Genomic DNA, 128,199 nt, shown 5'->3' on the forward strand with positions numbered 1-128,199 from the left:
CCTAGGTTGTTTATTTAACCCAGCAAAATGGGTTTATTCTTTTTTACTACACTAGCTTCTTTTTTTCACAACATGAATTAACAGATTAACTTAAATCCTCTAAACTTTTTTTTAAATACTCCACACAACCACCGGTTTGCATAACTTTTATTTCCGATCATATTTTATAGTATAGCATATTTTATATTGTTTTTAATATACTCATTGCCTACATAAGCTCGTTTAACAGATATTAGATGTAAAAATTAAACATTTAGAAGTAATTCAAGTGTAATCGACTAGTCTCTGTTGTCCTGTTTCCACCGTAACGGCGCTGGATCTCTTGCCGGAGATGACTCGCGTTCGGCGGGGAAACTAATAACTTCAGACCGCCGCCTGTGTTGTAATCGTAAATTTTTTTGCAAGGCATCACGTTCATTCACGCCAAAAGACCGACGCGACACTTGTTTAGGTGACTCACATCGCGGAACTGTGTTGCTTTGTGTAAAATTAAACGATGTACAGAACAATAACGAATTTTTAAATAAAACGTACACAAACCTGTATTTTACAGAAGACATGCACCAATTTGACGGAGCTGCACTGCTCTCTCCTGAAGAGGGCGCAAAAAATCCGTGATATATAACTCAACCCCTGGGTTGTTATGTCTGACCCAGGATCTGGGTAACAGAAAAATAACCCTAAAAAATGACCCTTAAGGCTCAACCCAGGACTTAGGTATAAAATAACCCAAGATTTTTTAGAGTGTTTTCACAAAAAAATAGGTTTAGTTTAGCTAAGTCACTCACACATTAAGGTTATGCATAATCAAATTCTTACTTTGTATTTGAGCATTTATCAATTCACAGGATAGGTCTAGTAATAAAACCATTAAAACAAAGTAGATGAACAAATGAGTAATTATTTTGACTGATGAACAAAGGTGCATATACATATTTCATTGGCTCTGACATCTGCAAGACAACATTTCTATCTGCAAAGACGTGAATGATTGTTATGATTCTTTTGACTCCTCTGCTGTCTTTGTCCATTCAACACGCTATTAACTGATGTTTCTGTGTAATTACTCTGTCTGTGTGTTTAACAAACACGCAGACACTCACAAAAGAAGCTGGTATGTTTTCAAAGAAGCAAAGCGGCATGTCTGCAATAATTCAAATATTTGTAATCAAAACAGAAAACTCTCACTGACTGTTTTGGGTACACAAAAAAGCCTCGCCAATCAAAATATTGTTGCGAAAGCACAAAGTCAGAAGCCATTTACGTTCGAAAGATCGATTTAACCACTGATGAGCGTGTTTGGTTTAGCTCGTGGATTTTGGATCGGCAACAGTCATTGTGCATTAATTAGAGCTCCTAACAATGATTCACAAAAACCAATCAATTACTCTTCTAGACTTGACTGGCATGTACCCTATAATTGGGTGGCTGCTTTCCTTTTCTCAAGTGCCCCGCAGCCAATCGGTGCAGACCAAACAGGTGGCAGCAGAGGAAACAAGCTCTTCCAGTCCATAAAACTGGCTAACTAGCTCCTGAAAGTTGCCAGCCTGCAATTATCATATCATTTGTGTTGTAAATCACACTGCTTCTTGTCATGGTATCATCAGATGCAGCAATTTCATGTGGCACATCCACCCCCACCCCTCAAAAAAAGAAAAAATGTTTAGAAAAAGAAGAAAGTAAACACATTTCAGGCCATTTCCACAGATATCACATGGATGAATAAAAGAACGTACTGGAAATGGTTTCGGTTTCAATAAACTGACCTGGAATTGAGTAGCTGTGAAAATGGTTCATAATTTGTCCCATAGGCAAAAGAGGAGGCCCTCCCTACTGTACGTTGCACAATAGACTCAATCGCAGCTAGCATGTACTTCCCCCTTCTCAAGTCTAAACATCCCCAATTCAGCATACCCACCCACATACCAAATTTTTATCATCTGGACACAGCAAGGGCGTACAACAATTTTATAACCCCTTTTGTACATCATATCCCAAATAATTCTGCCTTGGAAAAGTAATAAATCTTAATCTATAGGATCTTCCATCTTGTTTTCCGTCATGTTTTTATTTTCCAGTGGATCTCGTAAATCATCATAATCACCCATAATCTAATAGGAGTGTTGTTAAAGTGATAGTTCACCCAAAAATGTACATTTTGACATCATTTCCTCACCCTAATGTTGTTCCAAACCTGAATGAGTTTCTGTCTTCTGTTAAGAAGACATTTTGAAAACAGACAGCTGACGGCACCCATTGACTTCCATAGTATTATTACGGAAGTCAAAGGGTGCCGTCAACTGTTTGATTATCAAAATATCTTCTTTTGTGTTCGACAGAAGAAAGAAACTCATAAATTCAGTCATTTGCACAGTTATTCAAATAATTTGATGTATACTCGTAATTAAAACACATACAGTATTGTACAGTGACACTGTTCATAGCCTCGCTGAGGTACTGTATGTTCTCACCCTCTAAACACATGGTAATTGCTCAGCTGCAGTTGATACAGCCACAAATGAGGCAAATGAGTCACTGTTTGATAGATAAACAACTAGATAGGGTTTTTGTAACCCACAGAGATCATACATTACAACAACCTATAAAGAAAACATGTTTAAATCAATATTTTTAACAGCAAAATTAGTCATTAAATAAATGACTGTCTATTAATATCTTCCAATATACGCTAGAAAAACAAGCGCGCCGCCATCTCAAAGACTATAGAATAACACAAGATGCGTCACTCTTATTATTGTTTTGAATGGGAGAATGTGCGACGCGCAATATGGCGGAATAAGAGCTAATCGCCGATTGGCAAAGTCATCGCGTCACTGCAGCGGCCGTTAGAAGCTTCGGTTCCTCAGATGCGCGCCTCCGAAATGAGACGCGCATTTAGGACTGCACATGCATATTAGTTTGATCCAGCCTTATATATACCGTTTTTTGTCATGATTCGAGCGTTTAGAAGCAAAAATTTATGAGACAGTTGTTGCCAGGTTTCATTGGTGATTTCAAATATGAAATTTAATCGAAAGATTGGCAAGCAGCTTTGGAGAATTTGATGTTTCCCCATTCAAAGAGATAGGAGATGCACTTGAATGCCCGAGAGGCGTTTCAAAAATGGCCGGCGAGTGAAATGAATTAAAGGGACTTTGTCCATCTTTAAAATTGTGTTTGAACTTCCGTTTTTGCGTAACTCATTTCTAACTCATTTCTAGTTACATTTCTATGGCATGGCTATCGAAGAATAGCTAATTGACCCTTCGCTGGGAGTTTGATTGACAAGCGATCTAACCAATCATAACGCCGAATCCACCATTTTGTCCGACAAAGCAGTCAGGAGTTAGAAGATTAACCTCAGTGGACTTAAACTTGAAAAATGGTCTTTACTGACGTCTTTTCGCGTTTGAAACAACATTCCTTCTCATGTTCATTCATGTTTATTTGATGCTATAAATGAACTAGTAGGAAGAGATGATCTGTTCACGAGCCGCTTGACCTGAGGCGCTACAGCAATCTGCCACCACACACTAAAGAGTCACAAAACGTTTTTTTATTGTTCGAATTTCTTTAAAAATTTCACAGTTTGAAAGCTGTGACTTTGTTTAATATCATAAGTAACCTGTTCTCTCTTGTCTGTCAATGTGTTGTCAGTATCCTCTTCGCTCCGCGATGTATTTTTCACTGTGTGTGGCGTGAAAGCGCCACGGCTTGTCGGACAAAGCAACAGTAACTAAGGGGGGCGGGTCTTTACGAGGGGTCAATTAGCTGGTGACGTGGATTTATTTATTATAGAGTAAACAAAAGTTATCATGTTCATTGTAATGTTTGAAGCAGATGTCATAACAAATGTCAGTAGACCGGGAAGATTTTAAAACTAAAGGTTGATTCATAAATTCGTTAAAATCTTACCTTCATGCTGTGGAAATATAAACTGGAAGACAGAAGGGGGCGGGACTAACATTCAAATACTTTTTTAAATGCAAATATTCTGCCTAAAACTTTATATCTCAGTAAACTTTTATAAGTTTCTATTCATCAAAGAATCCTGTTTCCACAAAAATATTAAGGAGCACAATTGTTTTCTTGAAATGTTTTTTCAAACATCAAATCATCATATTAGAATGATTTCTGAAGGATCATGTGACACTGAAGACTAGAGTAATGATGCTGAAAATACAGCTTTGATCACAGGAATAAATTGCATTTTAAAACATATTCAAATAGAAAACACTTCTTTTACATTCTAATAATAGTTCACAATTTTACTGTATTTTTGCTGAAGTAAATATAGCTCTGGTAAGCATAAAAGACTTCTTTACCAACCCCAAACTTTTGAACAGCATTTAAATTATAAGTTTCACTAAATGCTATCAATTATGAAAGTTATAGAAAATAACAAAAGCACTTTTTTGTATATTTATATATCAAAGTAATTGTTTTATTAATTCCAATCAGTGACCAATTTTGTTTTCAACATTTATAGGAAAGAGAGTGCGCAATGCTGCAGGTGAACTATAGCAACATTTCCCAGAAAAGCACATATAATTTATGCACGAAAAGAATTGCGATAACTTTGTCATGGTCATCATAGGCAGATTAATAAGAAGCAGTACTAGTTCTGATTAACTTGGTGAAGCAAAATCAGTGGCCCACTCCCCGTTTGGCATGAGTCCAGATCAAATTACTGTGAGTTAGATGAATTATTTCACTTAACATAGTTGGGAAACATCACAGACTGCTCTCTACACCTACATGCTTTCAACCATCTGTTCTTTTGTTTACACCTCTTCATATCCATGGCAACAACATGGGGGCAGGTAGCTAGTCGGAAATATTTGTAAGTAACATAGCCCTCATAATATTAATGAGCATTTGTTTAAAGCAGTGTGCTTTGACACAGAAGGATATTCTGAGACAGAATATACGGTGACTTCAAGCAGTCAGTCAGTCTAAACTATTTACACACCTAATTTATTTTTGCACTGGCTGATTGTCGATAAAATTCACATATGATGCATCATACCTGTGTTAAAATCACTCTTGCACTCTTCAGAGTGATCATCATGTGTTTAACACTGATAGCGTCCTGTCTGTGCTATCATTATTCATACAGACTGACAGTGGTGATTTTGCATACACAAACACTGTGACTTTGATGGTTACGTTACATTGGTGAAGTTTGACTACCCACACAAAATGTAATACACAATCATATACGCTCGTACTCAGAACTAAATAGCTGCCTATCTGAAATAGAATCGGTAAGATAGAAACAGTCTTTGTTTACTGTATAGTGTTCAAGTGAGTTATGTTTTTCATGGAGTGGGTGTTTTAGATTAAATGAAGCCTATTATCTGTCTGAAGTGTTGTATGTTTTGTGTGTGTGTGTGTGTGTATTTCAGAAGTGTTGTTTACTGGAGACTTTTTCTTCAATTAAAGGGAATAGGAATAGATTGTTCTTATATTATCTTTCACAGTTTATAGGCATTGCGACTGATAATGAGGCTATGTATTAACATCCAAGGTGATGCATAAATGCATATTTAATATATTTCTGTCGCTCAGGCCCTTCAGGATTAGCAGGTGTAAATTACAGTACATAAAGGTGACAAGGATGCATTTTCAGATCCTTATATATATATGTGTGTGTGTGTGTGTATGTATAAATATATATGTATGTATACAATACTGGTCAAAAGTTTGGAATAATTATGTTTTTTTTTTTTTTTAAAGAAGTCTCTTTTGCTCCCCAAGGCTGCATTTATTTGAGTAAAAAAGGAAGTATTGTGAAAAATTATGAACATTTAAAAAAAAATATATATATTTTAAAATGCACTCTAAAAAATGCTGGGTTAAAAACAACCCAAGTTGGGTTGAAAATGGAAAATGGAAACCCAGCGACTGGGTTAAATGTTTAAATGTTTAACCCAACTATTACTTGACTATATGGCTGGCTTAAAATGAACACAAAATAGGTTGGAAATTAAAAATCAGACACATAATTACTAGAGGCAACAATAATAATCAAAAGGTGAACATTTATTAATAAACAATTTAATAAATGTGTATTGTTTAATTATTATTCATTAAACGTATTAATAAATGTTAATTTCCAACACACTTTGGGTTAATTTTAAGTGAGCAATACAGTAATTTTTAAATAATACACTGAAAAAAGTGAAACTACTGTGTTGTTCATTTAAAGTGCATTTTTACATTGGACTAAGTGAAAATCATGGTTTCTGGTTTAAACCTGTTTTTTTCAGTTTGCCTTAAAGCAAATAACGAAGCCCCTAGAAAAAATTAAAAACAACAATTTGACTTAAGTAGTATTTTTACTTTAAACCAGATGTTTTCATGTCACGTGACCACATGACGTCACATCATCTAACTGCTCGCGCCACCAGCCAGCATTTTGCCATCCGCCATTATCGCTTCGAGTCTGAAGACGGTCCGTTGCCCAGGAAATCTTTTTAGACAAGGTAAGCATTCGAAAATGTGTTATTTTAACGAAAATAAGTGTTTTTCATTCACATTTATGGTTAGTGGCAGGATGGACAATTAGGTTATTTCTTTACAGACAACTGTGTTTGTGCACATGTTAGCTAAAGCTAGCCAAACCAAACCATGCTATCGCAATACGCATGTTGCCTCAGTGTGACAAATACAAGGTTAATTTAATTTTTATTTCACTGTGATGTGAGGAAAATATAATTGTAATTTAGTGTGATAAGGCTCGTTTGTCTCTAACAAAGTTAGTGCTCGAATAAACTACAACAGCTTTCTCACATACACTGCAGCCGTCAAATAATCTAACGTTGGTTAAACATTGATCAAGGGAGCTGTAACGTTATATGAGACGTTAATAGTAATGTCGGAATCAGTTAATGTTCGTTTGAGCCTATTTGTGTATAGAGTCGGTAAATGTTTTTTTTTTTTTTTTTAAAAGGAAAACAATTATTCGGATTTCACATAGGCAAACGGCTGAAGCGGTGCCAGTTGTTGGAGGTGCGTTTCCCAAAAACATTGTTACATCGTCCAACTAACATCGCAAGTTCTGTCGTTACTAACTTAGTTAAATGATTCTGTGTTTCCCGAAACCATAGTTCAAACGAACATTCACAAAAAGCATCGCAAACTTGTGTGGTTGGAACGACAGCTTTCTTGTTTTTTACGACATATGGACTTAATCATTATCTTGAGCAAAATAAGCAAGCTCTCATTAAGTACAATGTATATCTTTTATTTTGAATATATACAAATGTCATTTACATATTTTAGTTTGTCAAGAGATTTTAAGCACCGTTTTTGAAGAGTGCGCATGTGTGTACGTGCTCTTTACGCAAGTAACGTTAAGAGATTGAATCTGGAAAGCAAAATGACTAAGAAAAATGAAAGTTATTAATAAAACTTACTGAATTAGAAAATGAGTTCTGATTGACAAGGAAGAATTCATATTCCATTGTTTCTCCTGTCAGCATAATGCAGTTTAGTACAATATCACTACAAAAGTAGGGACTAATTAATAATTACAGTCTAGTGATTATGGATAGTGCTAATTGCCCCAACAAAAAACTAAGATGTGAAATCTCAACTTTTCCTTTGTTTTACAGGTTGGATTTTGTTCCCTGGAAATTCCAGAATTTTGCCCTAATTGCTGAATTTGGTGAGTACCAATGTAAACATCTGTGAACATTATTTTTATGTTGTAAATAGGAATCACTAACACTAGAGAATAGCTTTTAAATGACCACAGAGTAGTGTCGTCACGGTACAAAAATTCCAGTAGTCGGTACCGATACCATGAAAATTTTATGGTTCTCGGTACCAATTTCGGTACCACAGTAAAATTTATTGGAACTATTTTACTATTTTATATAGCCTATTTTAAAAACATTAAATATGATTTGGATTGTGTGTGTATATAGGCTACCTCAATTAAATAAATTTTGAAATATAAAAATAAATAAATAAATAATTAAATGCTCAAACATCCATTGTGTACTGTTGAAAAAAACAGCATATGCTGGTAAGGTAGGTTTTAAAGCTGTATGCTGGTCAAACGCTGGTCCTAAACTGGTCTTGCTGGTCCATACTAGTCCTAAGCTGGTCCTGGACCAGCATAAACCAGCTCAAACCACCATACCAGCTTCAAAACCTACTTTACCAGCATATGCTCGTTTTTTCAACAGGGGTAAAAGACGAATTTGTGAATATGAATTTAAATTTGTTTAAAATAAACACATTAACAACTCTATTTTGACAATTCTGGTTAAAAAAAAAACTGCTAAGACAGCATAAGGCCTTATCAATTTGACTTAAACAAATATTCAGAATTTACTAAATAATATTGACTGTGAAATTTCTTTTCTTTTTTTTAACCAGAATTGTCAAAAGACAGTGTTGTTAATCATTTAATTTGTGAATATGAATTTAATGTAAGTTATGACCAATTTTGTACTGCAACTAATATTATTGTTTTCTTGTTTTGACTAGATCCTTTTGGATGGGCAGACATGGCAGTCAAAAGGCCAGCCAAGTTGCGTGTTATTCTGAATCCTGATGACACCAGGAAGCTAGTTTTGCCTGGTGGAATTCCAGAGTCAATGGAGCAGCTTATGGATGAAGTTAGGAAAGTGTGTGGGTTAAATGGCAATTTCAGACTGCAGTACCAAGACAGAGATTTTGGAGATGCACTAGTGAACTTGACATCTACTGTGGAACTTGAGGATTTGACAACTGTCAAGGTCATCCCAATATTTGATGTTAGATGTTTTATTGTGCTTTATTGTGTGTAGTCTAAGTGTGAAGCTCTAAATATTGGAGAAATTTGGATACAGGATGTTTTATTGTGTTAGATCTTGTATTCAAAAACCTTTTTAAAACCATTTTATTTTAATGTTTTTTCCATCTATTGTTGATAAAGGCTAGTCTAACTGGCAGCAAAAGTCATTTGGCTTTATTTATTTTTATTTTTGTATGTTTTTATTATTTTTTATTTTTTGACTGAGAAACTGATGCATATTTTAAAGACATCACAATAAACAGGTCTATTGAAGAGAATAATCATGTCTTTATTTAAGTAACATTTTGTCTTGTGACTAAAGAGAATAAATTGATTTAGGTGTTATTAAAAATCTAGTTTGTACTGAATCAGAAATTTAACTTGAGTAAACTTAATAAAATTCCTTGTAACAAAATTACAGCAATTTTTTTAGTTTAGTCCAAAGTAAAAATTATACTTGGATGTTACGGTAAAAAGTAAGTTTTTCCAAAGTAAACATTTTAAGCTGTACTAAAGTAAAAATAATGATTTGGTCTCCATAAAAACCAATATTTTAACTTTGTTTCAATGTATTTTTTTTACCTTGGGCTGAAGAACTATTTTGATTGATATTAAAATAAAATTTAAAGTTTTAACCAAATTAAAAATATAGTTTGAGAAAAACTAATAAATTTAGCTGTAACAAATTACAGCAATTTTTTTAAGTTGGTCCAAAGTATCATTTTTTTCAGTGTAGTTGGGTTAAATTAACACATTGGGCAAACATTTAACCCAACCACTGGGTTAAAACAACCCAATTGCTGGGTTTGTCCATTTTCAACCCAACTTGGGTTGTTTTTAACCCAGCATTTTTTAGTGTGCATTATTATTATTATCAATGTTAAAAACAGTTATACTGCTTAATATGTTTGTGGAAATTTTTTCAGCATTATTTGATGAACAGGAAAGATCATTTATTTGAAATAGATGTCACTTTTAATCAATTTAATGCATCCTTGCTAAATAAAAGTATTTTCTTTATTTAAAGAAAAAAAAAAAAAAAAATTTTAGTTTATCCGGTTTCCACACAAATATTAAGCAGCAAAAACACGTTTTTGAGGGCCAAATCAGCGTTATCTATAGAAATGATTTTAGTGAGCGAGCAGATCACACTTACTTTAAGCAAACAGTGAAATCACTCAAAACACACGTTAAATCAAGCAAACAACTCAGAGACCTTTTTATAAGTATTTTCACAGCCCAGTGCTGGTGATGACGTTTGATACTGTGATGTTTTGCACAGGTTTTGGCGTGACACTGTTTGCACATGTAAATCCAAAGGTGGAGATGTTTGTGTTCGCTTTCAAGCATTTATATGTTCAGTGAGCATGTAAGTACACTATTATTGAAAGGATTTATGTCTAATGACACTTGTTTTTTATGTTACTGAACCAATTAAGCTGTGGTTTGTCAGGAATGCAAAAGTAGTGTCATTTGAAAATATAAATATCTGCTAAATAAGGTTCCCAAGCCATTCTGTAAATAATATAATATAAATAATTTCCAAACAGTCTTTAAGTTAAAGTTTTATTATCTAATAGTCTGGCGGAAAAAAGTAAAACAAACACATACCAGAAAGATTCCTGAACAATGAAGACAAACAGATGGGACTACAGTGCTTAACACCTTAAAGAAAACCCAAAAAAAGAAACAATCTGCTATGAAGTGCTACAAACCATTCTGGGTCTTAGAGGTTAGACTGCATTTTTTTCTTTTTTTTTTTCACGTATTTAATTGAGGAAAGAGAAATTCAAACATTTCCTAAGCTTCTAGTTCACTGATATTTGAACTCAGTTCAAGAGCCATTGTGGTAACAAACACGAAAGAAAAATAATTCTCACACAACACATGTAAAATCTTCAGTAAGCTTTAACCCAGATGTAAAACACAAAATTTAATTTTGGGTTCGGAGCTCAAATGCATAGAAAAGTTCACTCATTCAGAATAAATAGAACCATTTCAAATGTATATCTGACTGTGAGGGTATTTCACCACTTTAAATCTGCCTGGTTTATAAAAGAATGACTGACATTTTGTAAAATACGTATCACAACATTTTTCAGAAGTACATCTATGAGTGATATTTCATTCACACACTGGATTGCCCTATGGTTGTTAGACTGTGGCCATTGAATGTCTAAATCAATTTAACACTACAAAACATTTATCAATCTATTCATTAATGTGTTTATTATTACTTTTGTCATCCAGTATACTTCTTTATGATGGAAATGTTCTGACTGATAACAAAGGAGCAAGATAGTAGTGAAAACTTACAAAAAAAAAAAAAAAAGCATACAAAAAAAGTCTTCATTGCTCTGAGATGGAACGTGATCCGATATGAAGAGGTCCATGTGTATTGCATACAGTCAAGTCTTAATGAGCAGTTCAGCTGCTGACGTCCTTTGTTCTGTTGTGCCTGATCAGAAGTCAGCGGCAGCCGACTGTGACTCAGTTCCTTAGTTTACACACCAAGTTCAATTCATGACACTGTCTGTCTGAAAAATATCTTTGTGGCAGGGCTCCATCAACACGACTGATGTTTATTACCCGAGATAACGCAGCCGTACGATATCAGTCTTCTGAAATGACGTCAATGTCCTCAGGGCTGCCCTGCTGCGTGGCCACCCTCCAGCGGCTCACATGTTGACTACCCTTCCTCTTCTGCTGCGAGTCTGGTGACTCTTCCTCCAGCTTCTGTCTCTTGTGCTTGGTCCTTCTGTTCTGGAACCAGACTTTCACCTGAACAAGAACCAGAAAGAGAGCTTGTTTCAATATAATAATAATAGTTCATATGCAGTCAAACCAAAAATTATTCAGACATTTTTGATATATTTTTACTAGTGGGTGCAGGACACTATAGTTCATTAATGTAAGTGAGGATAGCATTCTTCATACAGTGGACTACTAGTAAAATTTATAATAAACTGGGACCAAAAATTATTCAGATACTTTGACCTGACCATTATTTGACATAATTAAGATTATTTTTTTCTGACACAGTTTAACTCTGAGATCTTGTCATATTTTATTACCATTTTTTTTAAACTATAGTGAATAAACTGTATTAATGAATGAAATGTTCAAGGTGTCTGAATAAATTTTGGGTTGAGTATATATATATATATATATATATATATATATATATATATATATATATATATATATATATATATATATATATATATATATATATATATATATATATAATTTACTAAGCATATCACCCCCATACTGTGTTTGCTATTAAAAATACTTTTGCAGCACAATATTAATTCCATATAAAAACGTGCTTATGCCTGTTACTTATGTGAAATATGATTGTTGACGTAATCTCTCAATCTGGTGAGGAAATCATGTATCACGATTGCACAATGTGTGGAAACATGTGTAATTGCTATGGATAAAACGTAAAAAAAACAACAAAAAAAACCATCTAAAATTAAAATAACTGTAAAAATAAAATAACTAATTGCAAAGGTTTACAGAAGCTGTCCATAAGTCTGAAACCACTAGTGAAAGTGCTTTGCATTTTTATAGTTTAATAAAAATCATTACAAATGAACATTTGAATGACAACTTTAATTAAAGATTTACATAAAACTATATAAAAAAACATCCAAAATAGAAAGTCGCTGTAAAAACTTAATTACTAATTAAAAAGGTTTATAGCAAGTGTCCAAAAATAAGTCTGAAACCACAAGTGAAAATGCTTTGCTTAAAAAAAAAAAACAAATAGAAATAATTACAAATTATGTTATCAGCATGAACATTTGAACAAAATTAATGAAAAAAAATTAAAAACTGTATATTTAAAAAAAAAAAAACATCCAAAATAAAAGTAACAAAATAACTCATTAAAAGAAAGATTCACAGCATGTGTTCAAAAGTCTAAAATAAGTTTCTTATTTTATGTCATAACATTTATTTATTTATTTTTTATTATTATTCCATTTCTTAATCCCTGATTGTCAGCCATTTGAACCCCTCCGTATGTCACAACAGGTATTGCTCAAGCCTAACAATCCTACACGAGTACGTATGTGAATGTTTGTGAAGCCGATTGTGAAAATAACCAATAAATGCATGTTGTATACTTGGAATTTATATGGCCTATCCCAAGGCAATGAATGATGAATTACTTCCGTCCTGTGAGAAAACTAGATGAGTAAACGCGTGTTCACATCCCGTGCCGTCAGCGAGCAGCGTGTGTGCGGTGGAATGCAGCCGCGTGCGGTGAAGGGATCGACCCTGACGCCTCTGCCTCCTCACCTGTGTCTCTGTCAGGCACAGCCCGTTGGCTAACTGCTTCCGCTCGGCTCCCACCACGTAATGGTTCTTCTCAAAGGCACGTTCCAGCCGTAGCAGCTGCGACGGGGAGAAGGCCGTGCGGATGCGCTTGGGCTTGCGAGAGAAAGGCCCGTGTAGCAGCAGGTTTTCCGGGCTACCGTCGTCACCTGGAGACAAGAAGCAGGGAAGTACATGTTAATTAGCCAGTGGATGGGATTTAAAATAAATAAATGAAAAAATCAAAGAAAATGTATACATTCAAGAAAATTTCAGTGTTTAATTATCATCCAAAGTGTGTGTGATGTGCATTCATTAAAATTCTTTCAGAGCTTTTAAAATAAGAATGGCAGCCATTGCATTGACATTTATTCATTTAACAGATGTATTATCCAAATGCTCCTTATGCATTTATACAAAATAAGTGTTTTACATAGGTGCAGCATTGCAGACATTAAGCGCAGGATTGCATGTCTTAATTGAGCCACATGAGATGATTTGAATAATTCCAGGTCGGTTCCAGACACGGCTGATGTAAAGTGTGTTCGCACCGCATCATTCAGCTCTCTGTGCATTCAAAGATGAGTCTTTAACCTTCGGCCCTCATAATATACGGCATTACCCTGATTTTCATACAAATGCACGGCTGCTAAAAAATAAATAGACATCCATGGTTGAAAAGATGCAAAAACATTTGTGATGAATATGTTAATTGTCAGTTAAGCAAATCTAAATCCCCTACATTTGGTCTGATTATATTCAACATGAGGCAATAGTAAAATTTTGTCTCCATCAGCATCAGGGCAAACGTGATTTTCGCTCGACCCCAGACGACATCTGGAGGGCAGAGTACGTGTGCCGTTTATTGCAAACACACAAAGAGAGAAAAACATTTTTCATAAACAAATGGATGTGTAATTTATGTGACCACTTTAGTGTTTGGAGAGCTCTGCTTGAAAGAGTCTTCAGAAAGATGACGACCGCAATCACGTATAAACAAAATATTCTCGCGGAGCGGTTACAGGGAGGACAGAAGCGACAGACCGTGATCTTTTGTCAATGAAAAAACAACCAAAATGTTTCAACGTTCGCATCAGGTGTGCAACCGCAAATGTACATCGGTAACATGCAAACGTCTCAAATAGGCGTTTGCTTCAATAACGACTTTTTCCAAGCATGAAATCTGGTCCAGGCCCACACATATAGGCCGTGAAGATGCTGAAACTGCCAGTGGCAATTGCTAAAAGCACATTACGACATTTATATAAAATATATCCAGTGCCCCAAAAATACTTTCACAATTCCAAAGGCTGATTCTAACCACACATTTAGATCAACTGATTTAATCCAAATCCAACTTGTTAGCCATAAGAGCTCAGTTTACACAGAACCCATTCACATTTTTAGCACTGATCATCAAAGAAAGCACAATGATGTACCAATTCTGAGCACAAAAGCTTACTAATGGCATCACCAGAAGATGAAAAGAGGATTAGCGAGAGGCTGTTCGGACTTTAAGTCTTTAAAAACTCCGAAACCAAGCCTTTATCTGCAGACAATAGCTTTGAACTGACTCCTTTCAGAGGAGCATTAAACCATCACAGAGAAGCAACTTCAGCTCTCAGCCTCAAACACTGCTTAACATACACACATTTCTAGGCATCCCACTGCAGAAAAGACTTACATTTTTGGCCGGTTGCAACATTCAGGGTGTTTGTTTCCACGCACAGAATGACTAGTTCGTAATGGTCGCTGTCGCAAGCCTTCATTAGCAGAGACTTCCCAAATAATGTTTGCGCTTTGCTTCTATTTTACTAAAAGGTGCATATTTTCTGTCACAGCACTGTCATTGACAACTGCTTTCAGCTGGTGTGCTGAAAACGCTTTGAACACCAGAGGCAAAAACAATGGAGACATCTCCGTGCAAAAATGAGGGGAGCTGGGTGAAAGAATGTAAATAATGAGTTCTGCGCGGTTTGAAGGTGTTGAAAAGCCCTCCTTAAACCTTCCTCAAGGTGCACTGAGCGCCAACCAACCAAAACCCACCTCAGTGGCAACTTTCCCAAACTTTCAAATCAAAGCGCAATCTTATTCGTGTACGCTCAGTGCTCTCGGCCTGGCATCATCAGCATGTGTGGCATCACCTCCGTGTCTCGCGAGAGAGGTGGTGGATCAGACGAGTAGCAGGCCAGAACACTGACAGAGACTCAAGCCTCCTGAAGTGCTGGGAGACCCTCCGGGGGTTTGGACTCAAACTGGCCTATCCACGGCAAGAAAGCCCCCAACATGAGGAAAAGGGAACCAGATGGCACCCAGATCAGCTTTACTACCATTCCCTTGGCACAAACAAGCTTGGTCTTGTCAGTGCGGTTCTCATTAGAGGCAGGGAGAAGGGTGGCCTATAGTGGGAAAGAAAGAGCCTGTACCCTTTGGTCTCTCTTACAGAATGAGAGTTCCCCATTACACTGCCTTCTGAAATTTTGATTAAATATTTGGGTGGGGGGTGCTATTATATATATATATATATATATATATATATATATATATATATATATATATATATATATATATATATATATATATATATATATATATACATATATATATACATATATCAAAGTACAAAAAGACTTACTGTTATTATCTGCTGTTATTGGTATTATATTATTACATTATGTTATTTTTATTACATTATGCTTTGGAATGAGGCCTCTAAAAATGATCAATAGGATTAAAAATCTGCTGATAACACCGTGAATATATGTATACTAATATGTATATTACATTATTACATTATTATTATATTGTTATTACACTTTACATTCATCTATCTCTTTCTTATATATATTGTGTGTATATATATTAATATATGTATATATATTATATATATATATATATATATATATATATATATATATATATATATATATATATATATATATATATATATGAGAAAGAGGGAGATAGATGAATGTAATTTATATATATATATATATATATATATATATATATATATATATATATATATATATATATTTATATATATATATATATATATATATATATATATATATATATATATTAGTATACATATACAGTGCATATATATGAGAGTGTGTGTATATATATATATATATATATATATATATATATATATATATATATATATATATATATATATATATATATATATATATATACATATATTTTAGTGTTTAAACACACTAAAAAATTACTGTATTACTTGCTTAAATGTTAATTTCTGAACATTAATTAACATTAATTTCTTAACATTAATTTTTAAATGTTAAATGAACATTTATTAATATGTTTAATGAATAATAATTACACTCTAAAAAATGTTTGGTTAAAAACAACCCAAGTTGGGTTGAAAATGGACAAACCCAGCAATTGGGTTGTTTTAACCCAGTGGTTGGGTTAAATGTTTGCCTAAAGTGCTGGGTAGTTTTATTTGACCCAACTACTGATTAAAAATGACTATATGGCTGGCTTAAAATGAATCCAAAACAGGTGAGAAATTAAAAATCAGACACATAATTACTAGAGGCAACAATAATCAAAAGGTGTACATTTATTAATAAGCAATTTAATAATTGTTTATTGTTTATTATTAATTATTCATTAATAAATTCTAATTTAAACATATAAATAAATGTTAATTTCCAGCATATTCTGGGTTCATTTTAAACAAGCAATACAGTAATTTTTATACAACAGTTGAGTTAAATAAAACTACCCAGCAGGTTGGGCAAACATTTAACCCAACCACTGGGTTAAAACAACCCAATTGCTGGGTTTGTCCATTTTCAACCCAACTTGGATTATTTTTTTACCCAGCATTTTTTAGAGTTTTGTTTATAAACAAACTTAAATTGCTTATTAATAAATGTTCACCTTTTGATTATTATTGTTGCCTCTAGAAATTATGTGTCTGATTTTTAATTTCCAACCTATTTTAAGCCAGCCATATAGTAATTTTTAAACAATAATTGGGTTAAATAAAACTGCCCAAACATTTAACCCAATCGCTGGGTTAAAACAACCCAATTGCTGGGTTTGTCCATTTTCAACCCAACTCGGGTTGTTTTTAACCCAGTATTTTAAACTTGACTTTTATTATTGTTATTTTATTACATTATTATTACATTGTTCCCTTATATTCATAAGTTATGATTTGGAATGAGCCCTTAAAGAATGACAATCAACAGCTTCGAGTCTGCTGATGACTCTGTTTATACCTTACAGATTTTTATTGTAACCCGATAGCGCACAAATCTCAGAAAAAACTGCATCAGTGCCACGGTCACAGTCTGTGAAACGTACCCATAACACGAAACCCTGCTCATGTACAACAGCAGGCCGGTCTGGGATCCTGTTTACCTTGTCCCGCATGACGGATCCGAGGACATGGACACATCTCTTTTCCCATTCAGTTAAAACCTATGGACACATTAGCGCTGACACTCTCCTCGATAGGTGATCCTTTCCCACCCAATCCCCACGGCTGCATTTAGTCTTGTCTAAACAGTAGTTTTCTAGGTTATTGGACACCATCAGTGAGTGGATCGGCTCTGTGTGTAAACAAAGAGGCTCTATCTGAACCCCGGATCTGAGTAATAGTGACAACAACCTCTGACTTCCACCAATTACCTGAGCAATGCCCTCGAGGACAGAGGTGCAGCTCAGGACCCTACAGCAAAAGTGGCTGGGCTTCCCATCATTCCGATAAGTTAGACCGGCCAGAGATACTGATAGCAGCTTTAACAAATTGCCTGGTAAACAGGACCTGCAGTATCAATTACACTTTTTTAAAGGACTCTGCAAACAGGATTATCAATGATATTCTAGTTTTTGATTTTTAATACTAATAGTAATACAGTAAAGAAGTTTGAAGAAACATTCATCTCACAGAAATTTAAATCAAGTCAAAATAAAGCTCTTAAAAGAACAAACATTTGAAGGCTGATTTTTATTTATTTATTTTTTTTTAATTAGTTGCCTATCAAATCCATGAAGTGCTTGTCCAAATAATTGCTAATATAATTAGCAGCGTTATAAATGTTTGCTTTTTATTGTGGTAATTTTAAGAGCTGTAAATGTTAATGAGCCTTATAATAACAAATGTGTTTAGTCTGTTGAAGAATCACAAATAAAAGTAGTTGCATGTTGCACATTGACTACCTCATAAAAATATTCACATTTAATTAATTTTATCCACCCACAATAGTGTAATATAATTATTTAATTAGTTAATGTATATCGTACATTTAAAAAAAGAACTGGAAATGATGTTATAGGTATTAAGAAGATGCATACACAAATATTTACAAAATAATTCAGTAAAATAATTATTTAGACGTGCCATTTTTATTTTAATAAAATGATCCTAAAAGGATGAACTTAAGATGAAAGTTTAATTTAAGTAAAAACCTAATTAACAACCTATACATTTATCTTATCAGTTTATATTAATACTTAAAATTTATAGGCTTCTGAAAACTGATAATGCTTTAATAATGAATTATTTATATTATAATACACATTGAGAGCTAAGCATGTTTCAAACAAACAGGAAAAAGCTATTTGTATCGAACAACGTTCCCTTCTTTAATAACATAAGCTAAATATGTGATCAAAATAAATTAGTGGCATTAATTTCATAATGTAATGACGACTATAATAATTATGCAATTCGTGCAAAATGGACGCTTCATCTAATTTAAAGTCAAACCTTTTTTAAATAAGCTAACAACCTTTATTGCACGGCGTCATTTTGGTTATTTTTTTTTTTAAATCTATATTTTTATATATATAAAAAATTAGATGTATGCGCATCGCCATATAGTCTATAACAATTTTGAAATTATGTTAAAATAAAACACTGAAATCAAAATTGGCCCAAGAGCTGCTGAACACCTCTTTTAAATCTTCTCAGCTCAATAAATAGCCTATTTTAATTTTTTCACTCCATCCTCAACATAACAAAACAGATTTTTACCTTGGAATCGATGTCCCAGATATCTGTTCCTCAACACCCACGGGTAGAAGTTCAAGGTTTCCCTCTGGTGAGGACTGAAGAAGGGCTGTGTGGGGATCTGGAGGTGACGCAGAGACAGGCCGGAGTTGGTGGAATGTGTGGCCGGATCTGTGAACATCATCTCTGGGCTGCTGCTGTACAATGTCCTGCCTGAGTTCTGGAAGCAGCTCCCAAAAGGAGATGGATGGATGGATTCAGTAAACCTCAGAGCAGTGGGTCTGATGGGCTCATCCGCAGCGGCGCTTGAGGAATTGGAGTCTTTACCCACAAGAGATTCAATTGTGAAGCACTTCTTATTGTGGTGGAACATTGTGATGATGGCTTATAAAAATTCTCAGTCAATGGAATGGAATGGAATTTCAAATGGAACACAATCGAACACTTTGTAACCGATTATGGACGTTTAAAAAAAAAAAAGTCAAAAAGACATTATTTATATAGTCCCTCTACAATCCATAACTTCAAATGGTTCCTTTGGCTCCTTCAGTTTCGTGGGTTGCAATACACTTCCAATAGCTGCAAATGCGTGAGTTTCTGTCAGCAGTTGTGTTAAAGTAATTCAGATCTCATCTCCTTCATGTCAGCTGTCTCATGTGAAGCAGGCATCAGCTCCTCCGATGCCGATCGCTGCGAGCTCTTATGATCGATGATCCGTCAGCTTGTGCGCCAGGGCTTGTCATGATGAGCCAACTTCAATACCTGCTCGCAGAGCTCCGACAGCGAGGTGTGGTGCGCATGCGCAGAGCGTCGCACACTTCAGTCAATTACAGCCATTTTGTGTTGTGTAAAGAAATTCTGTATTTAAGCAGAAAGAGTTCAACAACATATGAATGAATGTGTCAAAAAAGAATTTATGAAGGTTAAGAGTTAGATCATTTTAAAATGAGACAGCTTCAAAACTTTCTGATGACTTAGCTCTGCTAATCAACAATTTGTTTAATTTATTACACTGTGAGATTGTTGTTTTTTTAATTAGCCTATTATTATTTTATATAGCCTATTTAGGCTTTTTTTTTTTTTGCGAAATAGGCGGAAGCAGGGTTTTTTAAATTTTATTTTGCTTGGCTAGTTTAAATTAACGGCGTCATAATTCGTCACGATATTTATTTAAGCTATTATTAATTTCTTGTTTTCTACATAAAATAAAAAATGTCTCGTCTTCTTATAGCCAAGAAATAGCTATTTATTTCCGTTTATATGTTTTAGCTACTACTGTGAAATGTTTAATTTAAAAAATCGTTTCATAGCCTATTTAAACATATTCTAAAAGTGTACTAATAATTTTTCACACACTGTGAAATGTTTAATTTGAATATTTATCGTATGTGTAGCTATTAGCTAAAATAGGCTAGCGCTAACATCGGTACGACCAGTAAGAATTACAAACTACAAACGTAAAAATTCGTTGTAGCAAATAATAAATAAATAAATAAATAATACTAATAATAGGCTAATACTAATACAATATGCCAATAATAAATAGCATTTAAATCACGCCACATTCATCCATGCCATTATTTGTTATTAGCATATCATTTGCAGCATTACTACTAGCCTACTTTTTATACCCTTGTTGTTGTTGTTGTTGTAGCTATCAAATAATTATTTTCTCTATTTTAATGAACTCTTCAATAAAGGATATTAATTACAAGTGAAGAAAAGGGCCTAAAAGAGAGAAAAAGAGATTTTTATTTTTATTAGGTGAGCATCAATAGTGAAATCTTCAATTTGGTTAACCCATCTAGCACTTATTTTTATTTTTGGATAGAAATCATAATCATAGCAAGAGAACTCAGGAATCTAAACTCAGTTAAGGAGTTTATAAAGGTGTCTTAATGAAGCAGACATAGATCAAGAGAACTGGGCATTGATCTGGCGGCTTGACATGTCTCGAGTGCCTCTCCTTGTCTCATTTGTCAGTTACAAACGCAATAAGTTGTTGAGAGAGGATGGAGGCTAATGGGGTGGATCAGAGTCTCGGAAACCCTGGACAGATGTCACCCTTTTGAGAAGGAACAATCGTGGCTCAGGAGCCACACAAAAGCCCCCCTGCTCAGGCCTTTCACAATCCACCCAGCGGAAACCCATGTGAACCACGCAGGGCACAGACCCCATTGAGCCCCAAAGCAGCCCGTCTCCAGCCCTCTTGTGCCTCCCTTCTCAGTCCCTCTGCATATAATTAATAGCTTTCTCTGGCCAATTTTGTCCCCTTTGCCTAAAATACAAATGGCCATTAACATCTATTAATTTTGCCTCTGGCAATTGATTGCAGAGTGTGCACAGCTGAAAGGCTATAACAGTTGGAGTTTTTGTAAGCACTCTGGGTGTGAAGGCGAGTTAAAATGTGATTATTGTTCCCCTGCCTGGAACTAACTGGTGTTAAACCCTCTTTGAACACGGAGAAGCCAAGATTGGTTATTTTACTAGTCATTAGCTGACTCAGAGAAGCTAAATTAAACAGATGACCATCAATAGGCTACCTATTGACTTGAGGAACATAAAAAAATAGCATGTTCTGCCCTATATTCACTATAAAAAAAATAACAAATCAAAGATACATTACAAAAAAAGTTGAATTAAGCTATCTAATTGTAAAACTTCTCAGATCATGAATAGAAATCAAATCTATTGTTAACAGACAGCCACAGTAAAAACATTTCTTCATTATTTGCAATCATTTTATAATATTTTGCAATAATTCAGCTCTTGATTTTCAGGTTTGGATTTTAAAAAAAAGAAAAAGAAAAAGTAATAAATGTTATAAAAACATTTAATAGCTATCCTATAATAATTTTATATAAAAAAAATACAGTCATCATCGTAAAACACCTGTAAATATAGGCTAGTAAAATGAAAACAATATTATGACATTCAACAATATTTGCATGATGTAGGCCATATATTGGGGAACTAAAAGAGGCAGTAGTTTAAGCACACAATCACTGTTTACTATTAGTTAGTAATCGCTCATGCAGTCTGTTTATCTACTAACAGACTGTACAATTTAAATGCATTACATGTCATGAATGCTGGGGCTAATACACAATGATCTGATACAGGCTTTTTGTTAGTTACAGTTTAGAAATAAGTGCCTGAAATGACCATGAGCACACGCAGATGTGTGGTGAACCTCATTCTTTACAAACAACGCCCTCTAGTGTACCAATGTGTAAAAGACACAGAGCATATCTATCTATATCTATATACACAAAAAATGCATTTAGACGTGCTTAAAATCGATGAATTGAAAGCATGGTCGGCACTTAGATGTTCAAAACAAATAAATAGTAAAACGAACATGGCATGGTGTAAGTAGGCCTTCACATATATGACCATCTGATCTGGACTGTCTTTCACCAGAGAAAAGAGAAAAAAAGAAAAATTGTGAAAGCTTATTGCATTGTTTGAGGTTGGAGATCACATAGGCTAGTTATGTTTAACAATAACGGTGGTATCTAACCTTGGCAATTTTGACAATCACAATACCTGAAAATCAGTGTATTACTTAAAGGGATAGTTCACCCAAAAATGTCATTAATTACTCACCCTCATGTTGTTCTACACCCATAAGACCTTCATTCATCTTCTGAACACAAATTAAGATATTTTTGATGAAATCCGATGGCTCAGTGAGGCCTGCATAGACGGCAATGCCATTCAAACTCTCTCAAGGTCCATAAAGCTAAAAACATTTTTGAAACAGTTCATGTGAGTTCAGTGGTTCAATCTTATTATTATAAAGCGACAAGAATACTTTTTGTGCGCCAAAAAAACCCAAAAAACTTGGGCTGATTTCAAAACACTGCTTCATGAAGCTTCTGAGCTTTATGAATCTTTTGTTTCTAATCAGTGACTTGGATCTCCTATGAAATGGCTAAACTGCTGAAATCACATGACTTTGGCACTCCTATTCACTGATTCGATTCGTAAAGCTCAAAAGCAGTGTTTTGAAATTTTGAAATTTGAAAAAAAAAAATTTTTGGCGCACAAAAAGTATTCATGTCGCTTTATAATAATAAGGTTGAACCACTGAACTCAAATTAAGTGATTTACAGTTGGTACGGAAAGTATTTAGACCCCCTTAAATTTTCCACTCTTTGTTATATTGCAGCCACTTGCTAAAATCATTTAAGTTCATTGTTTTTCCTCATTAATGTACACACAGCACCCCATATTGACAGAAAAACACAGAATTATTGACATTTTTGCAGATTTATTAAAAAAGAAAAACTGAAATATCACATGGTCCTAAGTATTCAGACTCTTTGCTCAGTATTTAGTAGAAGCACCCTTTTGATCTAATACAGTCATGAGTCTTTTTGGGAAAGATGCAACAAGTTTTTCACACCTGGATTTGGGGATCCTCTGCCATTCCTCCTCACAGATCCTCTCCAGTTCTGTCAGGTTGGATGGTAAACGTTGGTGGACAGCCATTTTTAGGTCTCTCCAGAGATGCTCAATTGGGTTTAAGTCAGGGCTCTGGCTGGACCATTCAAGAAGTTGTTGTGAAGCCACTCCATTATTTTAGCTGTGTGCTTAGGGTCATTGTCTAGTTGGAAGGTAAACCTTCGGCCCAGTCTGAGGTCCTGAGCACTCTGGAGAAGGTTTTCGTGCAGGATATCCCTGTACTTGGCCGCATTCATCTTTCCCTTGATGGCAACCAGTCGTCCTGTCCCTGCAGCTGAAAAACACCCCCACAGCATGATACTGCCACCACCATGCTTCACTGTTGGGACTGTATTGGACAGGTGATGCAGTGCCTGGTTTTCTCCACACATACCGCTTAGAATTAAGGCCAAAAAGTTCTATCTTGGTCTCATTGAACCAGAGAATCTTCTTTCTCACCATGTTAGCAAACTCCATGCAGGCTTTCATGTGTCTTGCACTGAGGAGAGGCTTCCATCGGGCCACTCTGCCATGAAGCCCCGACTGGTGGAGGGCTGCAGTGATGGTTGACTTTCTACAACTTTCTCCCATCTCCCGACTGCATCTCTGGAGCTCAGCCACAGTGATCTTTGGGTTCTTCTTTACCTCTCTCACCAAGGCTCTTCTCCCCCGATAGCTCAGTTTGGCCGGACAGCCAGCTCTCTGAGGGGTTCTGGTTGCCCCAAACGTCTTCCATTTAAGGATTATGGAGGCCACTGTGCTCTTAGGAACCTTAAGTGCAGCAGAATGTTTTTTGTAACCTTGGCCAGATCTGTGCCTTGCCACAATTCTGTCTCTGAGCTCTTCAGGCAGTTCCTTTGACCTCATGATTCTCATTTGCTCTGACATGCACTGTGAGCTGCAAGGTCTTATATAGACAGGTGTGTGGCTTTCCTAATCAAGTCCAATCAGTATAATCAAACACAGCTGGACTCAAATGAAGGTGTAGAACCATCTCAAGGTTGATCAGAAGAAATGCACAGCACCAGAGTTAAATATATGAGTGTCACAGCAAAGGGTCTGAATACTTAGGACCATGTGATATTTCAGTTTTTCTTTTTAATAAATATGCAAAAATGTCAACAATTTTGTGTTTTTCTGTCAATATGGGGTGCTGTATGTACATTAATGAGAAAAAAAAAAAAAAGAAAAAAAAAAGTGAAAAATTTAAGGGGTTCTGAATACTTTCCGTACCCACTGTAAATATGTTTTTCTCTCTGGTCAAAAAGTATATTTAACTACCGCATATATTTCAACAAGCATTTAGAAAGCTTGCAATCTAACAATAAACAAATTTCATAAAGTGTGACCAAACATTTAACCCTTAGTTTATGTAATAAAAAAAAATAAATCTTAAAACCTCATTAAAATGACTATCAATAGCCATTAATTTGCTTAAGATAAAATTAAGCAGTTCATGAAAACAGCACAGCAAACTTCATGAACAGTACAATGTTGTGGAGCTCAGGATGCACTAATGTCATATACTGTACACAAACCTCCCTTCATCTCCAGATAGAAGGGATAGAAAATAATATCCAAATAAATGGGGGCAGGCGTAACAAATTCTCGTTCCACACACAAACTAATATTGCTCTACTGGTAAATGTGAAGTAGAACCCGTATTTTAAAAAGACAAAGTAATTGTTGCATTGGCATAAAGTCAAATTTTCTTTATTTTTTTGGCAAACATGTTCTGTGCAGTTGCGTTGCAGTTTGTTGCCACAGGCACAATAAAGCATCTTAGTTCAACAGTACTCATTTCACAGTTTGTGTTCAGGCATTGCCAATAAAAACAAGTATGTGGTGTCTGCATTTTATTAACCTTTGCACTGAAAGCCGTTTTTTGGATATAGCTTCATGCCTCCAGTCTCTACACAATCCTGTGAGTGTAATTGTAAGAGCATTCCATGCATTCTGAAACATGGGAGGGAAAGTAAAAAGACTTGAAATTAGGAAACATTTGTTTTTATATAAATACTGAATAATGTGCAAATACAAAGTACCCTTAAAACCCACTTCATATATATAGAATATTGTCCTATTCAAGACATGACTCTGAATTCAAGCAAAAAGAAACAATTTTGTCAAGACAGGGCTGAGAAAATACTCACAATTGCACTAGGATAAACAGTCCAAAACAGGCCACTGCTACAAGTAAAATATTATAAAACTCATTAAAAATCTGACATTTGGATGCTCGTATTTGCAAAGTTGATGATGCAAACTCAGTGCAGTACCTGACATTGGTCCATAGATCAATTCAAAAATGAGGCAGCACTTCATCATGGATGAAGTCCACAACACTGTCCTATAAAAATAAAACTCAGAGAAAAGTTTTCCCCACAGTCACGTATTCAAGTCCTATTGGTTAGACGATCACGGTGTGACTGGCACTAATAATCTGTGAAAGCTTTTCTGCCACCACAGAAGGAGAATACGCATCATTCTGGTGTTACAGGTCCTGCTCAAGCATGTTAGCTGGACTGGCACCATGGGGTCTGGCTGAGGTCACACTCGAGATAGGTGCTGATGACAGTACATGGAGCTTCACTGATGGTCACTTCCTTTCGGGATTCCACCTTGTAGCGGAGGTTAGTGAGGCCACCCTCGGGGTCCACCTTAAACTGCTCCTGTCGAAAGCAGACAGATATGAATCCAAACACAGGAGGCTGCATAATGACAATGCTGTCATGACAAAGACATCTACTGATCGAAACAAGTAAACTGTTTGTTTCATTTTAGAAAGACTGGAAGTGTATACGTTTGTAAATTTCAGTTTAAGGTGTCGACAAACCTAGTCTCTATTATTTCCATCTTTCCACATCTTACAGTATAATTTTATTTAATGCCATGTCAGAATCTGAGGCTATTTTCATGGCAAAAACTCAATTACAAAAATACAATTATCATATAAATACAATAAAAACCAAGCAAACAAACAAACACCACAAGTTTCCACACCTTACAATAAATAAAAAACTACAAAATAACACAAATTGAATATATATAGAATAGGATTACGTATGTAGTAACCAAACATTCTCAAAACAATATTATATTTAATCTAATATATATTTATACGGAAGAGGATTAGGGCCAAGCAATAATAAAAAAATAAAACCATCGAGATTAAAGTTGTTAAATTTCAAGAAAAAAAGTCGGGATAAAATGTTGAGAATAAACTCGTTAAATTACGAGAAAAAAAACTTGTTAAATTGAAAAAAAGGTTGAGATAAAATGTTGAGAATAAAGTCATTAAATTACGAGAAAAAAAAGTTGTTAAATTACAAGAACAAATTCGTTAAATTATGAGAAAAATGTTGTTAAATTTCAAGAAAAAAGTCGTTAAATTATGAGAACAAATTCGTAATTTAATGAATTTGTTCTCATAATTTAACAACTTTTTTCTCATAATTTAATGAGTTTATTCTCAACATTTTATTTGGACTTTTTTCTCGAAATTTAACAACTTTAATCTCGAGATGGTTTTATTTTTTTATTATTGCTTGGCCCTAATCCTCTTCCGTATATTTATAAATATATTTAAATACAAATATATTTATTTTTATTATATTTGTCTTCGATCTCGAGTTTATATTGCCAGTCAAGTGAGATGGATTATTGTTGCCTGTATTTTATGCTCATCCATATAAATAAAACAATAATAATTTAGCTTGTAAAGAAAATCATATGCAATGACAATTTATATTTGTCCGCTAAATGGCTGAAAAATATGAATTTACCTTTAGAACAAAACAAATTCAGCCAAATATGTCCAAATGTTTCCAATGGTAATGCTAAATATTTTATGAATACAGCTTATTACAAATTAATCAATCCACATCTTTATATCAATTTAAATATTATTAATAAGTTCAGAAAGTTTAATACTTTTATTTAGCAAGAAAGCAATATATTTATCAAAACTGACAGAAAGACATTTATAATGTTACAAAAAATTTCTATTTCATATAAATGCTGTTCTTTTGAACTTTCTAATCATCAGAGAATCCTGAAAAAATGATCACGGTTTCCACACACACACAAAAATAAAATTGTTTTCAACATTGATAAGAAGAAATGTTTCTTGAGCAGCAAGAAGGATTGAACTGTAATAATATTTCAAAATATTACTGTTTTAGCTGTATTTTTGATCAAATAAATGCAGCCTTGGTGAGATTAAAAGATTTTATAAATAATTATTTCTACCTGCTTTTGTGCAGCGATCCGCTTCTGGTCTCTCTTCCTCCAGGCTGGATCATGGATGTGTCTAAATGTTTTAGTTCCTGTAGTAATACCAGTTGGCCTAAAAAGCTGCAGAGATTCAAACAGTTTATATAAAATAAAAGGCCATCACAACTCCTTATAAATCCTACAAGCAGGTGCATTGAAATAAATAATGTAAAAGTGTTCAGTTCTCTTGTACCTCAAGTTTAGCCGTTTTCAGTCTTCTGAAAAACTCGTCATCTTCTCTTCCCCATCCCCAGAAGCGGTTTGACATCCCATTGCACTATAGGCAAAAATCACAAGCAATTGTAATTTGCAATAAAATTTTGGAATCAATAATGATTTTTGTCCAAATGTATTCAGGTTTCTTACCATCTGATAATGTTTCTTGGTAAGCAGCAGGATCCCTCCCACATACGTCTTATAATGATATAAGGGATGGAGCTCTGGTGAGGCCACATGGAAGGGCCCTTCCTCTGGGAATCCATAATCCAGATCCTCATTTTGGGGCAACAAGTCCACATCATGCATTGCAATGTAGTCTGTGTCATTACCACTTTCCATGTAGCCAACATTAATAAGAGAGGCACGATTGAACCTGACAAAAATGAGAGTCTTAACTGTTTTAATCCATAACACTTGTGTAATGGATATTGCCTTTCCTCCAATGATTAAAGTGCCCCTATTATGCTATTTAAAGGTTATTAATTTTGTCTCATACAATAAGCTTACATGCATCCAAGGACAAAAAACACTTTAATTTTCTTACAATATCCATTGCAGCATCACCTCTTTTCTAACAGTGTCTGAAACGGTTCAATAAAGGATTCAGTCTCTCTAAACCCCTCCTTTCCAAGAGCTTACTCTGCTCTCATTGGTCAGACGGCCCAAACGGTTGTGATTGGTTGGCTGCTTACAGCATGTGCTCTGGATGCTTCCTCAGCACCTCATACACAGTATTATTGTTAAAAATATCAATATTTTGATACGTATCAATACTGATATATCTGAAACGGTTCCAATGACGGTGAACTGACATGCGTCCGCCTCCTCCGGTGAGTGAGCATTTTCAATTTATTCCTATGGAAGTTGAGCTTCCATACGGATGAACTAAAAACGCTCGCTCTGCACCAGTGGACACTCACTATCACTCGTCTCATTCATTCTAGTTGAATAGTGCTTGTATTGCACATAATTTTACTAATTCCTGCAGGCTTTGCAAATGTGCGTGTGCCACTGATCTATATAAGAGTGGCGCTCTCATAAAGCCGCCTTTAAAAAAGCTCGCGAGTACCAAATTAACTTCTTTTACACGGCTGATTGCGATTAAATGGTCAAATGCATACAAAATTATGTTGAAATGCCCATCTTGCCAAGTATTCAGGTAAATACAGTCAGTTTTGGAACATAAATAGTTGAGAGAAGACATGTTGTATTGGATCTGTGCATAAACTCTTAAAGTGACAGCAGACTAATAAACCTGTTGCTCTCTGTCATGTTGATCAAAGAACAAAAGCCAAAGAGAAAATCACTCACTGCTCTTGACTGAATAACTTTAATTGTAAGCAGAATCTGTATTTTTACAATTAAAACTATCCAGTGTTATTTTACATTTGATTACTTTAGTATTTTGGTAAGAAATACTACAGAAATTACTGTTACACACCTGAAAACGTTTATTTCATTTGTCTCTTTATTCTATTGTATTTATTTGTGCTATAATTGGCTATTTGTTATCATTACTGACTGTTTACTTGTCTTTTTTTGTAAATGTATTTCAACGATTCAAATAAAGCCTTCCTGTCATGTGTGTAAGCTATTACAACAAAATACTCAAATTATCCAAAAAAAGAAAGAAAAAAATTTTTACTTTGACAGTGGCATGAAAAAGTATGTGAACCCCTTGCAGAATCTGTGAAAATTAGATAATAAAAAACGCATGTTTTTTTTTGTTTAGTACTGTCCTGAGTAAGATATTTTACATAAAAGATGTTTGCATTTAATTCAAAATAGCTGAATTTATTAAAATAACCCCATTCATAAGTATGTGAAGCATTGATTCTCAATACTGTGTGTGGTTACCTGATGATCCACGACTGTTTTTGTGTTTTGTGATGGTTGTTCATGAGTCTCTTGTTTGTTCTGAGCAGTTAAACTGAGCTCTGTTCTTCAGAAAAATCCTCCAGCTCCTGCAGATTCATCAGTTTAAGCATTTTTGCATATTTGAACCCTTTCCAGCAGTGACTGTAGGATTTTGAGATTCATCTTTTCACACTGAGGACAACTGAGGGACTCGAACACAACTATTAAAAAAGGTTAAAAGAAAACACGATGCATTAAGAGCAGAGGGGTGAAAACTTTTAAATTCAAATATCAAGGTAAATTGTACTTAATTTTCTGCCGGGAAACATGCAAGTATCTTCTGTTGCTTCCAAAGGGCAGTACTAAATGAAAAACAATGATATTTAAACAAAATAAGAAAATTTGTGACATCTTCATCCTGTTCAAAAGTTTTCACCCCTCGGCTCTTAATGCGTCTTGTTTCCTTCTGGAGCATCAGTGAATGTTTGAACCTTTTTTAATAGTTGTGTTTGAGTCCCTCAGCAGTGTGAAAACACAGATCTCAATCCTACAGTCACTGCTGGAAAGGGTTCAAATATGCAAAAATGCTTGAAAACTGATGAATCTGCAGGAGCTGGAGGATTTTTCTGAAGAACAGAGCTCAGTTTATCTGCTCAGAACAAACAAGAGACTCATGAACAACCATCACAAAACACAAAAACAGTTGTGGATCATCAGGTAACCACACACAGTATTGAGAATCAGTGCTTCACATACTTTTGAATGGGGTTATTTTAATAAATTCAGCTATTGTTTTGTCTTGTGAACTAAATGCAAACATCTTTTATGTAAAATATCTTACTCAGGACAGTACAAAACAAAAAATAACATGCATTTTTTATTATCCATCTTATTTTATTAAAATAATTCTCATTTTCACAGATTCTGCAAGGGGTTCACATACTTTTTCATGTCACTGTATATGGCAGTTTTCCCCATGGTATCAAAAATTATATTGAATATCGATATTTTTCAAGGCATCGGATCGAAGTTGGACGTTCCAGCACCGTGACACCACAAACACACAGTGATACGAACAGTAACGATGGTGTCATTTTTACCGTATCATATCAAGCCCAAGTCCTCATTCTTTTGAAGTGTGTGCAAAGTAGATTTGCTTCCTCAGCCACAGCTACAGTGTTTGAGGGAGGGTCAAAGTAGATGCTGTTCACAGGCAGCCAATGAAGATCATAGACTGGCATTATGCAAGTTTGTTACAAACCTGTGACGGTTTAAGAATGAAGTAAGCCTGGAATTACTGATGACTCATTTCAGTCAGTTCAGAATCGGTTCTGTCTTTTGGGAGACAATAACTTCATTTGTCGTGCTCTTTGAAACTTTACAAACCTTTTACATTTACAAATAGCTATATTACACAATACATGAAAATATCTGATAAAGCATAATAGGGACACTTTAAAGAATCACAAAAAGTCAAGACAAATAGTAAAATGACTCACCGAAAGCGATCCACTTGGTTTAGAATAAATATTTTATGTCGTATTTTCTTTTTGTTGAGGAAAGCGTGCATGTAAGGGACAAATACAAGCAGCTCTTCAAAGCGCTCTCTGAATGGCACGATGAGGGCCATTTTGTGAGGGCCCCAGGAGGGGTCATCAACAGAGGAGGACTGTCTCTCTATGGGACAGGGCTGATGAGGGAGGTGGCCGTATCCAACAGTCTGGTTCATGTCTCCTGAACAAGTCAGCTGCACCCAAAGAAGGGACCCAAAAACAAACACCATGCACAAGCCGAAGAGCTTCCAGACGGTGCATTTCCTCGACAGAAAACTGAAAGCATAAATGCATGTGTGAAAACTTAACATTATTGAGCTAAACCTGATATATCACCTGTCTAATACTGGGACAAATCAAAGCGCAGGTTAGAAATCAGGTGAGTATTAGGCAGCATTAGTGGGAGGGACATTCTTATTCTTGAGAGCATTTGATTGGACAAAATGAGCGAGCTCAAGATGAGTCATCAATACTTTTGGTTAGTTTTCCCTGAAAATTTTAAATCTCCAAAAAGTGCAAAGCTAACAGACATCACCTAAAAGTCATACAACTCTAGTTACACTAGTTTTAAGTACATTTGTAAAAGATTAAAGAGCTTAAAGATGCAATATGTAGATTTTCGCCACTAGAGATCGCCTATTCAATACAAAGGCGCAACTTGATGACGCAGAATCATGGGAGATGTTGTCTTCACCTCACAGCCGGTGGAAAAGAATCAGGACTCGGGCAGAAATCATGTTCAGATTATTAATGTTACTGTAGTATGAAGCAGAGCAGGACGAGTGATGTTGGAGCTGAACGAGGCCGCTGGAGCGATTGCTAATGAGAGACGAATGCGACACTGGTGGCTAGACGGCACCAGTGCTGCGTCCGAAATCGCATACTACATGAGTAGGTACTACATTTGAATTTGAACGTACTTTCCGACCGTTAAAACGGTACGTTCTATATAGTATGAATATGGGTGTATGAATGGAATTCGGACGTACTACATCCGCCATGTTAATGTTGTCACTTGTCATGCGTCATCACAACAGCGCGAAAATTTAAATATGTCAAAGTATAATCACCTATTTAGCTAGGAAATTTTACCTCAGAATAAAAATACATCTGTGAATATCACGACAGAGGCTGATTTGAAGCAACGAAATTAAGTAATTTATTGTTAAAAATGAATGCATATAAAAATACACGAGAAACAAAAGACATTAGTCAATAAACAAACTTGAATACATTATATATAAATGAATACTGTGTAGATAGACAGAGGGCGAAAGAAATGCACAACATGGCCTAAATATTATATACAATATATACAAATAAATACAATGATAATAATATACATATTCTAAAAAAAACTACAAACTGTGAGCCCTATAAACTACTACCGCCTGAATGTTGCTGTCCGTTAAGTTTTCTAATCTCATTAAACTGCTTAACAACGAACATCTCCGTTAAAAAAAACAGTGTTAACAAGCGGATGTAACGTTATCTCGACCTGTTCGTTAGCTTGATGTGCTGTCAGTAATAATGATTAAACATCTTTAGAACTCTTAATCTTCTCATTACATTGTTTAAACTTTCAATAAGTCAGCCGTTTACTTACATAATGTTTAACAAGTGCAATTTAACCACAATAAACACCGTTTTTCCCTGAGGTACTTAAGGACTTGAATGAGCTGCATATTGCCGCTTTCCGCCATTTTTGAATATGAAGAATCCTCTCCTGTGGCATCACGGGATAGCGCAGCGTCCATCGAATGCCTACTACAGAATTCGGGCGGAAGCAGTAGGTCATCCGGGTACTTTTCGCCTACTGTTTTTCGAATACTACGAATTTGGACATACTACTCGCCTCGCATACTATATAGTAGGGAAGTATGCGATTTCGGACGCAGCTCTGGCTTTTATTATGCCGCAGTCGCCACTTCCGCTTCTTCCGGTCAAGCGTATGAGGTATCACAGCGCTGTTTATCATATTAGATACACTTCAGTATGTTGAAAATTATGTTATAACATTACTCTATGCATTAGAATGAGATTTTAAAACCGGAAACTGAGGGTAACGCGGATATGACGCCATTGACTGGTGACCCCCGGACACGTCCCGTATCCTAGGTTAAAAAATAAATAAAAATCACGATTTTCTCACGATTTACAAATAGTTGGAAACATTTGGGATATTGTAAATACCCAACTGAACAAAATATATAACACTGGCCTAGTGGTTTTTCGATATTTTACTGCAAAAATCGTACATATTGTGCCTTTAAAGGGTTAGTTCAACCAAAAATGAAAATTCAGCCATTAGGTACTCACCCACACCTGTAATATATTTAAAACCGTTCATGTGACTACAGTGGTTCAACCTTAATGTTATAAAGCGACAAGAATATTTTTTTTGTGTGCCAAAAAAAAAAAACTAAATAGTGACTTTATTCAACAATTTCAAAACACTGCTTCATGAAGCTTTGATGCTTTACGAATCTTTTATTTCGAATCTGTGGTTCAGAGCATGCATCAAACTGCCAAAGTCACGTGAACCATTGAAATTTCGAAACATTTCGAAACACTTTTGACATAACAAAGCCCCGTTACTGAATTCATGTAGCTTTGGCAGTTTGATACATGTTCTGAACCACTGATTCGAAACAAAAGATTTGTAAAGCTTCGAAGCTTCATGAAGCAGTGTTTTGAAATCACCCATCACTAAATATTGTTGAATAAAGTCGCTATTTTGCTTTTTTGGCGCACAAAAAAATATGCTTCATAACTTTAAGGTTGAACCGCTGTAGTCACATGAACTGTTTTAAATATATTACAGGTGTGGAATGACATGAGGGTGAGTAACTAATGACTGAATTTTCATTTTTGGGTGAACTAACCCTTTAAGCTTTCAGTTAGCCAATCAATCAAAATTAAAGCAACGTACAATATACAACAGCAAGCATTAGATATACTGGTTGACAAATGTCAAAGAAGCCCATGCATCTGTAAACAAACACACTTAACCCCATAAAGTCTACTGTATGCTTGGTATATGAATTTTAAAGCCTCTAAATTACCAACATGATAAAACCTGTGCTGAAAACCCTATTGGACACAGTCTACTACATTAACAAGTAAACGGTCTTTTAGTATAATTGTATAAACGTTCTCCTTCAGGTTGTGGTACAAATCTTATTGCTGTGAAACTAGTGATTTTTATGAAACAAACATAAAAATAGCTTTTATATAGTTATTAATACTGCAAGATGAACACTCACTGAGCTGAAGCAACTTTAGTTTATTGACATGATTTCTTCAGAAAAATGTGAGCATCAAATATAATCCATCAGTCTTTTGAGTAATGTTTATTTGTTCATCTCTTAATCATCATTATATTGAATTGCATTACATGTTTTGCGAATAATATACTATTATTGGGAGATATAGAGTGACTACTGATATGTATATTAATTTTATGAGAGTAGTCCGTTATATTGTAGATCTCACTGATTTACATTACAATCATATTTTCATTTTACTTCTCGCCATATAAATATCAGCAACTTCTCCAATTTGTATATTTATGTTCAGTTTTGGCAACTGAATACAATTTATGTTTTATTTTCCTCCTAAAGTGTGAGATCTATATAAAACATGCATTTTTTATATATTTGTCTTAGGTTTAAAGGATTAGTTCACTTTCAAATAACATTTTCCTGATAATTTACTCACCCCCATGTCAGGAGTGGACTTCAATAGAGCTTTAACTATAAATGCTCATCTTGAACTAGTTCTCTTCTTTATTTGAATTCCAGCAGTGTAGATGCTGCTAAGTGTATTACTGCCCTCCACAGGTCAAAGTTTGAGCTAATCATTATATACTTGCACTAGCATATTGCATATGACAATTTAGTTCAAACTTTGACCTGTGGAGGGCAGTAATACACTTAGCAGTGTTTACACTGCTGGAATTCAAATAGAGAAGAAGAGGAGAACTAGTTCAAGATGAGCATTTATGGTTAAAATGTATAAAATTAAATATTTTTTAGAAAATGAGTGACTGTTTGTCTAGATAAGACCCTTATTCCTCGTCTGGTATCGTTTAAAGCCCTTTGAAGCTGCAATGAAACTGTAATTTTGACCTTCAACCGTCTGGTGCCCATTGAAGTCCACTATATGGAGAATAATCCTGGAATGTTTTCATCAAAAACCTTCATTTGTTTTCAACTGAAGAAAGAAAGACAAACATCTTGGATGACATGGGGGTGAGTAAATTATCAGGGAAATTTTAATTTGAAAGTGAACTAATCCTTTAATAAACAGCTCGAAATGCCAGGCTTTACAGGGTTAAAACTCTTCACACTTATCTTCATCATACTCACTGAACCGCTCCATGATCCCGCACCCTTTGACTTTCACTTCTTGAAATTTTGAAAACACATAAAATACTATAGTATTTACTAAAGTAAAGTACTGTACAGCAGTGTATTCGTTGTAGTTGTAGAAAACTTAGTACAGTATTGGGCAATGTTTATATTAATATAGTTGTTATATTACCACAACAAATGAATTCAAGTACTTTACTATAGTATGGTACAAAAACACTAAAATATGTTCACTATAGTATTTTTTCATGTGTGAACAAACAAAGATTACAATTTTCATACACAGACCACCATTTCCAAATAATTACAGCAATCCAGCAAATGAAATTACTAAATATTATATATGATCATATGATATATAGCGATCATATGTTGATATGCATGTTATGATTAGGCTGAAGCGTTTACCTTCTATCATCTTTGAAATACAGCACAGGTTTTCTCCGTGAAGAGTACATCATCTTTGTGCTCTGAACAAGGCAAGCAGATCGTAATATCTTCACATATACTTCGTTGAAACAGCCTTAGGCTTAAAACGACGACGTCTACATGTTAAAACCAAATTTCTCGTTTGCAATAGTGTCTTTTGTCCTTTTCCATCATAAATGCTCTGCCACTTTAAACCACATTCTTCTTAGTTTTCTGCTTGAACGCTCTCTTGGATAATAGGTGCGACGCTAATCACTCTATCGACCCTAAAGCGCAATAATTAATCTATTTCATGCTTGTGTCTGATTAGAACATTTCAGTTACACGTCACTCATAACGGAGCGCGCACGGCCGGAGCTCGCGGAATAATTTCAGGGCGACAAGTCCGTTTAAATTACTACAAACCATAAACAAACTATATAGTTTGCCCTTATTTTATATGCCGCGTTATTACCGGTAAACTTAACTGAGAACTGTGACAAAAGAAAAAAAATCACACGCTGGCTGGAATCGTCCGTCTTTTAAATATTCCTCTGGAAACAGAGTGTAACGGAATAAAGTTCCGACCTGACAGGTACATTTAGTTTTAGAGACATAACGTTATATTGCGAAATGAATTACAGTTATAAGCACAAAGCGAAGGTAACCAGTGGAAATCAGAGTGCGACGTGTCATGTGATAAATGTAGAAATATGAATACACTAATGAGAAACTGTGATGTGAAGTTCGATTCTTTTTCGCGAATCGATTCTTTTGAATCGTTCGTTTTAATTCATAAAAAAAAATCAGTAATTATTATTTTATGCTATCGTATATAGATAGTATAATATAGTATTATTACAAGCCCTATTAAATTAACGTTAATTATTAATTACTGTTTACTGAATATGACGTCATGACGTAAACTGTAACTCGTTGCATAGATGTTTTTTTGTTTTGTTTTATATATCTAAAGGCTGAGAGTAATCTCATCTTTCCAATTACAGTTCTAAATAGTTTACATAATTATTTTCTAGAAAATGTCTTCTATATCATAAACATTACATTAGTTAATTTGGGATAAATGTGCACTTGTATGAGTGTCTCACACCACAATTGTTTAGTAGTTGTAATAAAACACTCCCTTAGTAAATTACCCAAACAACTGTGAAAGTCTGAGCCAATGTTGGGGAGCAGGAAACTTTATTTCTGAGTGCAATTCTGGGTTGATTTCTCACCAACAATCTTTTCTCTCCCCTATCCCAACTTAAAAAGGTAATCCCATTTCCCTATGGTGGCTTATAAACTAAAATGACCAAAAAAACTTAAACCATACAATGTGAGGGCAAAGCAATTCAGTGAGCAACAATCTATGTGTAACAAAACACTCAAAAAAAACAAAAAAAAAAAACATGCTAAATGTTTAAAAAGAAAATACAACAATGACTACAGCTATGGCAATTGAAAAAGCAAACAAATCACAAATATCTTCAGATTTTTACAGTGTATTCTGGGCAGATCACTTTAAAGGGGCAAATCTGTGAAATCTCTACATCAACCTGAGCAACTGACAATAAAGATGTGAAATAGAAAAATGATGATAATGTATGTGCAAGATGGCAATACAGATTTCACAAAATCTCATTTGATTAAAATCTGTCTAAAGTCAGATTAATAGACAATGGATAATGGGGATGTAAGTATTTGTGAGAAATTAAAACCATAACTTTTGATATTTCTTTCGATTTGCCAAGTACTCAGTCACAATTAAACATTTTACCTTTTGATAACTACATTTTGCCATTTATTTAGATATAAACACTTTAAACATGTACACGTTCACTCAAAATCATTGAGGTCACTGTCAAAGTGTAGCTATCAAAAGAGAAGAACGCCTAATACTAATGCTCCTGATGACAATGATGCTTAACGAAAATAAAATGGTGGGGTATAGAAAACATTTACCAATTGTATAAAGAATTAAAAAAAAAAAACAAACACCAAGAAACATTCACTCTGAGCAAAACTTTAAATATCATATACTAATTACTGCATAACCAAAACAACAGAAGAACGATTTACACCTGCCACCAGGATAAACGCAGTTATTTTTTTCTTGTAAATGTTAACGCAAATAACCCAAGGTCATTTAGGAAAATATCACACTCGCAGCACAGTTAATATCTTCATCAGCTTTCTGAAACATTAGTTAACAACTTAAGGGGTTTCAAAAAAAAATAAAAAATTTGTAAGGCAACCACTACGCAACTTGTGTTTTGAATCCAGTAAACTACTTCGAGTGCCTATCACCTCAAACTGTAATGCATTTCTGAACAGAAACTAGATTCACATTACATGGGGCGAGGAGGCGGCACTGAAACGAGCAGTGTAAAACAAATGCAGGATAAACCAGGGGAATTTAGGGTGGGAACTGAACTGAGAGCATGTTGATTTTTCAGCAGTCTTGACCACACATGAAGCAGGCGATCTTCAAAATTTTGTGTGTACTGTATCAACTGACAATCACAATTTTTAAAAAATCCAAATACAGTTCTATACTAATTTCTTGGCCTCAAAGAAGCTCTTGAGATGTCTCATTTGCCAAAAACCAATGGCCACCAGGATCAGCGTCTGGACGATAGACCACCACAGAACCCTCTGATTGGTGCTCTCACTGGTTTGTCTGAAGCGTTCCTCACGATACTGAAAGTAAAAATAGATTCACGTAAGGATAATTCTTGTGCACAAAATAAGACGCTTTAATTGAATGCGTTAACTGAATTACAATGCTTTATAATAATTTGGTTGTGTTAGATCTGAAAAAAGGCCCTTTCATACCAAGAACAATAACTATATTTGTGTCCACACCAACGAACGATAACGGTGTTTATTCTAAGCTGCGGTTTCAAAGTGTGTACAACATTGTTTTGCTGTTCTTGTTGCATTTACACTGCTTTAACCAGCAGATGTCCTCAGCATGCTTCGTTTCGAGTGAATAATCGATCTAATCTAACAGTGAATTTACCTGACAAAGTCAATATAGTGGAATAAAAACAACGCCTAGTCTTTTTTACTGCAACTTCTGTTGAAACTAGTGCTGGATATGAGGTAATTTTATTGTACGCTGTTTGCTAGCCTGGCATAATGTTCTCCTCATTAATACTTCTCAATATTTATTCCGAGGGTATGACCGATTGTTTTCCATTTATCCATTTTCTTTAAAGTATCCTTGAAAAGGGGGGTTTGACTTGTCAAACAATGGTGGCTTTTCCGGACCTCTGCGATTAACTTCTCCATAACGTCGTCCGCCATTTAAAATGCGCAAGCCCTTAAAGGATTAGTTCACTTTCAAATAAAATTTTCCTGATAATTTTCTCACCCTCATGTCATCCAAGATGTTCAGGTCTTTCTTTCTTCAGTCGAAAAGAAATGAAGGTTTTTGATGAAAACATTCCAGGATTTTTCTTCTTATAGTGGACTTTAATGGCCTCCAGACGGTTGAAGGTCAAAATGACGGTTTCAGTGCAACTTCAAATGGCTTTAAACGATACCAGATGAGGAATAAGGGTCTTATCTAGAGAAACGATCGGCCATTTTCTAGAAAAATTTAAATGTATATGCTTTATATAAACAAATGATCGCCTTCTAAGTGCTTCTGCCAAAACCGCATTTCCGTATTCTTCAAAACGCTTACGCTGTTTGACCTTCAATCATCTGGAGGCCATTGAAGTCCACTGTAAGGAGAATAATACTGGAATGTTTATCAAAAACCTTCATTTCTTTTCGACTGAAGAAAGACATGAACATCTTGGATGACAGTAATGTACAGTGAGTAAATTACCAGGAAAATTTTATTTGAAAGTGAACTAATCCTTTAAATTAGAACAGATTCTGATTGGCAGTCAGTGTTTTATCATTCAACAGCTGGAAAAAATTGTTCTGTAAGTGATCCCAATGATATAGTTTCTCTATATTGTTATCATTATAGCTGTGGTGTGGACAGTGCTATTCTTTTATATTTACAATGATTTTTAGAACTATATCTGTATCGTTATTTTTATAGTTATCGTTCTTGGTGTGAACGGGCCTAAAAGCCAGATCTCAATTCCCAAACCTGCAGGACATGTACCCTTTGATAGTTCTGCTCTTTCTGGATCTGATCCACCTGCTCCATCAGCTGTCGAACTCTCAGCTGCAGCTCCGTCAGCTTGTCTTTGGCAGCAATTTCTGCATAGTTGTTTGTATGCTCACCAACTTGGATGTCCAGGTGGACACGCTGTATTGAAAATTCAAAAGCAATTTAAATAGGTAGCCAGTAAATAACAGGTGGTCCTCTACACTTTAAGTAACATATATATGCATTTTTATTTAAAATAAGATATATAAACAATTTAAAAATGCAAAAGCCTCTAAGTGCCATTTGAAATGTTCTTCTAAAATGAGCATTTTTATCAAGCTTGTATGTTTAGGGTCAGTAATTTCACTCTAATGGCAAATAAATGGGTCCTTTTCATTGCCATTAGAGTGAAATTACTGACCCTAAACATACAAGCTTGATAAAAATGCACTTAGAGGTTTTTGCATCTGAAGTCTTCAAATATGTATTTTTTTTTAACTAAATTATGATTTGGCAAAATATCATAAGTTTATGTCATTAATAGATTAACATCCAGTTACATGCAATAATGTTTTGTCAATTTATGTGGATGACACCTTTAGCAATATACTTTAAATTTGACATGAAACAAAGGTTGCTATAGACCTTTCTTCCATATTGAGACGTAACGACTTCTCAAACATGAAAAACTGAAGGACGAGACTTGATTTTGTCCATGGGGAATTGATTGGATGGTTGTGGTTTGCTATAGCTGTGATGTCATGTGATTGACAGGTTGACCCGCCTTCGCGCCGGTTAACACCTCATCAGAGAAGAGAAGTGATGGTGTTGCAATAGGGAGGGGAAGTTATTTTGAATAAAGATTACGAGGGCACATGTATTTATATATATATTTATAAAAAAGATGTGCACTAAATAAATAAATAATTTATAATACATGCTGCAATATTCCATTAAACAAAAATGCCAAATTAAATTTCATGGTGGCTTTAAGAAGACTAGAAGATGTAGTGCACAAAATGAACTCACAAGCATCCCACCAGCAAACAAAGCAAACTTGGAGGAATTTGAGTGCAGGCAGATTTGATGCTCTCCAGGGGTGTGGGAGGTGAAAATAAACCTGCCCTCGGATCCATACTGGCGGGACAGGATCACCTGTAACCCAGAAAACATAAGCAAATGAGCATGACAAGATGCAAACATACTAGGCTTTTATTAATCACAAATATTTACCCAAACAGACCTTCTCATCAGGATCTTTCACTTCCACAAACATCCCAAGACCTTGAGTTGCAGGCAAATACTCTTCTTTCTGCTTGTCATAGAGCTGTGTTCGGTAGTTACCTGTTTAAAACAATTTCACACTTGTAAGGAAAGAGAGCAAAGTCATTTCATTTTGTTAATTATAATCCACTGATAACACAAGAAGTCATTCTCTTTGAATTCAGTGAACTACTTTGTGTCCAAATACACTGAAACACTTCAGAGTGAGATGAGGAGTTGTGTCATATTCACTTGGATATTTCAACATGAGATTCTTGTCTCATAATTCACCTCCTCATCTAACTTAAAGTGAGAGCAGGATAGATCACTACGGCGTTACCTTAAACACTAAGTTGAAATATTAATAAGCGTTTAAGCTAATGTTGCTTACCCAAACCAGTAAGCCTGTAGAGGTCTACTTAAGTGTAAATTATCTTTTGTAACTTCTTTTTTTGTTAACTGAAGTCCAGCTGGTTGGCAACGAATGAACTCTTACCTGACAAACCTGCTAGTTAGCACTAGGCTAAGCATTAACGTGAACTGCAAACTTGGCTTCTTCTGCTTCTCTTACTCACCTATTATCATGGTTTCGTCTGGTATTTCTTCTATGAAGCATTTCTTTTCAGTCTCGCCGATATGAAAGTACAAAGCAGACACAAAACTGTTGTAAATGTTTAACAATAACACCAAATAAAGTGTAAACTGCATTCTGATTGCCACCATCTTGACACTACCGGTGGTAAGTAAACTGCGCCTGCGCAGAGACTCAATGCCACGTAACCCATCGTCGGCCATCGTCCAATCACAAGCGGAAAGCGCAATCCCAAGATTGTTCATGGTCATTGTAGTTTAATTTAGTGGTGGGGATTTTGATTCAACTTACTGAGCCGAATCCTTTGAATCTTTCAAAAAGATTTATTTAGTTCAATGGCCCCTTCAGATTACATCGTTCCGCCAGCAGGTGGCGGAAAATAAAATTATCTTATTTTATTATGTTGTCTAATCAGACAGTAAAACAAATTTAAAAGGTAAGAAAACGTCTGACCAAACTAAACCTTTTTGCCACACTTTGTAGAGCGTATATATATATATATATATATACATACATATAACATTTTAAACAATATCTCAATGAACACAAAAACAATTTCCAAAATGTATTTTATAACTTAGAGAACAAATTTTTCAGTTTTACTCAAATTAGGGCGATGCAAAAATGAGTAGACCCCCACTGAAAGTCTCTGGAGCACAGCTAAATTTTAGACTACAAATGTTTAATTTAACAAGAATTCAACCACAGGTGAGTCTAATTATTCATCACACAGGTGTCCAGCAGACGGTTGACTATAAAAGGGTGTTAAAACCCCTTCCCATTTCATGCTGTCAGCAATGGCACCACATGGAAGAGAAATGTCACCTGAGAAAGAAAATAGTTTCTTTACAGCAGAAAGGTGAATGCTAAAAGAAGATCAGCAAAGCTTTATTTATCAGTCAGAATACTGTAACAAAAGTGGTACAAAAATTTAAAAAAGATGCAACCATCTCACAGAGACGTTCAGGTCGTCCACGGAGTGTTGGAGCATCTTCTGATGAGAAAGGTTGGAGAAAATCAGCATGCAAGTTCACTGCAGTTATCTAAAGAAGTAGAAAGCCAAACTGGGGTGACTATTTCCCATGACACAATACACTGCAGAGGAATGGCATGCATGGTTGTCGTCCACGAAAGAAGCCTCTCCTAAAGCCCAGGCACAAAAAAGCCCGCCTAGAGTTTGCCAGGGCCGATGCTGACAAAGATGAAGACTACTGGGACTCTATACTCTGGAGTGATGAGACCAAGATAAATGTTTTTGGAACTTATGGCTTCAAAACTGTATGGCATCGCAAAGGTGAGCAATACAAAGAAAAATGCATGGTGCCTACAGTGAAACATAATGGTGGCAGTGTCTTTATGTGGGGCTGCATAAGTGCTGCTGGTGTCGGGGAGCTGCATTTCATTGATGGCATCATGAATTCACAGATGTACTGCTCTATACTGAAAGAGTAGATGCTACCATCACTCCATACCCTTGGTCGTCGTGCACTTTTCCAACATGACAATGATCTTTAACACACATCTAAGGCCACTGTTGGATTTCTGAAGAAGAACAGTGTGAAAGTGCTTCAGTGGCTCCTGATCTGAACCCAATCGAACACCTATGGGGAATTCTGAAGAGATGAGTTGAGCATCACTCTCCATCCAGCATCCACTAAAAGAGGTCATTCTTGAAGAATGGAAGATGGATGTTGCAAAATGTCACCAACTTGTTCATTCCATGCCTAGAAGACTTGGTGCTGTCATTAAAAATCATGGAGACCATACTAGATGTAGTAGTTTTTGTTGTGGGGTGTACTCATTTTTGCATTACCCTATTTTGAGTAAAACTGAAAAATGTGTAATCTAAATTATATTATTAACCTTTCTTTCATGTTATAAGTTAAACAGATGTTATATAAAACTTAAGTCTTGTCAACATTTTGGAGATTGTTTTTGTGTTCATTGAGATATTGTTTAAAATGTTACTTTTCAAAGGGGGTGTACTCATTTACACTGAGCATTGTATATGGGTAGTTGACAAATAGGCAGTAAATGTGCTCCTTTTTTTGTAAAAAAACAAAAAATACACATAGTTCTGTAGTATGAAGTCTAAGTAAATATAAGGGTCACTAACTTGTCCAATTCTTTCACTGTTTTTATTTTATTTTTATTTATTTTTGGATCATTTTTACTGAACTGTACCGTAAGTATGTCCTATGGTGTGACATAGCAAAAATTAAGAAAAGAAAAAAAAAACTCTTAATAACATAAAATAGCATGAGAGAGATTTCTTTTTATTCTTGGATGCTTATTTTCATATAGCCAGAAAACCAAAGCTGACCCTGCGAAATATATTTCTTTAAACCTGGTCATATATTTGGGATTAGGCTATTAGCAGAAATTGATAGCTTTATTTCCAAACATTTACACTGTCAATAATGCAAAGTATGTATTTAAGTCCATAAGCAGTCAGCGTTATTTATCTGAAAAAGTTGTGAAGCGTGCATTTTATTAAAGTGTTTTATTGACCACATATGTTCATTTAAAATATGCTTAGCCTACTCTAAATACCTTATTATTCTACTTTTTCACTCACAATCATTGGTCTGAACAAAAACGTCAGATACGATGAATAAAAATGCAAATTAATTTAAACTGACAGTAGATGGCAGAATATAGCCGTTGCCTCGGTTACCTCTGCAAACAAAGCATCGCTTTGTTGTTTTTGTTTTTTAAAAACATGATTACTGTTTTTTTAAACATCAGACGGAGCTAATATGAGAAGAAAATACTATCGAAACTTTCCTCGTCGAAAGACGACAAGTTTGCAGGTATGAAATGCCAACTATTTTACTTTTTAAGAACCCGTGAGACACTGAAATCAATACAATACACCATAATTATAAGTCTTACCACATCGGATAACTGCATACAGCGATTTAAGGTGTATAAGCTTACCTTTCAAAGTATTATTCTGTATTTAGATGTACTTTAACATGTGTAATGCATAAGTTGAGGTACGACCGATCAGATAATCGCTACTGTAATGAATACGAACATACCCCCAATTTAAAAAATAACATTTTACATGCTTAGGACGTTTTACGTTGTAAGAATTTACGGGGAGAATTCAGAAATAAAACGGTGACTCGTTAGGTAATGTTTTCACCTCAAATTCAGATTGTTTTCTATTGATTCAGTGTATGGTGGCTTCGCCTGTTGTGACGTCACAGTAGAATTTTTGCGCTTGACTGGAATTGTGACGTCAGAGTTTTGGAACGTTCAGAAGCGTATAATAGGAGCACAGCTGTCGGTTGATATCATTAGCTTGGTCTGACTCCTCTACAAGCAGTTGTGCTTTGTATTGGTTTTTGAGAACAATCTTCTTTGAAGAACAGTCGAAATGGCAGGGTCCTACGATTGGTTTTCACCTGAGGATGACGTTCAACAAAGAGACCAAGGGTCATCATTGCTTGTGAATAATTTGCATCAAGATGTGACCGAACGACTGTTGCATACAATATTCCACCCATTCGGACACATCCTTTCTGCGTACTTATGCAGAAATGCAGTGACCGGGCGTTCTCGTGGATATGGCTTTGTGACATTTGAACACCGGCATGATGTAGAAAATGCTTTAGAGGCTCTGAATTATTTGGAGCTCATGGACCTACCAATGATGTGCAGCTGGGCCCATTACATGGATATTAAGGTCCTGGCAAGGCACAGTGATAGATTCTCCATATATAATACCCTCTCAAACTATGCAGAAGTCCTGGAGCCCAGAGAAAGCATCAATGAAGCAACAAGGTCATTGCTTGTGAGTAATCTGAAATCAAATGTGACCGAACAAGAGCTGCGTGCAATGTTCCTCCCATTTGGTCCCATCTGTACTGTGCAAGTGTGCCGAGATAGAAGAACCAACCTCTCTCGTGGGTATGGTTTCGTGACCTTTAAACATCGATGTGATGCAGAAGATGCCATAGTGGCTCTGAATTTTTCTGAGTTCTCCGGCCAACCAGTGCACATCCACTGGGGCCAAGACAGTACTATTAAGGTCTTAGCGAGGGGCAAAGAAAGCAGCTCCCGTTATTGGCATGTTGAAGAAAAAGCCCAGACTGAACCTATCGAGCAGTCATGGGGAAGAAGACTTGCAAATTCTGCGAAAAGTTTTTTTACAACAGTTTTGACCAACCCAGAAGCCGTGATCGGCATTGGCCTCCTAGCATGCGGCTTGTTTATGAGAAGGGGCTAGTATAGGACAAAGAATGCAACATGTGACTTCCTCTCATGAAAAAAGTCCAAAATGAATCTTCTAGCAAGGCACCGGACCCCTAATCATTCCCTGGGTGGCACAGAAAATGGCTGCCCACTGCTCCGGGCTCCACTAACTTGGATGGGCAGTTGTGCCCTAATGGTTAAGGCCAAAACACACCAAGCCGACGCCGACGATCTAGTGGTGACGAAAGCAGACTGCGGGGTTGGCTCACGTCGGCAGCGTCTGTGTCCAAAGTTGCCCTGACACACCAAACCGACGCTAAACAGCCGACGGCCAAGTAACACGTCAGTTCTGCGCCTGCGTGAGATTAAATGCCTTTCCTAACCAGCGGGCGGCAGTAGCTGAACAGCCAATCAGAATGATCTGATGGACCGACGAGCTCCAATGCCGATTCGACATTTCGAATCGGCCGAAAAAAAGCAGACGACGACCAACTTCAGACGACGGTGTGGAACTGAGAAAACTTGGTCAACCGACGAAGAAAAACTGCCCGACGGCCGACCGTCGATTGGTGTGTTCCTGCCTTTAGAGAGTCGGACTCAGTGGTTAGAGGTTCGAGTCTCATAATATGAATAAACAGCGCTCTCTTCCACTCTCATTACCCACAACTGCCCTTGAGCAAGGCACCGAATCCCCCAATCACCCCCCGGTTGGCACACTAACTGGGATGGGCAGTTGTGGCCTAATGGTTAGAGAGTTGGATTTGTAACCCGAATGTTGCAGATTTGAGTCTCAGTACTGGCAGGAAATGTAGGTGGGGGGAGTGAATAAACAGCGCTCTCTTCCACTCTCATTACCCACAACTGAGGTCTCCTTGAGCAAGAGTATTCCATTTTCATAAGAGTATCTAAATTTTAATTCAAATTTCTCATGTGGCTCCCCAAAATGCCTGATAAGTAAACCTGCTCCAAGTCCCGCGCTGAGTCCGAAATCGAATACTAATCTAAGATATACTATAGTACACAAAAAAAACAGTATGCGAACAGAGTAGGATGTCGGAATTCATAGTATTCGAAAAACAGGTGGCGAAATGACTTACTACTTCTGATGAGATTCTGAAGTGCGACACATTGCTTGAATGGAGTTGAAGGGACGTAACTGATGCTGGTGACAGTATGATGACAGTAACAACATGGCGGATGTAGTACATCCGGATTTCATTCATACTACACGCATTCAAACAATATATAGTACGTACTTTTTCAATGGTCGTGAAGTAAATTTAAAATCAAATGTAGTACCTACTCAGTACGTGGTCTCAGACGCAGCTCTGGTGTCTTCTAGAGGACATGTATGAAATTGATGCCCTGTTTCTTAACAGAAAGCCATATTCTGATATGAATTTTGTATAATTTACAATATATCAAATGTCCATAAGAGTGCTAAATTTAATGATTCAGTCAATGTCAGTCATTTTAAAACACCAACATCTCTGTAAAGTCAAGAATGTGCTCTTTAGACTTAAAACTGTGAAATATTCCCCCGGTTTCGCAGACAAGGCTTAAGACTAGATTAAAATGCATGTTTAAAGGTGCTAAAGAGGATGTTTTGTTTTATACATTTTTGCAATATTACTTGAAACTGTCTTTACTAACTGATAAAAGACTATTTATTAGGTGCACTGAAAGGAATAATATTAATATACATCATCTGTGCACGAGGTAGGGCCTTAAAAACATCAGCCAATCATTTACGCGATCATCGTGTAAACGATTGGCCCTCTGGCTTGTCAATCACTGCCGTGACGTTCCTTGTGAGAGACGAGCGCGGCTGCGCGCTCCAGTAACTTTCCACACTCCACAGGCGCCGCATGCAATGTTTTTGTCAGGAGACAGGAGTAACAACTGCAGATTATGAGTTACCTGCGGTGAGTCCGACATAATGAAACCACAAACACGACACAGCGAATGCCGGTGGTAAACACTCGTGTTCCAATACTCGTGCACGAGTTTTGGGAGCCGTTCCCTCGAAACGAGCTGTGAAGGAGGGGGGCTGTTCTTACGCATGCGCTCATTTCAAAAACTCACTAACAGTCTTTCGGTTTCTCAGTCGACGAAAAGATCCTCTTTAGCACCTTAAAGCCATTTTAACTGAAAGCAACTAGTACTAGTAGAGCCATTGTTTTGTCTCAAGATGCAAACTGGTAATGTTTTAGAAAAAAAAAAGATATGTTTATAAAAGCTACTTAAACACCCTAATTGAATTAAGGCTAAGCTCTGTCTGTGAAGCCAGGCCATTACATCCTCTACTGTCTGTGCCTGAGGCTATACCTGCTGATGTCTTCAATAACAATCAGAGACTGATAATGCTGAGAAAAATCACTCCCTGATTTAGATACTCTTTATTTATTGCTTGTAATGGGTTTTTTGTGTCCAAGGATGAAGGGATCTAGTCAGGAAATTTGGCAAATTTAATTTGACACAAATGAAAACGAGGCTCTAAGTCATACAGTCCATTTAAGTGGTTGTCCAGTCTTAAGATCTTATCTAATTTTCAAAGCTCCAGTGTTTTTGTGTGTACTTTAAGACCACTAGATTGCCCCGCTGAATACATGTTCAAAGACCAATGTTTTTGACATCACACCGAGGTTGTTTTAATTAGAACTACTAAAAAAATTTATTCATTCATAAAAATACTCATATTTGCACTAAGTCAATGCTTAAAACTGTTTTTTCAGATGTGACAGAGCTTCGTTCAAAGGGAGTCAACTGATGACAGTGACAAAACGATGCAAATTTCTGTCGGTCCCGAGTTGTTAGTGACATTATTACAGTAAAGTATTTACGAGGACAAATAATTATTTTGGTCCTGGAATTATTAATATAATATTAGTAATAATATAATATTGTGACGAGAGGACATCAGCTTCAGTTTGGATCCAGCCTCTTAATAAGACCTCAGATGACCAACACTTATGAAGAGACGGCGCCAACTCCTGCGAAGACCTCAGAAGATGCAACATGCACATTCCCAAATTTCTATATCCTAATTATTGTTGATGTATTTCATTTTTCCAGGAGCTCATTGCTTCTACCTTAAAATTAAAGGCTAAGTGTTTGTAAATTAATTGCACAAATTATTACATTATTTGCTAACTGCATTCTTCTAATATTGTAATTTTGACATGTATTCTCTGTAAAACTGCTTTGAAACAATATGTATTGTGAAAAGCGCTATACAAATAAATGTGAATTGAATTAAAAAGCTGAATATATATTACAACATATGGCTAAACTAACACAAAAATAAAAATAAAAACACATTTTTAACAAGTCAACTGTTAAAGCTGCTTTATTTTCTCACCAAAAGCATCATTTTACAGTTACGGCCCATTTGTTCTCCAACAGAAAATAAACATCTTTTGGGAACTTCTTTCAGAAACTGTTGTAAGTCAGTGCATTCCAATAACTTCTTTTATAGGCGCAAAAAATAGCTAAATTAACATGGATGTAAGAAACAGAACCTCACACAAGGCTGAATTCTTGTTACCCTGCAGTAATTAAAAAAAATGACAATTTATTTTCAAAACTCTCATAGTTAAAAAAGAAGGCTGAAACATTATACTGCAGAGAGAAAGGCAATCACCTTAGAAAATAAGCTAAAATATTTACATTTATTTGATCAATTTAAGAAGACATTTATTAGTTTGATTTCTTTTGCAGTCCATTAAAACCCTCTTAAGTAAATCATAAAAACATTAACACTCCAGATCAGAAAAAATACAATGTGTAGATGGAAAAGAAACATATAAAGGGTTAAAAACAATAAAAAAATAAAGCCACCAAGAATTTAGAGATGTAGTGTATACACAGCATATACACAGAAATAAAGATTGGAAATGTGTAATCTACTATACGTAAGCAGACCCAAATCAGACAGATCGACATAAAGAAAAGTTTCTTTGAAGCCACCAACCTATAGATTCAAACCAGCTTTCCTTCCAATCAAGCACTTCAACAATATCAACATTTGTACAGCTGTACGAATTCACATTAATGTTTTTCACCTACAATCTCCAGATTGAAATCCGGATGTTTAGTAGAACCTTTTGTTCCTCTCCTGACGCTTCTGAAAGACTACAGCACCAACAACGGCACAAACCACAATCCCCAGCAGGGCACACAGCAGAAGTAGGAAGACCTTCCAGCCAGTGAGGGGCGTGCTTCGAAAATTTCCCGTTGGATCATCAATATTGTCTGTTTTGTGGGAGAAGACATGTAAACATGACAAGCAATTGAATGAAAAATCCTTCTGCCAACTGTAATCACACATCAGCTGTGTTACCTTTTGGCGACTTGAGGAGACTGACACTAGGCTCGATCTTCGTCCAGTCCTGGTTGTCCTCCTCAGGAGTATGTTCTACCATCAGCTGGTACATCTTCATAGAGATGATGTCATGGTTATCTGCACAGAAGAAACAGTGCTAGTGAGGTCTGGCAAAAGGCATCAGGACTACTGTGGACTGTGGCGAAAACACTTACCAGAGAGATCTCCTGTGGCTGCAGAAGCCCCAAAATAGTATCCCGTAGGGAGGCGGACACCGCCAATATCAATGCATTCTTTCCAATCGTTCCTGTCGTCCACATCTACCATAATCTGTGAAAACAGAACATACAGTAGCTTTGACTACTCTATATGAATCACCCTATATATTAAAGGATTTTTATCATCTTCCCGACTTCAAAAAGACCATGTTTTGAAACAGCTCTGAGGTTTCCAACACTTTTTAAGAGAGGCCTTTGCTCATTTCAGATGTAAAGGGGTATTTCTTAAAAGCATGCAAAGGTAAATTAAATCTAAGGGTCAGGAAATGGAAAATGAAAGTCATGAAAAAAATGGTCATATCCAACGCTATATCACGACCAATTCGTACGTATTTTACAAGGTGGCTAATTCGTATACGATTTGTCTTAACCCCAGTGACAGATAGATTTAGGGGTGGGGTTAGGGGATGGTCATTCATACAAATTCATACGAATTTGGCAACTTGTAAAATATGAACGATTTAGCAAAAAACGTACAAATTTGTACAATTTAGCCACCTTGTAAAATACATACAAATTGCTTTGAGATCGTGTCTGTTTCAGTGCCAAAATTAAACTTCCGCTATAAAAAAATATTCGTTATTAGGTCTGTTCACACCAACAACAATAACTATATATTAGCAAAGTCCCTTTAAAACGAGTCATTTCACTCGGCGGCCATCTTTGAAACTCCTCTCGGGCATTCAAGTGCAGCTCCTTTGAATGGGGAAACATCAAATTCTCCAAAGCTGTTTGCCAATTAAATTTCATATTTGAAATCACCAATGAAATCTAACAACAACTGTCTCATAAATTTTGTTTCTAAACGCTCAAATCATGACAAAAAAAAACTCGGTATATTCCAGGCTGGATCAAGCTAATGCGCAGACATAAAAGCGCGTCTTGTGTCTCATTTCGCTGGCGCGCGTCTGACTGTTTCTATAGGAACCGGAGCTTCTAACGGCCGTTGAAGTCAATTGATGACTTTACCAATTGGCGATTGGCTCTTATTTAGAAGGCGGGACTTATTCCGCCATATTGCGCATCGCACTTTCTCCCATTCAAAACAATACGAGTGACACGTCTTGTGTTATTCTATAGTCTTTTATATTAGTGTCCAAACCAAGGCAAGACATAGATCTGTTTATTATAAATACGCACCGCAGTTTTGTCGTCTACCCTTTTAAATGCTCAAGCTCGTTAAAGCAGGATGGATTCTGATTGGCTGTCAATGTTTTTATTGTTCATCAGCTGGAAAAAAAGAATTCTAAAGTGATTCTAATGATATCATTTCTCTGTGCCGTTATCGTAATAGTTGTATTCCTTTATATTTAGAACAATTTTTAGAACTATATCTTTATCGTTATAATTATCGTCCTTGGTGTGAACGGGCCTAACTGTTCAAAATTCAGTAAGGTGCTAAAGTTAAGGGTCAGTAAGATTTTTTTTTTTTTAAAGAAATTGATACTTTTATTTAGCAAGGATGCATTAAATTGATCAAAAGTGACAATAAATAAATTTATAATAGGGCTGTCAAACGATTAAATGCATACAAAATAAAAGTCTGAGTTTGCATAATATATGTGTAAGTACTGTGTGTGTTAATATGCATATATAAATACACACAAGTAAATGTATATATTTAAGAAAAAAATATTATTTAAGTACAAAATATTTGTATATTTATAAATTATATAAAAATCTAAACACATATACTTGTAAATATTTCTCAAATATATACACAAATGCGTTTGTATTTATATAATTACACACAGTACACCCACATATATTAGGCAAACTTAAACTTAGTTTGTATGCGATTAATCACGATTAATCGTTTGACAGCCCTAGTTTATAATGTTATAAAATATTTATATTTCTAATGAATGCTGTTCGTTTCAACTTTCTATTAATCAAATAATCCTTAAAAGCAATTATTTCCACTGATGACTTCAGTTGCCACAACAAATATGAATATCATCATAATAGAATGATTTCTGAAGGATTTCTGGAGTAATGATGCTGTAATGATGTAATTCAGCTTTGATCACAGGAATAGATTACATTTTACAATATATTAAATATAAAACAGTTCTTTTAAATTGTAATTTTAAATTGTTTTTTACCATCCTTTATCACCGTATTTACAATTATTGAGCTCTTACCGTGAGTCTGCCTTTAGAGTATCTAACAGCCAGGTACGTGTCATGATCTTTGTTTCTGATTTCAACGGAGCAACCTCCCAATTCAGTAGACCGGCCGTCTTTCCCGTGATCATACGGCAGGGAGCCGTTATTCACCATTGCAGAAATATAGGGAAAAGAGCGCTAGAGGACCAAAAAATATGAATAAAATTACATTGAGTTGACAAAACTACACTGTAAATTACTGAACGACGGTACTTTGTACCTTTATACAGCTGTTCCTGAATCAACTTGAGTAAAACAGAATGATGTAAATTCATAAAAGGTCACTGTAAACTACTAAAATCAAAATAATAAACATTGTGAATATCTAAAAAAAATACTTCAACAACAAATAATGCATGATGAGGGTAAGAAACTGACATGGATCACATGATGCAGGCAAAACAAAGAAAGCATTGCTTATTAATAGCGTTTGGAAAATTGTTGAAAGATAGTTTCAGAACATAAAGCAAATCAAAACAGAGCGAAGGGGTAATCCAAATAAAAGATATTCTTCTCTACTCTAATGATTGTTTCTCTCAGCTCGACATCTGAATGCAAATACCTGGCACATGATCGTATTCAGACTACCCTTATAGTTCAGTTTAGATGAGGACAAAACCTCAGATGACCAGAAGCAGACCTAACATGACAGAAGTCCAGTATTCTTAAGGCCTCAAACACATTTGCTAGTTTGGATAGAGATATCTTTGTTTTTAGTGTCAAGTCAATTTCTGGTCATGAAAAAAGCAAAGCTTTCATACAAACGAAGGTACAAAAACACAAATAATTTACATCTCTCAACTCACATCCGGAGCCTCATCATTAGGGTATGTGTCTATAAAAATGGCCAACCCATGGAAATTGGCACTACTTCCAAACACGGTGCCTGCAGAGAAAGAAGGACCCATGAGTACGGCACACTTACATCCATTCCTTGGAGATCATTACGGAAGGTATCCACAAAAATAGCCAGGCCTACAAAATGGTCTTGGTTTCCAAAGACTGGGCCTAAATGAAAGTATGACACAATCAACTGCAGGGAAGAAAGAGCAGGCTTGCAAATGGATCACAGATGGACTACACACACACACATATAGACCACAGCAGAACTCATTACATTTAAAATCATGAAATGCACAATGGAAATGGTCAGGGAAAGCTTCAAACCGGATCTGAACCGGCCATTTTCCTTCACAGGATCACAGCTTTCAAGCTTACCAGGATGTAGTCTCTCCTTCGTGTACCAAATGGCAAAGCCATCTCCATGGAGGTTCTTCTTTCCTGATCCATGAATTTTAAACTGCACGTGCATCTCCCAATCCTTCAAATAACATGGCTACAAAAGGCAGAAAATTAACATTACTCATATAGCTTTGTTTTGCATTGTTAAGATGCATTATTTTAGGGATTTTTTGCATTCAAAAACCATTCATTTCAATAGGAATCACTTGAACAGGAATTTCGCATGAGATTTCCCCACTCAGATTTTGCATCAGGTTGGATATGTGAATTTGCCGAGCCGATCAACAGGACAATACTTGGTTTGATAGCAATTTTGAGAAGCATTTTGACAACATACAACATTTTTGCCTGTGAAATTTCACAAATGTGACCCCAGAAACCTTTAGGGTTTTGTGAACCCCTGGGGTTTAAAGCGTGAAGATTTGAACGTTTTTAAAAGGTGAACAATTTATTACATAAATATTAGTATTGCAACTTGTAGTGTAAAAAAATAAAATTGTTATAATTATTATAAAATATTTTACTGTACAGTTGTACTTTACAACAGTAATATATATGTTCATTTTTGTAATTAATTAAATGAATAATAATAATAATTAGTATGATGATAATTATTTTTATCTATTTTAATTGGGTTTTGATTTTCAAAAATCCACGTTTTTGTAGTTTACACTGTATCATTTTCAAAAACTTGTATTCGTTTTATTTTTGCTTCAGTTATTTTGTTGTTTTATTTCAGTTTTTGTATTTTAAAGTGTCTATATATTTTTTTTATTTCAGTTTTACCTTGTTATTTTAGTGCATCAAGTTAAACTAAATGAAAATGACAAATGCAGTTAGCTGAAATAAAATATGTTTATTTCAGTTTACGTTTATTTTTATTTATGCAAACTTTTTTATATATGGTTTTAGTTGTACTTATACTGTAATAACCTGTTTGAGTCCACTTTAAACTCAAAATAAAACACTTAATAAAAAGATTAAATATTTTATCTATTTACCTTCATGTCATGTGACCATTAAGTGGCATCAGAGAACCGTGAACATGCAAATATGTGGTTCAATTTTTGAAATATTTAATTCTGAAGGGGTAGGCGACTTAAAGTAAATATTTTACATCTTAGGGTTGACAAAAAAAAAAAACATGTGGGAAGTTTAGTTCAACAAGACCGTTTTACTCACCACTGTATTCCAGATGGACCCCTGTTTGCTCCTCTCATCCGGAGTTAGACGCACATACTGGCTGGTTACTAAAGTACTTCCCCAGAAGTCCCACTGACTTGAAGGACTCGTTCCAACACCTGATCATCAGATAAATGTATAATCATATCATTTATGCACAGTTTATTTACAGTGTCTTGGATGTCAGTCACAAGCTTCAGAAGAGTGTAAAGTTTAAAAATTGTTCTTCTCACTTTCTGTTAATGCAAATGTAAAATAACATTTTGATTTTATGTTATTGAATTAATGTTTACTACATGATTTTTTACACAGTGCACTTGGAAATAAAATTAATATGATTTTTTTCATATTTATGGGATTGCTAATTTGCCTTTTTGTCCAGACGATCAAATGTGTTTGCTTGAACGGAATCACAACATGCTCTTTGGATCATTCTCACATTTAGAAGAACAGGATCATCAAGTTTTGCACAAACGTGCCTTTTTATATAATTTTTGTTAAGAACAAATCAGCTTTCTGCTGCTTTTTAAAAACATTTGGCCCCAAATGTATGCACAAAACAGTAAATGTTCTATGCAAGAACTTCCCCCGCTCAATTAAATTGTATTTTGACAATTTGCATGCTCTTCGTGTGAAGGCAGATTCCTTTACAACCTGCATTATAAATGCAAACTACCCTCACTTGTTCAAATAAAGCTGCTGACTAGTTTTGTTTACACTAGGTTGTGTTCCTGTAAAGATTCCTCTGTAGACTATCTTGTGGTTCTTGTTCCCAACAAAATGCATGACCCATGACATTACAAAACAACTGGTGATATCATACTCAACGTAGTGAACATAAAAACTTAAAACACTGTAGTGATCATGAGGCTAAATGACGTCAACAAACCACAACAGGACTGTAACACTAGCAGGACAGCTGCTACTCACCCTGATATGGCTTAATGAGCGAGTGCTCGCGCTTCAAGTGCTCCGCATTCCCGTCCGTTATATCTGAATATACGGAAGAAAAGTGGAGTAGCCATAAAAGTAAGAGTATTCTGTGACACACCGGCATTTTACGAGTTACACTTGGTTGAGTGTGAAGCCATAACGCTGGGCTTCTTTCTCGTGCCATTTTTAACGTCTTCCTTCCTCCGCGCCTTCACTTCCTGCGCAGAAAAGACGTAGGCTTTGTTTCAAAGCCTAGTGAGCTGCCTAACTAGATAGCATATTTGGGCATCATGTGCACGAGCATTCTTACGCAGTCTATGTGGGGGGATTTGAGACACAGCAGCAATTGATTTAAGTTTTCCTCTTTCATTTAGGCTACTTCACAATTCGAGGATGCATTGTTTTGTTTTATTATTTATTATTAATATATAAAAAAAAAAAAAATAAAAAAAAAATATATATATATATATATATATATATATATATATATATATATATATATATATATATATATATATATATATATATATATATATATTATTAATATTTATTTATAATTTGTTGTAAAATACTGTTTATCAATTAGCACGCACATATGGGACACATTTTAAATTATTGTATGTGTTGGGGTCCAACATTCACTTTTCTTTTTTAAGAAAATGTCTCAAATTAGGTGTAGAGCTGAGTTTAAATTTATCTGTGAAGTGGCAGACATCTTTCTTTTTTCTGTTTGTTTTCAAAGTAGGCTTTGGCCAAGGTAAATGTGTATGCATTAAACCATTTAACATTTTTATTAGTCCAATTTTTTTTTTTAAATCGCTACTTACGAAACTCAGTGAAATACGAAAAATATGAAAAAAGAGCCATTTTTGGTGATTACAATTAAGTAGTCAAGTCAAGTCACCTTTATTTATATAGCACTTTTTACAATGTAGATTGTGTCAAAGCAGCTTTACATTGATAACTGGTATATAATTTTGGCTGCACAGCAGCTCTTAAAGAATAGTGTCAATGCAGGCAGATCAAAGCACTGTTGAATAAATGTCAAGAATACTGTTGAATATCAAATGTCAAGTCAAATGTCAAGTGTCCCCAACTAAGCAAACCAAAGGCGACAGCGGCAAGGAACCCAAACTCCAACAGGTGACATCAATATACAGTACAGATATAGAAAGATGGTTCACTCCTATTAGTTATGAATGTGATAAACTGCAACGCACAATATGGCGGAATAAGTCCCGCCTTCTAAGTAAAATAGCCAATCGCTGATTGATAAAGTCGGTGCGTCACTGCAGCTGCCTGGGCGTCGGCCGGCGTTAACGCTTCTCATTTACTTTGGGTGACATCATGCATTGCCGAACTGAATTGTGGGTTCTGTCGTGTCGCTTCACTCACATGCTCGCGGCAGAAGAATGAAAATTTTTCATGCTGCATTCACATGGGCGTGTCTGAAGCTTGTGTTGACGCGACCGTTATTGTGATAACAGCCAATCACATTACCTTCCAGTGTTGCACGAACACAATTGGCTAGCGACTGCTCTAGGGTGTTTGCATAAAGCGATCTGATTGGCTGATGCCTGCAATGGCGTTTGAAAAGTTGAGAAATTTTCAATTTCTGCCGCGAATGAAGCGATGCAACGGAACCCACAATTCAGTTATAAATAAGAAGCTTTAAAGGGTTAGTTCACCCAGAAATGAAAATAATGTCATTTATTATTCACCCTCATGCCGTTCCACACATGTAAGGCCTTCGTTAATCTTCAGAACACAAATTAAGATATTTTTGATGAAATTCGATGGCTCCATGAGGCCTGCATAGCCAGCAATGACATTTCCTCTCTCAAGATCCATTAATGTACTAAAAACATATTTAAATCAGTTCATGTGAGTACAGTGGTTCAATATTAATATTATAAAGTGACGAGAATATTTTTGTTGCGCGAAAAATCTAAATAAAGAATTATTTAGTGATGGCCGAGTTCAAAACACTGCTTCAGGAAGATTTTGAGCGTTATGAATCTTGTGTGTTTTATGAATCTTTTCGTTATTTTATTTTTTTGGCACACCAAAAATATTCTCGTCGCTTTATAATATTAATATTGAACCACTGTACTCACATGAACTGATTTAAATATGTTTTTAGTACATTAATGGATCTTGAGAGAGGAAATGTCATTGCTGGCTATGCAGGCCCACTGAGCCATCGGATTTCAACAAAAATATCTTAATTTGTGTTCTGAAGATGAACGAAGGTCTTACGGGTGTGGAACGGCATGAGGGTGAGTAATTAATGACAGAATTTTCATTTTTGGGTGAACTAACCCTTTAACGCTGACGCCCCATTAGAATGCAGCATTAACTTTTCAAGCGCCAACGCAGGCGTCAGCCAATCATATCACAGACTCTAGCCAATTGCATTCATGCAACACCAGAAAGTAATGTGATTGGCTGTTGTACTATGACGGTTGCGTCAGCTCAAGCTTCAGACACGCCCTCTGTCAAGCATTGACGCCCCATGTGAATGCAGTGTTAGAAGCTCTGGATCCCATAGTAACCTGAGACTTGCACTTAGGACTGCACATGCCCATTGGTTATTATACACACTATTATACACACACAAATGATCTGGTGTGGCTGTAATATGGCAAAATTGATACAGAAGACTCAAATAAGAGATCAGACCCAGATTGATTAAGCTCTGATAAAGAATTCCAGTTAATTTTTTTTCATTTTCATTTAATTGTAATAAAATGTATGCAAAAACTGACACTTAAAATCAAAATCTCAAACAAAAAATAAATACATTTTTGTATCGTTTTCAATTGGAAAGATTTATCATGATTATTACATAAATATTAATTGGTAACATAAAATTTTATTGAGTTTAAATTATTGAACAAAAAATATATTACATTGAGTTTACTGAAAATAAAGTTACGTTTGACTGTGAATAACACAAGTGTGACCCCCCAAATGAACAATACAAGAGGGTTATTTTATTTAAATGTAAACATTTTTAAAGTATTTAAACTAAAAGGCCTTAAAAAACATCTGAATAATCTAAATGTCAGTTTAGAAACAACAGAGCACAAGCATTTTCTTACTGAAAAGTAGCTTTATTTTGAAAACAAACTTTACAGCCAAGGCACCTATTACAACATTTCATTTACATGCATGTTAACCAGTTCAACATCATAGATCAGTGCTTGCTCAAGGACCTTGTCCTTATTCTGGCAAATGTCACAAAATGCAAATATACAATAATGCACTCGATGAAAAGAAAAAAAGAGAGAATTAATATATGTCATATTTATAACAAACATTAAAAATGCACAGCATCCTTTTGGCAAATTCATACAACATAAATAAGTTATCAGTAGGCAGGAATGCCGCAGGGAAGAGTTCTTGGTTTTTGATGTTTTTATTTTTTGAATCATAGTACTTAGCAACCTAACAAATAAAGAGCACTGTACATTATGTAAGCTTTTTTCCGCTACAATGTTCTGCATGAACATCAGAGAGGGGTTGGGCATATTCTGAATGCCAATCCCTCTGGAAAATCTTCTGCAACTGGCTCTGAACGGTTTGCTGGCCCTGCCCTACTGCAGAACCTGTCTGATTCACAACAAGCCCAACCCCTGCCGTCTGGGTGAAGTAATTCTCAGACCAGTTGGAAGTTCCTGTAAAACACAATATAACAATCGATCATCATAGCAGGATTATAAATCTCACATTCACTTCATTGTATAACTCATATTCACAGTGCTTCAATTGTAAATGTAAACATGGACTGTTTCTGCTGGCATGTTTTTATGATGCAGCGCCAAAACCTGCCGTCAGGTTGCTGCAATATGGCAAAGCATGCAATTGAGATCACGCTGTGAAAACTGTAGACAGCTAACATACCGATGTAAACAACTCGATCAGTCACCATGTACTTGGCATGGCTGACACGTGCAAACGGAATCCTCTGCTGCTCTCGTGTTGAGGGCACCTCGAAAACTTTCTGTATGTAAAATGTTTATAGGTATTAAATCATCAATGATGCATAGATAAAAAAAAAAAAATCATTTTCAAAATATAAAGAAACGTACAGTATGAATGTTGCAGCTCAGAGGGGGCTTGTTGAGGACTGACAGAGACTGAAGGAAGACAAACATTGCACCAGAAGAGTGACTCCAGCAACTGACCAACAGCTTCACCTCAACACCTCTGGTACAAGCAGCCTCACGGAGGGCCGAGTCGATGACAGGCCAAAAACTACATGACATAAAAGACATTATGCATAAAAATCATGGAAACGATAATCTTTTAACTAGTCAAACTAAGCTATTAAAGGGTTAGTTCACCCAAATACTGTCATTAATTACTCACTCTCATGTCGTTCCAAACCTGTAAGACCTTAAGGCCATTCTGTTTACGTTCAGCGCTTCCATGTTCTACATCAGAATGTAAGCTCAGTATTGGCCGACACTGGTCACATGAGCAGCATGACGCATGTGGTGATGGTGACGCAGGAGCCGGCCAATAATGAGGCGGTGTTCCGACATAGAACCTGGAATCGCTGGACGTAAACAGCATAGGAGAATGACACAGAAGAGAAGATATTGTTGAATAAAGTCATTATTTTTGTTTTTGCACACAAAAAGTATTCTAGTCGCTTCATAACATTAAGGTCGAACCACTGCAGTCACGTCAACTGTTTTAACGATGTTCTGGACCTTGAAAGTTTTGGTTAAATTGCTGTCTATAGATAAAAATATACCTTTTAGATTTCATCAAAAATATCTTAATTTGTGTTCTGAGGATGAATGAAGGTCTTACGGGTGTGGAACGACATGAGGGTGAGTAATTAATGACAGAATTTTCATTTTTGGGCAAACTAATCCTTTAATAGTTTTTTAAATATATATATATTTTGAATTATTAGTAGCTTTGGCTACTAGCTGTTTGTCAAAGTATTTTGTAAAGTGCCTCTATTATTCTTTTCAGATACTACCTTTCATGTATTGTGTAATATAGCTGTTTGTGAATGTTAAAGGTGTGTTTCAAAGATCAAAGTGCCCAAATAAATGTTGTTATTGTCTCCTAAATGAAAGAACGATTCTGAACTGCTGAAACGAATCAATAGTTATTCCAGTCTTACTCAAACCTACGTGTCTTTATTGGCTGTCCCCAAACAACGTCTACTTTGACCTGAGTTTGGTTTATATTATCGAGAAGAGACTGTTTTCTGCACTTCAAATGGATGAGGACTTGGGCTCGAACTGATACAGTAACCGACGCTATTGTTACTGTTCATATCACTGTATATACAAGTGCTGAGGAAGATCCCGGAACTAAAATTCAGATTTGGTAATGGGTGCTTCATTTCTGACACGCACAGTAAGCATTAGACCAATCACAACAGACTGAGCCATCTGACCAATCAAAGCAGGGTAAGCTCTCAGAAAGAAGGGGTTTAGAGAGACTGAATCCTTTATTGAACCGTTTCAGACACTGTGAGAAAAGAGGTGATGCTGCAATGAAAATTAAAGAGATTTTTGACCTTGGATGCATGAAAACCTATTGTAGGAGACCTAAACTAAAAAGGAACCTTTAAAATAGCATAATAGGGGCACTTTAATATTCACTTTAATATTCAGTTAACGTTTATTTCAATTTAATGGTTAGTTTTAGTTTTACTCAATATCAAATGATAAAGATTACCGAATGGGATCCGTGAACTGGGACATGGGAAGGTAGTCCATCACAGACACAGAAATGAAGCGCTCAGCATCAGCGATCACTGACAGGATGCTTGAGAGGTCGTCAGAACGGCCATGTGATGATAAAGGAGGAGGGGAACTCTACAAGAACAAGTAAAACATTGCCATGTAAAAATTTAAAAAATTCTGTACACGAAAAATGCACGTGTCATGTTTAGAGACGAATGAAAATGAATGATGTACGACATACATGGAGTACATGCAATGGATTGATTTAAAAGCACAATTCTTCTGAAGTGAAAAAGGTGGCAAAAAGACAACATTTCTACACAAATGAAAATCAGCCAGCACTAAAGTCAGAGAATGAGTGGAATTGTGAACAGGTTGAATAAAATGACTGCAAAACATGCAATGAAAAAATATAGATTATGAATATGGTGAACAAAAACCACACCAAACAACTAAAGTCAACTTGTGAGAGAAACACAACTCACAGACAAATAGACACGTGCAGGGACACCGTTGAATTTAACAGCTAATGGGTACTTAGAACTGGAGAGGGCGGAGAAACGGCCCGGCCAGAAAGGAGGTAGAGATCCATTCTTCTGAGCTCCAATGTCCCAGTACACGTCAAAGATGCGTGAAGCGTCCTGTGCTAGACAGCTGCAGTCTTCCACAGCCACTCCAACCTCTTTCACCTATTAGAAATATTGACTATATTTTAGCATATGCATATATATTTATAGGTTTGTTTATTTGGGTTGATGGCCATTTCGACATTATATTATAATGAACTGCACTAGATAATGAGTTTTTTTATTTTTAAATTACATTATTTACATGTCAAGGACATTGCATGTCAACAGAAACCTTCAATAAGCATTCAATAAGATAATAATATTGATATATATTTTTCTCCATATAGTGGCTAGCGCAAGACGAGCATTTGTGGTTAAAAAGTATATACATTTTTATTTTTTTTAGAAAATGACCAATCATTTCTCTAGATAAGACACTTATTCCTCATCTGGGATCATGTAGAGCTCTTTAAAGCTGCATCGAAACTGCATTTGGGACCTTCAACCCGTTGGTAAATGTTGAAGTCCAGTAAATAATCAGAGTAAATTATCAGGAAATTTTTAATAAAGACTGTGTTTGTTGCTTATTTCCTTCGTTGTGCACGTTACAACAACCATTCACGACAAGTACAAGCTTTGGAGATAACTAAGTGAATATTTAACAACTACAATATGAATTTCTCGTTAGAAACTAAATTAAAAGTGGAAAAAGTTATATTTACACACAAGCTGACCACCAATCGTAACCAACTCGTAACAGCATTTAAATTTTTTTTACCTCTACTGTCAAGGAATCTAATTGTGGGATATCATAGGCAGCGAAGGATACATCTATGCTGCCTTCAAAAATCAATCAAATTAAGATATTTCTGTAGACAGAATGTGGCACGATCATTGGATTCGGATGTGCCTTGTTGTGCTTGTGGATGAAGCCTCAGACTCACCTGGGAAAGAGAACGCCAATCCATGTTTGCGCTCCCTAAATACATATGTTTCTTATCCACAACCCACAGTTTGGTGTGCAAAATGCCACCAGTGATGCTCTGCAGGTCAACTCCCCTGACCTCAGCCCCTGAGAGAAAGCACAAAGCAAGTAAGATGAAGGCTGCATAACATCCATACCAGATTATTCATCCTCTTACAACTCTCAATTTCACATGCTGCATGCAATAGACATGATGTTGTACCTGTTGCAACCAGCTCGTCTGTGTCTGCAATGTATGACTGAGGGGCGTTTACTGCAATCTTCAACTTCACGCCTTTTGGTTCCAGCTGCTTCAGTTGGTTGAACACTTTTTTGCCCTTTAGAAAATATATAAATGCCTAATAAAAAAACTTCCTTCCCATATAATCAGAATCAACATTATCATATTATTATGCAAGTCTTATTAGATCATATGCTGGTAACAAATATTGTAGAGCCATTATTCACACTTATGCAGAGTAAAATGTCCACGACAGAACATACCAGCATAGACGAGGGCTCTGTGAGGCCCAGGTCTGAATCTCGAAGTGTGAAATAGAAAGCACCAATGTGGACAGAGCTGTTTGCTCTATTTAGTAGATTGGTCCAAGTGTCTGAAATGCTTGGCAGGTGTGGCGAGCTGGAAGGGAAGTCGAGGCCCTCTGGGACACTCTCAACAAGCGTGAGCCTGATAAAGAACATTTAGAAACACATTTAAACATCTCAAACTCACCATTTAAATACTTTAAAATACTTGCAGACCCGTTTCCTCACCTACAATCAGAGATGCACGTCTCTTGAGGCATCCAGAAACTTTCCAGCCAGTGCAGCTCCAGTTGTGACATCAGGTGTGACACAGATTTAGGGACTCCATACTGCCAGATGTGCAATGCAAATCCACCCAAAAGAAGGAGAATGGAGGGCACGAGACAAAAAAGGAAAAAACTCCTTCCTTTTGTCTGCTGAAAGTAATATAAAATTAACAAATTGAATGGCATAGTTTTTACTTATGCAAACATCTATCTAACAAGACATACGCAGATGACCGTTAGTGATGAAATTACGGTTTTGTGGCTGTTTCATTTCACACATCCTCTTCTGTTGAAACTCTTGTCTTTGAATGCAAAACAAATACTTTGAGGCAACTTGACTGAAATACTACAAATTTGTATACTTATGCAAATCAGAGAGGTCAAATGAGTCCAGAGAAAGACATTCTGGGCTTGCACTGCAGTATTTTTCTTTCTCAACTAGTATTTTTGTCCAGTAAAAATATCTACACATTTTTAAAACAAGATACATTTACTTGAGAAGCAAAATGACTCTGAGTTTGTGCCTAAAACAAGAAAAAATATCTTCCATTAGTGTAAGAAGTAAAAGCGTAATTTAAAGGGAAAACAAGGTTATTTTTCTTACCCCATTTGCAGATATTTTTACATGTTTTAAACAGAAAACTGACTATTTTGATAAATCGTTCAGAAGACTTGATAACTTATGCCATTTTGCTTTTTAAGTAAATATATATTGATTTAAAAATGTTTATATTTTCAGCTAGTTAAACTTAGAAATGTAAGTTCACTTGCTGCCTTAAAAATGTGAGTTAACTCAACTTGAATATAAGCTTTGTTTCAACTCACAAATAGTCAAAATAAAACTTAAAATTTTAACTTAAAGTAATGCATTATCTTGACTATTTGTGAGTTGAAACAAAGCTTATCTTCAAGTTGAGTTAACTCACATTTTTAAGGCAGCAGATGAACTTTCATTTCTAAGTTTAACCAGCTGAAAATGTTTTACAGTAATAAGTACATACTTCTCCATGGTACTGTAAATGTATCTGTTCACTTAAAGGGATAGTTCACCCAAAAATTTAAATTCTGTCATCATTTACTCACCCTCATGTTGTTCCAAACCTGTATGAGTCTCTTTCTTCTGTTGAACACAAAAGAATATATTTTAAATAATGTGATTTCCCAGACAGTTGCATTGACTTCTATAGTATTTCGTTTTCCCTACTATGGAAGTCAAGAACATTGTTTAAAATATCTTCTTTTGTGTTCAACAGATTTGAGTGAGAGTATTGACAAATGTTTAGGTGAACTATCCCTTTAATACTCAATATAATACTTAGGGTTAAAGGTTAGTTCAAACCCTTAGAATGAACAATAATAGTATGTTTGCTTTAGCAAACACCATTAATTTTGCATATTTGCATGATATGAAAAATGATTCACCTCACCTTTGAGGGTGAACACGTTTTGGCCTGGGTGTGTTTTGTGTGAGGAGCATCAGCAGTTTTGGTTCCCTGTCGTGTTTCTTTAAAGCATTTTTTATTATCTGAAGGTTTCTGCATCTTAGCAGTTTCATCTTGACCACGAAGTGTGGATTCATCATCCTTATCTGAAACAAAGCACTGTTTCATATTATTCTCTGCGACGCGATTGTCTTCTGTCCAGTGTGATTGTGAGACACTTCCTTTTTCCTCTCTCAAAGTATCTTCAAAAGCTTGATCCGAGGCTTTGTGTTGATCAACAGCGGAGCATGAGGTCAGTTCCTCTACAACAGCATCCTGTGCCGACATCTGCTCATCTTCTGAGGCGGTCTCTCCACTTGCAGTTTCAAATTCAGAAACGAGATCATTGGTTTCATAGACGTTCCTGAGCGGGGGTCGCTGCAGAGACGTCTCCGCCTGATCAGAGTCTTTTGTAATTTCAGGCGTTTGATCAAGGGATTGATCTATTTTCGCAGCTAAAACAGTGGAGGTGTGATCCGAGATATCACCTTGAAAGAGAGCATCAGTGGGTAAACGAGCCGATGGGATGGGCAGTGCTTTTTCTCTCCCTCCAGATACTGACATTTTCACTCTTCCAGCCTCTGTAGAGCCAGCTTTCTCTTTTTGGCCCTGCTGGCTGGATCCATCCATCTTCAGTGATGACTCTGCACTCTGGACGGTGACTCGCTTTCGGCCCAGGGAGCTTTGAAAGGTAGGGATGCGGGACATCGGCGGTCTCCCTGCTTTACGGGATTCCTCTCCATCCTCCTTCCTCTCGGATGTTGCTTTCTCATTCTCTTCCTCGTCTATCAAATGCTCTGCTGATCTATAATGTACATCCTCTGGTTCCTATAGCATGAGTTAAATGCAAAAAACATAATATAATACATGTATAATTAGCTGTTTGTACAAATATTGGTACATGTTGCTAGCAATTATAAAATGCAAGACTGTAGATATAGAGTGTATACACAACATATATTTAATTTGTTGTTTGTATGCACACTCTTTATACTTAATACATATATTATCAATTATAAAGTGCAAAGACTAGACAGATCGATACTGTATAATTAACTCTTGATCTCTAAATGGTAAGCAAGTAATTAGCATTTACAGGAACAAACGTTTATCTTACATCATGCAAGGTCGTATACGACAAACTTAAATGTTTGAACGATAAAGAAACCTTTTTAAACACTAAGCCAGCAAGTTTGAAACCCGAGTTAGCACGCGAGCTACTCACCATGACCACAGCCGAGAACTATTCTCAACTTATCCGTAACGAGTCACTGTTTTAAAAATGAAAATGTATAAACAAAACGTATCTATCCGAGGTGATAAAGTTGTTGTTAGGCGGATACAGTGAGGAGACGGTTTGTCTATCCGTATGCGACGTGGCTGCAGAACTACAGCTCACAGTGCGGTATAGTGAAGAAAAGAGAGAGAGAGAGGGAGGAAAAAGTGAGGAAGAAAAACCTCGCCTACTAACACGCTATTCAGGCGTTACAAACCGCCTCTGACTCACAGCCTAATCTGGATTGACCGCTTATATGTAACATCATCTGTGCGACTGACAGGATAATTCAGGTTATGTTATGAAATGATGAGTTCATCAATTACAGTAGGGCTTATATAACTTAAAATATATGGTATTTAAAGCAGGTTGTTGATTTGAGCGCGTAAATCAGTTCGTGTAAGAAAAAGCAGGTATAAATGATAATGACAGGAATGAGTGACAGCTGACATGGCGGTTATTGATGGCGCAAAATTGAACTAACCGCCGTTTCTCTGTAGTAGCAAAGAATATACACAGGGTTGCCAGGTTTTCACAACAAAACCCGCCGAATTGATCCTCAAAACTAGCCCAATCGCATTTCAAGGGGCTCCCCTGGTAAAATCGCATTCTGGGGGATAAATATCACGTTATTTTGGGTCGATTCAACCCGCGGACATGAAAAACAGTTTTACGACAGTGTAAAAGCAGCCCAATTCCGCGGCAAAACCGCGAACTTGGCAACCACTGACTGACAAGAAGCGCAACGTTCCATTACAACCCTGCGCTTCCGCCATTTTGGGGTGATAACAGCAATTTCAGCTTTGTAAGAAAAAAAGAAAAAAAAACGTACATTAAAGCTGAAATCCAACCTGAATGATGACAACTATTGCTAGTGATCATCAAATACTTTTAAAAGTTTATTTTACAGACTTTTAAGTCTTCCACTTTGCTTTGCTCTAGAAACCCAGTAAGTTTGGGCAAAGTCCCTTTAAAGGTGATAGAGAGGATTTTCGTCTACCCTTTTAAATGCTCAAGCTCTTTAAAGCAGGATGGATTCTGATTGGCTGTCAATGTTTTTATTGTTCATCAGCTGGAAAAGAAGAATTCTGAAAGTGATTCCAATGATATCGCTCCTCTGTGCTGTTATCGTTATAGTTGTGGTATTCTTTTATATTTAGAACAATTTTTAGAACTATACCTTTATTGTTATAATTACCGTCCTTGGTGTGAACGGGCCTAACTGTTCAAAATTCAGTAAGGTGCTAAAGTTAAGGGTCAGTAAGATTTTTTTTTTTTTTTTTTTTTTTTTAAAGAAATTGATACTTTTATTTAGCAAGGATGCATTAAATTGATCAAAAGTGACAGTAAATAAATTTATAATAGGGCTGTCAAACGATTAATCACGATTAATCGCATACAAAATAAAAGTCTGAGTTTGCATAATATATGTGTGAGTACTGTGTGTAATTAATATGCATATATAAATACACACAAGTTAATGTATATATTTAAGAGAAATATGTTATTTATGTACAAAATATTTGTATTTTATATAATATAAATTATATAAAAATTTAAATACATATACTTGTAAATATTTCTCAAATATATACACAAATGTGTTTGTATTTATATGTACATAATAATTACACACAGTACACCCACATATATTAGGCAAACTTAAACTTTTAGTTTGTATGCGATTAATCGCTATTAATCATTTGACAGTCCTAGTTTATAATGTTATAAAATATTTATATTTCAAATGAATGCTGTTCGTTTCAACTTTCTATTAATCAAATAATCCTTAAAAGCAATTATTTCCACTGATGACTTCAGTTGCCACAACAAATATTAATATCATCATAATAGAATGATTTCTGAAGGATTTCTGGATATAAAATCTTTTTTATTCTATAGTCTTTGGTTTGGGTTAAAATTCTTTGAAGTTCAAGTATTAGCATTATAAACACTGAATTAATACCAACATCAGAAAAATTGGGAATGTAGGACAATAAATATATAACAGAATATATATATATATATATATATATATATATATATATATATATATATATATATATATATATATATATATAACAGCCACTATGTCCAAAAGTGGGAATTATGGGATAACAGACACAGCAATGCATCATGTTCTATAAGAACATGTTTGTAGCGTAAGAGGATTAAAACGTTATATTTCAGACATTTACTCCACTTTAATCCCCTGGATCACGCTACAAACATGATGATCTTAACTTTAATAAGTATTAATTTATTAATTTACTATTAGTAAATATGTAAAGTTGCATAAACAGTAAATACTCAATAAAGTACACATCCCTCAGATGTGTAATGGCTGGATTCCACAACTGATTATAATAAAACATAGGTTAAGACAATACAACATTTACTGTAGGTGTCATAATATTTACTGAATCTGAGAAATTTTCTATTGCGTTCCTGATTTGGCTGTGAGATTCACGGATTTTGGGTGCATAAATGGGTGATGTGATAAATTCTGTTGTCCAGTTGGCATTTTCACCCCAAAATGGCTGCCACGCTACCGGAGCGACACCTAGTGGCTGTTACCCTAAAAGCATCAGAGTGTCGCCTCTTGGGTTCTGTGCTCTTTGGTAGTAGTGCTCCCCTACAGGCCAAAAGCGGTAGTGCATGGGCGTTTTTTCACGCTTCCTGACAGCAATAATAACCAATCCACGCCCACTACCACTGTAAAGCCCGCCCAGTACATGCCTGTAATAGTACAAACCACGCCCATCATTTCAAAGCCCTCTAACTACGTAATGCTACCGATACAATGCTTCCTAAAATATTGCTTCTTAAAAGCATTTTATACTTCTCAGTAGCTTTAAAGAGTTTGGTGAGAAAGCTGTTTTTGTGAGAAAGTATCATAGACGGAAAGTATTAGTTGGAGGAAGGAGGAAGTCACATTTGTTTACGTTTTACATTACCAGCATGTGCCGCTAGATGTCGCCACAGATGAGTCCCTTTGATAACACTCGGTGTATAAACAAGAACGGCACTTCAGTGATGAGGGAAAGGATTTATTGGATTTGTTACGTCGATTACAAGGTCTTACTCATTTGTAAGGTATTGTTGAATGTATCTTTGTAATGTTTTAATGGAAGTTTTAAAATATGTGTCGCGTATTTATATCAAAGCCGACCTATGAACTAGCAAATCGATTTTAAACTCAATCTAGCAACGTTAGCCACACAGCTAGCTACTTTATATAAGTCTAAAGTACAAATGTCTGATTGTTAGAATGAGTTAAACAGCTAAAAACTGTTATAATTTGTGCTGTACACTGAGTCAGACACGCAGATGAACAGGTCTAGCGAATAAACAATCGTCGGGCTGTCATTCGCGACTGTCAAATCTGCCAGTAACAGTAAGTGTAAATGACGGTTTTCAGACACAATATGCTTTTTTTTCGATGAGGAAGATGGTGTTTTTGGCGTTTGAGTTGATGTTAACACACTTTAGTTACCTTAAACACTTTCACTTTTATTTTGCAGATGCAGATCACCGATTGATGAGGGGAAGTCTGATAAAGGACCTTTCCGAAGTGTGTTTTTTTCGTCTTGTAGTTTGATCTTGGCTTGGCTGAATATCATATATTAAAAAAATCAGACTAATGATAATCAGATAAATACAGTATGGCTGAATTTTGTTTTACCCTTTTGCTAATATGATTTATTCTGACATTTTATATCATTTTAGTTTTATTTTATTTTGATGCTTTGGTCTATATTTTGTTTTGTTACATTATATTTTATTTTACATTACATCCATCATCATCATAATGCACGCTTCAGTTCCACCTTCTCCCATGAGACCAGCCGTGGCCCCTTCAGTTCAGCTGGGTGTCACGATTCTTTACACCTGTCTTTATGGGGGTCTTTTTTTAGTCGTATACATTCAGCTTTGGTTGCTGTTGCTCTACCGGCATAAGCGATGGAGCTACCAGAGTATTTTTCTGTTTCTTTGCCTGTTTTGGGCAGCACTTCGCACAACACTCTTTTCGTTTTATTTCCGTGATGCCCTTGCGGCAAACCACCTGCCCACTCCAGTCTACTGGCTCCTTTATTGCTTCCCGGTGTGCTTGCAGTTTTTTACTCTGAGTCTCTTCAACCTTTACTTTACTCAGGTAAGTTAAGTGAAACATAAAGAAAGATGTTTGCTCAGTTGAGAAATCAATGCACTCCCTAATAACAATGTTTCATTTTGACAGGAGTTGTTCAGAGTTCGAAGCGTCTTCAACATTGAGCCCAGCAAAGGACTGTGAGTACATTCACATACGTGCATATTAATTAGCGATTACAACTTTTAATCTAATTAATTACATGATTAAAAATGTAATTAATTCATAAAATCAATCACACATGAAATTTGGCTGAGAAATTACCCCAAGGGATAATTTAAAGGCATTATTGTGTTAAATGAGAAAAGCATCAAGTAGACATTATAAAAAGTCTACAACGGCCATGATTTTTTCAGAAGCTGACTTCCTTTTCTCAAAATTGTGAGTTTATTGTGACTTTATAACTTGCATTTGTGAGTTTGTTTCACAATTAAAAAAAAATGCCAAAATTGATATAAACTTAGACTTTTTCTCGTAATTGTGAGTTTATTTTTCACAATTCTGAGTTCATAACTGGTAATTCTGACATTTTCTCTCAATTCTGACTTTATTTCTCAAAGTTTTGAGTTCATAACTCATAATTCTGACATTTTCTCATAATTCTGACTTTATTTCTATGAGTTCCGAGTTTATATCTGAACTCTGAATTGTGAGGAAAAAGTCAGAATTGCGAGTTTATTTCTCACAATTCTGACTTCATAACTGGTAATTCTGTAATTTTCCCACAATTCTGACTTTATTTCTCAAAGTTTTGAGTTCATAACTCATAATTCTGACATTTTCCTCATAATTCTGACTTTATTTCTATGAGTTCATAACTCATAATTCTGACATTTCTTGTAATTGCAAGTTTAGCCTATATATAACAAATCTGACTTTATTTCTCGCAGTTCCGAGTTTATTTCTGAACTCACAATTGTGAGGAAAAAGTCAGAATTGTGAGTTTATTTTCACAATTCTGAGTTTATAACTCGTAATTCTGACATTTTCTTGCAATTCCAAGTGAAATCTCACAATTCTGACTTTATTTCTCAAAGTTTTGAGTTCATAACTCAAATTCTGTGTAATTCTGACATTTCTTGTAATTGCAAGTTTAGCCTATATCTTACAAATCTGACTTTATTTCTCAAGGTTTTGAGTTCATAACTCACAATTCTAACTTTTATTTCTCAAAGTTTTGAGTTTATATCTGAACTCAGAATTGTGAGGAAAAAGTCAGTCACAATTCTGAGTTACTGGTAATAACTGGTAATTCTGACATTTTCTCACAATTCCAAGTTAAATCTCACAATTTTGACTTTATTTCTCAAAGTTTTGAATTCATAACTCATAATTCTGACATTTCTTGTAATTTCAAGTTTAGCCTACAGTATATCAGTATATCTTACAAACTTTGACTTTATTTCTCGCAGTTCCGAGTTTATATCTGAAAAAGTCAGAAGTTTATGTCTCACAATTCTGACTTTATAACTCGTAATTCTGACATTTTCTCATAATTTTGACTTTATTTCTATGAGATCATAACTCATAATTCTGACTTTTTTTCCTAGTATTTGCAAGTTTATATCTTACACGTCCGATTTATTTCTTGCAGTTCCGAGTTTATATCTGAACTCGTAATTGTAAGGGAAAAAGTCAGAAGTGCACGTTAATATCTCACAATTTTGACTTTTTTTCTCTGAACTGTGAGATATAGACTCGAAATTGAGTTATAAAGTCAGAATTGTGAGATAATAACTTGCGATCACCTTATGATTTATTCTGTGGCAGAAACAAGTTTCCCTAGAATTGTGTGTTTGTGTGTGAACTTTGACTTCTAGACGGGCGGCTCGGTGTGTGTATGCCGCCATGAGTGCCATCTTCCTGTGTGTCAACATAGTTTGCGCAAGCCTCGGAGAGCATGGAGGTTCTGGTGGAGCCGGTGAAAATACTTGGAGGCTGGTTTTGGTTCGAGTGCTGGTTAATGACCTTCTGTTTATTCTGGAAGCTGTGTGTCTGGCCACATCTCTGCTCCTGTTAACGCGATTCTCGGCCACCGCCACACCTTATCTACGCAGTAAGGTACATACTTTGCAAGGACTTCAACTCAAGTGGTAGTTGCAATCTATTTTACTTCTGTAATCTGAAATATTCTGATATAGTTTATGGTACGCAATAAATAAATCTAAATAAGTCAGAGTAAATGTTGATTTTTAACATTTAGATCCTTGATAATCCACTCAAGATTAAATTTCTGTTGCTGTTCATGATCAACAAGACAAACTTTGGTAAATTCACAGCTGTTTTCTGCTTGCAGGGGCTTTGCCAGACTGCGGTGCTGGGGGCAGGTGTGATCTTGCTCTTCTCTAGCAGGGCTTGCTATAATCTTGCAATGCTGTTTTTGTCTCAGAATCATAAAGTTGCAGCGTTTGATTATGACTGGTACAACATTTCTGATCAGGTGGGCAGTTGCACTTCAATGATTGCTAATGAAAAGGTATTTCTCTCACTGGTCAGTTTGTGATGTGCTGTGTTTTTCTCAAAGGCTGACCTTCAGAGTGACCTTGGAGACAGAGGCTACATTATCTTTGGAGCAGTTCTTTTCATTTGGGAGCTGCTACCTACCGGCCTGCTCATTCTCATCTTCAGAGTTCGCCAGCCTAAACAAGAAAAGGTCTGCCGATTATGGATTTTGCTAATTCATTACTGTTAACCCTCTGGTGTTCTTCGGTCATTTTTGACTGAAAAATTTACATTTTGTTTTTTATTACTTCATTGGAATGGTACGAAACTTGGTAAAGGTTTTTGCACTTACTATGTGAACGCAAAACAATAAAAAGTCATGGAAAATCTTAAATGGTCCTGAAAAAAAAGTCACACTCTTGCTTCTCGTGGTCAAAAATGAAATTAATGGGAAAAAAAAATTATTTAGTGGAATCTTTTGGTACTGCAGCCAAACAAAATCTTACTGAAAGGTCATTTTTGACATTATCAAGCTCAAATTTGGAACACAACTTTAGATTTATGATTTTTGATTTTCTTGCAGTTTTAGATTTAAATGTGTTTTGCAAAATATATATTTAATAAAAAAATTTAAATAGTATTTTTGTGCATTTTTCAAATTCTATAAATTTAGATTCACTTTAGCATTCAATGTTTATGACAGTTTAAGTTGTAAATTTAAAATTAAATTTAAAAAAATAATTCAGGTCTATGCTCACAAAGGGAATAAATGGATTATAACTACTGCAAAAATGTAATTTATTACCATAACATCCCCTAAAAATACAAAATATTAAATAAAAAACATTATCAAACTAAAATATACTATATTTATTTCAGTGAAATAAAAAAAAATTGGTCACTTTTGACATTTATGTTATAAAATATTTCTATTTCAAAGACATGTTGTTCTTTTGAACTTTCTATTCATAAAAGAGTCCTGAATGTATCACAATTGTCATAGAAATATTAACTTAATATAAACTGTTTTCAACATTGATAATAATAATAAATGTTTCTCAAGCATCAAATCAGCATATTAGAATGATTTCTGAGGGATCATGTGACACTGAAGACTGGAGTAATGTTGCTGAAAATTCAGCTTTGATCACAGGAATAAATTACAGTTTAAAACACATTCACATAGAAAACAGTCATTTTAAATTGTAAATATTTCACAATATTACCATTTTTCCTGTATCAAATTAATGCTGAGCATAAAAGACTTCTTTCAAAACATTAAGAAACCTTACAAACTTTTGAACAGTAGGTCCATGTACGGAAGAGGATTAGGGCCAAGCAATAATAAAAAAATAAAACCATCTCGAGATTAAAGTTGTTAAATTACGAGAAAAAAACTTGTTAAATTTCGAAAAAAAGGAGTTTTAAATTACGAATTTGTTCTCATAATTTAACAACTTTTTTCTCATAATTTATTGAGTTTATTCTGTAGCAAATTAGCTCAAAATAAATATGAATAATTAATCATAACTAGTTATAATTAATTATTAATATTTTAATCAGTCAATAAAATTAACTTAATGTAATAAAATTAATATTACAATCAATTAACCTGTTGTTCAATGAACACACAGTGTTAATTGTTTATTAACTAAGAAATGTTCATTTCCAGGTTATAGGAAATAACAATCTTATTCTACTAAAAGCCTGTAGTCAGGACCGACATGAATAGGGACTCCCGTACATGAGCGCAAAACACGGACAACCTTACGTGTGACATGAACAAGACTTTATTAACTAGACTAAACACTTAAACTACTCTAACATTCACACACATACATGCATACAGTTTACCAAGAGAGAGAGAGAAAGCAGAGTACAGGAAGCAAGAAGTTACAGCATTGTTGGACATTCAGCAGATCAACAGCCTTGAGCAAACCATCAGTTTAGTTTTAACAGGCCCTTCTTTAAAAGGGGTAAGGATACTCAATGTATCCGATAATGAGACTAAGTTTGATACTTGCATGTCTCTCCAAGTTGAATTAAAACTGTCCTGATGCAATTTGTGGAGGCTCCTGTTGAATCTTTGCTGATATTTTCTTGACGAAAGAGAACCGGCTGGATTCAGAGGATCTTTGGTGAATGGAAGGTCTAGGCCGAGGCCTGGCACAAGCTTGGGGTTCCTTAGAAGCTTCTAGCTTCTTAAAGCATCATCTTGACGTCAGCATTCATCAGTAAAAGAGAAGAAGAGCAGGAAGAGCAGGAAGAGAAGAGGTTTTATCTTGTGATCCATGAATATAAGGGGTGGAGACATCACACCCTCTTAAGGTGTCTGAGCCAATAAGGAGTTCCCCCCTCGGAGGGAAGTTTTACGAGTCTTTGTTCTGTAGCAAGATATTAGCATAAGACACTGGATTGGATGTTTGAGAGAAGAACCCTCTAGATTCTTATAATACTAATGTGTCACAGAGTTAGTAACATGTAACATAAATTACCAAATAGGAAATGAAAGTTGGAGTCCGTAGATACCAAGCATGCTGCCAATGTGATCTCAGTTAACTATACATTTGCAACTATGGAACATTAATACCAAAATAGTTCAAAAGAGAGAATTAATACATAGAATAAAGCCTATAAAAGGAAAGTCATGAGATGGGAAACTTGGATACATGTTTATACATTTCCCAAGTGGTTATATAGAGAATACGTAGGATTAAGAGAGTTTATTTGTCCTTCTCAGGAAGGATGAGTCACTAGTCTCTACAGCATTCTTATGGATCATAAAAGTACCATATAACTGTAACAGGACACCTAGTTGTGCCTGTGTGCTAGCTACACTTGGGATGTTGGTTGCAGTTTTAGGGGGATGAGTTCAGAGAACTTTGATAGTGAGAGTGAGTTTATGGGTAATTCATTAAATACCATGAATAATTGTGTGGCTGATTGGTCCAGACGCTACAATTCTCATAATTTAACGAGTGTATTCTTAACATTTTATCTTGACTTTTTTCTCGAAATTTAACTACTTTTCTCGTAATTTAACAAATTTATTCTCAACATTTTATCGACTTTTTTCTCGTAATTTAACGAGTTTATTCTCAACATTTTATTTACTTTTTTTCTTGAAATTTAACAAGTTTTTTTCTCGTAATTTAACGAGTTTATTCTCAACATTTTATTTACTTTTTTCTTGAAATTTAACGACTTTTTTCTTATAATTTAACGAGTTTTTTTCTTGAAATTTAACAACTTTTTTCTTATAATTTAATGACTTTATTCTCATAATTTAATGACTTTATTCTCAACATTTTATCTCGATTTTTTTCTTGAAATTTAACGACTTTTTTCTTATAATTTAATGACTTTCTCATAATTTAATGACTTTATTCTCAACATTTTATCTTGACTTTTTTCTTGAAATTTAACGACTTTTTTTCTCGTAATTTAACAAGCTTATTCTGATTTTATCTCGACTTTTTTCTCGTAATTTAACGAGTTTATTCTCAATATTTTATTTAGACTTTTTTCTCAAAATTTAACAACTTTAATCTCGAGATGGTTTCATTTTTTATTATTGCTTGGCTCTAATCCTCTTCCGTATCCATGACAAAAAAGAATAGGTTAGATAAAAATGTAATATGTGTATTCATGTTGGTTTCCTGTAGTTTTGAAAAAAGGTTTGATCTAATGACTTTTTTTAATCCCCACAAATCCCAACTCAAAATTAATTTTAGTTCAGTCATTAAATGTATGAAATGCTTTTTTTGGGATCAAGTCTGGGATCAAAAAACATCTCACTCTCCCATAATTGACATGTTTGCTTTGTTGTTTGTTTCAGAACTGCAGCCCGGCCATGTGCAACACACAAGGCTCACGGTCATATTTCTTTGATGATCCTCGTGGGATGGATGATGACACGGCTTCTCTCTGGAGCCACAGTATCAATCCTCACAGCAGGTAATGTGTTCATCCGGCTCTGAGTACTACATTGAAAACACTTGTGGGATCCGTTATGACACAGTGTCTCTGCACCAACAGCTGGTTTGGGTCCAGCGAGACGACTCCACTCCTCTTCAACAGGGGCGACCAGAACAACCAGCACCACTCGCTCTACTCCACTCCACAGACATGACCACTATGCACAGCTGCAGAGATCTTCCTCTGACCTTCTCAGGCAATAGTACAGCATTACCTCTTCCTGTTGAGTAGCTCAATAGGTTTGTTTGCACTAATATGCATCAGAAGCATCTATACTTCTGAAATTGCACCTTGACTTTTTAAAGCTGAGCACAATTAGACTACATGCTCATTATAAAAGGGACCAGATAATGATTTTACTACAAGGATTAAAGGACTCATTACCACATTTATCTTTTTATCATTCATGAGTGTATCTTTGAAATGTATTAACAGATGTTATTTTTTTGTGTATGGGATGGTGACTTTCCTTCTATTTCAAATTATGCATACGGAAGAAATAACTTTGGTAATAATCTTGTGCTGTGATATTTTCCAATTTACTTTAATAAAGATCTAATTTAAACAATATTCTTTTTACATATTTATGGTGCGTTCATGTATTGTTTGCATTTCGGTAAAGACTAATAACCATTTTCTTTAATGTGATGGCATGAATTTTCAGCATCATTACTCCAGTCTTCAGTGTCACATGATCCTTCAGAAATCACTCAAATATGCTGATTTGATGCTCAAGAAACATTATCAATGTTAATTTTCTGTGGAAACTGACATTTTTTCAGGATTTGATTCGAAGGTTCAAAAGAACCGTGTTTATTGGAAATAGAAAATCTTTTGTAACATTGTTGATTGATTTAATACATCCTTGCTGGATAAAAATATTCATTTCTTTCCAAAAAATAATCTTACTGACCTCAAACTTTTGAACAGTTGTGTAATACTTCATAAACTCGCTAGACATACACATCTGTTTCGTACAGTTTATTGTGCAGTATGTACAGATCATCCTATTAAAACACTTTATACATTATGTACATTAAGTTAATTTACTCATAATTTGGTTCATGGTCATCTTTTACCCATAACCAAAGTAGATCTAAGAAAAAAAATTCTATTATGTAGAGCTAGAAATGATGAAAATACACAAAGAAGGGGAAAACATCAAATTTTAAGGGCACATGAGAAATCCACAGACCTTGTTGATCCTCTGAGAAACAGAAATCACATTCAGAGAGGAAAGTCTCACCAATACTCGATACTTCAACAGTCACAGCTGACCTTCAAGGTGCACGGCTTTTTTTTTTAACCTTTAAATCTTCACGCTTGGTGATCCAGAGACCAGTTCCCAACCTGAGTATCCTCTGTACACGTGACAATGACAAATCCTCCATACAGTGTGAAGTGCTTTGATGTGCCTCATTTAGATAACATCTAAGAACTCATGAACTTTCCTCAGATAATCTGACAACATGCCAAGTGCCCAAAAGTCCGTAAGAAGCGTTTCTACCGTCATGTTTTTAAGTATCACGTCATCAGTGGTCAGGAGTCTGCGTGGTCTCCAGTTTACGGAGGCGACGCCGTCTCAACTCAGCGGCGCTCGGCTCGCCGCCATCTTCGTCTTCCTCCTTCCTGTCATTGTCTTCTTCTGTGGTTGAGTCCGGTCGAGAAAAGCCTGTAGCTCCATTTACAGATTCACCTAAGAGAATACAAAGACGCTGGTATTAACATGCGGCCCAAGTGTCTGGTAGCCAATGGGCTACGTACTTATGTCAAAGTGTGTCACTACATGTTGATTTATATCTAAAAATAAATAAATAAAAAAGTGAGGGGAAAATCATGTTCACATTGGCCGCAATTATTGCAGCACCCTTTTTCCCAAGATTTATTTGTCGTTTTATATATACACCGATCAGGCATAACATTATGACCACCTTCCTAATATTGTGTTGGTCCTCATTTTGCTGCCAAAACAGCCCTGACCCGTTGAGGCATGGACTCCTCTTGACCCCTGAAGGTGTGCTGTGGTGTCTGACACCATGATGTTAGCAGCAGATCCTTTAACATTACATAACATTATGAGCACTAACAGGTGCCGTGATGAAGAGATAATCAGTGTTATTCACGTCACCAGTCAGTGCTCATAATGTTATGCCGATCGGTGTTTGTTTATTTAATAAAAAAAAAAAAAAAATTATATTATATTATATTATATTATATTATATTATATTATATTATATTATATTATATTATATATATATATATATATATATATATATATAAAAATAAAATATTATATTTACTGTAAGGAGTATTAATTTCAGATATTATGACTTCACATCTGCACATTTCACTGCAGTATTACAATGTTAGCTCAGTCATTCAGAAAGTTGTGGCATTATTTTTTCTTCTACTCACCACTCTGAGCCTCATTCTCCTGACTGGGGGTTTCCGTGTTGCTCGTGGAGGGTGTGGACTCCATATTCACTGATCCACTGGCCTCACCAGTGTTGGTTTCTGATCTTGGAGGACTACACAGGAAGTAGAGTTCAAAAAAAAGAAAAAGAAAATGGGGGTTTCAGAGGTAGGAACTGGATATGCCACTTTCTATCAAACCTTAAGCAATGTTTGCATACCTTAATGTAGCCACCGTGCTGAGGTAGTGGTGAATGTTAAGCATAGCGGCATCCAACAATGTGTGGATGTTGTGAAGGCACTGCAACCTGGCTTCCAAACCTCGCCTGCCCTCCTGCTCCAGTTCTCTGAGCTCAGCCTCTGACATGGTGGACAGAGTTGATGGTGGCGGTGGCATGGATGACACTAGTAAACATGGAGGTCATAGATTACTACTTATGGTTTTTTATTATATAATAATAAAGCATTTTAACCATTCTGACATACTAAAAGGTGGAGGTGGAGGCATCGGCAGCCACGGAGCTGATGGGAAAGGTGGCGGCATGGAAAAGGGGAATCCAGGCATCGCTCCAGGAGCAGAAGAGGCACTGTCTGCATTCGGCTGACTTGAGCTGCTGGCTCCTGATTCTACAAGATGGTGAGAATTGTAATGAGAATCATGGGATTTTCAAAGGGAGGTAGAACAGATGACAGGTACTCACCTGATCCATGCGCCTGCGTTCCATCGGTACTAGTCTGTGGAGTGTCAGTAGCTGCCTGTGCACCAGGGGCAGCAGGAGGAGGTGCGCCAGGGAAGGGTCCCCAAAATGGAAACAGCCCAGGAGGAAACTGAGGCATCATACCTGGAGCAACTGCATAGAAGAGTAGGCATAAAATCTCAACCTCAGTTAACAATCTCATAACATATGAGCAGATTAACTGGCCTGGTTTTGACGTTTTTACCATTGACAGGTGGAGGTACGGGGGCATTAGCAGGAGCAGCAGGGGCCGGTGCTTGTGCAGCCGCTGGGGCTGGAGTCTGGTTTGGCTGGGATGCTCGGAGGACATCCATACGACAGGTGGGACATGTCTGCTGTCTTTGGAACCATGAGCGAAGGCAACTACAATGAGGGGAACAGACAATTTGAAATATGCATGCTGATGTCAACACCAAAGGAGCTGAGATTTGTTAGTCAGCGGACATGAACCTCGAGTGAAAGATGTGGTTGCACGGCAGTTTCTTGGCTCCAGTCACCATCTCTTCTCTGCAAATGATGCACACATTGTCGGTGGCTTGCAAGTCTTCAGGGGTGGCATCCGGATAGCTGTGATAAAGCATGGCAGATTTGATAAATACTCTGAAAACTATTAGTGCACACTCAACATATTAAAAACTGCACTGTATAATGAAAAATACTAAATATACAATATAAAAGCAGATTAAAAAAAAATAAATAAAAACAAACATTAAATAAAAAAATATTATTACACAGCACAAAACTAAGAGAAATACACAAAATAAACAAATACAATTTTTCTATATTACTAAAACTAAAAAAAAAAAATAAATAAATAAATTTTTAAAAAGTATGTTACTAAAAAAACTAAATGGATAAAATAAAAAAAAACAACTTTAAAAGTAATTTCAATTATTACACTAACTTGCATATTAAAAGACATTTTAGATTACTCTAGAGACACTCACAGAGTATTCATATTACGAATGGCTCGTCGAGACATGATGGCGTCTGTTACTGCCTTCTTGAATTGCCTGATGAAGACAAACATTTTGCACATGACAAAAGAGTACAGGCAAACTGTTGACAAAACATACTGTACCAGCGTAGCTGGAATCTGATCACTCACCTCATTGCGAGATACATGGGCCGAATGGCAAACAGAGGGAAGGTGTGCACTTTTATCATTATGGTCATGAACGCCATATACAATATCACCTTGATGAATCCTGAAGGATAAATATAATATCAGTCAATCTGTAAACGGGCTATTTTGATACACAACCATCCCGTGCTATGGTTCTCCAGGATGTACCTGTGAAGAGCTCTGTGTACAGCATGTAGACGGCTTTATTGTCCCATGGATTCTCACTCTGCAGATCAATTGTGTGTAAGGTGTACTTGATGAAGGTGGTGAGGACCATAGTCATCAGAATCGCATACTGAAAGAAATGCAGCATTCATATTACTGTAAAGCCATTTGATATTTTACAACTAGTAGAATAAAATATGTTTTGATTTCTAAATTGCTCAACTTCATAAAGGGCCACCATGTGAGAAAGTTTAGGGTCAACGGGCCTTTTATTAATATTAATGACATTCACTTTTGCAGGATCTCACTCAAGCCAAGACATGATAAAACTAGAATTAAATTGATGTTCACCTCAAATCCAAAAACCAGCTGCACTGATGCCCCTCTCGTTATAATGCTGTGACACGCATGATTGACAAACAGAAAGTCTAATACTCCCAGCAACACCATTAGAGCTGTACCAGAAAAAAAGAACAGCAGTGACACGCTCATGAAATGATGCAATACCAACACAGTGACTCCAAATAAGGCAGTCTAATGTCAAATGCTTTAAAATGCAAGATGCAGGTGCAGCTCAAAAATTTGCATGTCCGAAAAAATTATCTGGTAGAGTAGTTTCATGTTTAAAAAGGAAGTAAGGGATATACTGGTGCTATAGAAAACAGCCTGCAGCAAATCCAGTCATAATTTACTCACAGAGAACTCTGAAGTGGAAGACCCAAGAGATATTTGGACTCCTTTCCATCTAAAGATTAAATAACAAAAAAATTATAATCAACAAAGAAAGAAAGAAAGAAAGAAAGGAAAAAAAAAAAAAAAAAATATATATATATATAGAGAGAGAGAGAGAGAGAGAGAGAGAGACTCTGGACCACAAAAACAATCATAAGTCACACAGGTATATGACAATAGCCAACAATACATTGTATGGGTAAAAATGATCTATTTTTCTTTTATGCCAAAAATCATTAGGATATTAAGTAAAAATCATGTTCCATGAAGATATTTTGTGAATTTCCTACTGTAAATATATAACATTTTTATTTTTGTGAGTGGATATGCATTGCTAAGGACTTCATTTGGACAACTTTAAAAGGCGATTTTCTCAATATTTTGATTTTTTTTTTGCACCCACAGATTCCAGATTTTCAAATTGTTAAAAAAATTAACCCTTATGACTGGTTTTGTGGTCCAGGGTCACATATATATATGTGTGTGTGTTGTCAAATGATTAATCGCATGATTCACATCCAAAATAAAAGTCTGTGTTTACATAATATATGTGTGTGTACCGTGTATATTTAATATGTATAGTGTGTGTGTGTATAATATATATATATATATATATATATATATATATATATATATATATATATATATATATATATATATATATATATATATATATATATATATATATATATATATATATATATATATATATATATATATATATATATATATTTTTGTAGAAATGTATTATGTAGAAATGTACTAATATATTAAATAATATAAATAATAAATGTATAAAATAAAATATATTTATAAAATATGCGTGTATTATATTATAATTATACACAGTACACATATGTAATTGAGATCAATCATTTGACAGCACTAATATATTATATATAAAATCATATATATATATATATATATATATATATATATATATATATATATATATATATATATATATATATGATATATATATATATATATATATATATATATATATATATATATATATATATATATATATATATATATATATATATATATGATTTTATATATAATATATTAGTGCTGTCAAATGATTGATCTCAATTACATATGTGTACTGTGTATAATTATAATATAATACACGCATATTTTATAAATATATTTTATTTTATACATTTATTATTTATATTATTTAATATATTAGTACATTTCTACATAATACATTTCTACAAAAATATATATATATATATATATATATAAAATGCAAACATTTCAATATTCACTCACAAAATCCACCCTGTCTTCAGCCAGCCAATGGAAGCACTTGAGGAAAAGCAGCAATGTGAAAAGGGCCACAAAGCGCGGGGAGAAATCATCCCTGAAGACTGTAAAGGCTAAGCATGTCTCTGTCACTGCATACCACGAGCGTTCAATCAGGTGCTAAAAATATAAAGAATATACAAATGAGAATGACAAAAAAAACTATTTTTTGCCCTTGCACACTTTGCAAATTTAAACACCAACCTCCATTTCAGCAGCTCTTAATTGCCCGAAAAAGACCTTCCGCATTAATTTCCCCAAAAGGAAAACCAACACGAAAGCCTGAATGTATAAAACCTGCCAAAGAAAAAGTATACAAATCAGACTTTACAACATCCACCTGTCTTTCCAGCAACATTTGATACTGAATAAACCAACAGCGACTTACTGCCATACTAGGACTGCTTTTGGTGAGGTACACCACAGTCGGGTAGAACTGGTGCTTGAGGAAGTAGGCATGAGCAACCACTGCGCCAGTCAGAGCCAAACTGACGGCCGTCACAAGAGCCGCTCGCACCATCTTGCACTACAGAGAGGAGAAAACAAACATATCATAAAGCACATGAGCTTCAGACTGAATGCGAACAAGCAACATTTCATGACAGTGACACTTGAACAATGTAGATCAGCATTACCTGCATATTAATAACATTCAGCTGCTTTAGACATGTGATCAGCTTACCACGCCCCCTCTGGCAATTATTATTATTATTATTATTAAAAAAAAAATTATTTGTTGTCCACTTAATATACTTTTGTGCTGTAAAATAAATAATATATTTATAACATACACTACCCTCCAGAAGTTTGGAAACGCCCTAGAAAAGTGGGGTTTTGGACAATATTGGCATAAATCCTTTTTAATTTGTGAAAATTTTGCATGAAAACATATTTTATTACATAAACAGTTTATACATAGAAAAAACTTAAATTTTCGATTCATCAAAATATCCAGCATTAGCAGCTATCTGACCTAAACTGGGTTCTGATTGGTTCATTGTATTCTAAACTTAATTGGCAATCAATTGTTGAGGCTATTAAGGTGTGCTTACCCAAAAATATTTAACAAACCTGGGCCAAGTTTAAACCAGCATCACAGCTGGCAAAGGGGCATGTCTGATTTTGACATGTATATATTGCTATTATTATGTAATCAAAATGAAAATTATTATTGCTGGTCTTCAATGATAATGTCAAGTTACTTTAATGTATTTGCACCAAAAAATGATAAGGATTTATGCTGATATCGTCCAAAACCACACTTTGCCAGGGGTGTTTCCAAACTTTTGGAGGGCATTGCACATTATTTTATCATACAATAAATGTTATAATAAAAGTATGAATTGAATTGTTATTAATAACAATGTTATTATCACCATTATTTTATTTTTTAATACAATTATTTTATTTTACAGTACAACAGTGATTTTCACAGTGTTTTCAAATGTTAAACCATTTTGGCTGAAAACCGCAGGTAGATCTTTTTCACTTCTCTTTGTTGACAACAACAAATTTATAAATGATTCTCATTAATTACCAGATGCAAATGATAAGCGGCTCAAATACACAACACTTTCAAAATAAGCATTTACTGTAAATAGAAACTGAAAACACAAGAACTCTGAATCACGCAGACTATATTTACAGGACTGAATTCGGCTTATTGACACTAATTTTGTAATTCAATTCATGTGCGTGCGATTCGATTTCAATGTTGATTCAATATCTGTTCATTTAGATATACATGGATATAGCAGTACATGTTCATTTTTCACAAGAAAAAAAAATCTAATGTTGTAAACTACACATTATTAAAGGTTAATTAATAACTGATTTGTATACAATTTTCTCTATAAGTATACGGTTTATGGACAATGAATGGATTTTCTGAGGTAATGTTAACGTTACCTGACATTACAAACCTATATATCCACAGCTGAAACATTGATTAAGCGATTAAATGAGACATGAAATGTATTCAGTAAGTTGTACTGGTTCTTCTAAATACCCTCTGATGATAATTCATGTTTATTTTGTGCTGTAACTAGTAGTAAAGAGGAAGAGATGATCAGTTCACGTAATCTACCACTTGAGAACAGTCATTTGCATTTCCCAGGTGAAAAAATACTATAGTAATTTATAGTGTTTTTGTACTTTAATTTGTTGTGGTAATATAGCAACTACAGTAATATTATATAATGTAATTACCAATACTGTACCAAGTTCTTTCATGTATAGGGTATATTATACTACAATACACTACAGTATCTATTACAGTTTATCAGTTCACTATAGTTAATACTACAGTATGCTGTAGCATTCATTAACAAAGTGTTTTAAATACTATAATTTATACAGTATACTACAATTTACTATAGTATGCTTCAAAAACACTATAGTATTACTATAAATTACTAAAGTATTTTTTCACCTGGGGCGATTTCAATAATCACATAGTAACCAACATCACCCAAAACCTTTTTTGTCGTTTTTAAGCACGTGGATCATACTTTTCAATGTGGAAAATACGAAAATCAGTATAATGACATGCCTAGAGGAGACATTTCAAGCACACTGAAGTGAAAGTAAGGCCCAAATTACAGTATGAATGCGCATTAGACAACTAGACATATTTTAAATATTACTAAAGAGCAGAAATTACTCAAATTAAGCTTTAGTTACATTGTATTATGTATCGTATCTGTTAAAAAGGCAAATACAATCTTTTTAACACTTACTGCAGACTGTTTGAAAGCAGCACCCAGTTACATGAACAGCTGTTATTAATCTATGACATAAATACTAACTAAATACGCCATGGCCTGTTTTAATGACCCGATCATATGCGGACAGGTCTGGAGTCGGGAGTGAACTGGCCGACTAGCTAAAGCAGCAGTTCTGTCATGACACGACTGTGTTCTTACCTACAGCCGCAGGAATCCGCTAACTTAGTTCTGCTTTACAGAGATGGCCTCGGCTGCGTTTTTCCTCTAATTACTGCGTCTCGCTTCTATGCTTCCATCTAGAGCAATCTTGTTGAGTTCAATCTCTTGTAGTCGTAGCAACTTGACTGCTACGTGTTTATTTTTCGCTTGTTCTCGAGAGTGGCCACCTCACTTCCGGCGGGAGCTCATTCCTGCCAGTAGAGTGAAGACAGCACAGCAGCTTTGAGACTGCTGAACCGATCGCTATGGTTACGCCCACAAGAGATTCGATTTCAAAATAAAAGCTTGATAAACGGTCATCAAGTTCGTTCGTTTCCACGAATCGGTTCTTTCAAAACTTTATTTTTCATTAGTTTTAAAGATTTACAAATACAGTCAAAATGAATGAAAGATTCAATAGATATAAACAAACATAAAAAGGTTAAATAAAAACATTAAAATGTGTATAGCATTTTTTCAAACTTTAACTTCTGCCTTTAAAATTAAATAAAATGCGTTCTTCACCCGTATTTACATTTACGTAGCCTATAGTAAATTTAGCTAATAGAAGTAGCAGATTATTTAAATTCAGAGCTTTACAAATCAAATCAGTGATTCGGATCTCCTATCAAATTGCTGAAATCACGTGACTTTGGCGCTCCAAGTCAATGATTCGATTCGCAAAGCTCCAAAACAGTGTTTTGAAATCGGCCCATCACTATTGTGATTGGCATGTTACACAAAAAATATTCTCATCGCTTTATAATATTAATATTGAACCACTGTACTCACATGAACCGATTTAAATATGTTTTTAGTACCTTTATGGATCTTGAGAGAGGAAATGTCATTGAATGGAGGCCTCACTGAGCCTTTGGATTTCATCAAAAATATCTTAATTTATGTTCCGAAGATGAATGAAGGTCTTGCGGGTGTGGAACGACATGAGGTTGAGTAATAAATGACATTATTTTTGGGTGAACTAACCCTTTAATAAATTAACAGAAATACGACAACTCCAAAATAAAAGCATTCTGCATGTAAATATACAAAATGTATAAAATTCACAATTAAAATGTTTACAATATAGTAATTGCAAGGGTTACATTTATAAAATTATGGATCATATTGTAAATTAAATTCCAAGAAAGAATCTTCTATCTGTGAGAGGTTTCAAAGAACAAGTTTGAAAACCGACTCGTTTAAATTACGTAATTTCGTCAAAACTACTTAATTTTTTCGACTACATTTTTGCTAGTTAAAGGGTTAGTTTACCCAAAAATGAAAATAATGTCATTTATTACTTACCCGCATGTCGTTCCACACCTGTAATAAGACCTTCGTTAATCTTCAGAACACAAATTAAGATATTTTTGATGAAGTCAGTGAGGCCTCCATTGAGAGCAAAGCCATTCAAACTCTCAAGATCCATAAAGCTATTAAAAACATATTTGAAACAGTTCATGTGAGTTCAGTGGTTCTATCTTAATATTATAAAGTGACGACTACTTTTTGTGTGCCAAAAAAAACAAAATAATGACTTTTCAACAATAAAGTGATGGGCCGATTTCAAAACACTGCTTCGGAGCTTTACGAATTGAATCAGTGAATCAGAGCGCCAAAGTCACGTGATTTCAGCAGTTTAGCCGTTTGATAGATCTGAATCTCTGATTCGAAACAAAAGATTCATTATGCTCAGAAGCTTCGGAATATTGAAATTGGCCCATATAGATATTGTTGAAAAGGCGTTTTTTTTTTTTTTTTTTTTTTTTTGGCGCACAAAAAGTATTCTTGTCACTTTATAATATTAAGATAGAACCACTGAACTCACATGAACTGTTTCAAATATGTTTTAGTAGCTTTATGGACCTTGAAAGAGTTTGAATGGCTTTGCTCTCAATGCAGGCCTCATCGGATTTCATCAACAATTGTGTTCCGAAGATTAAAGAAGGTCTTACGGGTGTATAACGACATGAGGGTAAGTAATAAATGACATTATTTTCATTTTTGGGTGAACTAACCCTTTAATTTGTTGCAGCCATAAATCAATCATAATAAATAAATCATAAAAACATCATTTAAACTATTCGCTCATAAAAAAAAAAAAATCAATAACCTCAATATAATTTGCATTTACATTAGTCAATACTGAAATCAATACGCTCGTGCACATATCGTAGTGGAGTGGTGCTGTAAAACATATCCGTAAAAATATTTCTAGACACGCTGTCTAAGTGCTATAGCTTTCTCTATCGTTATTTATTTAACTTTATTATTATTTATGCGTCTAATATGTATATTCACAAAACGATCCAATTCGCTCAGATTTAGTTGCATTACTGTTAGTACTGGTTATTTTAAAGTTTCCTTGTTACAGTGTAAATACACAAGAACTGAGTAATATACACTAACAGCATGTTCTTTATATGGTTAGGTTTAATTGCTTGTAATTGTGCAAAATTTGCAGTTATATATATAGTAAGTACATGTAATATGTATAACAAGTAAAATCAAATGTTACCTTATTATTTTGGAGAGACTGTCTGCAATATGCTCCTCAAATTGATGATGTCTAAACTAATGCCTAGTACTAAAATACTACTTGTCCAGTAGAGGGAACCAAATAACATGCATCATGGTCCAGTTCAGTCTCCATGCCCACGGATGCCAAATTTAGGAACTTATATAAAAAGCACAATCATGCAACACTAATGAAATACACATCTACTATATTTGTAGCAATTGTATCAATGCAATTTTGTGTATATATATATATATATATATATATATATATATATATATATATATATTTTATATTTTATTATATATATATATATATATTTTATATTTTATTATATGTATATTATATATATATATATATATATATATTATTTTTTTTATGAACTGTTCTGTTTTCTGCTTGTAAATGGCACCCTTGATAAATATAATCAAAGAAGATGACTGTCTGTAAAATTAAATCTGCATCCTTTTGATCTTTAATTCATAAAATTAGCAAAAATCTAACCTTTCATTGAAGGAAAAGAATTGAAAGTGAAATAAATGTTTTTCTCCAAAACACATTGGCCACAATTATTGGCACCCCTAGAATTTTTTATGAGTAAAATATCTCTGAAGTATATTCCCATTCATATTTACATTTTTTTAGCACAACAGGGTGACCATGAACATGAAGTTGTCCAGCCATGACTTCCTGTTCCACTCGAGTATAAACATGAGGAAACACAAAGGCCAAATTCCCGTAATCATTCAACACAATGAGTAAAACCAAAGAATATAGTTCTGATGTTCAGCAAAAGATTGTTGAGCTTCACAAAATAGAAAGTGGCTGTAAGAAAATAGCTAAAGCATTGAAAATCCCCATTTCCACGATCAGGGCAATAATTAAGAAGTTCCAATCAACTAAAGATGTTACAAATCTCCCTGGAAGAGGACAAGTGTCTAAATCATCCTAATGTGCGGTGAGGAGGAAAGTTTGAGTGGACAAAGACTCTACAAGGATCACAGCTGGAGAATTGCAGAGATTAGTTGAGTCTTGAGTCTCAGAAATCCTAAAAAAATGATCAAACAGCATCTACATCCCCACAAGATGTTCGGGAGGGTTTCAAGAAAAATCCTCTGCTCTCATCCAGAAACAATCTCCAGCATATTCAGTTGTCAGACAAGACTGGAACTTCAAACGGGACCGGCTTCTATGGTCAGATGAAAAAAAGAGCTTTTTAGATAAAAAGTTCCCCATGCCCACAGTTAAATATACTGCTGGATCTTTAAAGGAACACTGATTTGAAAATAGGCTCATTTTCCAACTCCCCTAGAGTTAAACAGTTGAGTTTTACTGTTTTTGAATCTATTCAGCCAATCTCGGGGTCTGGCGGTACCACTTTTAGCATAGCTTAGCATAATTCATTAAATCTGATTAGACCGTTAGCATCTTGCTCAAAAATGACCACAGAATTTCAATATTTTTCCCGTTTAAAACTTGTCTCTTCTGACAGAAAATAAAAAGTTGCGATTTTCTAGGCCGATATGGCTAGGAACTATACTCTCATTCTTGCATAATAATCAAGGAACTTTTCTGGAGAGATTCTGCATGAAGGAATGATCTCTGATCTCTTGTCAGGTGTTTTCCAAACTCATCAGGCATTATAGGAGAAGACTCAGAGCTGTTATCTTGGGAAAAGGAGGTTGCAAAAAGTGGGAGGGTGCCAATAATTGTGGCCAACATGTTTTGGAGAAAAACATTCATTTCATAATGTGATTTTCTCCCCACTTTCAATTCTTTTCCTTAAAGGAACACTCCACTTTTTTTGAAAATAGGCTCATTTTCCAACTCCCCTAGAGTTAAACAGTTGAGTTTTACCGTTTTCGAATCTATTCAGCCGATCTCCGGTTCTGGCGGTACCACTTTTAGCATAGCTTAGCATAGTTCATTGAATCTGATTAGACCGTTAGCATCGCGCTCAAAAATGACCAAAGAGTTTTGATATTTTTCCTATTTAAAACTTGACTCTTCTGTAGTTAAATCGTGTACAAAGACCGACAGAAAATGAAAAGTTGCGATTTTCTAGGCTGATATGACTAGGAACTATACTCTCATTCAGGCGTAATAATCAAGGAACTTTGCTGTCGTATCATGGCTGCAGCAGTGCAATGATATTACGCAGCGTCTCTCACAAACGTCTCCATGGTTGCAAGGCACGTTCCCTGTGCAAGCAGGGGCTCACGGGCGCTGCGTAATATCATTGCACTGCCGCAGCCATGGAACGGCAGCAAAGTTCCTTGATTATTACGCCAGAATGAGAGTATAGTTCCTAGCCATATCAGCCTAGAAAATCACAACGTTTTATTTTCCCTCGGTCTTAGTACACGATTTAACTACAGAAGAGTCAAGTTTTAAATAGGAAAAATATCAAAACTCTTTGGTCATTTTTGAGCGAGATGCTAACGGTCTAATCAGATTCAATGAACTATGCTAAGCTATGCTAAAAGTGGTACCGCCAGAACCGGAGATCGGCTGAATGGATTCGAAAATGGTAAAACTCAACTGTTTAACTCTAGGGGAGTTGGATAATTAGCCTATTTTCAAAAAAAGTGGAGTGTTCCTTTAAGTGAAAGGTTAAATTTTTGCTAATTTTATGAATTAAAGATCAAAAGGATAAACAATGCAGATTTATTTTTACAGTCATCTTTGATCATATTTATCAAGGATGGCAATAATTCTGACCACAACTGTATGCACTTACAGCTTTCTATTGTCATAACATAAAATATTGAAAAACACGTCAAATTACCAAGATTTTGTCAGATAAAAGAACTTTATTTAAAAGCAGTAACTTTGATTTGCTTTAAGGCAACAGATGCTATAAAAAGAAAAACATTTGTAATGAGCTTTGAGTCTAACAGTAGACATATAGAGGGAAAAATGCCTTGCGAATAACAGGGATTAGACATAGCAATTAAAAAGATTCTCATAGAACTACGAAATTGCCATTTTCAACTGGTGTAAAGTGAAGTAGAGATACATGAAGCATGTCAATTTCATCTACTAGATTACCTACAGTTAGAGAAAATCAGTCATACAAGCATCATTTTAAAACAATTGTATGCAAAAAAAACAAACAGACAGACAAACATGAAGGCAATTGCTAAAGCAGTAGTTAGTCCATTTTGTGTCACTGCCTAGAATTTTCCTCTGCCAGATGTGCTTGTAGCCCCAGTTCATTCTTCTCGTTCTGACCGCTGCAGGATTCGGTAACCCTTCTGCAGGTAGTGTAAACAGTTCAGCCCTTAAGACCTCCTTTTCTTTCAAAACTGAAGAAAAAACAAAAAACAAAACAAAAAGAAAACAAAAAACAAAAAGGTCAAAAAAAAAAAAAAAAAAGATCCTCCCAGCCCAGAGGGGCCCATCATTATGAGACAGAAGAGATGGGGTTCAGAGGAGAACCCATTTGTGTAAGGACTTTATCCAGCCACTGGAGGGGGCCGTGGAGATGCACTTCTATCCAGCAAGGGGTGCTCGTCACATCTTGTCTGTGATACTCGGCTCCCCAGCCCTGAAAATAATAATATTAAAAACAAGTTAGATATCAAAGAAAAGTAAAAAAAAGTAGGGCTGTCCATTTAATGTGTTATTTACATTAAATATTTACGGTGAAAAATAATGTGTTCAAATTATTAACGCATATAATGCACTTGCCCCTCCCCAGACCTATAGGTCATCTGATATTTCATACAGTTGATGATGAATATGATGCAGGGCAACATACTCACTGTGTGATGGAGCCTATAGAATGCAGTTAGAATGTCCCTAAAATTGAAGAGATGGGGCAAAAATATGCCCGTTTGAGTTGTCTCATATTTATATTATACGAGTGCAATATCACGAGTGCAAATGTGATACTGATTTTATACAACAGTTCAATAAATAAGTTAAAGGGTTAGTTCACCCAAAAATTAAAATTCTGTCATTAATTATTCACCCTCATGTCGTTCCACACCCGTAAGACCTTTATTCATCTTCAGAACACAAATAAAGATATTTTTGATAAAATCCAATGGCTCAGTGAGGCCTCCATTGCCAGCAAGATCATTTCCTTTTTTAATGCCCAGAAAGCTACTAAAGACGTATTTAAAACAGTTCATGTGACTACAGTGGTTCAACCTTAATGTTATGAAGTGATGAGAATACTTTTTTCCCCCCCAAAAAAACCCAAAACGACTTTATTCAACAATATCTAGTGATGGACAGTTTCAAAACTACTTCGAGCCACTGATTCAAAACAAAAGATTCGGAGCGTAAATCAAGTCAAGTGATTTCAGCAGTCTGACACGCAATCTGAATCACTGATTCGAAACAAAAGATTCAAAGCAGTTTTGAAATCGCCCATCACTAGATATTGTTGAATAAAGTTGTTATTTATTTTTTTGGTGCACAAAAAGTATTCTCGTTGCTTCATAACATTAAGGTTGAACCCCTGTAGTCACAACATCTGTTTTAAATATGTCTTTAGTAGCTTTCTGGGCATTGAAAGTGTTAATTATCTTGCTGGCAATAGAAGCCTCACTGAGCAATCGGATATTATCAAAAATATCTTAATTTATGTTCTGAAGATTAACGAAGGTCTTACGGGTTTGGAACGACATGAGGGTGAGTAATTAATGACAGAAATTTTCATTTTTGGGTGAACTAACCCTTTAATATTGTTATTTTAGACACAATATTGTCTGTTTTGCTCAATTTTGCCAACGAAAATATAACACAAAGCAGAACTGTTTGTCTTCGAGCAACACACAGCGGCATTTCGTTTTTGAATACGCGTTTTGAACAAATGTTCCTAGAGCCCCCACAACACTCACCCCCTACACACTTAAATAGGGCACTATTAGAGGGAATGGACACTTTAAGTGGTGCATTCTTCATTCAATCCCACTATGCATTGCAATAACGAGTGTACAACTGATGTACGCTCAATGGCCAGAGAATATGTGAGTCACGTGCAGAATGAATTCCCGCTTCTCGCCAGATGGCGGCTTCCAGTTTGTCCATGCTTACAGTGTAATATAATACAGATATAAATTCATTTTTAATTGATTATTAAATTGTTTATCTAAGGTTTATACATAATTTCCATGACAGAATTCAAGATAAATCCTTTCATCTTACTACTGGAGCTGCCAGTTTGCTAAGTTTCAAATGATTATTAAACAGCAAGCATGAACTATGCAAAAGCGGTGCACTCAAGTGTCCAAATTCACTCACTCGTTTTCAGTCACTCCAAGTGAACTGTATTAGTGAACTACTGTAGAGAACAGTGAATGAGGGTATAGGGGGTGATTTCAGATTCAGCCTGCATGTTTTCCATCCCTGCGTCTCAATCTGCTCCCTAGTTCGTGAATCAGTATATCATGTAAATGAATGTGGCCGACTCCCTGATCAGTGCCCTGACTACTGAATTAGGGAGCTGATTGAGACACACACCATGTCTCCTTGATCAAACACACTTGATCAAGCCACTGATTTAGAGTATAATGTTTGATTAAATAATTTCATATTTCCATAGTAATAATTAAAAGCAAAATTTCTCACCAAAAATTGGTGTGATTAATTAATCGCCACATTGTGTAATTTAGATTAAAAATTTTAATCGCTTCACAGCCCTACTAAAAAGTTAAACAAGGATGGAGCCACTACTATGTTCCTACTTCCTATACTTTCAAAGGTGAATGACCATCTGAATACTAATCATCTGTGGTAATGCTCATACCTTTACAAAGCTCATGCGGATGGTGCACATCTTGGTGAGCTCGTAGACGGCCTCAAAACCATGGTTGACAGACTGAGCAAGCAGCTGAGCAAATTCTTGGTTGTTGAAGATCTTGAGGCTGCAGCCACTGGGGATTTTGCAGACAGTTGTGGGGTGGAAGCCATGATGGTAGTTGCAGTTTCGACTCTGAACGAAAATGCTGGTGTCGCTCAGACACTCTGCATACACCTCTCCTCCAACATAATACAGGTGGACACCTGAGGGGACAAATATAGGAGAGATGTAGTACTTCTGAAATATTCTATTATAAAGTAAAACTCAAATTTTGGTTCAATAAACAGCTGCACATTTCTTCAAGATCCTGTAGGTTTTACTGTGATTCTCTATGGGGTTATATCACAATACAGTCCAACAATAATTCACCCTTGTAATCGAACACATTCGCTTTGAGAACATTCATTTAACTTGTTAGGTGTGGAGATGAGGAATTGTTATTGTAATATTAACACATAATTGTTGTCTTTGTTATTCGACCAGGTCACCCATTATGAATCATCTGAACACTTTTAAAGGGCCATTCAGCATGATAACTATGATCACTCTAATTCTATAGAATAGGGACAGATATAAAGATAACACAGGAAACATAACTTTTTTTTCTAGCTTAAGCATTTAAAGCAGCAGACAACATAACTGCAGTATCAGTTATCTCCGGTTATCATGTGTTGGTGTTGACGCCAATCAAAGTCCCTTTCAAGGAAAGTCTGTTCACTCGGTGGCCATTTTTGCAACGCCTCCAGCCAGCTATTTCAGGCATCCAAGACAAGTCCTATCTATTTGAATGGAGAAATCCTGAAATCTCAGAAACTGCTTGGCGAACTCGCAATTAAATTACATATTTCAAGTCAGCAACAAAATCTGACATGAATTGTCCCATAAATGTTGTTTCTTAAGCTTTTTTAATGCGATTTGAGCACATTTTTCAGGCTAGCGAAACAATGCGCATGTGCAGTCCTAAGATTTCTCAGATTTCTATGGGCACCGGAGCTTCTAACGGCAGCTGCAGTGATGCGATGACATTATCAATCAGGGATTGGCTCTTTTACAGAGAAGGCAGAAAGTACTCCACCATAGGAGTGAACAGTCTTTCTATATCTATAGTCTTTGTGCTAATGTAGTTATTGCTGTAGTTATCTTTACACACAACCACTTAAACCTAAAAAAATCATTCATAAAGTTCGAAAAAGTTGAAGCGAATTACTAATCTCACGTCATAAAAGCATTCTGAGCCGAGGTGCAAGTAAATTTAACTACTTGCATGACTCAGCTGAACTCACGAGCGCTGTCCAGCAGTCTTCTTCGTGAGTGTTTGAGAGTGTATGGTTAATAACGTGCCTAGAGCGCCATCTACTGTTAAAACTAAGCTCAGAATCGTTTCGAGGGGGGAAATATCAGGATAGATCCAGATTATTTTTGTTTTGTTTTTGCGCACAAAACATTCTAGTCGCTTCATAACATTAAGGTTGAACCACTGTAGTCACATGGACTATTTTAACAGTTTTAACTTTACTACCTTTCTGGGGAGCCGTGGCCTAATGAGGGGGCAGCCGTGGCCTAATGAGGGGGCAGCCGTGGCCTAATGAGGGGGCAGCCGTGGCCTAATGAGGGGCAGCCGTGGCCTAATGAGGGGGCAGTCGTGGCCTAATGAGGGGCAGTCGTGGCCTAATGAGGGGGCAGCCGTGGCCTAATGAGTAATGAGGGGGCAGCCGTGGCCTAATGAGCGGGCAGCCGTGTAATAATGAGGGGGCAGCCGTGGCCTAATGAGGGGGCAGCCGTGGCCTAATGAGGGGCAGTCGTGGCCTAATGCGGGGGCAGCCGTGGCCTAATGAGTAATGAGGGGGCAGCCGTGGCCTAATGAGGGGGCAGCCGTGGCCTAATGAGGGGGCAGCCGTGGCCTAATGAGGGGGCAGCCGTGGCCTAATGAGGGGGCAGCCGTGGCCTAATGAGTGGGCAGCCGTGGCCTAATGAGGCGGCAGCCGTGGCCTAATGAGGCGGCAGCCGTGGCCTAATGAGGGGGCAGCCGTGGCCTAATGAGGGGGCAGCCGTGGCCTAATGAGGGGGCAGCCGTGGCCTAATGAGGGGGCAGTCGTGGCCTAATGAGGGGCAGTCGTGGCCTAATGAGGGGGCAGCCGTGGCCTAATGAGGGGGCAGCCGTGGCCTAATGAGGGGGCAGCCGTGGCCTAATGAGGGGGCAGCCGTGGCCTAATGAGGGGGCAGCCGTGGCCTAATGAGGGGGCAGTCGTGGCCTAATGAGGGGGCAGTCGTGGCCTAATGAGGGGCAGTCGTGGCCTAATGAGGGGGCAGCCGTGGCCTAATGAGTAATGAGGGGGCAGCCGTGGCCTAATGAGGGGGCAGCCGTGACCTAATGAGGGGGCAGCCGTGGCCTAATGAGGGGGCAGCCGTGGCCTAATGAGGGGGCAGCCGTGGCCTAATGAGGGGGCAGCCGTGGCCTAATGAGGGGGCAGTCGTGGCCTAATGAGGGGGCAGTCGTGGCCTAATGAGGGGGCAGACGTGGCCTAATGAGGGGCAGTCGTGGCCTAATGAGGGGGCAGCCGTGGCCTAATGAGGGGGCAGCCGTGGCCTAATGAGGGGCAGCCGTGGCCTAATGAGGGGGCAGTCGTGGCCTAATGAGGGGCAGTCGTGGCCTAATGAGGGGGCAGCCGTGGCCTAATGAGTAATGAGGGGGCAGCCGTGGCCTAATGAGGGGGCAGCCGTGGCCTAATGAGGGGGCAGCCGTGGCCTAATGAGGGGCAGTCGTGGCCTAATGAGGGGGCAGCCGTGGCCTAATGAGTAATGAGGGGGCAGCCGTGGCCTAATGAGGGGGCAGCCGTGACCTAATGAGGGGGCAGCCGTGGCCTAATGAGGGGGCAGCCGTGGCCTAATGAGGGGGCAGCCGTGGCCTAATGAGGGGGCAGCCGTGGCCTAATGAGGGGGCAGCCGTGGCCTAATGAGGGGGCAGCCGTGACCTAATGAGGGGGCAGCCGTGACCTAATGAGGGGGCAGCCGTGACCTAATGAGGGGGCAGCCGTGGCCTAATGAGGGGGCAGCCGTGGCCTAATGAGGGGGCAGCCGTGACCTAATGAGGGGGCAGCCGTGACCTAATGAGGGGGCAGCCGTGACCTAATGAGGGGGCAGCCGTGACCTAATGAGGGGCAGTCGTGGCCTAATGAGGGGCAGCCGTGGCCTAATGAGGGGGCAGTCGTGGATAGAGAGTCAGACTTGTAACCCAAAGATCATGGGTTCGAGTCTCAGGTCTGGCAGAGATTGTCGGTGAGGGGAGTGAATGTCCAGTGCTCTCCCCAGCCTCAATACCACGACTGAGGTGAGACCCTTGAGCAAGGCACCGTACCCCCAACTGATCCCTGGGCTCCGCAGCAATGGCTGCCCACTGCTCCGGGTGTGTGTTCACGGTGTGTATGTTCACTGCTGTATGTGTGCACTTGGATGGGTTAAATGCAGAGCACAAATTCCGAGAATGGGTCACCATACTTGGCCACATGTCACTTCATTATAATTGCATCAGAAAGCGCTCAGATTTCATCAAAAAGATCTTAATTTGTGTTCTGAAGATGAATAAAGGTCTTGTGGAACGACATGAGGGTAAGACAGACAAAATTTCACTTTTGGGTGAACTAACCCTTTAAGTATCCTTTTAGTTGACAAGGCAACTAGTTTTTCAAATAATACTTTATTTTATTTCAGCTTTATTTCAATCAACAGAAATGTTTTTAATATTTTAGTTAACGATAACACAGCTTTGCTGAAGGTGAAAGTCACCTCCCACACTGGGTTTCATAACCCGTACTGGGTTTTCAGGACTGAGTTGCAGTGCACAAGATCTTTGTGCATAATAACTGCATGCATACCTTTGCCAATGTGGCGGCGGGTGTTTTCAATAGTGGAGTTGCGATTGACGTTAGAGAGCAGGCCCAGGCAGAAGCGGTTCTTGTTGTTGGATGGGTCAGTGAATCCATCAACCAGCACACTGGTGGAGGAAGCGTGGTAAGCCTCTCCCACACGATTATTCAGCTCATAGTACACAATAGAGCACCAGTGACTGGGCTCCTCATACTCCACTGGCTGCACATCTGAAAGAGGAAAATAAAACAAGACCTTGAGCTTAAGCCATCTATTGTTTCAACTCACTCCGATACTTCACCACATCAGCTAGATAAACATACTGGAGAGATTAAAGGGGAATACCGTGCCAAAGGGATTTAATGATTACAACAAGTAAACTGTTTTAGAAATTCAGGTTGCCGAAGTCATGATGACATTGTTTTTATCTACAGAGGTTGTTAGTGTATCTTGCCATTTTTGTGTAACATGCAAAGAGCTTTCTCAATTTTGTGACCTACAATCGTACTGTCTGGCTTTACACAATTGCCCTGCACTGGTTTTATTTTGGTCTGCCACAAAACAAAGTTGTGTTTCCAAAGTACCAGGTTGCTACAATGAGTGCTTCTGAGAAAAAAAGTAGTCATTTGATTTGCTAAACGCCCCCAGATGTTATGTACAAAGAGTGAACTGTTGTCGGTCATTTTACAAGTCATTTCTAGGGCTGGGTTTAAATCATTTCTCATTTTGATGAACCAATATAAATTCTTAAAAAGGTACACCATGTAACTTTTTTTGTTCAAAATGTACAAAATTTATATAATGAGCGAGTACATCATGAACCCCTCTTTAAAACCTACATATAAACAGAGAGAAGTAGCTCCGGCTACAATGTTCTTCCACAAGATGCATGAAGTTCTGTTTACTAACTGCTAGTGTGCCAAAAGTTAAAAGTGTACCTTTAAAGTATATTACGTAATCATAATATTTCTACTCAACCTGTTAGTGATGTCTTAATGTATGTTTGAATGAATGTGTTATGAAAACAAGTTATGACAGCCATCATTTAAAGTACCGCTATTTTGCTTTTCAGATATTACCTTTCATGTAGTGACTTACACACTTGTTTGTGAATGTAAAAGGTCTGCAGAGTTTCAAAGATCAAATATCACAATAAATGAAGTTATTGTCTCTTAAAAGAATGAATTGATTCTGAACTGCTGTAATGAGTCGTCAGTTATTCCAGTCTTACTTCCAGCATGAACCTACACAGGTTTGTAACAAATTTACATAATGCTAGCCTATGGTCTTCACTGGCTGCCCAAGAACAATGTATACTTTGACCCACCCTCAATAACTGTAGTTGTAGCTGAGACCAGGCCTGCGTCTCAATGTGCATTCTATCCTTCCTAAATAGTATGTGGCATTAGTAATATTCAATACTATTTAGGGCGGATAGTATGCACATTGGGATGCAGGCCAGGTAGAGTTTGGTTCCTGTTGGAAACATGTCAAGAAGATGCCGCTTAAAGCGCTGCAAAAGCAAATCCACACTGGATGAGGATTCGAGCTCGAACTGATACGATAACTGACGCCATCGTTACGGTTCGTATCAGCGTGTGTCAAGTGCTGCGGAGACTCTGGAGCTGAAATTCAGATTTGATAATGGGTGTTTTGTTTCAGACACGTGCTGTAAACGCTAGACCAATCACAACAGACTGGGCATTCTGACCAATCAGAGCAGAGCAGGCTCTCAGAAAGGAGGGGTTTAGAGGGACTGAATCCTTTATTGAACCATTTCAGACACTGTGAGAAAAGAGGTGATGCTGCAATGTATATTATGAGAAAATTAAAGAGGTTTTTTTGACCTTGGATGCATGTAAACCTATTAATAAATAAAAAAAATAAATAAATAAATAAAAAAAACACATTCAAAATAGCATAATAGAGCCACTTTAAATGTTTATATTTCAGAAACGATTCGGATTAGAGATAAAGTCATTAAAAAGTTACTATAAAAACTCCTTTATGTACACTTTAAATGTTTGTCTACAAATCTGCAATTGAATTTAATTGTTTGGACTATCAGCAGGTGTCTATCAGCGAATCCCTGATATATTCACTGAAAGATGCCTGCTTTCAAATGCTCCCGTGTGTATTTATGTAAGCGTTCGGTGAAGAGCGTCAAAGATGTCTATTTACAACATGTTTTTGAAGCGTTGATCATTGTAGCCAATCACAGACATATCTGTTATGCACATGAACACAATGGCCAATCAGGTGTTTAAGAACCCGCTTAACTAAACCGGCTTGGTACCGAAGTCAGTACTTTTGACAACCCTACTTTAGTCAAAAGCCTGCTTCTGCAAGACCTTTGGCAATATCGGGCAGTATTTCCTCTACAAAACAACCATGATAAATACTTCTGAAATGAACACATGATGATACTCAGATTTGTTCTCTGATATCACACCTGAACCACTTTTGATTAGGATGTCAATAGTTTCTTACCCCCTCTGGGCATGTTCTGAGGAACCATGCTGCTGCCAGTCTCCATGGACTGAGACCCGTCCTGTCCCATCTGTTCATCTGGAGGCATGTAGGCTGGAGGAGGGGTATCAGCTGGTAAAGAGACAACAGAGAGAGAGAGTGGTCAGAAGATGAAGACTGCTGCAAACAAATGGGCTTCCACTGCAATCCCCTAGAGCCTCAATTCTGATTATTCTTTACAGGAAGCTGCTTCGCATCTTATGGAAGCCTTTTAGTGTCAGATTTCGCAAAACCCTTACATCAAACACCCACCACTGTTCAAATCATACAGATATTCTAGATGTGGAAACCATCACAGAAACCAACAGCCATTTAAAAGAGGACCTTTTTGTTGACCGCATCATCTGGGAAAGTGTGAATACTGAATGTCAGCAAACTGCATTTGAATAAAATCGCTTCCAGAAACTGTTTATAGCTAATAAAAGAAAGCTGTTTTTAATAATAAAAAAAACACCTCTGGCTTTAAAGAAATCCTTGGAAGACGTTATCTAATGCAAGAAGAATTTTAAAACAGTCTGATAAGTTAATGTTATTTTACTTTCCAGACAAATTCAATGAAGGCAAAGGAAAAGAGCGCTGTCATGTTGTGTTTCTGGTGGATCAGCCATATCAGATGAGTTGTTTTTTTTAGATGAACAAGAAAAACAACATTATGCTGTTCTTCCTTTGAATTTTTGCTGTAAAAAAATCTGATCAATCTTTTATGCTCACCAAGGCTAATAATTTAAAATACTATTACATTTAAATTGTTATTAAATTGCTTATTAGCTTACATATTGGCTGTTTATTAGCACTTATAAAGCACATTAATGCCTTATTATTCTGCAAAACCATATTCCACATGCCTTAATCCTATACAATACCTAAACTTACTATTAATAAGCAGTACTTTAAGAATTTGAGGCAGAAGTCGTAGTTAATAAAAGTTTCACATACCAATGTCTTACCAAATCTTGTAACAAATGTCTTTACTGTCACTCATCAATTTAAAAGGATTAGATCAAGTCAACTCCATGTCATCCAAGATGTTTATGTCCTTCTTCAGTCAAAAAGAAATTATCGTTTTTGAAGGAAAACATTTCAGTATTTTTCTCCATATAGTGGACTTCAACAGCTACCAACGTGTTGAAGGTCTAAATGTCAGTTTCAGTGCTACTTCAAAGAGCTCTACATGATCCCAGATGAGGAATAAGGGTCTTTTCTAGCAAAACGATTGTTCATTTTCTGAAAAAAGAAATTATATACTTATATACCACAAAAGTTCTGCCTACGTCACACATGACCTTTCCAACGTGATTACATAATGTGTGGCGCATCGCAGAGCTAGTGCAAGACGAGCATTTGTGGTTAACAAGTATATACATTTATTTTATTTTTTTAGAAAATGAGTGATTGTTTCCTTAGAGAACACCATTATTCCTCGTCTGGGATCATGTAGAGCCCTTTGAAGCTGCACTGAAACTGACATTTGGACCTTTAACCCATTGGTAGCTGTTGAAGTCCACCATATGGAGAAAAATCCTGAAATGTTTTCATCAAAAACCTTTATTTCTTTTAGACTGAAGAAAGAAAGACATAAACATCCTGGGTGACATGGAGGTGAGTAAATTATCAGGAAATTTTAATTCTGAAGTGAACTTATCATCCTTGCTGAATGAAAGTATTAACTTATTTCAAAAAACAATCTTACTGATGCCAAACTTTTGCACAATAATGTTGAAATGTTGATGCTGCTGGAACTGCACTAGTGATTAGCCCACTAAAGACTGCTGTTGACACAAAAAGGAGCTTATATCGTATAACAGTTATACTCACGACATACATGCCATATTCAAAGAGCACTTCCATTGTTTAATCACTGAGGCAGATCAGATGCTGCAATGAATCGAGTAATTTCTATGAATAAAACCAGCTTTAGTTCTAACCCACAGCGCTATAAAACATTGTTGTCCTTCTGCCTGAGTGCACCCAGCTTACGGATGCAGGCATCAGCAAATCACTCTGATGCAGAATAGAGGAAGTGCGGGCCAGTGCCAAGTGGTGGGCACCCACCAGCAGGACTGAAGTCCCTGGGCTTTGGTGTGCTGCTTAGCTGGCATTTCCATTGTTTACTGACAGCAATCGACACTGCACAACTCACTGTCATATCACAGGTTTATCATTGTGTCTCATCCATTCAGCAAAGAAAATAAAAAACATCCGTTTGCCACTGGCAAACATAACCCAAAAGGGCTATTAATATCATGACTGGTGTTCTGTGTACCTGGGAGCTGGAAGGGGCTGGATGGCCCAGAGCTTGCAGGAGAGTTGGGGTAGGTGCCACTGCTGGCAGGAGACGGAGGGTAGGGCGAGTTTGGAGAGATGGGGAAGGAGCTCCCTCCACTGTGTTGCTGGAAAGACTCTGGGAAGGTGGCGTTGAGAGGCATGTGAGGCTCATTGTGACTCAGGTTGCGGAACTGCACCAGAAGACTGTGCTGAGGGTTGAACTCGCTGTGTCGTGGCACCAAAACCGGAGGAAGCACTGAGAAAAGATAACATTTTAAACATCCGAACAGATCATTCTGACATTCTATTTTAAATATTTATGGCGAAAAAAAGAATCCAGCATCCTTGACATCTGTGTGCTGATTGGCTGGCTCGGGCTCCAAGGTAATAGCTAAGGCACAACAGATCAGTTTTCCAGCTTCAACAGAAATGTGTTTTCTCTCCTGAGTGACATGTGATATCTGCCCTTGAAAAGCTCAATACTGTGCACATCTCAATCTAAGCAGAGGGCAATAGAGGTTACAGAGATCAGAGGGCCTCTGGAGGCAAAGGATATCTGATAGTCAACACGGTCTATACCACTGGATATGCAGAGGAAATAACAGGCCACATTCTCACAGGAGACACATATGTTTACCAATCTCTGTTATTTTGTCTGTTTTTAGCTTGCTTGCTGTCAATGGTAGCGTCTTAGAAATCAGCTGATAAGGATTTAATGATGTGTGGTTGGTCTAGAGTTGTCAAAAGTACCGGTACTTTGGTACCAAGTCGGTACTGAAACTTTAAAAACTTGAAGATACCAGCATTCCCACCTAGCATTTTGAGGGCTGTTGAGCGGATTCTGACTAACTTAAACACCTCTGATTGGTCATTGTGTTCACATGCTCAACAGATATGACTGATTGGCTACAATGATCAACGCTTCCGAAACATGTTTTAAATAGACATCTTTGACGCTCTCGCACCGAGCACAGATACATACGGGAGAATTTGAAAGCAGGCGTCTATCAGCGGATATATTAGGGAGCTGCTGATAGATGCCAGCTTTCATGTGTTGATCATTGTAGCCAATCGCAGACATATCTGTTAAGCATGTGAACACAATGGCCAATCAGCAGTGTTTAAGAATCCGCTCAACAGTGCTCAAAATGCTAGGGGGAAATGCTGGTATTGTCACATTCACTGAAGTCAGTACTTTTGACAAACCTAGACTTGTCAAATGAGTTTTAACACTGTTCATCAAAACATTAAATGAAGGTGAAACAAAATACACTACTATTCTAAAGTTTGGGGTCAGTTTTTTTTTTTTTTTTTTGAAGGGGGGATGCAGATGCATTCAATTGCTATGACAATAAAGATTTCCATTTCAAATAAATGCTGTTCTTTGACTTTTACCAAAGAATACTGAAAGAAAATGTAAAAGTGTTTCCACATAAATATTAAGCAGCACAACTGTTTTCAGCTAGGGCAGGGCGATATATCACGCATGCGATTGTCACGCGCATTTCGTCAGTAAAGCCGGTTCCCTGATTACCGCTAAATCGCCATCACCTGCTTTCAAATGGAGCGGCATTTAATAAACAGAGCCGTAGTTCACTGACAAACCACGTAATATCGCGTTCATTATCAAAGGCGATTCATCTGCGATATGAACGCGATATTGCGTGGCTTATCAGTGAACTACGGCTCTGTTTATTAAATGCCGCCCCATTTGAAAGCAGGTGATGGCGATTTAGCGGTAATCAGGGAACCGGCTTTACTGACGAAATGCACGTGACAATCGCATGCGATATATTGTGCAGCCCTATTTTCAACACTGATAATAAATGTTTCTTGAGCATCAAATCAGCAAATTAAGCTTTCTGAAGGATTATGTGAAGCTAAAGGCTGGAGAAATAATGCCAAAAATTCAGCTTTGCATCACAGGAATAATAAATTAGAATTTAAAAAAAGTTACTTAAAATATGGACATAGTAGGAATATTATAAAATATTATAACAATTTAAACCAAATAAATGCAGCCTTGCTGAGAATATGAGACTTCTTTCAAAAACACTTTTAAAAATCTTACTGACCACAAACTTTTGAACTGTAGTCTACTTGTATCACTCTTCCATAAAATTGTCAATTATATTCTTAATATGACAAGACTTACCTGGACTTTCAACTCTTTTGTAGTGATATGGGTTGATACACACTTCTTTCTGTTTGGAACCAAATGGATACTCGCACACCTCGAGGGGTTTGAGCTCGTGATGGGACTGCAGATCAGGCCAGCGCCACACGCGGCAGTAGATGACATGAGGGAGGCCTTTCCTGTGGGACACCTGTAGCCGCCCATCCAGCGACCGGGGGATGGTCACACATTTGCTGGGCTGCCCGGGACTGCTGAGGGCCTTCTCCAAGTCCTCCATGGCACCCTTTTTCTTCTTCAGTTTCTTCACCAGGGCGTCCACAGCCTTTTCTGCCCATTTTTCCTCCTCGTCACCCTGCTTCCAGCCCAGCAACCGCTTCACCGCCGGGCTGGTGAAGGAGAACAGACTGGACATGGAGGTCATAGTGCTGGGCTGCACCAGGAAGTGGGATCTGAAGCACTCTCGACCAGCAGTGTGCCAGGAAGATGATTATGTGCGTGTTTGTGTATGTGGGGGGGGTGGGGAGTGTACAAGCTTAGCCTTGCAAGACCAAGGACAGGAAGTTAAAGCAGGACGCAGCTGCTGGTGCTCAGGGCTCAGGAAGGCCTGCAGTGAAGCAGGGGGTGGAACTGGGTCACAACCACTCAGAAAATTAGTGTAAAGGGCAACTGCGGAATTAAGGCTGAAAACACTGATGAGACACCTATTAGATATTAGAGACTAATCCATGCCAGATATTGGTTGTGGCCAGAGGTTGACACTTCAAGAAGGGGCACCTGCAACAAAAAGAGAAACTGAAATTAGTTTGGAAATGAAATGTGTAGGCGATTTATAATGATGACAAATATCTGACAGGAGAGACTTGATTTGATCTTCTGTACTCTAAATTCTATAATCTAATAAAAAGTGTTTCAACAACAAAATACTAAAATCTAATAATTATGCATATAGCTTTCGTAAACTTATATTATCTAATTTAAAATTAGGAGGCAGCTAAAAAGGTTAAAAACAACATGGGGGGTTGGGGGGGGAAGCAAATGGTGACTACAGCAAACTTAAATTATTTACAATAAGCTTTAAAATAACCTAAACCAACTGAAAATCAAGATATTTCTTATTTTAATGCACACCATCATCCAAATCTGTATCTAGGAAAACCTGGATATTTAAGGTAGCCTCATTTCAAGTAGTTTCTAGTACTGTCACAATACTGGAATTTTGTATGTATTTGACTGTTTAAGGGCAATAAGCCACAAAAAAGAAGTCAATTTTGTACTTGTGAGCTGTTTGAGAGGAGGCTTTATGAGAGTGCGCTCATATAGATCAGTGGTGTGCATGCTTTTGGTGTGAGCGCAAAACCTGCGGGAATGACTACAATTATGTGCAATATAAGCACTATTCAACCGGAGCGAATGTGACGAGTGAATGAGAGGAGGAGGGTGGGTGTCAATTCGCCCTCGGAGAGAAGAGAGAATGCATGGCTAGCTTTGTTGTATCGATATTGCAGAAAAGGAGTATTGGAACCGTTTCAGATATTTCAGTTTCGATACAAATCGAAATATTGTTATTTTTGAAAACACTAGTTTGTAGACTTGAAAAATTAAGGTAAATTCATTCTTTTTGTTATCCAGTAAACCACAAACGACTGGAAAAGTCATGTAAATTCAGACTGGGAATACTAAAACATTCAGCTCATAGCAGTACATAGCCTTTTATGGAGGACGAAAAATAACCCTCCAGCTATTCATCTCTTCACAGTTGTGAAAAACTGGTTCAGATTGTATCTAATATTTGGACAATACAATTAGACTACTTATGAGTTTTGGAACAACTGACCATTTAAAACCACTACATTAGTGCCTGCATCTTAAAAAAATAAATAAAAACACAGTGTCTAAAGGAAGTGCACAAAAATAAAAAAAAAAGCTACCACCTATTTAGTTTTAAAAACAACACACGTACGCGCACACATCTGGGGTCTTGCAGATAACTGTTAGGATGTACCCATCTCCCATGTGTTATGGTGAACTACAACAGACTCATTGTGTTGAATCTGTAAGCAACAGCCTCCCGCTGCCCCACCCAGGGAGCTCCCATGGTGAGAGCGAGCTGGAGCACAGCACAGCTGTTGAAAAAGTTGCAAATGTAACCAGGACAGAGAGGATATAAGACCTCTGAGAGGCACTTCCTGTAGCCACATCCCTTCCCCTTGACCTCTTCAGCTGCCAAACATCAGCCCATTGGCTCTCCGGGACAAGATGTTACTATTCAAATCACTCCCCACTTCCAGACCACTACGGTGTTTGTCCTGTTAAAACCACACCATGAAAGGTGCAGTTAAGATGGGCGAGCAACAGTTGAACAACTCCAAAGGTTATCTCTTCCCACTTCACCATCGCTGACAACAGAGCTGACCCTATATTGTTCAAGCCGTTTGTGTACAGGCAATATATATACAACGGAAGCAGGAGCAATCAAACAATCCCTGACATTAATAGCACAAGCTTTAATTGACATGTCATTGTCTTCCACCAGGAGTACAAATCTAATTTTGCAGTTCAACAGATAAATGTAAAAAGTAATGTTAGGGGTTCAATTAGGGTGATTAAATTCGAGTACTCTATTAAAAAAAAAATTCCTCAATTGCAATTTGCTTGTGATGATTAAAGAGATAGTTCACCTAAAAATGTAAATTATTATCTTGGGTGTATATGACTTTTTGATGATCTTTTTTCAGACTAACACAATCGGAGTCATTATAAAATATCCCGCCTCTTCCAAGCTTTATAATGGGAGTGAATGGCAAAAAAATGCATCCATCCATCATAAACGTAATCCACATGGCTCCAGGGGGTTAATAAAGACCTTCTGAAGCAAAGTGATGCATTTTTGTAAGAAAAATATCCATATTTAAATCTTTATAAACTATAATAACTATCCTCCGGCAAAGTTGAGTTACGGCGGAAAAGTAACCTCTGACCAGACGCATGACACATTGGCAAACGCCAAAGCGCAGAGGATAGAGCAAAACAAAACACCAGTCACAAATTAGAAGTCTAAAATGAGAATTTTTAAAGAGAAATATCAGAGGATTTCAATATAAGAGAAGAAGAGCTTGAGTTTGAACCGCGAGACGCTTCTAAGCTTATGCTACTCCTACATCGCGTCAGGGTAGAGCTGGGCGATATATCGAATGCTTTTGTCACGCGCATTTCATCAGTAAAGCCGGTTCCCTGATTACCGCTAAATCGCCATCACCTGCTTTCAAATGGAGCGGCATTTAATAGACAGAGCCGTAGATCACTGAAAAACCACGCAATATCGCATTGATTATCGAAGGCGATACATCTGCGATATGAACGCGATATTGCGTGGCTTATCAGTGAACTACGGCTCTGTCTATTAAATGCCGCTCCATTTGAAAGCAGGTGATGGTGATTTAGCGGTAATCAGGGAACCGGCTTTACTGACGAAATGCGCGTGACAAAAGCATTCGACATATCACCCAGCCCTACGTCAGGGGTTACTTTTTTGGTGCAAGTTGAATTGTGTAGGCCGTCTGCCTGAAGCTAGTTATTTTAGTTTAGAAGGTTTTAAATATGGATATTTTTCTTACAAAACCCTTCGCTTTGCTTCACTAGCATTATAAAGCTTGGAGGAGCAAGAATATTTTTTAATATAACCCTGATTATGTTCGTCTAAAAGAAGATAGTCATATACAAATAGGATAGCTTGAGGGTGAGTAAATCATGGGATAACTAATTTTTGGGTGAATTATCCCCTTAACCAGCAAAATACGGGAGGTAATGGACGAGAATCCATGAATCACACTGGAAACGTTTTTCGGGATTCTTTGAATAGAAAAGTATCTATTTGAAATGGCAATCTTTTGTAATATTATAAAAGTCATCACTGTCTCTTTTGATCAATTTACAATGTGTCCTTGCTGGAAAAATGTATTAATTTATTTTTTTTTAAAATGGACCCCAAATTTTAGCTCTGTCGACAGCTTCTGCTGGATAAACTGAACAGAAGAAAAATTGATTAGTCATTCAAATCACAGTAATAGTAAGGTAGTTACTAGCAAGTATATGGGGGATATGTACTTCAAGGGTTTAAAATAATAATAAAAAAAAAAAAAAAAAAAAACATTCAAATGTATGTATTAATTCTTCTTTAAAATGTGTGTTATATGAACTATAACGTTTGCAGTGTTTGCATACAAGAAACAGTATGTATCAAATGTTGACTGGTTAAGTCACCTGTCACATGACATGAGCAAAAAAAACCTACTCATTGAGGAAAAAGTACCTGCATTTCACTGGGAGCAGGTGTCAAATTCATACCTGTCACTGATGTAATTTCTGTTTTTGGATTTTTGGGATGTAAAAATTCCTCTTGGATCATTGCACATAATATTTGCTGTGAAACCGACAAGCTATTTTCATACTAGACTGATAAGCATGTATAATTTGTCGCTATACCTTCAAAACAGCATGTACATCAACATTTAACCATGGAGCTGCCCATGTACATGTAGTATGTTTTAAAAAACAGAGGGACAAGTATTTCTTTTGTGGTAATGAACATTATGCCACATATTAGGGGTGGGTATCGGAGGGTACCTCACGATACGATACGATCACGATAACGATAATATCGGGAGTCAGCGATTCTGCGATAACCGATATATCGCTAGACAATCCTATAATGATACATCGCGATATTGGTCTTAATATGAAAACAAAATGCATGTGAAAAGGTTGAGTGCAGGTTAATGGATCAATCTGATCTTATATGTACATTTAATAGAGTTCACGTCACCGAAAGCAAGAAATATGAGGTGCATTTTATTGACCATCAGTTAATTTCAAAATCAAAGACTGCAATAGGAGAGAGCGGCAACAGCACTGGTATAAGGTCTCATTACTTTTAATGAAGATAATTGTGTGTTATGCGTCTACGACTTACTTTCACTTTCATATGCGGCAGTTTGCGCGTCAGCTTGCTGAAGAGATCTGCGGCGATGTGTGATGCAGTAGCGTTGTCATATCTGACTCTCACATGTTTCAGTTTTAGTATTTTTGGGAGAAGTAAAATTTACATATGTAGTTTCAACAACCAGATGCATTTAGACTGAGCATAGACAGTTTTGACTGGAACGCGTCCCAGACCATCTCCTGAAATGGTTTGAGCGATCGGATTTAAATCCGTCTCAAATGCGTTTTTAGGCATTTAGACCTGGTCTTTTCACGATCAGATAGCTATCCGATCAGAGAAAATGCATGAAGTCACCAGGTGCAAACAGACCCTTTGACGTTCAAGCGCTTAGATATACACGGCGTTCGAAAGCAGGCGTTTATCAGAGGATCCCTAATATATGCTTTCAAATGCTCCCGTGTAAGCGCTCGGTGAAGAACGTCAAAGATGTCTACGACTGTCACATCAATGGTATAAAAGTGCGTCAAGACGTTGAACTTAAACGTGGCTGGGGCATCTATTTTACTCACACTGCTGTCCGCCATCCTGTTAATAACCTCTTTTTCTTAGGCTAGTTAACTTAAGTTCACGTTTCCCTCATTCATGTGTGTCGAGCGCCGACTTGAAGTAGGACGTTATGAGCAAAGAAATCTATATATAGCGCTTTATTTTATATCGATATTTGGCGCAGCAATACGATTCTCGTATCACACAGAGAAGGATGACGATATATCGCCATATCGATATTTTGTCCCACCCCTACCACATATGCTGCCAAATTGTGCCAACAGAGCTTAATTGTATTATTTTAAACTGCTCTGATGAATTGCAAACTTTGTGAACGGTAAAAATAAATCTAAAGACTGAATTCCTAAAATCTGTTTGCGATTATGTTCAATGAGACGGCGGCACACACCAAAACGTCTTGCTTATCAGCAGAAACAAGCAATCAGCTTGTAACCAGCACACTCTGCCTCTCTTTATTGCTGAGGGACTGATGATAACAAAGCTTTAACAATAGGAAGTAGAGGACTCAGATCAGCAATATAGAAGCTCAATACACAAACACACACTTCCCCGTTCCCCATCTCCATCCTGCCTTCACACTCAGCTGCTCCACTTGCAAAATAAGAAGCACAGAAAGCATTACCAATATTGATTTTTCTAGCAGTCACAAAAGCCTCCCACTTAAAGCTTTTACTCTTTCGGTGCTCTTATTTCAATGCGAGGAAGCCATTTTGCTTTAAAAAGCAAAGAAGAAATGTTTGGCGTGAGTCTATTAAGGCCATAAAATGAAAATTGACAGTCATCTGCTTCATCCCAAATAATGAGAAAGAATAATGCTGACCACAACCGCAACATGATTATCAGAAGATGTGCATCTTAATGCTGCTTTATAATTATGATATACATTCAAGGGCAGTGCCATTTGCAAAATTACACATGAAATCAGCCTTCTAAATCATAATGGAGTCACTGGAGACACTAATAGAGCTCCAGACCAAGGAAGAGGTGCTTTTATTCTCTACTGGATCAATTGATTTATTACAAGGACTGTCGTGCAGTCGCAATGCCTCTAGTGGGCTTCAACCCATGCATTATCCTTAAAATCAAATTACGTATACAATTAGGTATAATAGCCAGATTGAAAGAGCCATCTAACATTTCAGTGACATTTAAGAGCACGGCAGATGCAAGACAGAAGCACAGCCTTACGATTTTATCAGTTCGACTATGATCAGACAAGTAAGGCTCTTACAAATCCAGAACAAGATCATTTCTCTTTTGGTAAATAAGGTCACACCCATCCAGATGCAGTCGTTACGAGGGGGGCTGTTTAATTGCTTGACACCATCCAGTCTGTCCATCCCTGGAGCCTTACATCATCGACACAAATAGGGATAGACCCTCTTTATGCTGCACATAAACAATAACCACGCTATTGTTCTCACTGTCTCAAATACTACAAAGAACGCAGAGAAAAAGATATACATCTTCAATGCATTACATTCATTTTGATCGATATTATTCAGGATCAAGTCACAGCTCAAGATCGACAACAGATGCGCGCGCTCACATGAACATCTATGTGACAGATGTTACACGTTGGCAGATATTCAGAGGCTCGATGGAAACAAATTCGGAGCAAAAAAATAGCTGCTAAGAACAGATTTCAACCAATGCAGAAGCAAAATACGACTTGCTGCCATATATTTCAATCAAATATTACAATGACAGCTCCACTTATGAAAAAAGTGATATGAAAAAAAGATCTTTTAACATTCACAAAAAGATGCATATCTGCGTTTCATCTGATGAGCACGTGAACACAATGACCAATCAGAGGTGTTTAAGAATCTGCTCAAAGACTTCAGTACCGACTTGGTATCGCGGTCGGTACTTTTGACAACACTACTGGCTACAATGTTTGTATATCAACCTTTTTTTTTTTGATTACAATCATAGATCCACTATTAAACTATTAAACAACAGTTTTTCCCGATCATATTAACCAAATGCTTGATCATGTGGCATACTCAACAGGTCTCATTCACTAACCGTATGTACGGATTTGTGCACGAAATCAGCGTACCAACATTTTTATGAACAAAACATGATTAAAGGGTTAGTTCACCCATAAATGAAAATAATGTAATTTATTACTTACCCTCATGCCATTCCACACCCGTAAGACCTTCGTTCATCTTCGGAACACAAATTAAGATATTTTTGTTGAAATCCGATGGCTCAGTGAGGCCTGCATAGCCAGCAATGACATTTCCTCTCTCAAGATCCATTAATGTACTAAAAACATATTTAAATTAGTTCATGTGAGTACAGTGGTTCAATATTAATATTATAAAGCGATGAGAATATTTTTGGTTCGCCAAAAAAACAAAATAATGACTTATTTAGTGATGGCCAATTTTAAAACACTGCTTCAGGAAGCTTCGGAGCGTTATGAATCAGCGTGTCGAATCATGATTCGGATCGCGTGTCAAACTGCTGAAATCACATGACTTTGGTGCTCCGAACCGCTGATTCATAACGCTCCGAATCTTCATGAAGCAGTGTTTTGAAATTGGCCGTCACTATATACAAGTTGTTATTTTGTTGTTTTTTTTGCCGCACCAAAAATATTCTCATCGCTTCATAATATTAATATTGAACCACTGTACTCACATGAACTGTTTTAAATGTGTTTTTAGTACCTTTATGGATCTTGAGAGAGGAAATGTCATTGTTGGCTATGCAGGCCTCACAAAGCCATCGGATTTCATCAAAAATATCTTAATTTGCGTTCCAAAGATGAATGAAGGTCTTACAGGTGTGGAACGACATGAGAGTAATAAATGACATTGTTTTTATTTTTGGGTGAACTAACCCTTTAATCAATAACTTTTGTTACAAATTTACGAAAAAATGCAGAAACAACTGAAACCACATGTAAAAATCACACTCGTGTGTTGAGATAAAATGTTGTATATACATATTTAATATTTTCAAATGATCAGAGGTCTGAAATCTGGGTCTGTATTGAAAGTGTTTATTGCATTTAAACTTGTTTGGAGGATGGCACACTTGGCATTGCTCGAGGATCTTGCTGCACGTGCTCTCAGGTGAGAGTGTCTTGTTTAATGAGAGTGACGAAAGGAAAAGGTGTACGGAAAGCCCAAAAATGGACATGGTTTGGGCGTGTTTTATGCAAATTTCTAACCTCGTGCACGCGGTCGCTCGTTTAGAATACTCCAAAATCATTATCGCAAGAACAAATCCATGTGCGTACGCACGTGTTTGTGAATTTTCTGTGAGAAGTTCTCCAGTGCGTGTAAATACCCACACAATTATTAGAGAATGAGACCCATCGTTCGTAAGGTTTAATTTCATTCACTGGCTATTTATTACGTATATTTTTAATCTTGTTTATAATACTTACCAACCAAGGCTGTTTAATTTCTATCCTGCCTAAAAGAAATGACAAGTGTATGTGCTGGACATCAAAGTAAGCAGAGTTGGAATGCATCTGGTATTGCTGAAAAGACCTATATGTTATTTATAACACCATGCAAAAAAACTGAGCAATAATACTTACAAATCATTATCTTCTCATGCAATGCATGAAAGCCAGAAACATGGTGATGCTGCTCTCTGAATGCACTCCATCTCTGTTAACATGTTACAAGCTGACCGCATCTAAACCTCCCCCTCTGTCAAGGTCAAAAACAAACTGATGGCTTTTAAATGCATTTCTACGACACTGATACTTTGAAAAATGTCATTTAAAGTGCAGCATCTGCCTTTGTGCATGCACTTTATCTACAAGGTTCAGCAACACTCCAGCAAATAAACAAGTCCCAGACTACACAGACAACATTTAAACCCCAAAACAAACAACAATCACCTATCTCTTCACAACTGCTTCAATGATGAACTTTGAGAAGGACACCATGGATATTCCCAAAGACTGCACACATGGATGAATGAAAAAAGCTCATCACACCAGCTCAAATGCTCGATGTTAACGATCAAAGAGATGGTAAAACGTAAAGTTCACCCCTCAGATGGTCGACTTGGTCGCTAAACGATAAACAAAGATCTGTGAATGTGCTTTCAATGGGTTAAAATAAGATAAGTGTACCTAAAAACCGAGGTAGTTGCACATCTAGACAGCATTTTGGCGCATCACAGGCACGTTAAGAAAGTTTGAGCCTAGTTTTTTTGAGACTATAAAGCCCCAAGATGCTGTCTGAGTGGGCAGCACACTAGTTTTTGAGACACAGCCAGTAAGACACGCCACGACACGCACATCTCTCCTCACAAGAATGCGAACAGACACTTTCTTCTACTACACACCAATTATTATTAAAATACACTGTTGTTTATTTGATCCTCGTAAGATTTTGTATGTAAAAATATGCGGTTAAGTATTAAACAGTATTTAGTGGCTCAATAAACGAGTGAAGCTAAGCTACATTTAGCCGCAACTTTGTGGGATTGAGTTCAAAACATGGACATTCAATTTAAATTCAAACCGCTTTTATTTATGATAACATTATCAGTTTAAAAAAACTTTTTAAAATCACAACTATATATATTTTTGTAACGTTTGTTTTTCTCTATTGTGTAAAAACTTACTGTTAGCCGAGCTGCTACATAGCCAGTTAGCGATTTACATCTGCGGTTTAATTAAACCCAAATAACAGTAAACGTTACAAATTCAAAATCACTGTATGTTGTAAATATTTTAAATATTATTTTTATAAAATGTAAATATACTTCGTTCACGTGTTTTCCTCACCTCATTCGCACAAAAAATGGAAAAAAAACAGCAAGGAAACTTTTTCAATCACTTCTCAACACCCCCTGCGGAAAAGCCACCATCCCTACTGGAATAAAGTTGATAAGTGACCGCTGAACCGTCGTTATCGGCTAGATGTATTAACAATAGTTTGCATACCTTTCATGAAATGGTGTAGCGTCTGTCGACCTTTGCTCTGTTTTACAGACACCGACATGAAGGAGTTTTTTTCCTTCTTTCCTGCCTCTCTTTCCCTCGTCTCTCACCCGTCCTGGCGTCAAACAGACTGGAGGCGAAGCACATTAGAGCATATCCATCCGCCCATTTGACAACCTACCACTCTTCTTCCTCTGTTAGCCTGCAGATGCACTTGAGATGATCAAAAGATGTCTGTGATAAATGGAGTATAGTGTTGTATGTGGCTTGTATGATGGTTGGCTGTAAGATGGACAACATCAGAAGGCATTTACTGAGAGGAAATGCCTGTTGTAATTACATTAGAACAGAAGGCACTATTTGATGGTATGGTGAAAGTAACCATAAGTGATAAAATTAACTCTATAAATTATTCTATTGCCTAGTATGTACATTTATTAGTGTTTTAGTGTTCATTCGTCCTAACTTGCTGTAACATGTGTATATATATATATACACTACAGGACTGGGTAGGTTACTTTTAAAATGTATTTCACTACAGATTACAAAATACATGCTTTAAAAAAGTAATTTGTAACGTATTTCGTTAGATTATCCAAGTTCTGTAATACCTAATAAGTATGTAACACACACAAAAAAGGTAAGACTTTTTCCTCAGAATTGCATGATATGAAGTTGCAATTGCGAGTTATAAAGTCGTCATTCTGAGATATAAACTCGCAATTTCCCAGAAAAAAAGTCAGAATTGCAAGAAAAGAAGTCAGAATTGTGAGATTTCTTGCAATTGCGAGAAAAAAAGTCAGAATTGCAAGTTTTTAATCATGCAATTCTGACTTTATAACTTCACTGTAAAGGATAATTTACTCACCCCCATGTCATCCAATATGTTCATGTCTTTCTTTCTTCAGATGAAAAGAAATTAAGGTTTTTGATGAAAACCTTCCAGGATTATTCCTTATAGTGGACTTCAGTGGATTCCAGACGGTTGAAGGTCAAAATTACAGTTTCAGTGCTGCTTCAAAGGGCTTTAAATGACACCAGATGGGGAATAAGGGTCTTATCTAGAGAAAACATTGCTCATTTTCTAACATTTTTTGTATACATTTTAACCATAAATGCTCATGTTGAACTAGCTCTCTTTTTCTCTATTTGAATTCCAGCAGTGTAGATGCTGCTAAGTGTATTACTGCCCTCCACAGGTCAAAGTTTGAACTAATCGTTATATACTTGCACTAGCATATTGAATATGACAATTTAGTTCAAACTCTGACCTGTGGAGGGCAGTAATACACTTAGCAGTGTCTACACTGCTGGAATTCAAATAGAGAAGAAGAAGAGAGCTAGTTTAATCATTAGAAACTAAAAGTATTATGTTATCTGAACCACATTAATTATTAATTAAGTTGATATGACAAAATAAAAAATGTTGTGATAACAAATCATGAAAATATTTTTTTTACAGTGTTGTATGTATGAGTTTATATCTTGCAATTCTTAGAAAAAAGTTCAGAACTGTCAGATGCAAACTCGTAATTGCAAGGAAAAAAGTCAGAATTGTGAGATAAAAAGTTGCAATTACCATTTTTTACAGTTAAGGGACTCACAAACAACTATTGCAAAAATGTAATGTGGATTATCAGGTAAAGACAGAACAAGATTCAAGGGTATATACATTTTTGAATGGGGCAATTTTTATAAATTCAGTCATTTTGTTATAGTGGAATATCATATTTTATGTAAAATAGCTTATTCAGTACTAAATACAAATAACTTGCAATTCTTATTTGGTTAAAATTATTAAAATGTTGCATATTCTGCAAAGGGAATGAAACTTACGAGCAGAAATGTAGCTGATGCTTTTGCAAACTGTCAGACTCAAAGAATCACCAATTGCTTTTTACATGAATTACTCATCACAGTTGTTCATTAATGTTTAAATGAAATTGCAAAGTAATCACTTCGGTAATCTAAAATACTTTTCAAATGTAAGTGTAATTTGATTACCACCCATTTAAAATGTAACTGTAATGAAATACAGTTACTCAAATTTTGTATTTTAAATACATAACTAAGTTACATGTATTTCGTTACTCCCCAACCATATATATATATATATATATATATATATATATATATATATATATATATATATATATATATATATATATATATATATATATATATATATATATATACAATTAAAACACGTTAGGACGAATGAACACTATATATATATATACTATGCTTATTTTATGTTCTGCATCTATTTATGTGAAAATTATCTGGGGAAACAAATTTGTGTACAGCATACAATCAAACTTGTCATAATGAGCGAATACCACATACATTTAGTCCACTCTGGATATAAAGGCGGAAGGATACAGTTGGTTGCTATGTAATGCCAGAGCCGTCTTGAAGTTGTGCTACGGTCACGTGACGTCACGAAACTTGGCTCCACTCTGTCTGGCTTTTAAAACTTCAGTAGCGCAACAGCCAATGGAGAGCGAGTTACGCGGTGTTTGCTTACTCGCGCATACACACGAGGTCATATTCAAATTAATTAGTTTGCCCATCTCTATTATTGGGCGAGTAGAAACGTTTATAGTTTGCAGCAAAAAATCTATCTATCTATCTATCTATCTATCTATCTATCTATCTATCTATCTATCTATCTATCTATCTATCTATCTATCTATCTATCTATCTATCTATCTATCTATCTATCTATCTATCTATCTATCTATCTATCTATAAGTATAATGTTTAATCAACTAAGCATTTAATAAAACTTCTAGTTCTTGGATAAATAATAAGAAAGTGTTTTAGCAGTAATTTTCACACTATATGATGCTTATGATAAAATTGCATAGAACTGACTGTGCAGATGTGAAAATACCTTTAACAATGAGTTTTTCTGAGGGTTTCTCTCGGGTTTTCAGGATGCATCTCAAACAAGCAGAGGTGTAAAGAGTACCTGAAAACCATACTTATGTAAAAGTACTGATACTTTACATTGAAAATAACTCCATTGCAAGTTGCAAGTAACCAATTCTAATACGACTTGAGTAAAAGTCTTAAAGTATCTGATTTTAACAGTAAGTATTTTACTCATGCTGAATGTAGGCTCAGAGATGCACTAGTTCTCAACAACTGAGAGACATGACAGTGAAAATAAGAAACAATTGATTTGTAAGATGAGAAATCATGTTTATTTTCTAAAATCAAAATAAAACTGAACACCTCAATGTTGCAATAAATCAAGGTCGACACAACGCCCTTTTAAACGCATACAAACTCTCAAGTGCACAGAAAGGCCTTATCCTTCAAAACAGTCTTGTCAATATAGCAGATAAATAAAACAATGTTTAGTAAAATTAAATAGTCAAAGTCTACTGTATGTGCTGGTTTGAGCCTCATCACCAGCTGCGGCCATTTCCTCATCTAATAAACACACTGCTAATGCTCTCACATTCACGTAAAGTTGCCTTGTAGACAAATTTTGGGGGAGTGAAGGCAAAATGCACAAAATACCTTCAACGCCCTTAGATGGCGATATCGCTTCTTTATATCAGAAACAAACTGCTGCAGAAAAAGTTAGGTGCCATGAAAAATGTAATTGCATCACAAATGTAGTGGAGTAAAAAGTACATTTACTTGCTCAAAAATGTAGTCAAGAGAGTAAAAGTTGCCAATATCTTTTATACTCAGTGCAACTACAAAGTAGCCAAAAAGATACTTAAGTACAGTAACTAATTACAGTTACTCAAGTACTTTACACCTCTGCAAACAAGCAGAGTTATGATATTGTTATGAATGAGCCAAGATTCAAATTCACATGATGCATATTTATCTGTTGACATCCCATCCTACTTATGCACTGTTTGCACTGGCTTTCTCTTTTTAAAAGACATGTGGTCATTAAGCCGTGATTTTGTAGGAATACAATAAAAATTATAATACATTTTCTTTTATATAAAAAAAACAAACAAACAAATTTATTTGACAAAAACACACACACAACCAGGCTTTACTTAACATACACGTGAATTGTATGACTAATACTGATGAATAAACAGTATAAGGTAAGGCTATTAAATAATAGTCCTAAACTAGTTATTGTTAATACAATAAGGATAATAAGTTGGTATGAGCCGCCACAGTCATTCAAAAATCCACAAAATTACACAAAGTGAAAATTGGCATTTTGTGTTTAGAAAAACAACAGTTACCACACAACACTAACATACATGGAATGTTGTTTATTGGTACTTTTTGGTAATTTTATCACTCACTAATTGACAACATAATTACAACATTGCATGCTCGTAATTTCTTTTGCACTTTAGTCATCTTTATTTATATAGCGCTTTTTACAATGCAGATTGTGTCAAAGCAGCTTTACATTGATAACTGGTATATAATTTTGGCTGCACAGCAGCTCTTAAAGAATGGTGTCAATGCAGGCAGATCAAAGCACTATTGAATATCAAATGTCAAGTCAAATGTCAAGTGTCCCCAACTAAGCAAGCCAAAGGCGACAGTGGCAAGGAACCCAAACTCCAACAGGTGACGTCAGGTGGCAAACAGATGTTAAAATGGAGAAAAAAACCTTGGGAGAAACCAGGCTTAGTCTGGGGCCAGTTCTCCTCTGGCGAACAGTGCTTTTTTACAATTCAGGCAGCTATCATAAGTCCGATGGGATCGCAAAATTCAAAAGTATTTATTCCAGTTCAATCCAGTTGAGGATCGTATTCATCACGCCAGTATGGACGGTTGTTGAGGAGCTGTGCCACTGGTTGTCGTGTTAATGAGGCATTCGCAGTGGATGATCTAGTTGACTCGATCTCTGCTGATACTTCAGGGCTGCGTTGTGGTTAGGTCCTCGATCTCACCTGGATACGGCCTGGATCCGGTTGACTAAGGTTAGTTTAAACTGACAGAGTGTGTCTGCATCCCGAACAATGCTAGGAAGATTTTTCCAGAGTTTAGGTGCCAAATAGGAGAAGGATTTACCGCCTGCGGTTGATTTTGATATTCTAGGTATTATCAGCTGGCCTGATTATTTATTATAATGGAGTGATATAGGGGAGAGCGGGGGTGGTTGCAACACTTTTTGCCCCAGACAGCAACATGTGGATTACATGCGGACCAGATGTGGGTCGGATCTGAGCCGACACTATGTTGCTGTCAGTTTGTATTGGAAAGCCAAAATTTTAATACAATATACACACATCTATCAGCTGCTGCAACATGTGTATCATATATGTGAGTCAAATGTAGCAACTGACCCCGTAACAGTGGACGGTTGCAACATTCATTAAAATGTAATAAAATCATTCTTTAATGTCATTTTGAAATTTATTTTAATTGTGCACAGACAGGGTCTTCATTAAAGTAAATTGGCTGTATAAGCAAAAGAAAAGTACACTAAAAGAGAAAAAAAACATTTCAAGTAACAACCTGGTTTTGGTAAATTATTACAATACACAATACACCGAACAGATCTCGCCCTCCATTAATAACTACCATAGTATTTTTCCCCCTACTATGGTAGTTAATGGGGGGTGAGATCTGCTTGGTTAAAAACATTCTTCCAAATATCTATATTACATGAGTAAATGATGACAAAATTTTAATTTTTGGGTGTACTATCCCTTTAATACATAAAATTATAATTTTGTTATGTTATGACAAGGTTTTAAAACAGTGTTGTGTTCAGGCAACTGTCTCTACACTGACAGCCATGCTAAAACCTGCTATGTTAGCTTGACACAACAGCACACATGCTATATATGCCTTTTAGAAGCTAAGAAAACACTGATTAAAATAATATGACTTTAGTTTAGACAGTATGCGCTACGAACACAGTAACGACAGGACAGGAAAGTTAGCTTTTCTGAGGTGAGAGACTTTTATTTTGTAACAAGTTACGAAAAAAAACCCGTTATAATCTGTACAAGGCATTTTCTCAGGCGCTCTTTAATTAAAATGCGTCTGGCAGAAGATTCAACAGCTTTCACGCACGTCTTTCAAAATAAAAGTCTCGCATCAGCAAAATATAGGTTTGTTGATGCTTCTTTTACTGCTCCGCGACCCACTCAGAAGATTATTTATTTATTTATTTACACAAAACTCTAATAATATAAATGTGAGTAAAAAAATAATAACTTAAAATAACACGTTTATATATTTATATCAGTAATTATAGTAACCCTAAAGCTTCAAATCACATTTATTACTCTGATAAAATAATTATTTATTGCTCTAAAACATCTGTCTTGTTGGATTAAAAACAGGAAGGCACATCCTGAAGTAAACACCAGGGGTCAGTCTTTCTCTTCCCCAAATTCCAATTTCATTTATTCTTAAAAAAAATCTTTCAAATTGATGCAAACAGTTCTTATGATTTACTAAAATTTGTGTTTTGAATTACACATAACAATAATGCATATATTTTTCACAGGTTTTTTATTTGTTTGTTTGAATGACTGAAGACACCTGAAGTAACAAATGGTGTCAGAGGCCACACGTTTATTAAGTGGTATTAAATGAAGTGGAGTTCCTGAGTGGAGCGAGGTGGTTTTTGTGCAGTTTAAGGTGATTAAGTTTAATTTCTGTTCCTGTTTTACTTTGTGTCTGCCTCTTGATTTTCAAGAAGTCCTCACAGATTTTGTTCTTACAGGGTTCAGGCTTTCACAAGCTGTGAGTTTTATGGATCCTGGAAACCTGGTTCTACAATCTGTTCTCACTGGGTGTCCTGAATGTGATATAAGGGAGCTATTGTGGGTCAAGCCCACACAGCGAAAGGCCAAATCAGAGGGCAACATATGTAGAGCAGGTCATGCATGTTGTCAAAGTCATCCACCCAGATCACAAAACATCTGTGTCTGTCTATAAGGATAGAAGAAGGACTTTCATTCTTTTCTGTCTCTTTTATGTCACTGCCTTTTTGAAGGAACACTGAAGCTGGCTGGTTTCTGTTACTGTAAGCCTTTCCATCAATGAAAACTCACTCTATCAATCCGGCTAAAAGAGAACAGCTGCATGCAATTCAAAGATTTAATTTGAAACTTATGACTAGCATGAAATGACTGCCCTAAATTCCATTTATGTTTGAAAGTAAGCTCTGACTTCATTGTGCATATTCCAAGCAAGCTCTTTGTCTTCCAAGCTGACTCTGTCTTCTCTTTGTTGGATAGTTAGATCAGTATACACTGTGAAAAGTGAATAGAGTGTGTGCGTGTTACATTAAGAGTTATCAAGTTGGCTTGAGAAAGCAAAAAAAAAAAAAAGCAAAGCTTAGAGACTATCCTAGCAACATGCTAATTTGTGCTAGCAATGTGCTAAGCATGCTAAAACATGCTAGCAACGTGAAATCATGCTAGAAACATGTTAATCATGTAAAAATGCTAGTTATTTGTTAATTCAATTCTAATCATGTTAGCAACATGGTAAAACATGTTAGCAACATGAAATCATGCTAGAAACATGCTAATCATGTAAAAATGCTAGTTATTTGTTAATTCAATGCTAATCATGTGAGCAACATGCTAAAACATGCTAGCAACATGTGAAATCATGCTAGAAACGTGCTAATGATGTTAAAATGCTAGCAATGTGTTAAGTCATGTTAGAAACATGCTAATGATGTGTTAATTCATGCTATTCATGTTAAAAACATGCTAAAACATGCTAGCAACGTGTGAAATCATGATAGAAACATGCTAATAATGTGTCAATTTATGGTAAACATGTTAGCAACATGTTAAAACATGTTACCAACATGTGAAATCATGTTAGAAATAAATATGCTAATAATGTGTTAATTCATGCTAATCATGTTAGAAACATGCTAAAACATATAGCAAACATGTTAAATCATACAAAAAACATGCTAATAATATGTCAATTAATTCTAAACATGTTAGCAACATGTTAAATCATGTCAGAAATATGATAATAATGTGTTAATTCATGCTAATCATGTTAGGAACATGCTAAAACATGCTAGCAATGTGAAATCGTGTTAGAAACATGCTAATCATGTTAAAATGCTAGCAATGTGCTAAATCATGCTAGAAACATGCTAATAATGTGTTCATGCATGCTATTCATGTTAGCAACATGCTAAAACATGCTAGCAAAATCTGAAATAATGCTAGAAACATGCTAATCATGTTAAAATGCTAGCAATGTGCTAAATCATGTTAGAAACATGTTGATGTGTTAATTCAGGCTATTCATGTTAACAACATGCTAAAACATGCTAGCAACATGCTAATCATGTTAAAATGCTAACAATGTGTTAAATCATGCTAGAAACATGTTAATAATGTGTAAATTCATACTAATCTTGTTAACAAAATGCTAAAACATGCTAGCAGCATGAGAAATCATGCTAAAAACACGCTAATCATGTTAAAATGCTAGCAATGTGCAAAATAATGCTAAAACATGCTAATTATGAGTTAATTCATGTTAATCATGTTAGTAAAATGCTAAAACATACTAGCAACATATTAAATCATACTAGAAACAGGTTTATAATGTGTTAATTCATGCTAATCATGTTAGCCGGTGTTAAAACATGCCTTCAACATGTGAAATCATGCTAGAAACATGCTAATCATGTTAAAATGCAAACAATGTGCTAAATCATGCTAGAAACATGCGAATAAGAGTTGAAATGTTAACAATGTGTGAAATCATTTTAGAAACATGCTAAGTGTGTTAATTAATGCTAATCGTGTTATCAACATGTTAAAACATGTTAGCAACATGTGAAATCATGCTATAAACATGTAATCATGTTAAAATGCTAGCAAAATGCGAAATCATGCTAGAAACATGCTAATCATGTTAAAATGCAAGCAATGTGCTAAATCATGCTAGAAATATGTTAATAATGTAAAAATGCTAGCAATGTGCTAAATCATGCTAGAAACATGCTAATAATGTGTTAATTTATGCTAATCATGTTAGCAACATGGTAAAACATGCTAATTATGGTAATCTAATCTGTGTTTTTCTGATAGACTTTATTGACTTCAAAACATTCAATTTTAAATTTCTTCACACCTCAAGCTTTTAAAACTTTTTCAAATTTTCTGGTTTGGCTTTCTCGAGCCAACTTCAAAGTTTGTCATCAAACTTTACTCATATATTGATCTAACCCTTAAAAAAGGTGGAATCAGACAAATTAAATAATATTTTTGACTTAAATAGAACCAGTAAATGTAGATGTGACCACATGAAGAACAATTCTGATATAGAGTGGGAAAAACCCGTTATATTGAGCCATCAATGGCCCCGCATGTGTTTTCCATTAGAAAGGAGATATGTCATACAATAGCCGTGTGTAGGTGTACTAGAGACACTTCTTTTTCAATTTGGTCCACAGTAGGGAGAATTATAAATCACCACTAATATTGCTACATATAACAACGCTTTACAAAAAAAGTGGCTATGTGACTGAAATGCAGGCGGTCAAAGTAATGGACAAAACATGTCTGAATACTCTGGATTGATACTAAAGAAAAACAGACATCAAATGATTTATAAAGGTCTCAGGCATCCTATAGTGTAAGCCTGAATTTAATACAGATGTAGACTTATTAGACTTGACATTTGTTTCCGAGCAGTGTTGTAATGATTTTAACTTCATGGTTAAACATTTCTAAGAGGACATGAGCATATCCACAATATTTTTCAGCACATTGACCTTACTGCAAACTGTAATAACTTAATAAGTGTGTTTGCCAGCAGCTTCCAGTAGCACTAAATCTCACTCCCCTCTCTGACACAAAACAGTCTGCCAGTGTCTCGCTATGGAAGTAAAACGCTGTTGGAATGTTTCGTTCGGGCTGCCAGCTGAGAAAGGGTACTGTACACATATGTTTCCTACTCCAGCTCTGCTGGGATACTCGAGACATCCCGTCTCAGGACCGCTGCAGGGTACAGAAGCTCTGTTTAACATCCTCAAACTGTTCCAGAGTGTATGCGGTGATATAACAAGCACAGTAAAGCGAAATGGCAGGTTTAAACAACAGGCATCTTTCCATGTAAAGTCATTACGGAAGCTCCCATCAGATTCCAGTGGCTGGATGGGATCCAGATATGGCAGGGCTGTTCTGATAGGCTGGGTGGAAAAACAATGCTAAATGTAAATAATAAAATGCAATGAACTATATAATTGTGAGTTTAGGGCAGCAAATTAAATAGATTTAACAACTTTTAAAGACCCCATTAAATGTAAATAAAAGCTTTATTGCTTTCAGTCCATGTGTAAGCTTTAAAGGGTTAGTTCACACAAAAATAAAAATTCTGTCATTAATTACTCACCATCATGCCGTTCCACACCCGTAAGACCTTCGTTAATCTTCGGAACACAAATTAAGATATTTTTGTTGAAATCCGATAGCTCAGTGAGGCCTGCATAGCCAGCAATGACATTTCCTCTCTCAAGATATATAAAGGTGCTAAAAACATATTTAAATTGGTTCATGTGAGTACAGTGGTTCAATATTAATATTATAAAGCGATGAAAATATTTTTGGTGCGCCAAAAAACAAAACAAAATAACGACTTATATAGTGATGGCTGATTTTGAAACACTGCTTCATGAAGCTTTGGAGCGTATATTTATTTTTTTTTGCCGCATAAAAAATATTCTCGTCACTTTATAATATTAATATTGAACCTCTGTACTCACATGAACTGATTTAAATATGTTTTTAGTACATTAATGGATCTTGAGAGAGGAAATGTCATTGCTCCCTATGGAGGCCTCACTGAGCCATCGGATTTCAACAAAAATATCTTAATTTGTGTTCTGAAGATTAACGAAGGCCTTACGGGTGTGGAATGACATGAGGGTAAGTAATAAATGACAGAATTTTAATTTTTGGGTGAACTAACCCTTTAATGTCATGTGTTAGTGTTGCCCTAAACAAAAAATGTCATGACAAAATTCACCTTTAGCAGATACATGCATTGAAAAATTATAGTATTTTTCTTCTAGGAAAACAAAAATAAATATTGATGACTCATCCTGAACCTTACTGATTTTTGTCCAATCAGATGTTCTCTAGAATGAGAATGCCCCTCCCACTAAAACCACCTGCATCTGGCAACAATGATAAACACGGAGAGATTAAACTTTTAACTTAATATTATATATTAATATTACAATTGATGGACATTTCTGTTACTTTTTATGAAAAACAGTTTTACTGTATTGAGTCTCGGATGATGTTCAATGTAAAATCCAAGTCCTTAAGTAAAATAAGCCA

General features: G+C 36.2%; 8 protein-coding genes and 1 long non-coding RNA gene across 18 annotated transcripts; 2 read left to right on the forward strand and 7 right to left on the reverse strand.

Moving 5' to 3' along the window:
- The first annotated feature begins 6,337 nt into the window (after nucleotides 1-6,337).
- On the forward strand, nucleotides 6,338-9,080 carry LOC137007161 (uncharacterized). The gene is made up of 3 exons (XR_010892576.1): nucleotides 6,338-6,488; nucleotides 7,620-7,672; nucleotides 8,503-9,080. It is a non-coding gene; the product is annotated as an uncharacterized lncRNA (long non-coding RNA).
- Nucleotides 9,081-10,849: 1,769 nt separating this feature from the next.
- Nucleotides 10,850-19,857, reverse strand: emx3 (empty spiracles homeobox 3). Its single transcript, XM_067368554.1, has 3 exons — nucleotides 19,137-19,857; nucleotides 13,103-13,287; nucleotides 10,850-11,572 (listed from the first exon to the last, which is right to left on the reverse strand). Exons 1-3 carry the CDS (start codon nucleotides 19,483-19,485, stop codon nucleotides 11,405-11,407), a joined length of 702 nt encoding a protein of 233 aa, XP_067224655.1. The 5' UTR covers nucleotides 19,486-19,857; the 3' UTR covers nucleotides 10,850-11,404.
- Nucleotides 19,858-24,865: 5,008 nt separating this feature from the next.
- On the reverse strand, nucleotides 24,866-36,929 carry b4galt7 (xylosylprotein beta 1,4-galactosyltransferase, polypeptide 7 (galactosyltransferase I)). 2 transcript variants are annotated; one of them, XM_067385395.1, is made up of 7 exons: nucleotides 36,247-36,326; nucleotides 35,836-35,874; nucleotides 31,412-31,741; nucleotides 28,203-28,428; nucleotides 28,030-28,113; nucleotides 27,813-27,917; nucleotides 24,866-26,233 (listed from the first exon to the last, which is right to left on the reverse strand). In XM_067385395.1, exons 1-7 carry the CDS (start codon nucleotides 36,297-36,299, stop codon nucleotides 26,078-26,080), a joined length of 993 nt encoding a protein of 330 aa, XP_067241496.1. In that variant the 5' UTR covers nucleotides 36,300-36,326; the 3' UTR covers nucleotides 24,866-26,077. The 2 variants fall into 2 exon arrangements, with proteins under 2 accessions (XP_067241496.1, XP_067241488.1); XM_067385387.1 differs by lacking the exon at nucleotides 35,836-35,874 and having other exon boundaries at nucleotides 24,898-26,233; nucleotides 36,247-36,929.
- Nucleotides 36,930-37,427: 498 nt separating this feature from the next.
- Nucleotides 37,428-42,374, reverse strand: tmed9 (transmembrane p24 trafficking protein 9). The gene is made up of 5 exons (XM_067368662.1): nucleotides 42,202-42,374; nucleotides 41,607-41,707; nucleotides 41,393-41,518; nucleotides 40,376-40,522; nucleotides 37,428-38,949 (listed from the first exon to the last, which is right to left on the reverse strand). Exons 1-5 carry the CDS (start codon nucleotides 42,347-42,349, stop codon nucleotides 38,800-38,802), a joined length of 672 nt encoding a protein of 223 aa, XP_067224763.1. The 5' UTR covers nucleotides 42,350-42,374; the 3' UTR covers nucleotides 37,428-38,799.
- Nucleotides 42,375-49,786: 7,412 nt separating this feature from the next.
- Nucleotides 49,787-56,773, reverse strand: lman2 (lectin, mannose-binding 2). Of its 2 annotated transcripts, none has more exons than XM_067385495.1 (8): nucleotides 56,546-56,773; nucleotides 55,616-55,734; nucleotides 54,410-54,527; nucleotides 53,998-54,077; nucleotides 53,168-53,329; nucleotides 50,961-51,075; nucleotides 50,764-50,883; nucleotides 49,787-50,675 (listed from the first exon to the last, which is right to left on the reverse strand). In XM_067385495.1, the coding sequence occupies exons 1-8, from the start codon at nucleotides 56,730-56,732 to the stop codon at nucleotides 50,515-50,517; spliced, it is 1,062 nt and encodes a 353-aa protein (XP_067241596.1). In that variant the 5' UTR covers nucleotides 56,733-56,773; the 3' UTR covers nucleotides 49,787-50,514. The 2 variants fall into 2 exon arrangements, with proteins under 2 accessions (XP_067241596.1, XP_067241589.1); XM_067385488.1 differs by lacking the exon at nucleotides 53,998-54,077 and adding an exon at nucleotides 54,117-54,199.
- Nucleotides 56,774-59,693: 2,920 nt separating this feature from the next.
- pld7 (phospholipase D family, member 7) lies at nucleotides 59,694-67,600 on the reverse strand. Of its 4 annotated transcripts, none has more exons than XM_067385414.1 (11): nucleotides 67,317-67,600; nucleotides 66,038-66,919; nucleotides 64,573-64,757; nucleotides 64,303-64,486; nucleotides 64,022-64,136; nucleotides 63,779-63,906; nucleotides 62,751-62,954; nucleotides 62,258-62,397; nucleotides 60,643-60,808; nucleotides 60,455-60,554; nucleotides 59,694-60,228 (listed from the first exon to the last, which is right to left on the reverse strand). In XM_067385414.1, exons 1-11 carry the CDS (start codon nucleotides 67,317-67,319, stop codon nucleotides 60,023-60,025), a joined length of 2,313 nt encoding a protein of 770 aa, XP_067241515.1. In that variant the 5' UTR covers nucleotides 67,320-67,600; the 3' UTR covers nucleotides 59,694-60,022. The 4 variants fall into 4 exon arrangements, with proteins under 4 accessions (XP_067241515.1, XP_067241508.1, XP_067241531.1 ...); XM_067385407.1 differs by having other exon boundaries at nucleotides 64,573-64,760; XM_067385430.1 differs by lacking the exon at nucleotides 67,317-67,600 and adding an exon at nucleotides 65,694-65,730 and having other exon boundaries at nucleotides 66,038-66,326.
- gpr137 (G protein-coupled receptor 137) lies at nucleotides 66,459-78,478 on the forward strand. 4 transcript variants are annotated; one of them, XM_067385467.1, is made up of 9 exons: nucleotides 66,459-66,596; nucleotides 66,670-66,782; nucleotides 70,892-71,523; nucleotides 71,608-71,657; nucleotides 73,338-73,578; nucleotides 73,814-73,957; nucleotides 74,042-74,170; nucleotides 77,798-77,916; nucleotides 77,998-78,449. In XM_067385467.1, exons 3-9 carry the CDS (start codon nucleotides 71,179-71,181, stop codon nucleotides 78,089-78,091), a joined length of 1,122 nt encoding a protein of 373 aa, XP_067241568.1. In that variant the 5' UTR covers nucleotides 66,459-66,596; nucleotides 66,670-66,782; nucleotides 70,892-71,178; the 3' UTR covers nucleotides 78,092-78,449. The 4 variants fall into 4 exon arrangements, with proteins under 4 accessions (XP_067241568.1, XP_067241576.1, XP_067241560.1 ...); XM_067385459.1 differs by lacking the exons at nucleotides 66,459-66,596; nucleotides 66,670-66,782 and adding an exon at nucleotides 69,604-70,764; XM_067385450.1 differs by lacking the exons at nucleotides 66,459-66,596; nucleotides 66,670-66,782 and adding an exon at nucleotides 69,604-70,463.
- Nucleotides 78,479-78,882: 404 nt separating this feature from the next.
- Nucleotides 78,883-87,567, reverse strand: syvn1 (synovial apoptosis inhibitor 1, synoviolin). The gene is made up of 16 exons (XM_067385440.1): nucleotides 87,345-87,567; nucleotides 84,809-84,946; nucleotides 84,625-84,717; nucleotides 84,388-84,540; nucleotides 83,074-83,122; nucleotides 82,729-82,832; nucleotides 82,381-82,507; nucleotides 82,195-82,294; nucleotides 82,034-82,099; nucleotides 81,537-81,653; nucleotides 81,292-81,449; nucleotides 81,051-81,200; nucleotides 80,836-80,976; nucleotides 80,571-80,754; nucleotides 80,353-80,465; nucleotides 78,883-79,633 (listed from the first exon to the last, which is right to left on the reverse strand). The coding sequence occupies exons 2-16, from the start codon at nucleotides 84,938-84,940 to the stop codon at nucleotides 79,470-79,472; spliced, it is 1,851 nt and encodes a 616-aa protein (XP_067241541.1). The 5' UTR covers nucleotides 84,941-84,946; nucleotides 87,345-87,567; the 3' UTR covers nucleotides 78,883-79,469.
- Nucleotides 87,568-92,666: 5,099 nt separating this feature from the next.
- On the reverse strand, nucleotides 92,667-117,034 carry smad5 (SMAD family member 5). Of its 2 annotated transcripts, none has more exons than XM_067385505.1 (7): nucleotides 116,912-117,034; nucleotides 106,494-107,249; nucleotides 104,337-104,594; nucleotides 102,035-102,145; nucleotides 99,553-99,774; nucleotides 95,627-95,883; nucleotides 92,667-93,415 (listed from the first exon to the last, which is right to left on the reverse strand). In XM_067385505.1, exons 2-7 carry the CDS (start codon nucleotides 106,894-106,896, stop codon nucleotides 93,272-93,274), a joined length of 1,395 nt encoding a protein of 464 aa, XP_067241606.1. In that variant the 5' UTR covers nucleotides 106,897-107,249; nucleotides 116,912-117,034; the 3' UTR covers nucleotides 92,667-93,271. The 2 variants fall into 2 exon arrangements, with proteins under 2 accessions (XP_067241606.1, XP_067241615.1); XM_067385514.1 differs by lacking the exon at nucleotides 116,912-117,034 and adding an exon at nucleotides 116,753-116,857.
- Between the last annotated feature and the right edge of the window lie 11,165 nt (nucleotides 117,035-128,199).

This window comes from Chanodichthys erythropterus, chromosome 1 (genome assembly GCF_024489055.1).
Source record: "Chanodichthys erythropterus isolate Z2021 chromosome 1, ASM2448905v1, whole genome shotgun sequence".
Lineage (NCBI taxonomy): Eukaryota > Metazoa > Chordata > Actinopteri > Cypriniformes > Xenocyprididae > Chanodichthys > Chanodichthys erythropterus.

Excerpts from the sequence above, each read along its gene's own strand:
- emx3 (XM_067368554.1), bottom strand. The coding sequence starts at position 19,485 with ATGTTCCACCACAATAAGAAGTGCTTCACAATTGAATCTCTTGTGGGT. Across the intron at positions 13,288-19,136 it reads TCTGGGACATCGATTCCAAG|GTGACGACGGTAGCCCGGAA; the intron begins GTAAAAATCTGT and ends TCTTGTCTCCAG. Across the intron at positions 11,573-13,102 it reads TGTGCCTGACAGAGACACAG|GTGAAAGTCTGGTTCCAGAA; the intron begins GTGAGGAGGCAG and ends GTTCTTGTTCAG.
- b4galt7 (XM_067385395.1), bottom strand. The coding sequence starts at position 36,299 with ATGATGTACTCTTCACGGAGAAAACCTGTGCTGTATTTCAAAGATGAT. Across the intron at positions 35,875-36,246 it reads TATTTCAAAGATGATAGAAG|AAGTGAAAGTCAAAGGGTGC; the intron begins GTAAACGCTTCA and ends CAAAATTTCAAG. Across the intron at positions 26,234-27,812 it reads GGATCGCTGCACAAAAGCAG|GAGCAGTTTAAGGTGGACCC; the intron begins GTAGAAATAATT and ends TGCTTTCGACAG.
- tmed9 (XM_067368662.1), bottom strand. The coding sequence starts at position 42,349 with ATGGTGGCAATCAGAATGCAGTTTACACTTTATTTGGTGTTATTGTTA. Across the intron at positions 41,708-42,201 it reads AGACGAAACCATGATAATAG|GTAACTACCGAACACAGCTC; the intron begins GTGAGTAAGAGA and ends TGTTTTAAACAG. Across the intron at positions 40,523-41,392 it reads TGTTTGCTGGTGGGATGCTT|CGTGTCCACCTGGACATCCA; the intron begins GTGAGTTCATTT and ends TTTTCAATACAG.
- lman2 (XM_067385488.1), bottom strand. The coding sequence starts at position 56,732 with ATGGCACGAGAAAGAAGCCCAGCGTTATGGCTTCACACTCAACCAAGT. Across the intron at positions 55,735-56,545 it reads GCTCATTAAGCCATATCAGG|GTGTTGGAACGAGTCCTTCA; the intron begins GTGAGTAGCAGC and ends TCTGATGATCAG. Across the intron at positions 54,528-55,615 it reads GGTCCATCTGGAATACAGTG|CCATGTTATTTGAAGGATTG; the intron begins GTGAGTAAAACG and ends TGCCTTTTGTAG.
- pld7 (XM_067385407.1), bottom strand. Across the intron at positions 64,761-66,037 it reads AAACGTGTTCACCCTCAAAG|CAGACAAAAGGAAGGAGTTT; the intron begins GTGAGGTGAATC and ends TATTACTTTCAG. Across the intron at positions 64,487-64,572 it reads ACGTGCATCTCTGATTGTAG|GCTCACGCTTGTTGAGAGTG; the intron begins GTGAGGAAACGG and ends GTTCTTTATCAG.
- gpr137 (XM_067385467.1), top strand. The coding sequence starts at position 71,179 with ATGCACGCTTCAGTTCCACCTTCTCCCATGAGACCAGCCGTGGCCCCT. Across the intron at positions 71,658-73,337 it reads ATTGAGCCCAGCAAAGGACT|ACGGGCGGCTCGGTGTGTGT; the intron begins GTGAGTACATTC and ends TTTGACTTCTAG. Across the intron at positions 73,579-73,813 it reads CACCTTATCTACGCAGTAAG|GGGCTTTGCCAGACTGCGGT; the intron begins GTACATACTTTG and ends TTCTGCTTGCAG.
- syvn1 (XM_067385440.1), bottom strand. The coding sequence starts at position 84,940 with ATGGTGCGAGCGGCTCTTGTGACGGCCGTCAGTTTGGCTCTGACTGGC. Across the intron at positions 80,755-80,835 it reads GCCTCCACCTCCACCTTTTA|TGTCATCCATGCCACCGCCA; the intron begins GTATGTCAGAAT and ends CATGTTTACTAG. Across the intron at positions 80,466-80,570 it reads AGCACGGTGGCTACATTAAG|TCCTCCAAGATCAGAAACCA; the intron begins GTATGCAAACAT and ends CTTCCTGTGTAG.
- smad5 (XM_067385505.1), bottom strand. The coding sequence starts at position 106,896 with ATGACCTCCATGTCCAGTCTGTTCTCCTTCACCAGCCCGGCGGTGAAG. Across the intron at positions 104,595-106,493 it reads CAAAAGAGTTGAAAGTCCAG|TGCTTCCTCCGGTTTTGGTG; the intron begins GTAAGTCTTGTC and ends ATCTTTTCTCAG. Across the intron at positions 95,884-99,552 it reads CCGCCGCCACATTGGCAAAG|GTGTCCACCTGTATTATGTT; the intron begins GTATGCATGCAG and ends TTGTCCCCTCAG.